We start from the raw sequence: 141800 nt of genomic DNA on the forward strand, positions 1-141800 counted from the left end.
GGGGAGGGAGATGAGTGAGGGGTCTGAGGGGAGGGGGAATAGGGTATGCCTGGGGGAGGGTGATGAGTGAGGGGTCTGAGGGGAGGGGGAGTAGGGTACACCGGGGGAGGGTGATGAGTGAGGGGTCTGAGCGGAGGGGGAGTAGGGTATGCCTGGGGGAGGGAGATGAGTGAGGGGTCTGAGGGGAGGGGGAGTAGGGTACGCCAGGGGGAGGGTGATGAGTGAGGGGTCTGAGTGGAGGGGGAGTAGGGTACACCGGGGGAGGGTGATGAGTGAGGGGTCTGAGGGGAGGGGGAATAGGGTACACCGGGGGAGGGTGATGAGTGAGGGGTCTGAGGGGAGGGGGAGTAGGGTACACCGGGGGAGGGTGATGAGTGAGGGGTCTGAGCGGAGGGGGAGTAGGGTACACCGGGGGGAGGGAGATGTGAGGGGTCTGAGGGGAGGGGGAGTAGGGTATGCCTGGGGGAGGGTGATGAGTGAGGGGTCTGAGCGGAGGGGGAGTAGGGTACACCGGGGGAGGGAGATAAGTGAGGGGTCTGAGGGGAGGGGAATAGGGTACACCGGGGGAGGGAGATGAGTGAGGGGTCTGAGGGGAGGGGGAGTAGGGTATGCCTGGGGGAGGGAGATGAGTGAGGGGTCTGAGGGGAGGGGGAGTAGGGTATGCCTGGGGGAGGGTGATGAGTGAGGGGTCTGAGGGGAGGGGGAGTAGGGTATGCCCGGGGGAGGGTGATGAGTGAGGGGTCTGAGGGGAGGGGGAATAGGGTACACCGGGGGAGGGAGATGAGTGAGGGGTCTGAGGGGAGGGGGAGTAGGGTACACCGGGGGAGGGTGATGAGTGAGGGGTCTGAGGGGAGGGGGGAGTAGGGTATGCCTGGGGGAGGGTGATGAGTGAGGGGTCTGAGGGAGGGGAATAGGGTACACCGGGGGAGGGAGATGAGTGAGGGGTCTGAGGGGAGGGGAATAGGGTACACCGGGGGAGGGTGATGAGTGAGGGGTCTGAGGGGAGGGGAATAGGGTACACCGGGGGAGGGAGATGAGTGAGGGGTCTGAGGGGAGGGGGAGTAGGGTATGCCTGGGGGAGGGTGATGAGGAGGGGTCTGAGTGGGGCTGGGGGGGAGGGAGGGTAAGCCTGGGGGAGGAGATGAGTGAGGGGTCTGAGGGGAGGGGGAGTAGGGTACGCCTGGGGGAGGGTGATGAGTGAGGGGGTCTGAGGGGAGGGGGAGTAGGGTACGCCTGGGGGAGGGTGATGAGTGAGGGGTCTGAGGGGAGGGGGAGTAGGGTACGCCTGGGGGAGGTGATGAGTGAGGGGTCTGAGGGGAGGGGGAGTAGGGTATGTCTGGGGGAGGGTGATGAGTGAGGGGTCCTGAGGGGAGGGGGAGTAGGGTACGTCTGGGGGAGGGAGATGAGTGAGGGGTCTGAGGGGAGGGGGAGTAGGGTATGCCAGGGGGAGGGTGATGAGTGAGGGGTCTGAGGGGAGGGGGAGTAGGGTATGCCTGGGGGAGGGTGATGAGTGAGGGGTCTGAGCGGAGGGGGAGTAGGGTACACTGGGGAGGGAGATGAGTGAGGGGTCTGAGCGGAGGGGGAGTAGGGTACACCGGGGGAGGGTGATGAGTGAGGGGTCTGAGGGGAGGGGGAGTAGGGTACACCGGGGGAGGGAGATGAGTGAGGGGTCTGAGGGGAGGGGGAGTAGGGTATGCCTGGGGGAGGGTGATGAGTGAGGGGTCTGAGGGGAGGGGGAGTAGGGTACACCGGGGGAGGGTGATGAGTGAGGGGTCTGAGGGGAGGGGGAGTAGGGTACACCGGGGGAGGGTGATGAGTGAGGGGTCTGAGGGGAGGGGGAGTAGGGTATGCCTGGGGGAGGGTGATGAGTGAGGGGTCTGAGGGTGGGGGGGAGTAGGGTACACCGGGGGGAGGGTGATGAGTGAGGGGTCTGAGGGGAGGGGGAGTAGGGTATGCCTGGGGGAGGGAGATGAGTGAGGGGTCTGAGGGGAGGGGGAATAGGGTACACCGGGGGAGGGTGATGAGTGAGGGGTCTGAGGGGAGGGGAATAGGGTACACCGGGGGAGGGTGATGAGTGAGGGGTCTGAGGGGAGGGGGAGTAGGGTACGCCAGGGGAGGGAGATGAGTGAGGGGTCTGAGGGAGGGGAATAGGGTACACCGGGGGAGGGTGATGAGGTGAGGGGTCTGAGGGGAGGGGGAGTAGGGTACACCGGGGGAGGGTGATGAGTGAGGGGTCTGAGGGGAGGGGAATAGGGTACACCGGGGGAGGGAGATGAGTGAGGGGTCTGAGGGGAGGGGGAGTAGGGTACACCGGGGGAGGGTGATGAGTGAGGGGTCTGAGGGGAGGGGGGAGTAGGGTACACCGGGGGAGGGAGATGAGTGAGGGGTCTGAGGGGAGGGGGAATAGGGTACACCGGGGGAGGGTGATGAGTGAGGGGTCTGAGGGGAGGGGGAATAGGGTACACTGGGGGAGGGTGATGAGTGAGGGGTCTGAGGGGAGGGGGAGTAGGGTATGCCTGGGGGAGGGTGATGAGTGAGGGGTCTGAGGGGAGGGGGAATAGGGTACACCGGGGAGGGAGATGAGTGAGGGGTCTGAGGGGAGGGGGAGTAGGGTATGCCTGGGGAGGGTGATGAGTGGGTGAGGGGTCTGAGGGGAGGGGAATAGGGTATGCCTGGGGGAGGGTGATGAGTGAGGGGTCTGAGGGGAGGGGGAGTAGGGTATGCTGGGGGAGGGTGATGAGTGAGGGGTCTGAGGGGAGGGGGAGTAGGGTACACCGGGGGAGGGAGATGAGTGAGGGGTCTGAGGGGAGGGGGAGTAGGGTACACCGGGGGAGGGTGATGAGTGAGGGGTCTGAGGGGAGGGGGGAGTAGGGTACACCGGGGGAGGGAGATGAGTGAGGGGTCTGAGGGGAGGGGAATAGGGTACACCGGGGGAGGGAGATGAGTGAGGGGTCTGAGGGGAGGGGGAATAGGGTACACCGGGGGAGGGAGATGAGTGAGGGGTCTGAGGGGAGGGGGAGTAGGGTACACCGGGGGAGGGTGATGAGTGAGGGGTCTGAGGGAGGGGGAATAGGGTATGCCTGGGGGAGGGAGATGAGTGAGGGGTCTGAGCGGAGGGGGAGTAGGGTACACCGGGGGAGGGAGATGAGTGAGGGGTCTGAGCGGAGGGGGAGTAGGGTATGCCTGGGGGAGGGTGATGAGTGAGGGGTCTGAGGGGAGGGGGAGTAGGGTACACCGGGGGAGGGTGATGAGTGAGGGGTCTGAGCGGAGGGGGAGTAGGGTATGCCTGGGGGGAGGGTGATGAGTGAGGGGTCTGAGGGGAGGGGGAGTAGGGTATGTCTGGGGGAGGGTGATGAGTGAGGGGTCTGAGGGGAGGGGGAGTAGGGTATGCCTGGGGGAGGGTGATGAGTGAGGGGTCTGAGGGGAGGGGGAGTAGGGTACACCGGGGGAGGGAGATGAGTGAGGGGTCTGAGGGGAGGGGGAGTAGGGTACACCGGGGGAGGGTGATGAGTGAGGGGTCTGAGGGGAGGGGGAATAGGGTACACCGGGGGAGGGTGATGAGTGAGGGGTCTGAGGGGAGGGGGAGTAGGGTATGCCTGGGGGAGGGAGATGAGTGAGGGGTCTGAGCGGAGGGGGAGTAGGGTACACCGGGGGAGGGAGATGAGTGAGGGGTCTGAGGGGAGGGGGAGTAGGGTACGCCAGGGGGAGGGTGATGAGTGAGGGTCTGAGGGGAGGGGGAGTAGGGTATGCCTGGGGGAGGGAGATGAGTGAGGGGTCTGAGCGGAGGGGGAGTAGGGTATGCCTGGGGGAGGGAGATGAGTGAGGGGTCTGAGCGGAGGGGGAGTAGGGTACGCCAGGGGGAGGGAGATGAGTGAGGGGTCTGAGGGGAGGGGGAGTAGGGTACGCCTGGGGGAGGGTGATGAGTGAGGGGTCTGAGGGGAGGGGGAGTAGGGTACGCCTGGGGGAGGGTGATGAGTGAGGGGTCTGAGCGGAGGGGGAGTAGGGTATGCCTGGGGGAGGGAGATGAGTGAGGGGTCTGAGGGGAGGGGGAGTAGGGTATGCCTGGGGAGGGTGATGAGTGAGGGGTCTGAGGGGAGGGGAGTAGGGTACACCGGGGGAGGGAGATGAGTGAGGGGTCTGAGGGGAGGGGGAGTAGGGTACACCGGGGGAGGGAGATGAGTGAGGGGTCTGAGGGGAGGGGGAGTAGGGTACACCGGGGGAGGGTGATGAGTGAGGGGTCTGAGGGGAGGGGGAGTAGGGTATGCCTGGGGGAGGGTGATGAGTGAGGGGTCTGAGGGGAGGGGGAGTAGGGTACACCGGGGGAGGGTGATGAGTGAGGGGTCTGAGGGGAGGGGGAGTAGGGTACGTCTGGGGGAGGGAGATGAGTGAGGGGTCTGAGGGGAGGGAATAGGGTACACCGGGGGAGGGAGATGAGTGAGGGGTCTGAGGGGAGGGGGAGTAGGGTACACCGGGGGAGGGAGATGAGTGAGGGGTCTGAGGGGAGGGGAATAGGGTACACCGGGGGAGGGTGATGAGTGAGGGGTCTGAGGGGGGGGGGGAGTAGGGTATGCCTGGGGGAGGGTGATGAGTGAGGGGTTTGAGGGCAGATGGGGGTCTGAGGGTGGGGGGGAGTAGGGTACACCGGGGAAGGGTGATGAGTGAGGGGTCTGAGGGGAGGGGGAGTAGGGTACGCCAGGGGGAGGGTGATGAGTGAGGGGTCTGAGGGGAGGGGGAGTAGGGTATGCCTGGGGGAGGGTGATGAGTGAGGGGTCTGAGGGGAGGGGGAGTAGGGTACACCGGGGGAGGGAGATGAGTGAGGGGTCTGAGGGGAGGGGGAGTAGGGTATGCCAGGGGAGGGTGATGAGTGAGGGGTCTGAGGGGAGGGGGAGTAGGGTACACCGGGGGAGGGTGATGAGTGAGGGGTCTGAGGGGAGGGGGAGTAGGGTATGCCTGGGGGAGGGAGATGAGTGAGGGGTCTGAGGGGAGGGGGAGTAGGGTATGCCTGGGGGAGGGTGATGAGTGAGGGGTCTGAGGGGAGGGGGAGTAGGGTACACCGGGGGAGGGAGATGAGTGAGGGGTCTGAGAGGAGGGGGAATAGGGTACACCGGGGGAGGGAGATGAGTGAGGGGTCTGAGGGAGGGGGAGTAGGGTACACCGGGGGAGGGAGATGAGTGAGGGGTCTGAGGGGAGGGGGAGTAGGGTACACCGGGGGAGGGTGATGAGTGAGGGGTCTGAGGGGAGGGGAGTAGGGTACACCGGGGGAGGGTGATGAGTGAGGGGTCTGAGGGGAGGGGAATAGGGTACGCCTGGGGGAGGGTGATGAGTGAGGGGTCTGAGGGGAGGGGGAATAGGGTACACCGGGGGAGGGAGATGAGTGAGGGGTCTGAGCGGAGGGGGAGTAGGGTACACCGGGGGAGGGAGATGAGTGAGGGGTCTGAGGGGAGGGGGAGTAGGGTACACCGGGGGAGGGTGATGAGTGAGGGGTCTGAGCGGAGGGGGAGTAGGGTATGCCTGGGGGAGGGTGATGAGTGAGGGGTCTGAGGGGAGGGGGAATAGGGTATGCCTGGGGGAGGGTGATGAGTGAGGGGTCTGAGGGGAGGGGGAGTAGGGTATGCCAGGGGGAGGGAGATGAGTGAGGGGTCTGAGGGGGAGGGGGAGTAGGGTACACAGGGGGAGGGTGATGAGTGAGGGGTCTGAGGGGAGGGGGAGTAGGGTACACCGGGGGAGGGTGATGAGTGAGGGGTCTGAGGGGAGGGGGAGTAGGGTACACAGGGGGAGGGTGATGAGTGAGGGGTCTGAGGGGAGGGGGAATAGCGTACACCGGGGGAGGGTGATGAGTGAGGGGTCTGAGGGGAGGGGGAGTAGGGTATGCCTGGGGGAGGGTGATGAGTGAGGGGTCTGAGGGGAGGGGGAGTAGCGTACACCGGGGGAGGGTGATGAGTGAGGGGTCTGAGGGGAGGGGGAGTAGGGTATGCCTGGGGGAGGGTGATGAGTGAGGGGTCTGAGCGGAGGGGGAATAGGGTACACCGGGGGAGGGTGATGAGTGAGGGGTCTGAGGGGAGGGGGAGTAGGGTATGCCTGGGGGAGGGTGATGAGTGAGGGGTCTGAGGGGAGGGGGAGTAGGGTACACCGGGGGAGGGTGATGAGTGAGGGGTCTGAGGGGAGGGGGAGTAGGGTATGCCTGGGAGAGGGTGATGAGTGAGGGGTCTGAGGGGAGGGGGAGTAGGGTACACCGGGGGAGGGTGATGAGTGAGGGGTCTGAGGGGAGGGGGGAATAGGGTACACCGGGGGAGGGTGATGAGTGAGGGGTCTGAGGGGAGGGGGAATAGGGTACGCCAGGGGGAGGGAGATGAGTGAGGGGTCTGAGGGGAGGGGGAATAGGGTACGCCAGGGGGAGGGTGATGAGTGAGGGGTCTGAGTGGAGGGGGAGTAGGGTACACCGGGGGAGGGTGATGAGTGAGGGGTCTGAGGGGAGGGGGAATAGGGTACACTGGGGGAGGGTGATGAGTGAGGGGTCTGAGGGGAGGGGGAGTAGGGTATGCCTGGGGGAGGGTGATGAGTGAGGGGTCTGAGGGTGGGGGAGTAGGGTACACCGGGGGAGGGTGATGAGTGAGGGGTCTGAGGGGAGGGGGAGTAGGGTATGCCTGGGGGAGGGTGATGAGTGAGGGGTCTGAGGGTGGGGGAGTAGGGTATGCCTGGGGGAGGGAGATGAGTGAGGGGTCTGAGGGGAGGGGGAGTAGGGTACACCGGGGGAGGGAGATGAGTGAGGGGTCTGAGGGGAGGGGGAGTAGGGTACACCGGGGAGGGAGATGAGTGAGGGTCTGAGGGGAGGGGGAATAGGGTACACCGGGGGAGGGTGATGAGTGAGGGGTCTGAGGGGAGGGGGAATAGGGTACACCGGGGGAGGGTGATGAGTGAGGGGTCTGAGCGGAGGGGGAGTAGGGTATGCCTGGGGGAGGGTGATGAGTGAGGGGTCTGAGCGGAGGGGGAGTAGGGTATGCCTGGGGGAGGGAGATGTGAGGGGTCTGAGGGGGAGGGGGAGTAGGGTACACCGGGGGAGGGTGATGAGTGAAGGGTCTGAGGGGAGGGGGAGTAGGGTACACCGGGGGAGGGTGATGAGTGAGGGGTCTGAGTGGAGGGGGAATAGGGTACACCGGGGGAGGGTGATGAGTGAGGGGTCTGAGGGGAGGGGGAGTAGGGTACACCGGGGGAGGGTGATGAGTGAGGGGTCTGAGGGGAGGGGGAGTAGGGTACACCGGGGGAGGGTGATGAGTGAGGGGTCTGAGCGGAGGGGGAGTAGGGTATGCCTGGGGGAGGGAGATGTGAGGGGTCTGAGGGGAGGGGGAGTAGGGTACACCGGGGGAGGGTGATGAGTGAGGGGTCTGAGGGAGGGGAATAGGGTACACCGGGGGAGGGTGATGAGTGAGGGGTCTGAGGGGAGGGGGAATAGGGCACACCGGGGGAGGGTGATGAGTGAGGGGTCTGAGGGGAGGGGGAGTAGGGTACACCGGGGGAGGGTGATGAGTGAGGGGTCTGAGGGGAGGGGGAGTAGGGTATGCCTGGGGGAGGGTGATGAGTGAGGGGTCTGAGGGGAGGGGGAGTAGGGTACACCGGGGGAGGGTGATGAGTGAGGGGTCTGAGCGGAGGGGGAGTAGGGTATGCCTGGGGGAGGGAGATGTGAGGGGTCTGAGGGGAGGGGGAGTAGGGTACACCGGGGGAGGGTGATGAGTGAGGGGTCTGAGGGGAGGGGGAGTAGGGTATGCCTGGGGGAGGGTGATGAGTGAGGGGTCTGAGGGGAGGGGGAGTAGGGTACACCGGGGGAGGGTGATGAGTGAGGGGTCTGAGGGGAGGGGGAGTAGGGTATGCCTGGGAGAGGGTGATGAGTGAGGGGTCTGAGGGGAGGGGGAGTAGGGTACACCGGGGGAGGGTGATGAGTGAGGGGTCTGAGGGGAGGGGGAATAGGGTACACCGGGGGAGGGTGATGAGTGAGGGGTCTGAGGGGAGGGGGAATAGGGTACGCCAGGGGAGGGAGATGAGTGAGGGGTCTGAGGGGAGGGGGAATAGGGTACGCCAGGGGGAGGGTGATGAGTGAGGGGTCTGAGTGGAGGGGGAGTAGGGTACACCGGGGGAGGGTGATGAGTGAGGGGTCTGAGGGGAGGGGGAATAGGGTACACCGGGGGAGGGTGATGAGTGAGGGGTCTGAGGGGAGGGGGAATAGGGTACACTGGGGGAGGGTGATGAGTGAGGGGTCTGAGGGGAGGGGGAGTAGGGTATGCCTGGGGGAGGGTGATGAGTGAGGGGTCTGAGGGTGGGGGAGTAGGGTACACCGGGGGAGGGTGATGAGTGAGGGGTCTGAGGGGAGGGGGAGTAGGGTATGCCTGGGGGAGGGTGATGAGTGAGGGGTCTGAGGGTGGGGAGTAGGGTACACCGGGGGAGGGTGATGAGTGAGGGGTCTGAGTGGAGGGGGAATAGGGTACACCGGGGGAGGGTGATGAGTGAGGGGTCTGAGGGGAGGGGGAGTAGGGTACACCGGGGGAGGGTGATGAGTGAGGGGTCTGAGGGGAGGGGGAGTAGGGTACACCGGGGGAGGGTGATGAGTGAGGGGTCTGAGCGGAGGGGGAGTAGGGTATGCCTGGGGGAGGGAGATGTGAGGGGTCTGAGGGGAGGGGGAGTAGGGTACACCGGGGGAGGGTGATGAGTGAGGGGTCTGAGGGGAGGGGAATAGGGTACACCGGGGGAGGGTGATGAGTGAGGGGTCTGAGGGGAGGGGGAATAGGGTACACCGGGGGAGGGTGATGAGTGAGGGGTCTGAGGGGAGGGGGAGTAGGGTACACCGGGGGAGGGTGATGAGTGAGGGGTCTGAGGGGAGGGGGAGTAGGGTATGCCTGGGGGAGGGTGATGAGTGAGGGGTCTGAGGGGAGGGGGAGTAGGGTACACCGGGGGAGGGTGATGAGTGAGGGGTCTGAGCGGAGGGGGAGTAGGGTATGCCTGGGGAGGGAGATGTGAGGGGTCTGAGGGGAGGGGGAGTAGGGTACACCGGGGGAGGGTGATGAGTGAGGGGTCTGAGGGGAGGGGGAGTAGGGTATGCCTGGGGGAGGGTGATGAGTGAGGGGTCTGAGGGGAGGGGGAGTAGGGTACACCGGGGGAGGGTGATGAGTGAGGGGTCTGAGGGGAGGGGGAATAGGGTACACCGGGGGAGGGTGATGAGTGAGGGGTCTGAGGGGAGGGGGAGTAGGGTACACCGGGGGAGGGAGATGAGTGAGGGGTCTGAGGGGAGGGGAATAGGGTACACCGGGGGAGGGTGATGAGTGAGGGGTCTGAGGGGAGGGGGAGTAGGGTACACCGGGGGAGGGTGATGAGTGAGGGGTCTGAGGGGAGGGGGAATAGGGTACACCGGGGGAGGGAGATGAGTGAGGGGTCTGAGGGGAGGGGGAATAGGGTACACCGGGGGAGGGAGATGAGTGAGGGGTCTGAGGGGAGGGGGAGTAGGGTACACCGGGGGAGGGAGATGAGTGAGGGGTCTGAGGGGAGGGGGAGTAGGGTATGCCTGGGGGAGGGTGATGAGTGAGGGGTCTGAGCGGAGGGGGAATAGGGTACACAGGGGGAGGGAGATGAGTGAGGGGTCTGAGGGGAGGGGGAGTAGGGTATGCCTGGGGGAGGGTGATGAGTGAGGGGTCTGAGGGGAGGGGGGAGTAGGGTACACCGGGGGAGGGTGATGAGTGAGGGGTCTGAGGGGAGGGGGAATAGGGTACACCGGGGGAGGGTGATGAGTGAGGGGTCTGAGGGGAGGGGGAGTAGGGTACACCGGGGGAGGGTGATGAGTGAGGGGTCTGAGGGGAGGGGGGAATAGGGTATGCCTGGGGGAGGGAGATGAGTGAGGGGTCTGAGGGGGAGGGGAATAGGGTATGCCTGGGGGAGGGAGATGAGTGAGGGGTCTGAGGGGAGGGGGAGTAGGGTATGCCTGGGGAGGGTGATGAGTGAGGGTCTGAGGGGAGGGGGAATAGGGTACACCGGGGGAGGGTGATGAGTGAGGGGTCTGAGGGGAGGGGGAATAGGGTATGCCTGGGGGAGGGAGATGAGTGAGGGGTCTGAGGGGAGGGGAATAGGGTATGCCTGGGGGAGGGAGATGAGTGAGGGGTCTGAGGGAGGGGGAGTAGGGTATGCCTGGGGGAGGGTGATGAGTGAGGGGTCTGAGGGGGAGGGGGAATAGGGTATGCCTGGGGGAGGGTGATGAGTGAGGGGTCTGAGGGGAGGGGGAGTAGGGTACACCGGGGGAGGGAGATGAGTGAGGGGTCTGAGGGGAGGGGGAATAGGGTACACCGGGGGAGGGAGATGAGTGAGGGGTCTGAGGGAGGGGGAGTAGGGTATGCCTGGGGAGGGTGATGAGTGAGGGGTCTGAGCGGAGGGGAATAGGGTACACCGGGGGAGGGTGATGAGTGAGGGGTCTGAGGGGAGGGGGAATAGGGTACACCGGGGGAGGGTGATGAGTGAGGGGTCTGAGGGGAGGGGGAGTAGGGTATGCCTGGGGGAGGGTGATGAGTGAGGGGTCTGAGGGGAGGGGAGTAGGGTACACCGGGGGAGGGTGATGAGTGAGGGGTCTGAGGGGAGGGGGAGTAGGGTATGCCTGGGAGAGGGTGATGAGTGAGGGGTCTGAGGGGAGGGGGAGTAGGGTACACCGGGGAGGGTGATGAGTGAGGGGTCTGAGGGGAGGGGGAATAGGGTACACCGGGGGAGGGTGATGAGTGAGGGGTCCTGAGGGGAGGGGGAATAGGGTACGCCAGGGGAGGGTGATGAGTGAGGGGTCTGAGTGGAGGGGGAATAGGGTACGCCAGGGGGAGGGTGATGAGTGAGGGGTCTGAGTGGAGGGGGAATAGGGTACGCCTGGGGGAGGGAGATGAGTGAGGGGTCTGAGGGGAGGGGGAGTAGGGTATGCCTGGGGGAGGGTGATGAGTGAGGGGTCTGAGCGGAGGGGGAGTAGGGTATGCCTGGGGGAGGGTGATGAGTGAGGGGTCTGAGGGGAGGGGGAGTAGGGTACACCGGGGGAGGGTGATGAGTGAGGGGTCTGAGGGGAGGGGGAGTAGGGTACACCGGGGGAGGGTGATGAGTGAGGGGTCTGAGGGGAGGGGAATAGGGTACACCGGGGGAGGGTGATGAGTGAGGGGTCTGAGGGGAGGGGGAATAGGGTACACTGGGGGAGGGTGATGAGTGAGGGGTCTGAGGGGAGGGGGAGTAGGGTATGCCTGGGGGAGGGTGATGAGTGAGGGGTCTGAGGGTGGGGGAGTAGGGTACACCGGGGGAGGGTGATGAGTGAGGGGTCTGAGGGGAGGGGGAATAGGGTACACCGGGGGAGGGTGATGAGTGAGGGGGTCTGAGGGGAGGGGGAGTAGGGTATGCCTGGGGAAGGGTGATGAGTGAGGGGTCTGAGGGGAGGGGGAGTAGGTTATGCTGGGGGAGGGTGATGAGTGAGGGGTCTGAGGGGAGGGGGAGTAGGGTACACCGGGGGAGGGAGATGAGTGAGGGGTCTGAGGCGAGGGGAGTAGGGTACACCGGGGGAGGGAGATGAGTGAGGGGTCTGAGTGGAGGGGGAGTAGGGTATGCCTGGGGGAGGGAGATGTGAGGGTCTGAGGGGAGGGGGAATAGGGTACACCGGGGGAGGGTGATGAGTGAGGGGTCTGAGGGGAGGGGGAGTAGGGTACACCGGGGGAGGGAGATGTGAGGGTCTGAGGGGAGGGGGAATAGGGTACACCGGGGGAGGGTGATGAGTGAGGGGTCTGAGGGGAGGGGGAGTAGGGTATGCCTGGGGGAGGGAGATGTGAGGGGTCTGAGGGGAGGGGGAGTAGGGTACACCGGGGGAGGGTGATGAGTGAGGGGTCTGAGGGGAGGGGGAGTAGGGTATGCCTGGGGAGGGAGATGAGTGAGGGGGTCTGAGGGGAGGGGGAGTAGGGTATGCCTGGGGGAGGGAGATGAGTGAGGGGTCTGAGGGGAGGGGAATAGGGTACACCGGGGGAGGGTGATGAGTGAGGGGTCTGAGGGGAGGGGGAGTAGGGTACGCCTGGGGGAGGGAGATGAGTGAGGGGTCTGAGGGGAGGGGGAATAGGGTACACCGGGGGAGGGTGATGAGTGAGGGGTCTGAGGGGAGGGGGAGTAGGGTATGCCTGGGGGAGGGTGATGAGTGAGGGGTCTGAGCGGAGGGGGAATAGGGTACGCCGGGGGAGGGTGATGAGTGAGGGGTCTGAGGGGAGGGGGAGTAGGGTACACCGGGGGAGGGTGATGAGTGAGGGTCTGAGGGGAGGGGGAGTAGGGTACACCGGGGGAGGGAGATGTGAGGGGTCTGAGGGGAGGGGGAATAGGGTACACCGGGGGAGGGTGATGAGTGAGGGGTCTGAGGGGAGGGGGAGTAGGGTATGCCTGGGGGAGGGAGATGTGAGGGGTCTGAGGGGAGGGGGAGTAGGGTACACTGGGGGAGGGTGATGAGTGAGGGGTCTGAGGGGAGGGGAGTAGGGTACACCGGGGGAGGGTGATGAGTGAGGGGTCTGAGGGGAGGGGGAGTAGGGTACACCGGGGGAGGGTGATGAGTGAGGGGTCTGAGGGGAGGGGAATAGGGTACACCGGGGGGAGGGAGATGAGTGAGGGGTCTGAGGGAGGGGGAGTAGGGTATGTCTGGGGGAGGGTGATGAGTGAGGGGTCTGAGGGGAGGGGAGTAGGGTATGCCTGGGGGGAGGGTGATGAGTGAGGGGTCTGAGGGGAGGGGGAGTAGGGTACACCGGGGGAGGGTGATGAGTGAGGGGTCTGAGCGGAGGGGGAGTAGGGTATGCCTGGGGGAGGGAGATGAGTGAGGGGTCTGAGGGGAGGGGGAGTAGGGTACACCGGGGGAGGGAGATGAGTGAGGGGTCTGAGGGGAGGGGGAATAGGGTACACCGGGGGAGGGTGATGAGTGAGGGGTCTGAGGGGAGGGGGAATAGGGTACACTGGGGGAGGGTGATGAGTGAGGGGTCTGAGGGGAGGGGGAGTAGGGTACACCGGGGGAGGGTGATGAGTGAGGGGTCTGAGGGGAGGGGGAGTAGGGTACACCGGGGGAGGGTGATGAGTGAGGGGTCTGAGGGGAGGGGGAGTAGGGTACACCGGGGGGAGGGAGATGAGTGAGGGGTCTGAGGGGAGGGGGAATAGGGTACACCGGGGGAGGGAGATGAGTGAGGGGTCTGAGGGGAGGGGGAGTAGGGTACACCGGGGGAGGGTGATGAGTGAGGGGTCTGAGGGGAGGGGGAATAGGGTACACCGGGGGAGGGTGATGAGTGAGGGGTCTGAGGGGAGGGGGAGTAGGGTACACCGGGGGAGGGTGATGAGTGAGGGGTCTGAGGGGAGGGGGAATAGGGTACACCGGGGGAGGGTGATGAGTGAGGGGTCTGAGGGGAGGGGGAGTAGGGTACACCGGGGGAGGGAGATGAGTGAGGGGTCTGAGCGGAGGGGGAGTAGGGTATGCCTGGGGGAGGGAGATGAGTGAGGGGTCTGAGGGGAGGGGGAGTAGGGTATGCCTGGGGGAGGGAGATGAGTGAGGGGTCTGAGGGGAGGGGGAGTAGGGTACACCGGGGGAGGGTGATGAGTGAGGGGTCTGAGGCGGAGGGGGAGTAGGGTACACCGGGGGAGGGAGATGAGTGAGGGGTCTGAGGGGAGGGGAATAGGGTACACCGGGGGAGGGTGATGAGTGAGGGGTCTGAGGGGAGGGGGAATAGGGTACACCGGGGGAGGGAGATGAGTGAGGGGTCTGAGGGGAGGGGGAATAGGGTACACAGGGGGAGGGAGATGAGTGAGGGGTCTGAGGGGAGGGGAGAGTAGGGTATGCCTGGGGGAGGGTGATGAGTGAGGGGTCTGAGGGGAGGGGGAGTAGGGTATGCCTGGGGGAGGGTGATGAGTGAGGGGTCTGAGCGGAGGGGAATAGGGTACACCGGGGGAGGGTGATGAGTGAGGGGTCTGAGGGGAGGGGAGTAGGGTACACCGGGGGAGGGAGATGAGTGAGGGGTCTGAGCGGAGGGGGAGTAGGGTACACCGGGGGAGGGAGATGAGTGAGGGGTCTGAGGGGAGGGGGAGTAGGGTATGCCTGGGGGAGGGAGATGAGTGAGGGGTCTGAGCGGAGGGGGAGTAGGGTACACCGGGGGAGGGTGATGAGTGAGGGGTCTGAGTGGAGGGGGAGTAGGGTACACCGGGGGAGGGAGATGAGTGAGGGGTCTGAGCGGAGGGGGAGTAGGGTATGCCTGGGGGAGGGTGATGAGTGAGGGGTCTGAGGGGAGGGGAGTAGGTACACCGGGGGAGGGTGATGAGTGAGGGGTCTGAGGGGAGGGGGAGTAGGGTACACCGGGGGAGGGAGATGAGTGAGGGGTCTGAGGGGAGGGGGAATAGGGTACACCGGGGGAGGGAGATGAGTGAGGGGTCTGAGGGGAGGGGGAGTAGGGTACGCCAGGGGGAGGGTGATGAGTGAGGGGTCTGAGGGGAGGGGGAGTAGGGTACACCGGGGGAGGGTGATGAGTGAGGGGTCTGAGCGGAGGGGGAGTAGGGTATGCCAGGGGGAGGGTGATGAGTGAGGGGTCTGAGGGGAGGGGAATAGGGTACACCGGGGGAGGGTGATGAGTGAGGGGTCTGAGGGGAGGGGAATAGGGTACACCGGGGAGGGTGATGAGTGAGGGGTCTGAGGGGAGGGGGAGTAGGGTATGCCAGGGGGAGGGTGATGAGTGAGGGGTCTGAGGGGAGGGGGAGTAGGGTACACCGGGGGAGGGTGATGAGTGAGGGGTCTGAGGGGAGGGGGAGTAGGGTATGCCTGGGGGAGGGAGATGAGTGAGGGGTCTGAGGGGAGGGGGAATAGGGTACACCGGGGGAGGGAGATGAGTGAGGGGTCTGAGGGGAGGGGAGTAGGGTATGCCTGGGGGAGGAGATGAGTGAGGGGTCTGAGGGGAGGGGGAGTAGGGTACACCGGGGGGAGGGAGATGAGTGAGGGGTCTGAGGGGAGGGGGAGTAGGGTACACCGGGGGAGGGAGATGAGTGAGGGGTCTGAGCGGAGGGGGAGTAGGGTACACCGGGGGAGGGTGATGAGTGAGGGGTCTGAGCGGAGGGGGAGTAGGGTACACCGGGGGAGGGTGATGAGTGAAGGGTCTGAGGGGAGGGGGAGTAGGGTATGCCTGGGGGAGGGAGATGAGTGAGGGGTCTGAGGGGAGGGGGAGTAGGGTACACCGGGGAGGGAGATGAGTGAGGGGTCTGAGGGGAGGGGAGTAGGGTACACCGGGGGAGGGTGATGAGTGAGAGGTCTGAGGGGAGGGGGAATAGGGTACACCGGGGGAGGGTGATGAGTGAAGGGTCTGAGGGGAGGGGGAGTAGGGTACACCGGGGGAGGGTGATGAGTGAGGGGTCTGAGGGGAGGGGGAGTAGGGTACACCGGGGGAGGGAGATGAGTGAGGGGTCTGAGGGGAGGGGGAGTAGGGTACGCCTGGGGGAGGGTGATGAGTGAGGGGTCTGAGGGGAGGGGGAATAGGGTACACCGGGGGAGGGAGATGAGTGAGGGGTCTGAGGGGAGGGGGAGTAGGGTACACCGGGGGAGGGAGATGAGTGAGGGGTCTGAGGGGAGGGGGAGTAGGGTATGCCTGGGGGAGGGAGATGAGTGAGGGGTCTGAGGGGAGGGGGAATAGGGTACACCGGGGGAGGGTGATGAGTGAGGGGTCTGAGCGGAGGGGGAGTAGGGTATGCCTGGGGGAGGGAGATGTGAGGGGTCTGAGGGGAGGGGAATAGGGTACACCGGGGGAGGGTGATGAGTGAAGGGTCTGAGGGGAGGGGGAGTAGGGTATGCCTGGGGGAGGGAGATGAGTGAGGGGTCTGAGGGGAGGGGGAGTAGGGTACACCGGGGGAGGGAGATGAGTGAGGGGTCTGAGGGGAGGGGGAGTAGGGTATGCCTGGGGGAGGGAGATGAGTGAGGGGTCTGAGCGGAGGGGGAGTAGGGTATGCCTGGGGGAGGGTGATGAGTGAGGGGTCTGAGTGGAGGGGGAATAGGGTATGCCTGGGGGAGGGTGATGAGTGAGGGGTCTGAGGGGAGGGGGAGTAGGGTATGCCTGGGGAGGGTGATGAGTGAGGGGTCTGAGGGGAGGGGGAATAGGGGGAGGGTGATGAGTGAGGGGTCTGAGCGGAGGGGGAGTAGGGTATGCCTGGGGGAGGGTGATGAGTGAGGGGTCTGAGCGGAGGGGGAGTAGGGTACACCGGGGGGAGGGAGATGAGTGAGGGGTCTGAGGGGAGGGGAGTAGGGTACGCCTGGGGGAGGGTGATGAGTGAGGGGTCTGAGGGGAGGGGGAATAGGGTACACCGGGGGAGGGTGATGAGTGAGGGGTCTGAGGGGAGGGGGAGTAGGGTACACCGGGGGAGGGAGATGAGTGAGGGGTCTGAGGGGAGGGGGAGTAGGGTATGCCTGGGGGAGGGTGATGAGTGAGGGGTCTGAGGGGAGGGGGAGTAGGGTACACCGGGGGAGGGAGATAAGTGAGGGGTCTGAGGGGAGGGGGAGTAGGGTACGCCTGGGGGAGGGTGATGAGTGAGGGGTCTGAGGGGAGGGGAATAGGGTATGCCTGGGGGAGGGTGATGAGTGAGGGGTCTGAGCGGAGGGGGAGTAGGGTACACCGGGGGAGGGTGATGAGTGAGGGGTCTGAGGGGAGGGGGAGTAGGGTACACCGGGGGAGGGAGATGAGTGAGGGGTCTGAGGGGGAGGGGGAATAGCGTACACCGGGGGAGGGAGATGAGTGAGGGGTCTGAGGGGAGGGGGAGTAGGGTATGCCTGGGGGAGGGAGATGAGTGAGGGGTCTGAGGGGAGGGGTAGTAGGGTATGCCTGGGGGAGGGTGATGAGTGAGGGGTCTGAGGGAGGGGAATTGGGTACACTGGGGGAGGGTGATGAGTGAGGGGTCTGAGGAGAGGGGGAGTAGGGTACACCGGGGGAGGGTGATGAGTGAGGGGTCTGAGGGGAGGGGGAGTAGGGTACGCCTGGGGGAGGGAGATGAGTGAGGGGTCTGAGGGGAGGGGGAGTAGGGTACACCGGGGGAGGGAGATGAGTGAGGGGTCTGAGGGGAGGGGGAGTAGGGTACACCGGGGGAGGGTGATGAGTGAGGGGTCTGAGGGGAGGGGGAGTAGGGTATGCCTGGGGGAGGGAGATGAGTGAGGGGTCTGAGGGGAGGGGGAGTAGGGTACACCGGGGGAGGGAGATGAGTGAGGGGTCTGAGCGGAGGGGGAGTAGGGTACCCGGGGGAGGGTGATGAGTGAGGGGTCTGAGGGGAGGGGGAGTAGGGTACACCGGGGGAGGGTGATGAGTGAGGGGTCTGAGGGGAGGGGGAGTAGGGTATGCCTGGGGGAGGGAGATGAGTGAGGGGTCTGAGGGGAGGGGGAGTAGGGTATGCCTGGGGGAGGGTGATGAGTGAGGGGTCTGAGGGGAGGGGGAGTAGGGTACACCGGGGGAGGGTGATGAGTGAGGGGTCTGAGGGGAGGGGGAGTAGGGTACACCGGGGGGAGGGAGATGAGTGAGGGGTCTGAGGGGAGGGGGAGTAGGGTACACCGGGGGAGGGAGATGAGTGAGGGGTCTGAGGGGAGGGGGAATAGGGTACACCGGGGGAGGGAGATGAGTGAGGGGTCTGAGGGGAGGGGGAGTAGGGTATGCCTGGGGGAGGGTGATGAGTGAGGGGTCTGAGGGGAGGGGGAATAGGGTACACCGGGGGAGGGAGATGAGTGAGGGGTCTGAGGGGAGTGGGAGTAGGGTACACCGGGGGAGGGAGATGAGTGAGGGGTCTGAGGGGAGGGGGAGTAGGGTACTGCTGGGGGAGGGTGATGAGTGAGGGGTCTGAGGGGAGGGGGAATAGGGTATGCCTGGGGGAGGGAGATGGAGGGGAGGGGGAATAGGGTACACCGGGAGGGAGGAGAGGTCGGGGAGGGTGATGAGGAGGGGTCTGAGGGGAGGGGAATAGGGTACACCGGGGGAGGGTGATGAGTGAGGGGTCTGAGGGGAGGGGGAGTAGGGTACACCGGGGGAGGGTGATGAGTGAGGGGTCTGAGCGGAGGGGGAGTAGGGTATGCCTGGGGGAGGGTGATGAGTGAGGGGTCTGAGGGGAGGGGGAATAGGGTACACCGGGGGAGGGAGATGAGTGAGGGGTCTGAGGGGAGGGGAATAGGGTACACCGGGGGAGGGTGATGAGTGAGGGGTCTGAGGGGAGGGGAATAGGGTACACCGGGGGAGGGTGATGAGTGAGGGGTCTGAGGGGAGGGGAATAGGGTACACCGGGGGAGGGAGATGAGTGAGGGGTCTGAGGGGAGGGGGAGTAGGGTACACCGGGGGAGGGTGATCAGTGAGGGGTCTGAGGGGAGGGGGAATAGGGTATGCCTGGGGGAGGGAGATGAGTGAGGGGTCTGAGGGGAGGGGGAGTAGGGTATGCCTGGGGGAGGGAGATGAGTGAGGGGTCTGAGGGGAGGGGAGTAGGGTACACCGGGGGAGGGTGATGAGTGAGGGGTCTGAGGGGAGGGGGAATAGGGTACACCGGGGGAGGGTGATGAGTGAGGGGTCTGAGGGGAGGGGGAGTAGGGTATGCCTGGGGGAGGGAGATGAGTGAGGGGTCTGAGGGGAGGGGAGTAGGGTACACCGGGGGAGGGTGATGAGTGAGGGGTCTGAGCGGAGGGGGAGTAGGGTACACCGGGGGAGGGAGATGAGTGAGGGGTCTGAGGGGAGGGGGAGTAGGGTACACCGGGGGAGGGAGATGAGTGAGGGGTCTGAGGGGAGGGGGAGTAGGGTACACCGGGGGAGGGTGATGAGTGAGGGGTCTGAGGGGAGGGGGAGTAGGGTATGCCTGGGGGAGGGAGATGAGTGAGGGGTCTGAGGGAGGGGGAGTAGGGTATGCCTGGGGGAGGGTGATGAGTGAGGGGTCTGAGCGGAGGGGGAGTAGGGTACACCGGGGGAGGGTGATGAGTGAGGGGTCTGAGGGGAGGGGGAGTAGGGTACACCGGGGGAGGGTGATGAGTGAGGGGTCTGAGGGGAGGGGGAGTAGGGTATGCCTGGGGGAGGGTGATGAGTGAGGGGTCTGAGGGGAGGGGGAGTAGGGTACACCGGGGAGGGTGATGAGTGAGAGGTCTGAGGGGAGGGGAGTAGGGTATGCCTGGGGGAGGGAGATGAGTGAGGGGTCTGAGGGGAGGGGGAGTAGGGTACACCGGGGGGAGGGAGATGTGAGGGGTCTGAGGGGAGGGGGAATAGCGTACACCGGGGGAGGGAGATGAGTGAGGGGTCTGAGGGGAGGGGGAGTAGGGTACACCGGGGGAGGGTGATGAGTGAGGGGTCTGAGGGGAGGGGGAGTAGGGTACACCGGGGGAGGGAGATGTGAGGGGTCTGAGGGGAGGGGGAGTAGGGTATGCCTGGGGGAGGGAGATGTGAGGGGTCTGAGGGGAGGGGGAGTAGGGTATGCCTGGGGGAGGGTGATGAGTGAGGGGTCTGAGGGGAGGGGGAGTAGGGTACACCGGGGGAGGGTGATGAGTGAGGGGTCTGAGGGGAGGGGGAGTAGGGTACACCGGGGGAGGGTGATGAGTGAGGGGTCTGAGGGGAGGGGGAGTAGGGTACACCGGGGGAGGGAGATGAGTGAGGGGTCTGAGGGGAGGGGGAGTAGGGTACACCGGGGGAGGGTGATGAGTGAGGGGTCTGAGGGGAGGGGGAGTAGGGTACACCGGGGGAGGAGATGAGTGAGGGGTCTGAGGGGAGGGGGAGTAGGGTACACCGGGGGAGGGTGATGAGTGAGGGGTCTGAGGGGAGGGGGAGTAGGGTACACCGGGGGAGGGTGATGAGTGAGGGGTCTGAGGGGAGGGGGAGTAGGGTACACCGGGGGAGGGTGATGAGTGAGGGGTCTGAGGGGAGGGGGAGTAGGGTACACCGGGGGAGGGTGATGAGTGAGGGGTCTGAGCGGAGGGGGAATAGGGTACGCCGGGGGAGGGTGATGAGTGAGGGGTCTGAGGGGAGGGGGAGTAGGGTACACCGGGGGAGGGTGATGAGTGAGGGGTCTGAGGGGAGGGGGAGTAGGGTACACCGGGGGAGGGTGATGAGTGAGGGGTCTGAGGGGAGGGGGAGTAGGGTACACCGGGGGAGGGTGATGAGTGAGGGGTCTGAGGGGAGGGGGAGTAGGGTACACCGGGGGAGGGTGATGAGTGAGGGGTCTGAGGGGAGGGGGAGTAGGGTACACCGGGGGAGGGTGATGAGTGAGGGGTCTGAGGGGAGGGGGAGTAGGGTACACCGGGGGAGGGTGATGAGTGAGGGGTCTGAGGGGAGGGGGAGTAGGGTACACCGGGGGAGGGAGATGAGTGAGGGGTCTGAGGGGAGGGGGAATAGGGTATGCCTGGGGAGGGTGATGAGTGAGGGGTCTGAGGGGAGGGGGAGTAGGGTACACCGGGGGAGGGTGATGAGTGAGGGGTCTGAGGGGAGGGGGAGTAGGGTACACCGGGGGAGGGTGATGAGTGAGGGGTCTGAGGGGAGGGGGAGTAGGGTACACCGGGGGAGGGTGATGAGTGAGGGGTCTGAGGGGAGGGGGAGTAGGGTACACCGGGGGAGGGAGATGAGTGAGGGGTCTGAGCGGAGGGGGAATAGGGTATGCCTGGGGGAGGGTGATGAGTGAGGGGTCTGAGGGGAGGGGGAGTAGGGTATGCCTGGGGGAGGGTGATGAGTGAGGGGTCTGAGCGGAGGGGAGTAGGGTATGCCTGGGGGAGGGTGATGAGTGAGGGGTCTGAGGGGAGGGGGAGTAGGGTACACCGGGGGAGGGTGATGAGTGAGGGGTCTGAGGGGAGGGGGAATAGGGTACACCGGGGGAGGGTGATGAGTGAGGGGTCTGAGGGGAGGGGGAGTAGGGTACACCGGGGGAGGGTGATGAGTGAGGGGTCTGAGCGGAGGGGGAGTAGGGTACACCGGGGGGAGGGAGATGTGAGGGGTCTGAGGGGAGGGGGAGTAGGGTATGCCTGGGGGAGGGTGATGAGTGAGGGGTCTGAGCGGAGGGGGAGTAGGGTACACCGGGGGAGGGAGATAAGTGAGGGGTCTGAGGGGAGGGGAATAGGGTACACCGGGGGAGGGAGATGAGTGAGGGGTCTGAGGGGAGGGGGAGTAGGGTATGCCTGGGGAGGGAGATGAGTGAGGGGTCTGAGGGGAGGGGGAGTAGGGTATGCCTGGGGGAGGGTGATGAGTGAGGGGTCTGAGGGGAGGGGGAGTAGGGTATGCCCGGGGGAGGGTGATGAGTGAGGGGTCTGAGGGGAGGGGGAATAGGGTACACCGGGGGAGGGAGATGAGTGAGGGGTCTGAGGGAGGGGGAGTAGGGTACACCGGGGGAGGGTGATGAGTGAGGGTCTGAGGGGAGGGGGAGTAGGGTATGCCTGGGGGAGGGTGATGAGTGAGGGGTCTGAGGGGAGGGGAATAGGGTACACCGGGGGAGGGAGATGAGTGAGGGGTCTGAGGGGAGGGGAATAGGGTACACCGGGGAGGGTGATGAGTGAGGGGTCTGAGGGGAGGGGAATAGGGTACACCGGGGGAGGAGATGAGTGAGGGGTCTGAGGGGAGGGGGAGTAGGGTATGCCTGGGGGAGGGTGATGAGTGAGGGGTCTGAGGGGAGGGGGAGTAGGGTATGCCTGGGGGAGGGAGATGAGTGAGGGGTCTGAGGGGAGGGGGAGTAGGGTACGCCTGGGGGAGGGTGATGAGTGAGGGGTCTGAGGGGAGGGGGAGTAGGGTACGCCTGGGGGAGGGTGATGAGTGAGGGGTCTGAGGGGAGGGGGAGTAGGGTACGCCTGGGGGAGGGTGATGAGTGAGGGGTCTGAGGGGAGGGGGAGTAGGGTATGTCTGGGGGAGGGTGATGAGTGAGGGGTCTGAGGGGAGGGGGAGTAGGGTACGTCTGGGGGAGGGAGATGAGTGAGGGGTCTGAGGGGAGGGGGAGTAGGGTATGCCAGGGGGAGGGTGATGAGTGAGGGGTCTGAGGGGAGGGGGAGTAGGGTATGCCTGGGGGAGGGTGATGAGTGAGGGGTCTGAGCGGAGGGGGAGTAGGGTACACTGGGGGAGGGAGATGAGTGAGGGGTCTGAGCGGAGGGGGAGTAGGGTACACCGGGGGAGGGTGATGAGTGAGGGGTCTGAGGGGAGGGGGAGTAGGGTACACCGGGGGAGGGAGATGAGTGAGGGGTCTGAGGGGAGGGGGAGTAGGGTATGCCTGGGGGAGGGTGATGAGTGAGGGGTCTGAGGGGAGGGGGAGTAGGGTACACCGGGGAGGGAGATGAGTGAGGGGTCTGAGGGGAGGGGGAATAGGGTACACCGGGGGAGGGTGATGAGTGAGGGGTCTGAGGGGAGGGGGAATAGGGTACACCGGGGGAGGGTGATGAGTGAGGGGTCTGAGGGGAGGGGGAGTAGGGTACACCGGGGGAGGGTGATGAGTGAGGGGTCTGAGGGGAGGGGGAGTAGGGTATGCCTGGGGGAGGGTGATGAGTGAGGGGTCTGAGGGTGGGGGGAGTAGGGTACACCGGGGGAGGGTGATGAGTGAGGGGTCTGAGGGGAGGGGGAGTAGGGTATGCCTGGGGGAGGGAGATGAGTGAGGGGTCTGAGGGGAGGGGGAATAGGGTACACCGGGGGAGGGTGATGAGTGAGGGGTCTGAGGGGAGGGGAATAGGGTACACCGGGGGAGGGTGATGAGTGAGGGGTCTGAGGGGAGGGGGAGTAGGGTACGCCAGGGGGAGGGAGATGAGTGAGGGGTCTGAGGGGAGGGGAATAGGGTACACCGGGGGAGGGTGATGAGTGAGGGGTCTGAGGGGAGGGGGAGTAGGGTACACCGGGGGAGGGTGATGAGTGAGGGGTCTGAGGGGAGGGGAATAGGGTACACCGGGGGAGGGAGATGAGTGAGGGGTCTGAGGGGAGGGGGAGTAGGGTACACCGGGGGAGGGTGATGAGTGAGGGGTCTGAGGGGAGGGGAATAGGGTACACCGGGGGAGGGAGATGAGTGAGGGGTCTGAGGGGAGGGGGAGTAGGGTATGCCTGGGGGAGGGTGATGAGTGAGGGGTCTGAGGGGAGGGGGAATAGGGTATGCCTGGGGGAGGGTGATGAGTGAGGGGTCTGAGGGGAGGGGAGTAGGGTATGCCTGGGGGAGGGTGATGAGTGAGGGGTCTGAGGGGAGGGGGAGTAGGGTACACCGGGGGAGGGAGATGAGTGAGGGGTCTGAGGGGAGGGGGAGTAGGGTACACCGGGGGAGGGAGATGAGTGAGGGGTCTGAGGGGAGGGGGAGTAGGGTACACCGGGGGAGGGAGATGAGTGAGGGGTCTGAGGGGAGGGGGAGTAGGGTACACCGGGGGAGGGAGATGAGTGAGGGGTCTGAGGGGAGGGGGAATAGGGTACACCGGGGGAGGGAGATGAGTGAGGGGTCTGAGGGGAGGGGGAGTAGGGTACACCGGGGGAGGGTGATGAGTGAGGGGTCTGAGGGGAGGGGGAATAGGGTATGCCTGGGGGAGGGAGATGAGTGAGGGGTCTGAGCGGAGGGGGAGTAGGGTACACCGGGGGAGGGAGATGAGTGAGGGGTCTGAGCGGAGGGGGAGTAGGGTATGCCTGGGGGAGGGTGATGAGTGAGGGGTCTGAGGGGAGGGGGAGTAGGGTACACCGGGGGAGGGTGATGAGTGAGGGGTCTGAGCGGAGGGGGAGTAGGGTATGCCTGGGGGAGGGTGATGAGTGAGGGGTCTGAGGGGAGGGGGAGTAGGGTATGTCTGGGGGAGGGTGATGAGTGAGGGGTCTGAGGGGAGGGGGAGTAGGGTATGCCTGGGGGAGGGTGATGAGTGAGGGGTCTGAGGGGAGGGGGAGTAGGGTACACCGGGGGAGGGAGATGAGTGAGGGGTCTGAGGGGAGGGGGAGTAGGGTACACCGGGGGAGGGTGATGAGTGAGGGGTCTGAGGGGAGGGGGAATAGGGTACACCGGGGGAGGGTGATGAGTGAGGGGTCTGAGGGGAGGGGGAGTAGGGTATGCCTGGGGGAGGGAGATGAGTGAGGGGTCTGAGCGGAGGGGGAGTAGGGTACACCGGGGGAGGGAGATGAGTGAGGGGTCTGAGGGGAGGGGGAGTAGGGTACGCCAGGGGGAGGGTGATGAGTGAGGGGTCTGAGGGGAGGGGGAGTAGGGTATGCCTGGGGGAGGGAGATGAGTGAGGGGTCTGAGCGGAGGGGGAGTAGGGTATGCCTGGGGGAGGGAGATGAGTGAGGGGTCTGAGCGGAGGGGGAGTAGGGTACGCCAGGGGGAGGGAGATGAGTGAGGGGTCTGAGGGGAGGGGGAGTAGGGTACGCCTGGGGGAGGGTGATGAGTGAGGGGTCTGAGGGGAGGGGGAGTAGGGTACGCCTGGGGGAGGGTGATGAGTGAGGGGTCTGAGCGGAGGGGGAGTAGGGTATGCCTGGGGGAGGGAGATGAGTGAGGGGTCTGAGGGGAGGGGGAGTAGGGTATGCCTGGGGGAGGGTGATGAGTGAGGGGTCTGAGGGGAGGGGAGTAGGGTACACCGGGGGAGGGAGATGAGTGAGGGGTCTGAGGGGAGGGGGAGTAGGGTACACCGGGGGAGGGAGATGAGTGAGGGGTCTGAGGGGAGGGGGAGTAGGGTACACCGGGGGAGGGTGATGAGTGAGGGGTCTGAGGGGAGGGGGAGTAGGGTATGCCTGGGGGAGGGTGATGAGTGAGGGGTCTGAGGGGAGGGGGAGTAGGGTACACCGGGGGAGGGTGATGAGTGAGGGGTCTGAGGGGAGGGGGAGTAGGGTACGTCTGGGGGAGGGAGATGAGTGAGGGGTCTGAGGGGAGGGGAATAGGGTACACCGGGGGAGGGAGATGAGTGAGGGGTCTGAGGGGAGGGGGAGTAGGGTACACCGGGGGAGGGAGATGAGTGAGGGGTCTGAGGGGAGGGGAATAGGGTACACCGGGGGAGGGTGATGAGTGAGGGGTCTGAGGGGGGGGGGGAGTAGGGTATGCCTGGGGGAGGGTGATGAGTGAGGGGTTTGAGGGCAGATGGGGGTCTGAGGGTGGGGGGGAGTAGGGTACACCGGGGAAGGGTGATGAGTGAGGGGTCTGAGGGGAGGGGGAGTAGGGTACGCCAGGGGGAGGGTGATGAGTGAGGGGTCTGAGGGGAGGGGGAGTAGGGTATGCCTGGGGGAGGGTGATGAGTGAGGGGTCTGAGGGGAGGGGGAGTAGGGTACACCGGGGGAGGGAGATGAGTGAGGGGTCTGAGGGGAGGGGGAGTAGGGTATGCCAGGGGAGGGTGATGAGTGAGGGGTCTGAGGGGAGGGGGAGTAGGGTACACCGGGGGAGGGTGATGAGTGAGGGGTCTGAGGGGAGGGGGAGTAGGGTATGCCTGGGGGAGGGAGATGAGTGAGGGGTCTGAGGGGAGGGGGAGTAGGGTATGCCTGGGGGAGGGTGATGAGTGAGGGGTCTGAGGGGAGGGGGAGTAGGGTACACCGGGGGAGGGAGATGAGTGAGGGGTCTGAGAGGAGGGGGAATAGGGTACACCGGGGGAGGGAGATGAGTGAGGGGTCTGAGGGGAGGGGGAGTAGGGTACACCGGGGGAGGGAGATGAGTGAGGGGTCTGAGGGGAGGGGGAGTAGGGTACACCGGGGGAGGGTGATGAGTGAGGGGTCTGAGGGGAGGGGAGTAGGGTACACCGGGGGAGGGTGATGAGTGAGGGGTCTGAGGGGAGGGGAATAGGGTACGCCTGGGGGAGGGTGATGAGTGAGGGGTCTGAGGGGAGGGGGAATAGGGTACACCGGGGGAGGGAGATGAGTGAGGGGTCTGAGCGGAGGGGGAGTAGGGTACACCGGGGGAGGGAGATGAGTGAGGGGTCTGAGGGGAGGGGGAGTAGGGTACACCGGGGGAGGGTGATGAGTGAGGGGTCTGAGCGGAGGGGGAGTAGGGTATGCCTGGGGGAGGGTGATGAGTGAGGGGTCTGAGGGGAGGGGGAATAGGGTATGCCTGGGGGAGGGTGATGAGTGAGGGGTCTGAGGGGAGGGGGAGTAGGGTATGCCAGGGGGAGGGAGATGAGTGAGGGGTCTGAGGGGAGGGGGAGTAGGGTACACAGGGGGAGGGTGATGAGTGAGGGGTCTGAGCGGAGGGGGAGTAGGGTATGCCTGGGGGAGGGAGATGTGAGGGGTCTGAGGGGAGGGGGAGTAGGGTACACCGGGGGAGGGTGATGAGTGAGGGGTCTGAGGGGAGGGGGAGTAGGGTACACAGGGGGAGGGTGATGAGTGAGGGGTCTGAGGGGAGGGGGAATAGCGTACACCGGGGGAGGGTGATGAGTGAGGGGTCTGAGGGGAGGGGGAGTAGGGTATGCCTGGGGGAGGGTGATGAGTGAGGGGTCTGAGGGGAGGGGGAGTAGCGTACACCGGGGGAGGGTGATGAGTGAGGGGTCTGAGGGGAGGGGGAGTAGGGTATGCCTGGGGGAGGGTGATGAGTGAGGGGTCTGAGCGGAGGGGGAATAGGGTACACCGGGGGAGGGTGATGAGTGAGGGGTCTGAGGGGAGGGGGAGTAGGGTATGCCTGGGGGAGGGTGATGAGTGAGGGGTCTGAGGGGAGGGGGAGTAGGGTACACCGGGGGAGGGTGATGAGTGAGGGGTCTGAGGGGAGGGGGAGTAGGGTATGCCTGGGAGAGGGTGATGAGTGAGGGGTCTGAGGGGAGGGGGAGTAGGGTACACCGGGGGAGGGTGATGAGTGAGGGGTCTGAGGGGAGGGGGAATAGGGTACACCGGGGGAGGGTGATGAGTGAGGGGTCTGAGGGGAGGGGGAATAGGGTACGCCAGGGGGAGGGAGATGAGTGAGGGGTCTGAGGGGAGGGGGAATAGGGTACGCCAGGGGGAGGGTGATGAGTGAGGGGTCTGAGTGGAGGGGGAGTAGGGTACACCGGGGGAGGGTGATGAGTGAGGGGTCTGAGGGGAGGGGGAATAGGGTACACTGGGGGAGGGTGATGAGTGAGGGGTCTGAGGGGAGGGGGAGTAGGGTATGCCTGGGGGAGGGTGATGAGTGAGGGGTCTGAGGGTGGGGGAGTAGGGTACACCGGGGGAGGGTGATGAGTGAGGGGTCTGAGGGGAGGGGGAGTAGGGTATGCCTGGGGGAGGGTGATGAGTGAGGGGTCTGAGGGTGGGGGAGTAGGGTACACCGGGGGAGGGTGATGAGTGAGGGGTCTGAGGGGAGGGGGAGTAGGGTATGCCTGGGGGAGGGAGATGAGTGAGGGGTCTGAGGGGAGGGGGAGTAGGGTACACCGGGGGAGGGAGATGAGTGAGGGGTCTGAGGGGAGGGGAGTAGGGTACGCCTGGGGGAGGGTGATGAGTGAGGGGTCTGAGGGGAGGGGGAATAGGGTATGCCTGGGGGAGGGTGATGAGTGAGGGGTCTGAGGGGAGGGGGAGTAGGGTACACCGGGGGAGGGAGATGAGTGAGGGGTCTGAGGGTGGGGGAGTAGGGTACACCGGGGGAGGGTGATGAGTGAGGGGTCTGAGGGGAGGGGGAGTAGGGTACACCGGGGGAGGGTGATGAGTGAGGGGTCTGAGGGGAGGGGGAGTAGGGTACACCGGGGGAGGGTGATGAGTGAGGGGTCTGAGGGGAGGGGGAATAGGGTACACCGGGGGAGGGTGATGAGTGAGGGGTCTGAGGGGAGGGGGAGTAGGGTACACCGGGGGAGGGTGATGAGTGAGGGGTCTGAGGGGAGGGGGAGTAGGGTATGCCTGGGGGAGGGTGATGAGTGAGGGGTCTGAGGGGAGGGGGAGTAGGGTACACCGGGGGAGGGTGATGAGTGAGGGGTCTGAGCGGAGGGGGAGTAGGGTATGCCTGGGGGAGGGAGATGTGAGGGGTCTGAGGGGAGGGGGAGTAGGGTACACCGGGGGAGGGTGATGAGTGAGGGGTCTGAGGGGAGGGGGAGTAGGGTATGCCTGGGGGAGGGTGATGAGTGAGGGGTCTGAGGGGAGGGGGAGTAGGGTACACCGGGGGAGGGTGATGAGTGAGGGGTCTGAGGGGAGGGGGAGTAGGGTATGCCTGGGAGAGGGTGATGAGTGAGGGGTCTGAGGGGAGGGGGAGTAGGGTACACCGGGGGAGGGTGATGAGTGAGGGGTCTGAGGGGAGGGGGAATAGGGTACACCGGGGGAGGGTGATGAGTGAGGGGTCTGAGGGGAGGGGGAATAGGGTACGCCAGGGGGAGGGAGATGAGTGAGGGGTCTGAGGGGAGGGGGAATAGGGTACGCCAGGGGGAGGGTGATGAGTGAGGGGTCTGAGTGGAGGGGGAGTAGGGTACACCGGGGGAGGGTGATGAGTGAGGGGTCTGAGGGGAGGGGGAATAGGGTACACCGGGGGAGGGTGATGAGTGAGGGGTCTGAGGGGAGGGGGAGTAGGGTACACCGGGGGAGGGTGATGAGTGAGGGGTCTGAGGGGAGGGGGAGTAGGGTACACCGGGGGAGGGTGATGAGTGAGGGGTCTGAGGGGAGGGGGAATAGGGTATGTCTGGGGGAGGGTGATGAGTGAGGGGTCTGAGGGGAGGGGGAATAGGGTACACTGGGGGAGGGTGATGAGTGAGGGGTCTGAGGGGAGGGGGAGTAGGGTATGCCTGGGGGAGGGTGATGAGTGAGGGGTCTGAGGGTGGGGGAGTAGGGTACACCGGGGGAGGGTGATGAGTGAGGGGTCTGAGGGGAGGGGGAGTAGGGTATGCCTGGGGGAGGGTGATGAGTGAGGGGTCTGAGGGTGGGGGAGTAGGGTACACCGGGGGAGGGTGATGAGTGAGGGGTCTGAGTGGAGGGGGAATAGGGTACACCGGGGGAGGGTGATGAGTGAGGGGTCTGAGGGGAGGGGGAGTAGGGTACACAGGGGGAGGGTGATGAGTGAGGGGTCTGAGGGGAGGGGGAGTAGGGTACACCGGGGGAGGGAGATGAGTGAGGGGTCTGAGGGGAGGGGGAGTAGGGTACACCGGGGGAGGGTGATGAGTGAGGGGTCTGAGGGGAGGGGGAGTAGGGTACACCGGGGGAGGGTGATGAGTGAGGGGTCTGAGGGGAGGGGGAGTAGGGTACACCGGGGGAGGGTGATGAGTGAGGGGTCTGAGGGGAGGGGGAGTAGGGTACACCGGGGGAGGGTGATGAGTGAGGGGTCTGAGCGGAGGGGGAGTAGGGTATGCCTGGGGGAGGGAGATGTGAGGGGTCTGAGGGGAGGGGGAGTAGGGTACACCGGGGGAGGGTGATGAGTGAGGGGTCTGAGGGGAGGGGAATAGGGTACACCGGGGGAGGGTGATGAGTGAGGGGTCTGAGGGGAGGGGGAATAGGGTACACCGGGGGAGGGTGATGAGTGAGGGGTCTGAGGGGAGGGGGAGTAGGGTACACCGGGGGAGGGTGATGAGTGAGGGGTCTGAGGGGAGGGGGAGTAGGGTATGCCTGGGGGAGGGTGATGAGTGAGGGGTCTGAGGGGAGGGGGAGTAGGGTACACCGGGGGAGGGTGATGAGTGAGGGGTCTGAGCGGAGGGGGAGTAGGGTATGCCTGGGGGAGGGAGATGTGAGGGGTCTGAGGGGAGGGGGAGTAGGGTACACCGGGGGAGGGTGATGAGTGAGGGGTCTGAGGGGAGGGGGAGTAGGGTATGCCTGGGGGAGGGTGATGAGTGAGGGGTCTGAGGGGAGGGGGAGTAGGGTACACCGGGGGAGGGTGATGAGTGAGGGGTCTGAGCGGAGGGGGAGTAGGGTATGCCAGGGGGAGGGTGATGAGTGAGGGGTCTGAGGGGAGGGGAATAGGGTACACCGGGGGAGGGTGATGAGTGAGGGGTCTGAGGGGAGGGGGAATAGGGTACACCGGGGGAGGGAGATGAGTGAGGGGTCTGAGGGGAGGGGGAGTAGGGTATGCCTGGGGGAGGGTGATGAGTGAGGGGTCTGAGGGGAGGGGGAGTAGGGTATGCCCGGGGGAGGGTGATGAGTGAGGGGTCTGAGGGGAGGGGGAATAGGGTACACCGGGGGAGGGTGATGAGTGCGGGGTCTGAGGGGAGGGGGAATAGGGTACACCGGGGGAGGGAGATGTGAGGGGTCTGAGGGGAGGGGGAGTAGGGTATGCCTGGGGGAGGGTGATGAGTGAGGGGTCTGAGGGGGAGGGGGAATAGGGTATGCCTGGGGGAGGGTGATGAGTGAGGGGTCTGAGGGGAGGGGGAGTAGGGTACACCGGGGGAGGGAGATGAGTGAGGGGTCTGAGGGGAGGGGGAATAGGGTACACCGGGGGAGGGAGATGAGTGAGGGGTCTGAGGGGAGGGGGAGTAGGGTATGCCTGGGGGAGGGAGATGAGTGAGGGGTCTGAGTGGAGGGGGAGTAGGGTACGCCAGGGGGAGGGAGATGAGTGAGGGGTCTGAGCGGAGGGGGAGTAGGGTATGCCAGGGGGAGGGAGATGAGTGAGGGGTCTGAGGGGAGGGGGAGTAGGGTACACCGGGGGAGGGAGATGAGTGAGGGGTCTGAGCGGAGGGGGAATAGGGTACACCGGGGGAGGGTGATGAGTGAGGGGTCTGAGGGGAGGGGGAATAGGGTACACCGGGGGAGGGTGATGAGTGAGGGGTCTGAGGGGAGGGGGAGTAGGGTATGCCTGGGGGAGGGTGATGAGTGAGGGGTCTGAGGGGAGGGGGAGTAGGGTACACCGGGGGAGGGTGATGAGTGAGGGGTCTGAGGGGAGGGGGAGTAGGGTATGCCTGGGAGAGGGTGATGAGTGAGGGGTCTGAGGGGAGGGGGAGTAGGGTACACCGGGGGAGGGTGATGAGTGAGGGGTCTGAGGGGAGGGGGAATAGGGTACACCGGGGGAGGGTGATGAGTGAGGGGTCTGAGGGGAGGGGGAATAGGGTACGCCAGGGGGAGGGTGATGAGTGAGGGGTCTGAGTGGAGGGGGAATAGGGTACGCCAGGGGGAGGGTGATGAGTGAGGGGTCTGAGTGGAGGGGGAATAGGGTACGCCTGGGGGAGGGAGATGAGTGAGGGGTCTGAGGGGAGGGGGAGTAGGGTATGCCTGGGGGAGGGTGATGAGTGAGGGGTCTGAGGGGAGGGGGAGTAGGGTACACCGGGGGAGGGTGATGAGTGAGGGGTCTGAGGGGAGGGGGAGTAGGGTACACCGGGGGAGGGTGATGAGTGAGGGGTCTGAGGGGAGGGGAATAGGGTACACCGGGGGAGGGAGATGAGTGAGGGGTCTGAGGGGAGGGGGAATAGGGTACACCGGGGGAGGGTGATGAGTGAGGGGTCTGAGGGGAGGGGGAGTAGGGTATGCCTGGGGGAGGGAGATGAGTGAGGGGTCTGAGGGGAGGGGGAGTAGGGTACACCGGGGGAGGGTGATGAGTGAGGGGTCTGAGGGGAGGGGGAGTAGGGTATGCCTGGGGGAGGGTGATGAGTGAGGGGTCTGAGGGTGGGGGAGTAGGGTACACCGGGGGAGGGTGATGAGTGAGGGGTCTGAGGGGAGGGGGAATAGGGTACACCGGGGGAGGGTGATGAGTGAGGGGTCTGAGGGGAGGGGGAGTAGGGTATGCCTGGGGAAGGGTGATGAGTGAGGGGTCTGAGGGGAGGGGGAGTAGGTTATGCCTGGGGGAGGGTGATGAGTGAGGGGTCTGAGGGGAGGGGGAGTAGGGTACACCGGGGGAGGGAGATGAGTGAGGGGTCTGAGGCGAGGGGGAGTAGGGTACACCGGGGGAGGGAGATGAGTGAGGGGTCTGAGTGGAGGGGGAGTAGGGTATGCCTGGGGGAGGGAGATGTGAGGGGTCTGAGGGGAGGGGGAATAGGGTACACCGGGGGAGGGTGATGAGTGAGGGGTCTGAGGGGAGGGGGAGTAGGGTACACCGGGGGAGGGAGATGAGTGAGGGGTCTGAGGCGAGGGGGAGTAGGGTACACCGGGGGAGGGTGATGAGTGAGGGGTCTGAGGGGAGGGGGAGTAGGGTATGCCTGGGGGAGGGAGATGTGAGGGGTCTGAGGGGAGGGGGAGTAGGGTACACCGGGGGAGGGTGATGAGTGAGGGGTCTGAGGGGAGGGGGAGTAGGGTATGCCTGGGGGAGGGAGATGAGTGAGGGGTCTGAGGGGAGGGGGAGTAGGGTATGCCTGGGGGAGGGAGATGAGTGAGGGGTCTGAGGGGAGGGGAATAGGGTACACCGGGGGAGGGTGATGAGTGAGGGGTCTGAGGGGAGGGGGAGTAGGGTACGCCTGGGGGAGGGAGATGAGTGAGGGGTCTGAGCGGAGGGGGAATAGGGTACGCCGGGGGAGGGTGATGAGTGAGGGGTCTGAGGGGAGGGGGAGTAGGGTACACCGGGGGAGGGTGATGAGTGAGGGGTCTGAGGGGAGGGGGAGTAGGGTACACCGGGGGAGGGAGATGTGAGGGGTCTGAGGGGAGGGGGAATAGGGTACACCGGGGGAGGGTGATGAGTGAGGGGTCTGAGGGGAGGGGGAGTAGGGTACACCGGGGGAGGGAGATGAGTGAGGGGTCTGAGGGGAGGGGGAGTAGGGTATGCCTGGGGGAGGGTGATGAGCGAGGGGTCTGAGGGGAGGGGGAGTAGGGTATGCCTGGGGGAGGGTGATGAGTGAGGGGTCTGAGGGGAGGGGGAGTAGGGTATGCCTGGGGGAGGGTGATGAGTGAGGGGTCTGAGGGGAGGGGGAGTAGGGTATGCCTGGGGGAGGGAGATGAGTGAGGGGTCTGAGGGGAGGGGGAGTAGGGTACACCGGGGGAGGGTGATGAGTGAGGGGTCTGAGGGGAGGGGGAGTAGGGTACACCGGGGGAGGGAGATGAGTGAGGGGTCTGAGGGGAGGGGGAGTAGGGTACGCCTGGGGGAGGGTGATGAGTGAGGGGTCTGAGGGGAGGGGGAGTAGGGTACACCGGGGGAGGGAGATGAGTGAGGGGTCTGAGGGGAGGGGGAGTAGGGTACACCGGGGGAGGGTGATGAGTGAGGGGTCTGAGGGGAGGGGGAATAGGGTACACCGGGGGAGGGTGATGAGTGAGGGGTCTGAGGGGAGGGGGAGTAGGGTATGCCTGGGGGAGGGAGATGTGAGGGGTCTGAGGGGAGGGGGAGTAGGGTACACCGGGGGAGGGTGATGAGTGAGGGGTCTGAGGGGAGGGGAATAGGGTATGCCTGGGGAAGGGTGATGAGTGAGGGGTCTGAGGGGAGGGGAGTAGGGTATGTCTGGGGGAGGGTGATGAGTGAGGGGTCTGAGGGGAGGGGGAATAGGGTACACCGGGGGAGGGTGATGAGTGAGGGGTCTGAGGGGAGGGGGAGTAGGGTATGCCTGGGGGAGGGAGATGTGAGGGGTCTGAGGGGAGGGGGAGTAGGGTACACCGGGGGAGGGTGATGAGTGAGGGGTCTGAGGGGAGGGGAATAGGGTATGCCTGGGGGAGGGTGATGAGTGAGGGGTCTGAGCGGAGGGGGAATAGGGTACACCGGGGGAGGGTGATGAGTGAGGGGTCTGAGGGGAGGGGAGTAGGGTACACCGGGGGAGGGTGATGAGTGAGGGGTCTGAGGGGAGGGGGAGTAGGGTATGCCTGGGGGAGGGTGATGAGTGAGGGGTCTGAGGGGAGGGGGAGTAGGGTATGCCAGGGGGAGGGTGATGAGTGAGGGGTCTGAGTGGAGGGGGAATAGGGTACGCCTGGGGGAGGGAGATGAGTGAGGGGTCTGAGCGGAGGGGGAATAGGGTACGCCGGGGGAGGGTGATGAGTGAGGGGTCTGAGGGGAGGGGGAGTAGGGTACACCGGGGGAGGGTGATGAGTGAGGGGTCTGAGGGGAGGGGGAGTAGGGTACACCGGGGGAGGGAGATGTGAGGGGTCTGAGGGGAGGGGGAATAGGGTACACCGGGGGAGGGTGATGAGTGAGGGGTCTGAGGGGAGGGGGAGTAGGGTACACCGGGGGAGGGTGATGAGTGAGGGGTCTGAGGGGAGGGGAGTAGGGTATGCCTGGGGGAGGGAGATGAGTGAGGGGTCTGAGGGGAGGGGGAATAGGGTACACCGGGGGAGGGTGATGAGTGAGGGGTCTGAGGGGAGGGGGAGTAGGGTATGCCTGGGGGAGGGAGATGAGTGAGGGGTCTGAGGGGAGGGGGAGTAGGGTACACCGGGGGAGGGAGATGAGTGAGGGGTCTGAGGGGAGGGGGAATAGGGTACACCGGGGGAGGGTGATGAGTGAGGGGTCTGAGGGGAGGGGGAATAGGGTACACTGGGGGAGGGTGATGAGTGAGGGGTCTGAGGGGAGGGGGAGTAGGGTACACCGGGGGAGGGTGATGAGTGAGGGGTCTGAGGGGAGGGGGAGTAGGGTACACCGGGGGAGGGTGATGAGTGAGGGGTCTGAGGGGAGGGGGAGTAGGGTACACCGGGGGAGGGAGATGAGTGAGGGGTCTGAGGGGAGGGGGAATAGGGTACACCGGGGGAGGGAGATGAGTGAGGGGTCTGAGGGGAGGGGGAGTAGGGTACACCGGGGGAGGGTGATGAGTGAGGGGTCTGAGGGGAGGGGGAATAGGGTACACCGGGGGAGGGTGATGAGTGAGGGGTCTGAGGGGAGGGGGAGTAGGGTACACCGGGGGAGGGTGATGAGTGAGGGGTCTGAGGGGAGGGGGAATAGGGTACACCGGGGGAGGGTGATGAGTGAGGGGTCTGAGGGGAGGGGGAGTAGGGTACACCGGGGGAGGGTGATGAGTGAGGGGTCTGAGGGGAGGGGGAGTAGGGTACACCGGGGGAGGGTGATGAGTGAGGGGTCTGAGGGGAGGGGGAGTAGGGTACACCGGGGGAGGGAGATGAGTGAGGGGTCTGAGGGGAGGGGAATAGGGTACACCGGGGGAGGGTGATGAGTGAGGGGTCTGAGGGGAGGGGGAATAGGGTACACCGGGGGAGGGAGATGAGTGAGGGGTCTGAGGGGAGGGGGAATAGGGTACACAGGGGGAGGGAGATGAGTGAGGGGTCTGAGGGGAGGGGGAGTAGGGTATGCCTGGGGGAGGGTGATGAGTGAGGGGTCTGAGCGGAGGGGGAATAGGGTATGCCTGGGGGAGGGTGATGAGTGAGGGGTCTGAGGGGAGGGGGAGTAGGGTATGCCAGGGGGAGGGTGATGAGTGAGGGGTCTGAGGGGAGGGGGAGTAGGGTACACCGGGGGAGGGAGATGAGTGAGGGGTCTGAGGGGAGGGGGAGTAGGGTACGTCTGGGGGAGGGTGATGAGTGAGGGGTCTGAGGGGAGGGGGGAGTAGGGTATGCCTGGGGGAGGGTGATGAGTGAGGGGTCTGAGGGGAGGGGGAGTAGGGTATGCCTGGGGGAGGGTGATGAGTGAGGGGTCTGAGCGGAGGGGAATAGGGTACACCGGGGGAGGGTGATGAGTGAGGGGTCTGAGGGGAGGGGGAGTAGGGTACACCGGGGGAGGGAGATGAGTGAGGGGTCTGAGCGGAGGGGGAGTAGGGTACACCGGGGGAGGGAGATGAGTGAGGGGTCTGAGGGGAGGGGGAGTAGGGTATGCCTGGGGGAGGGAGATGAGTGAGGGGTCTGAGCGGAGGGGGAGTAGGGTACACCGGGGGAGGGTGATGAGTGAGGGGTCTGAGTGGAGGGGGAGTAGGGTACACCGGGGGAGGGAGATGAGTGAGGGGTCTGAGCGGAGGGGGAGTAGGGTATGCCTGGGGGAGGGTGATGAGTGAGGGGTCTGAGGGGAGGGGGAGTAGGGTACACCGGGGGAGGGTGATGAGTGAGGGGTCTGAGGGGAGGGGGAGTAGGGTACACCGGGGGAGGGAGATGAGTGAGGGGTCTGAGCGGAGGGGGAGTAGGGTATGCCAGGGGGAGGGTGATGAGTGAGGGGTCTGAGGGGAGGGGAATAGGGTACACCGGGGGAGGGTGATGAGTGAGGGGTCTGAGCGGAGGGGGAATAGGGTACACCGGGGGAGGGTGATGAGTGAGGGGTCTGAGGGGAGGGGGAATAGGGTATGTCTGGGGGAGGGTGATGAGTGAGGGGTCTGAGGGGAGGGGGAGTAGGGTACACCGGGGGAGGGAGATGAGTGAGGGGTCTGAGCGGAGGGGGAGTAGGGTACACCGGGGGAGGGTGATGAGTGAGGGGTCTGAGGGGAGGGGGAGTAGGGTATGCCTGGGGGAGGGTGATGAGTGAGGGGTCTGAGGGGAGGGGGAGTAGGGTATGTCTGGGGGAGGGTGATGAGTGAGGGGTCTGAGGGGAGGGGGAATAGGGTACACCGGGGGAGGGTGATGAGTGAGGGGTCTGAGGGGAGGGGGAGTAGGGTACACCGGGGGAGGGTGATGAGTGAGGGGTCTGAGGGGAGGGGGAGTAGGGTACACCGGGGGAGGGTGATGAGTGAGGGGTCTGAGGGGAGGGGGAATAGGGTACACCGGGGGAGGGTGATGAGTGAGGGGTCTGAGCGGAGGGGGAGTAGGGTATGCCTGGGGGAGGGAGATGTGAGGGGTCTGAGGGGAGGGGGAGTAGGGTACACCGGGGGAGGGTGATGAGTGAGGGGTCTGAGGGGAGGGGGAGTAGGGTATGCCTGGGGGAGGGTGATGAGTGAGGGGTCTGAGGGGAGGGGGAGTAGGGTACACCGGGGGAGGGAGATGAGTGAGGGGTCTGAGGGGAGGGGGAATAGGGTACACCGGGGGAGGGTGATGAGTGAGGGGTCTGAGGGGAGGGGGAGTAGGGTACACCGGGGGAGGGTGATGAGTGAGGGGTCTGAGGGGAGGGGGAGTAGGGTACACCGGGGGAGGGTGATGAGTGAGGGGTCTGAGGGGAGGGGAATAGGGTACACCGGGGAAGGGTGATGAGTGAGGGGTCTGAGGGGAGGGGGAATAGGGTATGCCTGGGGGAGGGTGATGAGTGAGGGGTCTGAGGGGAGGGGGAGTAGGGTACACCGGGGGAGGGTGATGAGTGAGGGGTCTGAGGGGAGGGGAGTAGGGTATGCCTGGGGGAGGGAGATGAGTGAGGGGTCTGAGGGGAGGGGGAATAGGGTACACCGGGGGAGGGAGATGTGAGGGGTCTGAGGGGAGGGGGAATAGGGTACACCGGGGGAGGGTGATGAGTGAGGGGTCTGAGGGGAGGGGGAATAGGGTACACCGGGGGAGGGAGATGAGTGAGGGGTCTGAGGGGAGGGGGAGTAGGGTACACCGGGGGAGGGTGATGAGTGAGGGGTCTGAGGGGAGGGGGAGTAGGGTACACCGGGGGAGGGTGATGAGTGAGGGGTCTGAGGGGAGGGGGAGTAGGGTACACCGGGGGAGGGTGATGAGTGAGGGGTCTGAGCGGAGGGGGAATAGGGTATGCCTGGGGGAGGGAGATGAGTGAGGGGTCTGAGGGGAGGGGGAGTAGGGTACACCGGGGGAGGGTGATGAGTGAGGGGTCTGAGGGGAGGGGGAGTAGGGTACACCGGGGGAGGGTGATGAGTGAGGGGTCTGAGGGGAGGGGGAGTAGGGTACACCGGGGGAGGGAGATGAGTGAGGGGTCTGAGCGGAGGGGAATAGGGTACACCGGGGGAGGGAGATGAGTGAGGGGTCTGAGGGGAGGGGGAGTAGGGTATGCCTGGGGGAGGGAGATGAGTGAGGGGTCTGAGGGGAGGGGGAGTAGGGTACACCGGGGGAGGGAGATGAGTGAGGGGTCTGAGGGGAGGGGGAGTAGGGTACACCGGGGGAGGGTGATGAGTGAGGGGTCTGAGGGGAGGGGGAATAGGGTATGCCTGGGGGAGGGTGATGAGTGAGGGGTCTGAGGGGAGGGGGAATAGGGTACACCGGGGGAGGGTGATGAGTGAGGGGTCTGAGGGGAGGGGAATAGGGTACACCGGGGGAGGGAGATGAGTGAGGGGTCTGAGGGGAGGGGGAGTAGGGTATGTCTGGGGGAGGGAGATGTGAGGGGTCTGAGGGGAGGGGGAGTAGGGTACACCGGGGGAGGGTGATGAGTGAGGGGTCTGAGGGGAGGGGGAGTAGGGTACACCGGGGGAGGGTGATGAGTGAGGGGTCTGAGGGGAGGGGGAGTAGGGTATGCCTGGGGGAGGGTGATGAGTGAGGGGTCTGAGGGGAGGGGGAGTAGGGTATGTCTGGGGGAGGGTGATGAGTGAGGGGTCTGAGGGGAGGGGAATAGGGTACACCGGGGGAGGGAGATGAGTGAGGGGTCTGAGGGGAGGGGGAGTAGGGTATGTCTGGGGGAGGGTGATGAGTGAGGGGTCTGAGGGGAGGGGGAGTAGGGTATGCCTGGGGGAGGGTGATGAGTGAGGGGTCTGAGGGGAGGGGGAGTAGGGTACACCGGGGGAGGGTGATGAGTGAGGGGTCTGAGGGGAGGGGGAATAGGGTACACCGGGGGAGGGTGATGAGTGAGGGGTCTGAGGGGAGGGGGAATAGGGTACACCGGGGGAGGGAGATGAGTGAGGGGTCTGAGGGGAGGGGGAGTAGGGTATGCCTGGGGGAGGGTGATGAGTGAGGGGTCTGAGGGGAGGGGGAGTAGGGTACACCGGGGGAGGGAGATGAGTGAGGGGTCTGAGGGGAGGGGGAATAGGGTACACCGGGGGAGGGAGATGAGTGAGGGGTCTGAGTGGAGGGGGAATAGGGTACGCCAGGGGGAGGGAGATGAGTGAGGGGTCTGAGTGGAGGGGGAATAGGGTATGCCTGGGGGAGGGTGATGAGTGAGGGGTCTGAGGGGAGGGGGAGTAGGGTATGCCTGGGGGAGGGAGATGTGAGGGGTCTGAGCGGAGGGGGAGTAGGGTACGCCAGGGGGAGGGAGATGTGAGGGGTCTGAGGGGAGGGGGAATAGGGTACACCGGGGGAGGGAGATGAGTGAGGGGTCTGAGCAGAGGGGGAATAGGGTACGCCAGGGGGAGGGAGATGAGTGAGGGGTCTGAGGGGAGGGGGAGTAGGGTATGCCTGGGGGAGGGAGATGTGAGGGGTCTGAGCGGAGGGGGAGTAGGGTACGCCAGGGGGAGGGAGATGTGAGGGGTCTGAGGGGAGGGGGAGTAGGGTACACCGGGGGAGGGAGATGAGTGAGGGGTCTGAGCAGAGGGGGAATAGGGTACGCCAGGGGGAGGGAGATGAGTGAGGGGTCTGAGGGGAGGGGGAGTAGGGTATGCCTGGGGGAGGGTGATGAGTGAGGGGTCTGAGGGGAGGGGGAATAGGGTACGCCAGGGGGAGGGAGATGAGTGAGGGGTCTGAGGGGAGGCGGAGTAGGGTATGCCTGGGGGAGGGAGATGTGAGGGGTCTGAGCGGAGGGGGAGTAGGGTACGCCAGGGGGAGGGAGATGTGAGGGGTCTGAGGGGAGGGGGAATAGGGTACACCGGGGGAGGGAGATGAGTGAGGGGTCTGAGCAGAGGGGGAATAGGGTACGCCAGGGGGAGGGAGATGAGTGAGGGGGTCTGAGGGCAGATGGGGAAATCGACACCTACTGCGGCCTTGCCGACTCCGTAGGGGACACTGAAGGCGTATCTCAGGCCCCCCATGGAGGAGATGACCACGATCAACCCTCTTCCCGCTTCCACCATCATCCGGGCCCCGTACACGGAGCACATGTAGTGACCCCTGGGGGCAGAGAGAAAGATGGGGGGCAGAGAGGGGGGAGTGGGGCGGGCAGAGGGAGGGGTGGAAGAAGAAGGATGGGGTGGAGGGCAGAAGGAGGAGTGTGGGGGTAAGAGGGAGGGGGTGTGGGGGCAGAGGGAGGGGTGTTAATAGTGTGAGCATATTCCCTCCCTCTCCCCAATCCCTCCAGCTTCCCTTCCCCCATCCCGAACCTCCCCATCACTCCGCCCCCCTCAGTCTTTTCCATCCACCTCGGCCTCACCTTCCCCCTCCCACCCTCCACACTGCACCACCGCTGGGAGCTCCGTCACTTAGGGAGTGCCTTCTCCCTTCCTCTGGCACGTCCACACGCAGTGAGGTGGGGAGGGGTGGTACCGACCCCAGGGGGTGTGGGGGTTGTCAAGGGGGAGCAAGGGAGAAAGAGAGTGTGAAAGAAAGAGGGGTCGGGGTGGGGCGCGGACGGCACCTGCATCTGTCCCAGGTCTCCGTAGCCCAGCCGGGCCCGACTTACCGCAGTCCCACGTTGTTGATGTCATCCCAGACCGAGGGCGGCATCTCCCAGAATTTCGTTCTGCGGTTCTCGAAGATGGCCTGTGCACAACACATCAGAGATCCCAGTCTGTCCAGCCCTGACGGGGCAGACGGCGAGGCCAGGACAGGACACGGGGGCAGGGCAGGCATTCAGCCACGGGGCACTGGGCGAGAGGATGGGTGACGGGAAGTGGAGGAAGAAGTAGTGGGGATGGGGCAAATGTGGCGGGGGGGAGAGGGGGTGTGTGGAGTGTGTGGAAAGTGGAAGGGGGAGTGCAGGAGTGAGGGGGTGGGGGCAGTGTGAATGGGGAAGAGGGGAGGTGTGACCTGGAGAAAGGGGGAGAAGTCAATGGGGGATGGGGCAAGTGCTGAAGGAGGAGGGGGAGGGAGGAGTGGGGACAGGGAGGAGGGGTGACGAGGGAGGAGGGGTGACGGGGGAGGAGGGGACGGGGAGACGGGGTGACGGGGGGGGACGGGGAGGGGGGACGGGGGAGGGAGAGGGGGGACGGGGAGGGGAGACGGGGAGGAGGGGACGGGGAGGAGGGGACGGGGGGACGGGGAGGGGGGACGGGGAGGGAGAGGGGGGACGGGGAGGGAGAGGGGGGACGGGGAGGGGAGACGGGGAGGAGGGGACGGGGAGGAGGGGACGGGGAGGAGGGGACTGGGAGGAGGGGATGGGGAGGAGGGGACAGGGAGAGGGGACAGGGAGGGGGGACAGGGAGGGGGGACGGGGGAGGGAGGGGGACGGGGGAGGGAGGACGGGGACGGGGAGGAGGGGAATGGGGAGGAGGGGAACGGGGAGACGGGGAGGAGGGGTGACGGGGAGGAGGGGTGACGGGGAGGGGGGGGTGACGAGGGGGGATGGGGAGGAGGGGATGGGGGACGGGGATGGGGAGGGGGAGGGGGAGGGAGGGGGACGGGGAGGAGGGGACGGGGAGGAGGGGACGGGGAGGAGGGGACTGGGAGGAGGGGATGGGGAGGAGGGGACAGGGAGGGGGGACGGGGGGGAGGGAGGGGGACGGGGGAGGGAGGGGGACGGGGGAGGGAGGACGGGGACGGGGAGGAGGGGAATGGGGAGACGGGGAGGAGGGGTGACGGGGGGGAGGAGGGGTGATGGGGAGGGAGGATGGGGGACGGGGATGGGGAGGGGGAGGGGGAGGGGGGAGGGGGAGGGGGGAGGGGGAGGGGGGAGGGGGGAGGGGGAGGGGGAGGGGGAGGGGGGACGGGGAGGAGGGGATGGAGGATGAGGATTGGAAAGGAGTGGATGATCTCCTGCTGTGGGCCCATGTTGGCATTCTGTGGGGGAAGGCGACTGGAGGAAGGGATGAGGGAGATGGGGCCACTGGGAGGAGAGAGAGAGTCATTGTGGACTGACTGTGCGATTTGTGAGAGGTGCCATTACGAAGGGGATGGCTGCCAGGTATGGCTCCCTGATTTCAGCCCCCAGGGTGTACTGGGTGACGGGGAGTACTGGGCAAGGGGTTTTGCAGTGGGCGGTGGGTACTGGTTTCGGTTCAGTGCTGGCAGAGGCCTTGCCCTCGCTCCTACCTGAACCCCCGAGTAGGCATTGTTGACCAGGATGTCCAGGCGGCCATCTTGCTCCTGCTTCACCCGGCCGAAGAGGGAACTGACTTCCTCCTCCTTGCCCGAGTCGCACACCACCGGCACACACTTCCCGCCGCGCGCCTCCACCTGACAAGGGTAGGAGAAACAAAGCGTGAGGGAGGGGAGGAGGGGACTGATGGTGCATCAAAATGGCCGCCCCTGCCCTCGCTACAGCACAGAATCGTGCCCACAGCAGGCCTGGGCCCACTACAGCTCACAGTGGCTGTTGGCTGGGCGGCAATGTACTCATACCCACAATACCGCCAATCTTTGTATCGTCCGTGAACTTACACTTTCACCAAGCTGTTCATAAATATACATTACAAACAGCAGAGGTCCCACTAGTGCAGAATGCCACCAGTCACAGGCCTCCAGCTAGAATAAATCCCATTGACTGCCGTGGACAAATCTGAATCCAAACAGCCAATTCACCGTGGATCCCACACATCTTACCCTTCCAGATGAGCCTCCCGTAAGGGATCTTGTCAAACTCCTTAATAAAATCCAGGTCGACAACATCCACAGTTTAAAATTCAAGGTGGTGTGTGTTGCCATTGTTCAGTATACAGGTGAAAAAGGGAACAAAATGATTGTTACTCCAGGTCTGACGCAGCGTAGAAAACGCAGTCAGCATGAAGAACTATAAGTACAAAAGCAACTTGTCAGACACAGTACACGGTCTGATCCTGTGCTCGGTGCTGGGGGTGGGATGGGTTACTGGGTGGAGCATCTGTGAGTATGGATATGCATTCTCCAGCTCTCTTCAGCCTTGGTGAGCTTTCCTGTGCTGTGGGACCATGAGAGGTCGTGCCAGGAGTTTGAAACAGCTCGTAGTTTCCGCTGCTGTGCCCTTTGTTAATTCAACAGTTTAAATCACAAAGTCCTGCATGACCCAGATCAACACGTTGACGTAGAGTGGAAGCTTGCGTGCTTCAAGGACTCTATCAGGCGATGCCAACTCAGGTTGGAACGGCTGTGGACGAGAAGCCAGACAAAGGCTGATCGAACCCTGGCTCCCGAACAGACAGACTCACGTCTGTCCCTCCCGGGCCACAATTCACCATCAATCAAGCCAGCTTTTCAATATATACCAGCTCCATCTTCGCCCAGATTAACAAGGTCTGCATTCACGGTGCCCGAGTCCGCCGTGTCTGGGAAGTGTACTAGACTCTACAAGCTCAACACCCAATAGTAACTTTTCTAACAACGAACCAGCACGAAGATCACTGGAAACTCAGATCAAGATATCTTCACTCAAAGTCCAAGGCACGTCAACGGTGAAATGCGAATACCTCTCTTGGCATTGACGTTCATGTAGATGCCCTCCAAGGACCTGTTACCAAGACCTCTGCTCCATCTAGAGATGGGATTCCCACATACCATAGAGTGACAGCTGTATTCCACAAGAAACACGGGACAGTATTTATGCCAAAATCTCATTTACTTCCATTTCTGTTACTAGTTCTGACATCACACCAGATAACAGTATCCACAACACTATTATTCTAAAAAGTCAAAATCTAACTCTAGTAAATACCTATAAACCTCAAAATGAGGGATGGCCAAATCCACTGTTACCAAAAACCAAACACCCAGCAATATGCAATGTCATCATACAGGTTGGGGATACTCAGAAAACAACACACAGGAGAAGCGATCAGTCACTGGGCATCTAATAACGACCTTCAACTACCATACGATCCGAAAGATAAAGGGACATTTATCTCAGCTAAATGGCAGAATTACACACCAGACCTCTGCTTTGTAACACCAGTCAACCTGAGCCCCTACCAGCTACACAAGTCACAGAACATAGAAATTTACAGCACATTACAGGCCCTTCGGCCCACAATGTTGTGCCAACCGTGTGTCCTACTCTGCAGACTGCCTAGAATTTCCCCACTGCATAGCCTTCTATTTTTCTTAAAAGACCCTATTGTATCCACTTCCACCACCATCGATGGCACTGTATTCCACGCACCCAGCACTCTCTGTGTGAAAAACTTACCTCTAACATCCCCTCGGTACCTATTTCCAAGCATCTTAAAACTATGCCCCCTCGTGTTAGCCATTTCAGCCCTGGGTAAAAGCCTCTGACTATCCACACAATCAATGCCTCTCATTATCTTATACACCTCTATCAGGTCACCTCTCATCCTCCGTCGCTCCAAGGAGAAAAGGCCAAGTTCACTCAACATATTTTCATCAAGTACGCCCTCCAATCCAGGCAACATCCTTAAATCTCCTTTGCACTCTCCCTATAGTATCCACATCCTTCCTGTAGTGAGGTGACCAGAACTGAACACAGTACTCCATGGGGTCTGACCAGGATCCTATATAGCCGTAACATTACCTCTCGGCTCCTAAACTCAATCCCATGGTTGATGAAGGTAAACACACCATACGCCTTTTTTGAGTGTCCTATGGACACGGACCCCAAGATCTTTCTGATCCTCCACACTGCCAAGAGTCTTACCATTAATACTATATTCTGCCATCATATTTGACCTATCAAAATGAACCACTTCACACGTATCTGGGTTGAACTCCATCTGCCACTTCTCAGCCTAGTTCCAAATCCTATCGATGTCCCGCTGTAACCTCTGACAGCCCTCCACACTATCCACAACACCCTCAACCGTTGTGTTATCAGCAAACTTACTAACCCACCCTTCTGCTTCTTCATCCAGGTCATTTATAAAAATCACAAAGAGGAGGGTTCCAGAACCGCTCACTGGCCTCCATGCAGAATACGAACCAACCACAACCACCCTTTGCCTTCTGCGGGCAAGCCAATCCTGGATCCCTGGTGGTTTTCTCAGCACAGACCAGTGCTAATAGCAGTTGGAACCCAAATACTCACTCATCGCTCTGTCCCAAAACCCAGATGGAACTCCGGAGAAGAAAACTGGGAAAAAATCACCTCGCAAGTCGATGATATGTGTGGAGGAATACAACCCACCGCCAAACATTTCCAGTGACTTCAGACTTGTGCCAAAATGTGAGAAAGAGGCACCGAGAGGTCGTCAACAAAAATACATTCCTTGTTGGTCTAAAGAAAGCGAGGAACTATTTCAAGAGTTTAAAACAACAGGTAAGATAACTACGTCTAATGATTTCAAATTGTTCCACAACGACAGACGAAATCGATGGATGGAAACTGTTGAAAACACTGTTTTCACTCACTCCAGCAAACCTGCATGGACCGTCCTCAAAGAACCAGACCCCAACACAGCACCAAAGCAAAACCAATTATCCAGTCAGTGCAGACGCATTAGTAAAACACATCGGACAGAGAGGAATGCACACTCCTAATCGTAAATTTGAAACACAAGTTAAACACGGATACTGGAAACTTACAGGAGCACACCAGATGATGACAACACATTTACACTTCCAATAACACCAGCATGAGTAAAATCCACCGGACAAATCACTAAATCAGCAAGCACATCGACGGTATCCAGAAATGCTGAAACATCTCAGGAGGAGGGTATCAAATGGCTAACTCGCACTTTCACTGATGTCATAACGAAAGGAAAATACCCCGACACTTGGAAGCATGCCAAAGTTAATGTGATACTCAAACCAGGAGGGCCTGCAGATGATCCCACAGGCACCCGCACACTTTCTCTCCTCCGCTGTAGCGACAAACTTCTTGAGCATATTATTTTACCCAGATCATTATCTCTGATAGATCCTTACATATCGGTCGAGCAAGCTGGCGGCAGACAACACCACAATACCAGTGAACAAGCTCTCGCACTCCCATCGTATATTGAATCAGGCTTTAAACTCAAAAAGAAAATGAGCAATTTTTAAATCAATTCACCCACTGTATATGACACTGTTTGGAAACAAGGCTTAATGTTAAAACTAGCCTGAATCATCCCATGTAAAAAGACCTCCACAGAGTGACAGACACCCTTTCCCTCATCCCCTGCCTAGGAAGTGACACCAGTTGCATTATGAAATTCCACAATGGGGCCCCCCCCCACCCCCAAGGGTCAGTTCTGGCTCCGATCTTGTTCAATCTGCACCTCAGTGACCTTGCTGAAACCAAACTGCTAAATCTGGATCTGCTGTTGAGTTAGCCATAGCCTTCCAATGGAAAGGTGTATGTCAAATCAATTGAAAAAAACCTTACCCAAGGTATCAACTCCTGAGCCAACTACTTCTCAAAGTGGTACCTAAAAGTGCACATCAATAAAACAGTAACTTCCATATTCCATCAGGACAACCGACTAACCAAACTTAAACTTAGTATCAAACTAAGTGACAAATAGCTACCCAATGAGCCACACACAAAGTACTTAGCAGTCACACTGGATGGAACTCTCTCATACAAGATCCACCTTCAAAATGTTGCAAAGAAACTAAAATCCAGGATGGGCACGATCAAGAAGATAGCAGGAACCAGATGGGGAGATAACCAGTCAGTCCTACGAACATCGAGCCAGCACTATGTTTCTCACTCGCTGAATGCTGTGCCCCCACTTGGGAGAGAAATGCTCAACAAACATCATCAATACACAGCTCCATACTTCTCTGAGAATAACTTCAGGAACCCTAAAATCCACACCTGTCCAATGCCTGCCAACAGTGAGTGGAATAGCACTCCCGGAGATCTGTACAAGAGCAGCTTCAGCAAATTTCTACAAGTGTATCCAAAACATGCTCAACAACATTCCAGTTCATAAACTCATCGAAAATGCTCCTCCACCTTCCTGACTAAAATCTCAAAAACCTTTCTACAACTTGAAAAGCTGATGACAAACACACTGAATAGAGCCAGTACTGGCTCGCCAATCCGTCCCCTGGTAGAGATCTGATTGACGACCCCACCTTGCCCTCCCTGGGCTTTACTATAGCTACCAGAGGAAAAAACTGGACAGCCGCAAATAGACTCAGAGGTTGACCTGCCAAAAACGGTGCAAACACTACACTGATGGCGCCCACAACAAACCCCAGCTTTCCCCTGTGGTGCCCCAACCCAGGACGTCCTCCCCCTGGTCTGGATGTGCCCTCTCACCAGGACCAGAGACGGCTTTGCCGTGGTCCATCGATGTGGCGACCAACTGGAGGAGTGGCCAATTAGTATGAGGAGAAAAACAACTACCAGACGAAACAACAGTCAGTAGATGTGAGGTGTAGCACTTTGGGGAGGCAAACGACGACAGGACTTTCACAGTGAACATTTGGGTCTTGGATTTATGGCAGAACAGAGGGGCCAGCAGCTGCCTGAAAGTGGCATCACTGATAGACCGAGTACTGAACAGGCTTTTGGCATACAGGCCTTCATCACTCTGGGCACTGAGTATAGACTTGGGACATTATGTTACAGTTGGACAAGACATTAGTGAGGTCACGTTTGACGCAGTGTGTTTGATTATGGTCAACCAGCTAGGAACGATGACATTAAGTGTGAAAGAGTTTAGAGGAGGCGTTGCCAGGACTCGAGGGACTGGGTCATCAGGAGAGACAATAGACAATAGGTGCAGGAGTAGGCCATTTGGCCCTTCGAGCCAGCACCGCCAATCACTGTGATCATGGCTGATCATCCACAATCAGTACCCTGTTCCTGCCTTCTCCCCACGTCCCTTGACTCCGCTAACTTTAAGAGCTCCATCTAACTCTTTCTTGAAAGATTAGAAAAGAGAGGTTAGAAAGGCCAGGCCTTCATTCCCTGGAGTGTAGAAGAATGAGAGGTGATCTTATAGAGGGGAGCACAGGCACAAGAGGCATAGAATCAGAACCAGGTTTCTGGCACAAGGCATGAAATGTGTGGCAAGAAAAAAATAACTACAACATAGAACAGTAGAGTGAATTCCAGGCCCTACAGCCCACATAAACCTACTTAATCTCACCCCTCCCTCCTACACGGCCCATCACTCTCCAGTTTCCTTTCATCCGTGTCGCTTAAATACCCGTTAAGTATCGGCCTCTACCACCACTCCACGGCAGCAGTGCGTTCCCGTCTCTGTGTAAGAACCTACATTGGACGTCTCCCCACGGCTGCGGAATCTAGAAAGAGACAGCATAGGTTTAAGGCGAAGGGGAAGAGATTCCAAAGAAACCCAAGGGAGAACATCTTCACGTGAGGGCGCTGGGTATGTGGACCAGGGAGATGGTAAACGCAGGTACAGTAACAACGTTGAAAAGGGGTTTGGGCGGGGTTCCCGGATAGAGCAGTCCCCTGGCTAGAGGGTCATGGCCAGATGTTGGCAAATGGGAATCTTGGTTGGCACAGATCTTTTGGGGTGAAGGGCCTGTTTCTGTGCTGTGTGACAAGATGGCCACTAGACATTCAAAATGGCTGACAGCAGTACCAAAGTACTGATAAGTGGCTGCCTGCACCCTGACGGAAGGGAGACGAGGGTGGGGGCGGAAAGGAGCTCTTGACATCCAGATCTCCGGATTCAGGCAGGGGTCGCCACACAAGGGCCTTGGAAACTACTACAGCCCATCGCGAAAACCCCTGCGCTCAGTGTGTGCAAAGAGGCCAAGGGCACGCAGAGGCTCTATCGGGTGGGGATCTGTGGCTCTTCCCGTGCTCTGGCTCCCCGGTTAAGCAGCAGGAAGAAGCCAGGAACTTCAGCTGGATACAGAGCACGGAACTGGGGAGTTTCTAGTGGGGCAACCAGTGACATTGCAGGAGGGCTACGTCCTCTCACTATGAAACGGAGACAGCTCTTTTTCCCTTATTAGAGAGGGAGAGAGAGAGCCTGTGGTATGTCCAATACTGGGTGAATGGTTAGTCTTTGGGGAACCGCAAGTCTGTGTTTTTATTGATGCTTTGCTGCACGCTTGAGTGCTCGGTGGAGGGTGCTGATGCTTTTTTGTTGGTGGGGGTGAGGGGGTTTGTTGCCTCACTGATGCTTGTGCATGAGAGGGGGGAGCTGTGGGGGGGGCTTTAGGCTTCTAATGTTTTAACTGTCATTCATTCTTTGGGGGCACTGCTGTTTTCATGGATGTCTGCGAAGAAAAAGAATTTCAGGATGTATATTGTATACATTTCTGACATTAAATGCACCTGTTGAAAGTACAAGAAGTAGATTGTGAAGCTAGGAGTCCATCTTTTTTTGTAATTTACTTTTTATTGAAGTTCATCATCAAACAAACATTTCCATAAGATGTATTTCAGATACTGTACATATATATTATAGTCATATTTGTCACAAATTTCCACAATATATATCTGAGGTATACACATAGAAAGGAGAGGAAAGAAAGAACAATCAAAAGAAGAAAACTATGTACAAAGTAGGGAGTGATTTTTTTTTAAACAACATATTCATTGACTTGTGAGAATAAAATCAGGCCTATGAGGTGTTATGTAATTAAACCACTTTTCCCAGTATGAATAAAATTGTTCCAACTTATCATTAACAGATGCTGTTATCTTCTCCATTTTGTAAATGTCCATTGTAATTTCCATCCATACATTTAAAGTTGGGCTCTCCTATGATAACCATTTCCTGGTAGGGGTCTTTTTACCAGCCACCAGCAGTATATTCATTAAATATTTACCTCTTTTCAACCATTCTTGAGGTATATACCCAAAATATATAGTCTTACTTGCTAAGGGTATTTCACATTTAAAGATGTCTTGTAGGGCATTATGTATCCCACTCCAATAGTCTTTGATAACAAGGGCATTCCCAGAAAATATGATAATGGTTTGCATTTTGATTTCCACAATTTCTTCAGCAAACAGGGAGGTTACTATCATAATGGGATTTCAGAGAGGGTGTAATAAAATATCTTATCAAGTTTTTCCACCCGAACTCCCTCCATTTCTGTGAACGGGTACACTTCCATTGATACCTCCATATTATTGTCCATTCTTCCTCAGATATTATTATCCCTCCTTCCTTCTCCCATTTTGTTTTAATGTAGGAAGTCGAATGTGTTTTAAGATATGACAAACCCTTATACACGCTTGAAATGATTCTACTACCGTTGTCTGAATTATACATTTTTCTAAACAGTTCTATCAAACATGTACTTGCCTTGATTACATTTTTAACCGCCCTAACATACTGCCGCATCTGTAAATACCGATAAAAGACTTGTTTTTCTAATAAGTGTTTCTCTTTGAACATTTCAAAACTGAACAGTGTTCCTTCTTTCATTATAATGCAAATCGCTGTTATTCCTTTAGCTGTCCAGTCCTTAAATCTAGCATCCAGTTTACTTGGCGTAAAATCTGAGTCATATGCACACCATTTAAGAATTGTAATGTCTCTCTCTAGTTTATATTCTTTTATAATAGTGTTCCATATTTTAAGAGTCCATTTCACCCATGGGTCATCAATAATATTTATGTAACTTTGTCGGTTGTTATCAGCCGAAATTGCCTGTATGGGGATGGAAAGTATCCTCTCCTCAATGTTTTTCCATTGAGCGCCATATGATGGGTTGCACCAGCATATCACAGCTCTCAACTGTGCTGAAAAATAGTAATCTCTAAGAGAAGGTAGGCCCCATCCCCCCTTTTCCTCGGCTAATTGCAGAGTTTTGAGACAAACCCTGGGCCTTTTATCTTGCCATATATCTTGATAGCATCTTGTTCCATTCATTGAATTGATTTTGGTTAATCTCTATTGGTAGGGTCTGAAACAGATATAGTAGTCTGGGCAGTATATTCATTTTAATAGATTCAATCCTTGATCTGAGACCAAGAAAAATTAGGTTCCATCTTGTTATATCTTCCTTAATTTTTTTATATATAGGCTGATAATTGCATTCTGATAATTTTACCAAATCTTTTGGCATAATGATGCCCAAATATTTGACAGACTCTGTTTGCCATGCTTAAGGATACCTACTTTCAATTTCTCTTGGTGGGCTATAGTTATATGAAAGTAATTGGGTTTTATCTATGTTGATCTTGTATCCTGATAATTGGCCATATTGTTCAAAGGATTGCATCAATTTAGGTAAAGAGTATATTGATTGCCCTAGACAGATCAAAATGTCATCTGCGTAACAGGCCATTTTATGCTCTGTCCCTTTAATAGTAATTCCCCTGATATCTTCATTTTGTCTGATGTGTTGAGCTAATGGTTCCCCCAGATATAATGTGAAGAGTAGCGGTGACCATGCACAACCCTGTCTCATGCCCCTTTCTGGGGTAAAACTATTAAACATCCATTAATTTTAATCCTGGCAGTAGGATTGTCATATAGTACCTGCATAGTTTTAATAATTGTGTCATGTAGACCAAATCTCTGTAAAACTCTGTAAAGAAAATTCCAATTAACCGAATCAAATGCTTTTTCAGCGTCCACGCTCATCACTATTGCTTCAATTTCATTTTTTTTTATATGATCCATAATGTGAATTGTCCTTTGTATATTGTCTTGTGTTTGGCATTGTTGTATAAAACCTGTCTGATCATTATGTATCAGTGTGGATAGAAACTCTTCTAATCGTTTGTTACCCTTGCCTTCTTTCGCCTCCTGAGATTATCGCCTCCTTCCAGCTGGGTGGCATTTGCGTCTTTCTTAAGAACCCAGTTCAGTGTGGGGAGTAAAACAGAATTAACTAATTTCTAAACTCATTATACCACTCAGCCATATATCCATCTGATCCTGGAGATTTGCTTAATCTAAGCCTACTAATTGCAGTTTTTAGTTCAGCTTCAGTTATGTCAGCAGTCATCGTTCTATTTTGTCCTTTACTTAAAGTGGGTAACTCTAAAGAATTCAGGAAGGTGTCAGTCTGGGCTACGCTTCCCCCTGGAGCTTTGGAATACAGTGTTTTGTAAAACATTTCGAAAGCTTCTTGAATTTCACTTAGCTTATTTTTTTTTTATCACTTTTGTTCTTGGATCCCTAATTCTATGAATTGTATTTTCTGCTATCTTTTTTTTCCAGTTTCCACGCCAGTATTTTCATAGATTTAGATCCACTTTCATAGTGTCTCTATTTCAAAATATTAAATTTGTTCTAATTTCTTATGTAGCTAAACTATTAATTTCATTCCTAATTTTTAAAATTTCCTCTAGTGTATCCTGTGCCAAACTCAATTTGTGTTTTTTTTTTCTAGTTCTTTCAGCTTATTTTGTAATTCCTCTAATGTTTTATTCCTTATTTTTTCTTATATGAAGATATCGCTATAACTTTCCCTCTTAAGACAGCCTTCAGAGTGTCCCATAGAATGGGAGGTGAAACCTCTCCATTATCATTGAATTCTAAGTAAAGACCAATTTCTTTTTTAATTTGTTCCTTAAAATAGGAATCACTGAGTAGACTTGAGTTTAGTTTCCAATTAGTATTCTTTGGTTGTAGGTCAAAATCAACAGATAAATATATAGGTGCATGGTCACTTACATCTATTGTCCCAATTCCACAGGTGATTATTTCGACTTCATCTTTCTCAAATGCTATGAAATAGTCTATTCTTGTATATACGGAATGGGGTGCAGAATAATGAGTGTAATCCCTTCTGTCGGGAAAAAGGTCTCTCCATATATTAATTAGACCAACACCCTCAAAAAGTGTGTTAACTTTATGTAAGGATGTTGGTTCATAAGTTTTTCTATCGGAAGAGTCTAACTTTGGTTGTAATTGTAAATTTAAGTCTCCCCCACATATCAAGAGACCTTCTGTATCCATTATCATATATTAGTAATTTTCTGGAAGAAACTAATACCACTTCCTGGGGGTGCGTATATATTCAATAAAGTAACTGGATTTACGTCTATATTCCCCCTTACCAGTATATATCTGCCCTCCTTATCTCCCATTTCGAATACTTTTTCAAAATTTAGCTTGCTTGAGATGAGAATAGCAACTCCTCTTCTATGTCCTGATTTATATGAGGAGAAAAACAAATTAGTGAAGCCCGTTCTCTTTAATTTTCCATGCTCATAATCACTTAAGTCAGTGGTCCCCAACCACCGGGCCGTGAGGAAACAATATGATTTAGTGATAGGAGTCAGCTGCACCTTTCCTCATTCCCTGTCACGCCCACTGTTGAGCTGTTACGCACGCGAGGTCATTACCCGCGCGTCATCCATGTCAGCGCGGGAAGATCAACTCCTGGAGCTTGCAAATGACGGCGGGCTGAAAAGTATGTTTGACATAACATCTCTGTCGGCATTCTGGATCAAAGTCAGAAGCACTGAAAATGTTGCTTCCATTTCCAACATATCTCTGCAATGAATGCAACGAAAACTAAATTGCGGAATAGGCTGGACATAAGGAACCCCTTCGAGTATCGCTGTCTCCAGTCAGCCCGCGATAGGACCGTCTTGTTGCAGGGAAACAAGCCCAGGGCTCCCACTGATTCAGCGATATTGGTGCGTCGCAATGATTTTATATGTTCATACGGGGAAAATATATGTTGTGTGTTTAATATCCAAACGTTACTTAAAATGTTATGATGCTATTGACTTATATAACCATATAACAATTAAAGCACGGAAACAGGCCATCTCTGCCCTTCTAGTTCATGTCGAATGCAGCTCTCACCCAGTCCCACCGACCTGCACTCAGCCCACAACCCTCCATTCCTTTCCTGTCCATATACCTATCCAACTTAATTTTAAATGATAATATCAAACCTGTCTCTACCACTTCCACTGGAAGTTCGTTCAACACTTACCTCAAGTTCCCCTGTCCTCCCCTGATAATTGACTTATCACTATGTTCATGCGAGGAAAATATGCGGTGTATTTAATATTAAATTCGTTAGATAAACCCTTTTCGAAACGAAATTGAGTGTATTAGCCACTTATCACCTATATGCCGGTCATGATTAACACCACACCCCCCTCCCCGAACAGAATCGCCAAAAACGATTTGTAGAAAAATAATCGGCACGTGCACGTATGCGCACTGGTGCCCGCACAAGGCTTCATGGTCATTGTAGTCTTCCTCTGGGTAAACACAATGCATTTGACTGCTACTCCTGTCCGTTGGCAACCCTACCCCTGCCCACCCCCCCCCCACCCCAGTCGGCAAGAATATTGTCAATATGAAACCAGTCCGCAGAGTAAAAAAGGTTGGGGACCCCTGACTTAAGTGAGTTTCCTGTAAATATACTACATGGGCTTGTTCTTTTTTCATTTTTGATAGAATTTTACTTCACTTGATTGGATTTAACAGCCCATTTGTCCTTAGCCATGTGCATTTATCTATTAGTATATCATTGAGATTTGCAGAATATAACTTAATCGATCTACTCCCTGAACAAATAAGAACCAAGAAACGCAAATAATTTTAAAAAAAGGTACTGAAGGTGTGATCCCAAGGCTGGGGTCTCTAGATGACCCTGGGGGATAGCCCCTCCTACCTGTGAGTTGAGGGCCCCCGCTGCAGTACCTATAAAAGTAAATTAAAAAATCTATGTCCATTATACAGAAATGATTTCCCTGTATCTCTGCCATGTATATATTCTCATTTAGTTGGGGAAAAAGGAGTGAATGAATGAATGAAAAAATTGAGTGATATAAAATCCACATTATAATACACATTTCTTGAGATAGGTATATCATCGTCTATTTTTGCTTCCGTTTAGTTTATCAGCACTTTTAAAGTTAGCCAAACCTTATGGCTACTGCTGGAGGAGGTGAGGGCTGTCTTCGGAGAACTCACAGTCCCGTCCTGTTCCCGTCTCCTGCTTTCTCGGTCCTCTTACTATTTCTCAAGCAGATTGGGACAACTGCTCAGCCAGGCTTTCCCTTGGTTTGACCACGCTAACGGGCAGTCCTCTGTTGTTCATGTCAGTAGTCGCCTCTTCCGCCGTCTGATATAGCTGTATCCCTCCTTCGTAAAATACTCTCAGTTTAGCAGGGTACAGCGTTTGGAATTTAATCTTTTCTTGCTTTAATATTCATTTTGCATCGGAATATTCCTTCCGTTTCTGTAGGATCTCCGGAGGGTAATCATGATCGAAGTATATTAACTTCCCGTTCCAAACCACCCTCTTCTTACCCCAGGCCCTTTGTAGAATCTCCGCCTCACTCTTGAATCGAAGGAATCTAAGTACTATCGAGCGTGGCTTACTTTGTCTGTCTCCGAGAGGGCTCGGGACAAGGGCATGATGCGCCCTCTCAATTTCAATCTCCATAGTCGGGGGAATCTCCAGCGCTTCCCACAGCAACTTTTCTACAAAGTCTATCAGCGACAATCCCTCTGCTCCTTCAGGAACATTATAAATCCCGATATTTTCTGTCGTGATCTTCTCTCCTGGTCAAGCAATTTACTCTCCTGTTGATTTAATATTTTTATCGTCTTACTTAGTATCCATTCCACGTTTTGCACGCGATCTTTCACCTTCTCAATTCGAGTCTCTGCCACCGCTATTTTCTGATTGACGTTGGCGAGCTCTGACTTTATACCATTGAGCTGCTGTTTTATATCCTTTTGGACTTCCCTTATCTCTTCCAGAATCCTAATCATATTTGCCAGTTGGCCTGCACGAGGCCCCGCGTCAGCCTCACCGCCACGCGCACGTGTAGGACAGCTGTGCTCTTCTTCCATAGCCTCGACATTGATGCTTTTTTTTATATCTCCATTCCTTCTCCCCATTCTTGCGCCCCTAAACAATTCAGATACTTTCAGAAGATTTAAAAACGCAAACACGAGGAAATCTGAAGATGATGGAATTTCAAGCAACACACATAAAAGCTGCTGATGAACGTAGCAGGCCAGGCAGCATCTCTGGGAAGATCTTATATCTGATGGATTAACAGGGCAACATATGCCTTTCTCCAGAGGAGCTATTGATTTAAGCTGCCATTCCGGACAATGACGTCACCGGAACCCCCGCTAGGAGTCCATCTTTTTGTTTGAGAACCCGCTAACAGCAGGGTAAAAGCTGTGCTTGAGCCTGGCAGTACATGCCTTCTGCCCGATGGGAGAGGGGCAAAGAGAGAATGTCTGGAGTGGGTAGGGTTCTTAATGATGCCGGCTGCTTTACTGAGGCAGCGAGAAGTGTAGACAGAGCCCGTGGAGGGGAGGCTGTGTCCACGACTCCCTGCGGTTCCTTGTGGTCACGGTTAGAGCTGTTGCTGTTCCAAGCCACGATGCATCCAGAAATGCATTCTAACTTCCGTTAATGCCTCTCCTCCCCTTCTTACCTCATCTCTTATTTATCATTTCCCCCCTTTCCTTTTTTTCTCTCTCTGTCCTTCTCACAATCACTCCTTGCCTGCTCTCCATCTTCCTCTGGGCTCCCCCCGCCTTTCTTCTCCCTAGGCCTCCTGTCCCGTGATCCTCCCCCTTCTCCAGCCTTGTATCTCCTTTGCCAATCACCTGTCCAGCTCTTGGCTCCATCCCTCCCCCTCCTGCCTTCTCCTATCATTTCGGATCTCCCCCTCCCCCTCTCAAATCTCTTACTATCTCTTCTTTCAGTTAGTCCTAATGAAGGGTCTCAGCCCGAAACGTCGACTGTATCTCTTCCTGTAGATGCTGCCTGGCCTGCTGCGTTCCACCAGCATTTTGTGTGTGTTGCTTGCATCCAGAAAGAATGTTTTCTATGGTGCATTGGTAAAAATTGGTAAGAATGTACAGGGATGTGCCAGATTTCTCAGGCCTTCCTGAGGAAGAGGAGGCATTGGTGAGCATTCTTGGCCGACGTGATTGGGCTGCTGGTGAGGCTCAAACTGAGGAACGGGAGGCTCGCAGACTCAACACTGCTGATATAGACAGCAGCATCCCTCAAGGTAACTGGCAGGTTGGGTCCGTAGTAAGGAAGGTTCGTTCAACTTGAGAGCACGGGGATACAAAAGCAAAGATGTACTACTGAGTCTTTACAAGGGATTGGTCAGACCGTTTTTGCAACATTATGAGCAGCTGTGGGGCCCTGTATGCAAAGGAAGGAATGGAGAGAGTCCAGGGGAGGGTCACACAAAGGATCCCAGCATTTGAAGGGTTAATGTATTTGGTTCCGAGTCGCTGGAGTTCGAAAGGATGAGGGAAGACTCTCACTGGAACTGACTGGATACTGAAAGGTCTGGAAAGCACGGGGGTTTCTAAGGTAGGGACACGTCAGCACAGCTTTGTGGGCCAGAGGGCCTGTATTGGGCTGTAGGTTTTCCATGTTTCTGTAGAGAAACAGTGGGAGTGTCTGGGATCCTAGGGCACAGCCTCAGAGAAAGGGACGCGCCCCCCCCACCCCGTAGAACAGAGATGATGTTGAAATTCCTTCAGCTGGAGAATGGTGAGTCTGTGGAATTCACTGCCACAGACAGCTGCAGAGGCCCAGCCACTGGGTCTGTTTAGAGCGGAAGTTGACAGGTTCTCGATTAATCAGGGCGTGAGAGCTTACAGGGAAAGTGGGGTTGGGAGGAAAAGAAAATGAACGAGCCACAACCAAATGACGGGTAATCTCGACGGGCCGAATGGCTCCTTCGGGGAGCTGTGCACCAGAAAGGCTGAGTCCATCATTAAACAGGACATGGTTCTCACTGTTACTGTCGGGGGGAGGAGGCACATGCTCAGTGATTCAGCAACAGCTCCTTCCCCCTGCCATCCGATTCCTGAATGGACATTGAACCCGTGAACACTACCCCACTACTTTTTTACTTCTATTTTTTGTACTACTTAACTTTACTACATATACAGACACACAAATACACACACATACCTAAACTGTGTATTTCAGTCTTTTCTCTCTCCCTTATCACGTAGGGCTTTAACAAATTCCACAACACATGCAGGTGACATTAAACATGATTACGCAGGTGATATTAAACTGTGTGTCAAGGATATCCCCACCCACCAGCCTGAGAGTTACACAGCGGCCCCTGGGGGAGGGGGAGTGGTTATGGCACGGGTGGCTGCAGGCAGTGTAGTCGGAGAAGGAACAATTTCCCCTGAGCACAGGATGAGAAACGGTGGGCAGCAGATCAGACAGTAAGGAACGGTTAAACAGCGTGCAGGTCCTCTCTGGTCACTAGTGTCTGCGCTGACGGACGGTCCCGTCACTGCAGAAAGCTGACAATTCCGACAAACGGCGGTTCAGAGCCGGGGGCTCAACGGAGAAGGCAGACGGGAGTGAGAAAGATCGACTGGTTACGTGATGTTGCAACGAGGGCATCCACAACACCAACGAACCGACTGTGGGCTTCGGGAAGGGGAAGGGGAAGAGGCATAGACCAGCCTCAGCGAGGGGACAGCAGTGCAAAGGTTCCTAAGCATCAACATCCCTAAGGATCTCATCTGGGTCCCACATATTGATGCAATTACAAAGACAGTGGTTACATTTTCATTCACAGTTTGAGCAGATTTGGTGCGTCACCAGAGACTCGAGCAAGGTTATGTAATGTACTGTGGAGAACGTTCCGAGCGGTCGCAACACAACCGATAAGGAGGCTCCAATGACCGGGATTGTAAACTCAGCCGGCTCCACCACAGGCACAAAAGGAAGGCAGAGCCCATCATTAGGGTGTCGCTATCTGGGATGGACCCTCTACAGGGCAGCTCACAGTAATGTCGTGGTTACTGCAGATCGAGGCCTGGACATTCTGCCTGTCGCCACGGCTGCTGTCTATGGGTGCCCCCGTCTCCTCCCACATCCCAAAGGTCAGGCTGACGAAGTTGCGGGCAGGCTGCGTCAGGGCTCGAAGCATGGCCATGTTGTGGCACAGCGCAATCCTCGCCGTTTGATTTGACGCCAATGACACATCACCCCGTACAGGTGACAAAGAAAGTGAATCTTTTTGTAGGGGAACTTTTTGTACAGGAACCCAAAGACCCACAGTCAGTGATTTAGACACAGCTTCTTCTCCCCCATCACTTTCACAACAGTTCATGAACACCATCACGTTATCCCACTTTCCCTCTGCCACCTCTGGAGTCCACGAACACCCCGTTATCTCTCTTTCCCTTTCTCAACGGCCCACAGACACTATGATCCATGAACATAGACAATGAGCTCGTGCGGGTGGGGAAGGTGATGGGAAGGAGATAAGGGTGGAAATGAGGCAACATACTGGGCAGTGACAATGGAGGGTGGAGGTGATGGGGTTGGAGGGGAGGGCGGTGGACCAACCAGCCAGTACCCTTCACTTGGACGATCCCAACACCCCTCACCTCCTTGGCAGCCTGCTGCAAAGTGTCCATACTGCGGCCAGTGATGTAGACGGTGGCTCCAGCCTCCCCAAGCTGGAGGGCGATGCCCTTCCCAATCCCACGGGAGGCCCCCGTCACGATGCAGATATGTCCCAACAGTTTCTTGGCCATGGTTGCTCCTGCTGGAGGGAAGAAGTGGGAGAAGAGAACATCAGCAGCTGCCACACTCAGTCAAACTGCTGTGCCAAGATTCAGTTTACACTGCCCCATCCCTGACATCAGCGTGATACTGACCGTTACACCCTCCCCCTCCGTCACTGTGGTACTGACTATCACCCCCCCCCAATGCCCGTCAGTGTGATACTGACCATCGCCCCCCTCCCCACGTCAGTGTGGTACTGACCATCGCGCCCCCCCCCGCCCCCATGTCCGTCAGTGTGATACTGACCATCACCCCCAACGTCTGTCAGGGTCGAGTGCACCCTTAAGGCTGATTTGTACTCCTGCGTAGTAGTTTACGCCACAGCCTACGCAAGTGGGCTACGCCGTTGTGAGCATTTATACTTGTACGTTGGTGTGTCTGCGTCTCTCTGAAATTCACCGCCAAAACGCTAGTTGGCGGTGGGGTTTCTATGCCACTGTGTTGAGTTTCTTCCTGTTGAAACTCAACACAAAGAAACTCAAACTTCAAACAATGGCGACAGAAGCTGAAGGAGGGTGAACTTTCTGTTCTTGTCCGGCCTCTGAGAGACTTGGACGAGGAAATGCATTTCAAATATTTTCAGATGTCGGCAGGTAGATTTGACGATTTGGTTCATTGTCTCCAACCGTTCATTTCGCATCAGTGTATGCACAGTATACTCAGAGACGGGCAATCACCATTCGAGTTTCAGCTTCAGGTAGAAGTCAACAGACTGTAGCAGCTAGCTACAAACTGGCATCAAGCACAGGGTCCTCCATAATTCCAGAGGTCTGTAAAGCTTGATGCAAAGCATTGCAGCCAGAGTTCCTTCCCTGCCCCTCAGTCGCCCAGTGGGAAGCTATTGCACTGTAGGAGGAAATGCGATGCTACCAAGCGGACCAATCACAGTTGTTGCGGTCTGCGTCGCCGCGACACGTAGTTACATTTTTGGGGAGGTGCGCGTCAGGCTACGGCGTAGGGTACGTGGCTACGCTGTACCTACGGCGTGGATTTGACGCACAAGTATAAATTGGCCTTTAGGTGCACCAAGGTACAGCAGAACACTGGGGCGTAGGTTCACATCTCACTGAAGCTGGCTACTAATTGGGAAGGTCAGAATGGCCGTGCACAGCATTGTGTCTCTGCAGTGCACGTGGTCTGAGTGTAAAACTCAGGCAGTCATGTTGCAGCTGTACGAAACCTCGGTTCTGGCTATGCCGACATCCCGTGACAGGAAAGACGCGGAGGCTTTGAGGGCACGGCAGAGGGGCTTCACCCGGAACCAGGCTGCACTCAAGTAGCTGAGCTATGAGGGGCTGGAGAGAGCTGGGCTGCTTTCTCTGCACTGTCGCAGGCTGCGGAGAGACCTGACCGACAGTTACGAGAGGATGACAGGCATAGATAGGGTAGGTATAATCAGGGTCGAAACGTCAGAGACGAGGACACAGTGAGTGAGGGAAGAAGAGGTAGGAGGCAAGTTATTTTCTTAAACAGGGTCTGGTAGGTGCCTGCAATGGGCTGCCAGGCAGATGCAGGGATGTTTAAGCCTATGAACTGCCAGCCAACAGAGTTGGCTCAATTGGCATCATGGCCAGCACAGAAGGGCCAAATGGCCTGTTCCTACATTGTACTGTCCAGGAGGTGGAACACAGGTCAGTCCAGCACCAAAGTCAGCAGCAGCTGATTCGCAAGTGACTGGAAGCTTCCTGTGCCCCGCTCGCTTTTCTGGTCCCTGCTCTATTGGAGGGTGGTGGAAGTGATCATTCAGGGTCCAAGAGACCCGCGAGCGCGGCTGAGGGAATATGGTCACCTCGCGGTCAGCAAGACACCGTTACAGCTCGGGGAGATTGTTCAGGGCCCGGGAGAGAGACCCGCGAGCACGGCTGAGGGAATACGGTCACCTCGCGGTCAGCAAGACACCGTTACAGCTCGGGGAGATTCTTCAGAGCCCGGGAGAGATCCGCGAGCATGGCTGAGGGAATACAGTCACCTCGCGATCAGCAAGACACCATTACAGCTCGGGGAGATTGTTCAGAGTCCGGGAGAGACCCGAGCACGGCTGAGGGAATACAGTCACCTCGCGATCAGCAAGACACCGTTACAGCACGGGGAGATTGTTCAGGGTCTGGGAGAGAGACCCGCGAGCACGGCTGAGGGAATATGGTCACCTCGCGGTCAGCAATACACCGTTACAGCTTGGGGAGATTGTTCAGGGCCCGGGAGAGAGACCCGAGCACGGCTGAGGGAATACGGTCACCTCGCGGTCAGCAAGACACTGTTACAGCTCGGGGAGATTGTTCAGGGTCTGGGAGAGAGATCCGCGAGCACGGCTGAAGGAATACAGTCACCTCGCGGTCAGCAAAACGCCGTTACAGCTTGGGGAGATTGTTCAGGGTCCGGGAGAGAGATCCGCGAGCATGGCTGAGGGAATACGGTCACCTTGCGGTCAGCAAAACGCCGTTACAGCTCGGGGAGATTGTTCAGGGCCCGGGAGAGACCCGCGAGCACGACTGAGGGAATACGGTCACCTCACGGTCAGCAAGATACCGTTACAGCTCGGTGAGATTGTTCAGGGTCCGGGAGAGAGGTCCGCGAGCACGGCTGAGGGAATACAGTCACTTCGCGGTCAGCAAGACACCGTTACTGCTCGGGGAGATTGTTCAGGGTCCGGGAGAGACCCGAGCACGGCTGAGGGAATATGGTCACCTCGCGTTCAGCAAGACATCGTTACAGCTCGGGGAGATTGTTCAGGGTCCGGGAGAGAGACCCGAGCACGGCTGAGGGAATACAGTCACCTCGCGGTCAGCAAAACACCGTTACAGCTCGGGGAGATTGTTCAGGGTCCGGGAGAGAGACCCGAGCACGGCTGAGGGAATACGGTCACCTCGCGGTCAGCAAAACACCGTTACAGCTCAGGGAGATTGTTCAGGGCCCGGGAGAGATCCGTGAGCACGGCTGAGGGAATACGGTCACCTCGCGGTCAGCAAGACACCGTTATAGCTCGGGGAGATTGTTCAGGGTCTGAGAGATCCGCGAGCACGGCTGAGGGAATACAGTCACCTCGCGGTCAGCAAGACACCGTTACAGCTCGGGGAGATTGTTCAGGGTCCGGGAGAGACCCGAGCACGGCTGAGGGAATACGGTCACCTCGCGGTCAGCAAGACACCGTTACAGCTCAGGGAGATCAATCCCAGTATCTGTACATCCTCTTGATGGAATGTGTGGGATTTCTCTGGGTTCCTCCCACAGTCCAAAGATATAGTTATAGAAGAGGAATTAGGCCCTTTGCCCCATCGATTCTGCTCAGCCATTTCATCATGGCTAATTCAATTTTCCCTCTCAGCCCCAAACTCCCACCTCCTCCCTGTATCCCTTCATACCCTGACCAATGAAGAATTTATCAGCCTCTGCCTTAAATACACATAAAGATGGCCTCCATGACCGCCTGTGGCAAAAGAATTCCACAGATTCAGCACCCTCTGGCTAAAGAAATTCCTCCTCATCTCTTCTAAAAGGACATCCATCTGTTCTGAGACTCTCCCACCACAGGAAACCATTTGATAAGTTTCAATTATGTCACCGCTCACTCTTCTGAATTCTAGTGAATTCAGGCCCAGAGCCATCAAACACTCTCCATATGACAAGCCGTTCAATTGTGGAATCATTTAAATCCTCTCCAGTTTCAGCACATCCTTTCAAAGGTAAGGGAACCAAAAACGCTCACAATACTCCATGAGGCCTTACCAGTGCTTTATAAAGTCTCAATATTACATCCTTGCTTTTATATTCTAGTCCTCCTGAAATGAATTCTAACATTACATTTGCCTTCCTCACCACCGACTCAACCTGCAAAGTAACCTTCAGGGAATCCTGCACAAGGACTCCCAAGTCCCTTTGCACCTCAGATTTTTGTATTGTCTCTCCATTTAGAAAATAGTCAACCCTTTCATTTCTTCTACCAAAGTGCATGACCAAACACCTCCCAACACTGTATTCCACCTGCCATTTCTTTGCCCATTCTCCTAATCTGTCTCCAATCTTCTGTAGCCTCTTTACTTCCTCAGAACTACCTGCCCCTCCACCCATCTTCATATTGTCTGCAAATTTTGCAACAAAGCCATCGATTTCATCAACCAAATCATTGACATATAACATAAAAAGAATCGGCCCCAACACAGATCACTGTGAAACACTAGTTACCAGCAGCCAAGCAGAAAAGGCTCCCTTTATTCCCACTCTTCTCTCCTGCCAACCAGCTACTGCTTCATCTCTGCTGTTACCCTTCCTGTTATACCATGGGCTCGTAGCTTGTTAAAGAGCCTCGTGTGTGGCACCTTGTCCAAGGCCTTCTGAAAATCCAAGTACACATCAACCAATTCTCCTTTTTCTATCCTGCTTGTTTCTTCAAAGCATTCCAACATCTTTGTCAGGCAAGATTTTCCTTTGAGGAAACCATGCTGACTACGGCCTACTTTATCAAGTGCCTCCAAGTACCCCGAGACCTCATCCTTAATAATCAACTCCAAACACTGAGGTCAGATGAACTGGCCTAGTTTCCTTCCTTCTCCCTCCCTCCTTTTCTGAAGAGTGAAGTGACATTTGCAATTTTCCAGTCTTCCAGAACCATTGCAGAATCGAGTGATTCTTGAAAGATCATTACTAATACTTCAGCCACCTCTTTCAAAACGCTGGGGTGTACACCATCTGGTCCAGGTGACCTATCTGCATTCAGACCTTTCAGCTTCCTGAGAACCTTCTCTCTAGTAATGGTAACTTCATGACCGCTGACACTTGGAACTTCTACCATACTGCTAGTGTCTTCCACAGTGAAGACTGACGCAAAATACTTATTCAGTTTGTCCACCATTTCCTTGTCCCCCATTACTACCTCTCCAATATCATTTTCCAGCAGTCTGATATCTATTCTCACCTCTCTTTTACACTTCATGTGTCTGAAGAAACGTTTGGTATCCTCTTTAATATTATTGGCTAGCTTACTTTTGTATTCCATCTTTACCGTCTTATTTACTTTTTTAGTTGTCTTTGTTGGTTTTTAAAAGCTTCCCAGTCCTCTAACTTCCCACTAATTTTTGCTCTATTATATGCCCTCTCTTTGGCTTTTATTTTGGCTTTGACTTCCCTCGTTAACCATGGTTGTGTCATCTTGCCTTTAGAATACTTTTTCCTCTTTGGGATGTGTATGTCCTGCGCCTTCCGAATTGCTTCCAGAAACTCCAGCCATTGCTGCTCTGTCGTCGTTCCTACCAGTGTTCTTTTCCAATCGATTCTGGCCAGCTCCTCTCTCACACCTCTGTAATTCCCTTTACTCCACTGTAATACTGATACATCTGACTTTAGCTTCTCCTTCTTAAATGTCATGGTGAATTTGATCATATTATGATCACTTTCCCCTAAGGGTTCTTTTACCTTGAGCTCTCTAATCAATTCCAGTTCACTGCACAACACCCAATCCAGAATGGCTGATCCTCTACTGGGCTCGACCACAAGCTGCTCTAAAAAGCCATCTCGTCAGTACTCTAGAAGTTCACCCTCCTGGAATCCCAATCTACCTGCATTTTGAAGTCCCCATGTCTACTGTAACATTACCCTTGTGGCATGCATTTTTTAATCTCCTGCTGTAATTTATAGGCCACATCCTTTCTACTGTCTGGGTGGTCTTTTTACCCTTGCAGTTCCTTAGCTCTATACACAAAGATTCAACCCTATGTCACCTCTTTTTAATTATTTGATTTCATTTTTTAACCAAAAGAGCAACGCCACCCCCTCTGCCTTCCTGCCTATCTTTTCAATACAATGTATAACCTTGGACATTAAGCTCCCAGCTACAATCATCTTTCAGCCATGATTCAGTGATGCCCACAAAATGATACATGCCAATATGTAATTGTGCTACAAGTTCACTGATCTTATTCCATATACTGCACACATTCAAATATAAAACCTACAGTCCTATATTTTCAATTTTGTCCACCTTTTATATTGTAACTCATCCTGTTGGTTGCAATTTTGCCCTATCAACAGCCTCTCCTCATTACATGTTGCCTCTATTTGTAAACCAGCTACCTCATCTTCAGCACTATCATCCATCTACGATACTTCTTGCATTGAGATATTGGCAGCTCAGGACACTGGTCGCACCATGCTCAACCTTTTGATTCCTGATTCTGTCTGTGGCCGTACCAACATCGGCCTCCATAACCTCTCCACTAACTGCTCTGGCACTCTGGTTCCCATTCCCCTGCAGCTCTAGATTAAATCCACAAATCTTCCCGCTAGGATATTAGTCCCCTTCCAGTTCAGGTGCAAACCGTCCCTTCTGTACAGGTCCCACCTTCCCTGGAAGGGAGCCCAGTAATCCAAAAATCTGAAGCCCTTCCTCCTACCCCAACTCAATGGCTACATATAAAACCGTGTAATCTTCCTAGTTCATGCCTCACGAGCACGCGGCACGGGTAGCAATCCTGAGATCACAACCCAGGCAGTCCTGCCCTTGAACTTAGCACCTCACTCCCTGAAGTCTCCGTGCAGAGCCTACACGTACTGGTTAGTGGGACATTTGGTAATTGTAAACTGTCCTGTGATTAGATCATGGTTAAATGGGGGTTGCTGGGGAACAGGGTTGGAAAGCCCAAAATTCTCTAAATAAAAATAAAAATAACCCTTGGGAGGCGATACACCCTCTGGTGCAGAGCTGATACTAAACAACAACACCATTGGCCCCCACTCTCTCCTGCTGCTCCCTCCCCCTCCCCTGATCGACCTCATCTCCACCCTCCTGTACAACCCCTGTCTCCCATTCACATCCAAAACTCACTGACTAACCTCCCTCTGGAGGAGAGAGAATCTCAGAGATTCGGTGGGGGTTTAGGAAAGAATCTCCACCTGGAATCACTTTTAGTCGCGAAGGAGGGGCTCTCCCCGACACCCGTTCCCCTCGTCCCCAGCACTTACCAGAAAAGAGCGTTGTCCTGCACTCTCTGCCTGTTACAGGTCTTTACTCCTCTGCCATTCCTTACAATGTAAATATTGAAAAACAACTAGGTTCTCATCCAACTGATAAGATTGAGTCACTCACAAACAAATGCTCTGTAAACTTTGCTCTTCTTTCTTCAGAAGCTACGACACATGCCAGACTACAGTTACACTTTCAACACTATAGCTCCAAGTAAACCCCTGACCCCCGGGAGTCAGCATTTCCCCTACAACTGGATCCTCGACTTCCTACCAACAGACAGGCTACCAGTAAAGGTCGGCAGCAACACCTCCCTACGATTACTCGTGTAACAGGCTGTGCCTTCAACCTTGTGCTCTGCTCCCTGTGCACGCATAACTGCGTGACCAGATTGTGCACTAACTCCATCTACAAGATTGCAGGTGACACCACCGTAGTGAGGTGTATCTCAAATAATGAAGTGTCAGGCCACTGGAAGAAGACAGAGAGCTCAGTCACATGGTATCACGACGGGGGGAGTATGCAAGCTCCTGTCTACATCAGTGGCACTGAGGTCAAACAGAGTTGAGTCCCTAGATATGAACACCTCCCGTCCTGGTCACATTAACACCACGGCCAAGAGTGGTCACCAGAGCCTCCACTTCCTGAGGAGGCTAAATAAATTTGGCATGCACCGTGGACCCACGCCAATATTTTATTCATGCACCGTAGAAAGCACTCTGTGTGGGTGCACCACAGCTTGATAGGGCAACTGCTCAGCCTGTGACCGCAAGAGAATACAGAGAGCTGTGGACACAGCTGAGCACTTCACAGAAACCTCATGGGCTTTCTCTACACCTCCTGCTGCCTCAATGAGACAGCCAAGATAATCAGAGACCCCACTCACCCTGAGCAGTCTCCCTTTTTCCCTCTCCCATCAGGCAAAAGCCTAAAAGCACGTACCACCAGCCTCAAGGACAGCTTCTACCCAGCTGTTATCAGACTATGAAATAGCTGGGTAGTGAGAGTGTCTGTCCAGGCTCCAGTATCTCTCCGGGGGGGGGATTTGGCGTAGTGGTAATCACCACTGGATCAGTAATCCAGAGACCCAGTTATACGCTGGGGACGTGTGCTTGAATCCCACCATGGCAGATGGTGAATTTAATTCAATAAAAATATCTGATAACTGTGAAACCATGTCGATTGCTGTAAAAACGCATCGGGTTCAGTAATGCCCTTTAGTGTCGTTCCTACCTAGTCTGGCCTCTATGTGACTCCAGGCCCACAGCTCTTCAATGCCCTCTGAAATAGCCCAGCAAACCATTCAGTTCAATCCAATCGCTAAACATAAAATAATAAGGAATAAACCTGGACGGATAACCCGGCATTGGCCTAGGCACTGGAACTGACTACGGCAAAACCAGCCCTGTTAACCCTGCAAAGTCCTCCTTACTGATCCGACGACTTGTGCCAAAGTTGGGACAGCTGTCTCACAGACTGGTCAAGCAAAAGCCTGACATCGTTGTACTGATGGATTCGCCATGATGAGGCTAAACTCAGGTTGGAGGAGCAACAGCTCATATACCGTCTAGGTAGTCTCTCGCCCCTTGGTATGAATATAGAATTTTCCAACTTCCAGTAATTCCCTCTCCCTATGTCACTCTGCCCCCTCCTCCAGCTGCCTATCACCTCCCTCTACTACCCATTGTGTTTTCCCCTGTTCCTCCTTCATCTCTCCCGCCTATCACCTCCCCCACCCCTTTATCTTTATCTTTCCCCTTACTGGTTTTTCACCTGGAACCTACCAGCCTTCTCCTTCCCACCCTCCCCCCAACTTCTTTATAGGGCCTCTGCCCCTTCCCTCTACAGTCCTGACGAAGGGTTCCGGCCCGAAACGTTGACTCACTGTTTCCACGGATGCTGCCCGACCTGCTGAGTTCCTCCAGCGTGTTGTGAGTGTTGCTTTGACCCCAGCATCTGCAGAGTATTTTGTATTGTATTCTGAATCATACTTTGCAGTTAACATTCTGGACCCCACCATCACCATTCCTGGGTATGTACTGGCACAGTGGTATACAGCAGAGAGCAAATTGCCCTGGCAACACTCAACATCGACTCTGGACTACATGAAGTGTCACGGCCCCAGGTTAAACACGGGCCAGGAAACCTCTTGCTGATTACCACGACCCGTCCTCCCTCAGCTGATGAATCAGTGCTTCTCCACGCTGAGTAGCACATTGAGGGTGGCTAGGGCACAGAACGTACTCTGGGTGGGGATCTCAATGTCCATCACCAAGAGTGGCTCACTAGTACCACCACAGACCGAGCTGATCGGGTCCTACTGGACATGGCTACTAGACTGGGACTACAGCAGGCGGTGAGGGGAAAACACACACGACCTCATTCTCACCAATCCGCCTGCCGCAGAAGCAGCTGTACATGACAGCATTGGTAGAAGTGACTACCACACAGTATTTGTGGAGACTAAATCATGTCTCCACATTGAACAAACCCTCCACCGCATTGTGTGTCACTCTCTCTCTCTGGCTATCCATCCCATAGGATGATGACGGTTCCTTTCAGTCAGTTAGTGGGGTTTGATATGTGCGTCCTGGAGTGGCTGTACAGGCCGATCCTTGACGGGCACTGCTTGCCACATACTTGGCAGGTGAGGCCTGGAGGGGCAGCGGGGGCAGAAGCTCTGTTGTGGCGCTTCCTGTGCCTTTCCTCTGTTGCCTCGTTGAGCTTGTTCTCAGCAGTGTCCACACCTTTTCTGATGGCGTCCCTCCACTGTGAGCCACCTTGAGTCAGATCCTCCCATGTTGATGGGGCAATGTCAGCTTTCTTGAGGCTCCTGAGCAGAACATCCTTGTACCGTAGTCGCTGGCCTCCTCGTTTTTGGATACCACTGGATAGTTGGCCGCACAAGATATCCTTGGGCAGTCTTCCGTCAGGCATTCTGACAACATGTCCTGCCCAGCACAGTGGGCTGACATCACCAAGGTTGAAACTGCTGGCATTCTGTCACTACCACCATGCCACCTGGGATAGACTTCGAACAGCTCCAGTAACCCAAGACTGGGCATCTATGAGGCTGAGGCACTGTGAGCCATCAGAAGCAGCAGAATTGTACTCAATTACAGTCCATAAACTCACGGTCCGGCATCTTCCCCACGCTAACATTACCAGCAGGCCAGGGGATCAACCCTGGCTCAATGAAAAGTGCAGGAGGGCATGTCGAGAACAATACCAGGCAAACCTCAAAATGGGCACCACCCTAATGAAGCCACAGTACAGGACTACCTGCATGCCAAACACCATAAGCAGCAAGTAACAGAGAGAGCTGAGTGGTCCCACAACCAACGGATCAGACCTAAGCTCTGTAGCCCTGCCACGTCCAGCCGTGAATGGTGGTGGACAATCAAATAGCTCACTGGGGGAGGAGGCTCCACAAATATCCCCATCCTCGATGATAGAGGGGCCCAGCACACCCGTGCAAAGGATAAGGCTGAGGCATTTGCAAGCATCTTCAGTCAGAAGTGCCGAGTAGATGATCCAGCTCGGCCTCCTCCAGAAGTCCCCAGCTTCCCTGATGTCAGTACGCAGCCAATCCGATTCACTCCACGTGATATCAGGAAACGACTGAAAGCACTGGATACTGCAAAGGCCATGGGTCCAGACAAAATCCCGGAAATAGTCCTGAAGACTTGTGCTCCAGAACTTGGCACGTCACTGGCCAAGCTGTTCCAGGACAGCTACAACACCAGCATCTACCCCGCAATGTGGGAAGTTGCCCAGGTATGTCCGGTACACAAGAAACAGGACAAGTCCAGCCAATTACCGTCTTATCAGCCTACTCTCAATCATCAGCAAAGTCATGGAAGGAGTTATCAACAGTGCTATCATGTACTACCTACTCGGCAATAACCTGCTTACGGATGCCCAGTGTGGGTTCTGTCAAGGCCACTCAGCTCCTGACCTCATCACCTCCTTGGTCCAAACATGGACCAAAGAGCTAAATACCAGAGGTGAGGTGAGAGGGATAGCCCTCGACATCAAGGCAGCATTTGACCAAGTATGGCATCAAGGTGCCCTAGCTAAAATGGAGTCAATGGGAATTAGGGGAAAACCCTCCGCTGGTTGGAATCATACCTGACTCAAAGGAAGATGGTTGTGGTGGCTGGACGTCAATCATCTCACCCTCAGGACATCACTGCAGGAGTTCCTCAAGGAAGTGTCCGAGAGCCAACCATCTTCAGCTGCTTCATCAATGACCTTCCTACTGTCATGAGGTCAGAAGTGGGGATATTCGCAGATGATTGCACAATGATCTGCACCATTTCTGATTCCTCAGATAGTGAAGCAGTTCATACACAAATGCAGCAGGACCTGGTCAATATCCAGGCTTGGCTGACAAGTGACAAGTAACATTCGAGCCACACAAGTACCAGGCAATGACCATCTCCAACAAGAGAGGCTCTAACCATTGTCCCTTGATATTCAGTGGCATCACCATCATTGTATCCCCTACTATCAACATCCTGGGAGTTACCATTGACAGGAAACTGAACTAGCCTAGCCATATAAACACCATGGCTACCACAGCAGGTCAAAGGCTAGGAATTCTGCGGCGCGTAACTCATATCCTGACTCCCCAAAGCCTGTCCACCATCTACAAGGCTCAGGTCAGGAGTGTAATGGAATACTCGCCACTCGCCTGGATGAGTGCAGCTCCATCAACACTCAAGAAGCTTGGCACCATCCAGTACAAGGCAGCCCACTTGATTATTACCCCTTCCACAAGCATCTAATCCCACCACCATCGATGAACAGTTGCAGCAGTGTGTACTATCTACAAGATGCACTGCAACAACACACCAAAGTAAGGCAGCACCTTCCAGACCCACGACCACTACCATCCAGAAGGACAAGAACAGCAGATACCTGGGAACACCACCACTTGGAAATCCCCCTTCAAGTCACTCATCATCCAGACTTGGACGCATATCACCGTTCCTTCATCATTGCTGGGTCAAAATCATGGAATTCCCTCCCTAACAGCACTGTGGGTGTACCTACACCTCAGAGACTGCAGCGGTTCAAGAAGGCAGCTCATCAGCACCTTCTCAAGGGCAACTAGGGATGGGCAATAAATGCTGGCTAAGCTGACAATGCCCACATCCCGTAAATGAACAAATAAAAAAAGTGTGTGTGTGTCTCTCTCTATCTGCCTGTGTGCATAGATACAGATTTTTCTCACTCCCTCCCCACCCCACATGTTCTTTGATGGCCTCCCACCTGCCAGAGATGTTTGAGTCGGTGGATAAATTGGGCACTGCGAATTGCCTCCTCAGTGTGTGGGTGAGGGTTGGAATCTGGAGGGTGCAGATGGGATAGTGGGGGTGGGGGGGAGGAAATAAGTTTGAGATTGTTCCATAATTCAGCATAAACTAGATAGGTTGAATGGCCTCCATCACAAAAAAATGGGGAAAGATCCTAAAAGCTTATAGAGGTGTATACAAGCACAAAGGGCACAGACAGAGCGGATGAATATGGTTTCTCTCCCCAGAGAAAACTAGAACCAAGGGGATTTAAGAGACCAGAATGTGGTGGGTCCTGTTACACCACCATCAAGATCTCTTACCATACCGTCCCATAGTCACACTCTGGAAAGTCTGATCACTGGGTTTCTACCCCGAGTTTAGGCAGAGACTGAAGACTGCAGCATCAGCAGTGAGGACCAGGGAGGTTTGGACAAGGGAAGCACAGGAGCGCCTACAGGACTGCTTTGAATCGGTAGTCTGGACTGTATTCAGGGATCCATCTTCGAGTCTGAATAAGTACGCCACAGCTGTCACAGACTTCATTAAAACCAGTGTGGATGAGTGTGTGCTTTCAAAAACATACCGTATATACCTGAATCAAAAGCCAGGAGGTTCTTAGCCTGCTGAGGGCTAGATGTGTGGCATTCAAGTCTCGTGACCCAGGACTATACAAGGCGGCCAGGTACAACTTCCAGAGGGTTATCTCAAGAGCAAAGGAACAATTTCGAATGAGGTTGGAGGAGGAATTGGAGGTACGTCAGCTCTGGCAGGGTTGGCAGGCCATTGCTCCCTATAAAGTGAAACTGCAGTAAATCCTTGCAGTGCCCAGTGACCCCTGCCTCGGAGGCCGACGTCAGGCTGCCTTTCAGAAGGGTGAACCCACACAAGGACACAGGCCCCAATGGGGTACCTGGTAGGGCTCTGAAAACCTGGGCCAACCAAAGGCGATAGTGTTCAAAGACATTGCGGCAGTCAGTTTCAAATGGGCAACAATCATACCAGTGCCCAAGAAGAGCAGCCTTAACGACAATCGCCCAGTAGCACTCACATCTACAGTGATGAAATGCCTTGAGAGGTTGGTCATGGCTAGAATCAACTCCTACCTCAGCAAGGACCTGGACCCACTGCAGTTTGCCTTTCGCCGCAATAGGTCTACAGCGAACACGATCTCATTGGCCCTTCACGCAGCCTTGGATCACCTGGACAATACTAATACTTGTGTCAGGCTGCTGTTTACTGACTACAGCTCAGCGTTTAATACGATCATTCCTACAGTTCAAATAAAAAGCTCCAACACCTGGGCATCTACCAGTGGACTTCCTCAATGGAAGCACACAGTCTGTTGATCAGAAATAACATCTCAACCTCGCTGGCAGCCAACAGTAGTGCACCTCATCGCTCTTCTCTCTCTAGAACATAAGAAATAGGAGCAGGAGTAGGCCATCCGGCCCATTGAGCCTGCCCCGCCATTCAATAAGATCATCGCTGATCTGTCCGTAAACTCAGCTCCACCTTCCTGCCTTTTCCCCATAACCCTTAGTTCCCCTACTTTGTAAAAATCTATCTAACTGTATCTTAAATATATTTAGTGAAGAAGTCTCAACTGCTTCCCTGGGCAGAGAATTCCACAGATTCACCACTCTCTGGGAAAAACAGTTTCTCCTCATCTCCGTCCTAAATCTTCTCCCCTGAATCTTGAGGCAATGTCCCCTAGTTCTAGTCTCACCTGCCAATGGAAACAACTTTCCTACTTCTATCTTATCTATCCCTTTCAAAATTTTGTATGTTTCCATAAGATATCCTCTCATTCTTCTGAACTCCAGAGAGTATAGTCCCAGGCGATTCAATCTCTCCTTTCATCCCTGGGATCAACCTGGTGAACCTCCTCTGCACTGCCTCCAAAGCCAGTATATCCTTCCTCAAGTATGGAGATCAGAACTGCACACAGTACTCCAGGAGCGGCCTCACCAGTACCCTGTACAGTTGCAGCATGACCTCCCTGCTCTGGAATTCAATCCCTCTAGCAATGAAGGCCAACATTCCATTCACATTCTGAATAACCTGCTGTACCTGCAAGCCAACTTTTTGCGATTCATGCACAAGCACTCCCAAGTCCTTCTGAACAACAGCATGCTGCAATCCTTCACCATTTAAATAATAATCTGCTCTTCTATTATTCCTTCCAAAGTGGATGATCTTGCATTTACCGACATTGTATTCCGTCTGCCAGACCCTGGCCCACTCATTTAACCTATCTATATCCCTCTGCAGACTCTCCACATCCTCTGCACAATTTGCGTTTCCACTCAGTTTAGTGTCATCAGCAAATTTTGCTACGCTACACTCAGTCCCCTCTTCCAAACCATCAGTGTAAATGGTAAACAGCTGCGGGCCCAGCACCGACCCCTGTGGCACCCCACTCACCACTGACCGCCAACTGGAGAAACACCCATTTATACCAACTCCCTGCCTTCTATAGGTTAACCAATCCACTATCCATACCAATACACTTCCTCCATCTCCATGCATCTCATATCTTATTTATTAGTCTATTGTGCGGCACCTTATCAAACGCCTTCTGGAAATCCAAGTATATGATATCCACCTGTTCCCCTCTATTCACTGCACTCATTACGTCCTCAAAGAACTCCAGTAAGTTTGTCAAACAGGACCTGCCCTTTCTGAATCCACGCTGCGTCTGTCTAATGGAACCACTCCTTTCTAAATGTTTCGCTATTTCTTCCTTAATGACAGCATCAAGCATTTTCCTGACTACAGATGTTAAGCTAGCTGGCCTATAGTTGCCCGTCAACATGAGGAAATCTGCAGATGCTGGAACTTCAAGCAACACACATAAAAGTTGCTGGTGAACGCAGCAGGCCAGGCAGCATCCACAGGAAGAGGTCCTCTTCCCATAGATGCTGCCCGGCCTGCTGCGTTCACCAGCAGTTATAGTTGCCTGTCTTTTGCTTACATCCTTTTTTAAAAAGTGGTGTGACATTTGCTGTCTTCCAATCTGCCAGGACCTGCCCAGAGTCTGGAGACTTTTGGTAAGTGATTACCATCACATCTACTATAACCTTCGCCAGTTCCTTCAGCACCCTGGGATGCATCCCATCAGGACCAGGGGACTCATCTACCTTCAGGCCCTCTTGTTTGCTCATCACTATCTCTTTAGTGACAATGATTTTATCAAGGTCCTCACCTCCCATTTCGTCCATAACGTCATTCTTTGGCATATTAGATGTGTCCTCCACCGTGAAGACCAACACAAAATAGTCATTCAATGCCTCAGCCATTTCCTTATCACCCAATATCAATTTCCCCTTCTCGTCTTCCAAGGGACCTACGTCGACTTTAGCCATCCTCTTCCGCTTTATATATTTATAAAAACTTTTGCTGATTTTATATTTTGTGCTAATTTATTTTCATACTCTACCTTCTCTTTCCTTATTTCTTGTTTAGTTGTTCTCCGTAGCTTTTTTTAAAAAAGTTTTCCCAATCCTCCAGTCTCCCACTAATCTTTGCGACTTTATACACAAGCTTTTAATTTGATACTATCTTTTATTTCCTTAGTTATCTAAGGCTGGCTATCTCCACACTTACTGTCCTTACTTTTGACTGGAATATACTTTGAAAGTATAATCTCTTTGGAAGTATTCCACTGTTCCTCAACTGTCCTACCAAATAGCCTGTGCTCCCAATCCACATTAGCCAGCTCCTCCCTCATCCCATTGTCGTCTCCCTTGTTCAAGCAGAATACACTACTTTTAGATCTAACTGTTTCATCCTCCATCTGTATGCGAAATTCAATCATACTATGATCACTCTTTCTAAGAGGATCCCTGACTACAAGATATTTAATCTGACCTGTGTCATTACACAAGACTAGATCTAAGATGGTATTTTCCCTTGTAGGTTCACTAACATGCTACTCAAGAAAGCCATCACGGATGCATTCTATGAAGTCCTCCCCAAGACTTCCTTGACCAACCTGATTCAGGTTGAAGTGGAAGTTAAAATCCCCCATGACAACTGCCGTTCCGTTCTTACCAGCCCCAGTTATTTCTTGGTTAGTCGCCTCTGCCACTTCAATATTTTTATTAGGTGGCCTATAGACAACTCCCACCAGTGATTTTTTTCCTTTACTATTCCTAATCTCTACCCAGATAGACTCAACATTCTGCTCCGTAGATCTTGTATCGTCTCGCACAATCACCCTGATCTCATCTTTAATTAAGAGCGCCAATCCACCTCCTTTGCCTTCCTGCCCATCTTTCCATATTACCTGATACCCTTGGATATTTAATTCCCAGTCATCTCCACCTTGCAACCAGGTTTCTGTAATGGCCACTAAATCATATGCCTTTGTACTGACCTGCGCCACAAGTTCACTAACTTTGTTTTTAATACTACGGGCATTTAGATAAAGTGCCCATATACTCATTGTCTTTTTAGAATCTAGTGACCTATGCAATTTTTGCTTTTTACTTTTATGCACTCTGCTCTTACCTTTTTCTTCACTAACTCTAGCTTTGGTCTCTGCATCGCTTCCCTCTTCTTTTCTGTGTGGGTTCCCATCCCCCTGCCATATTAGTTTAAAACCTCCCCAATAACACTAGAAAACAATCTCCCTGGGACATTGATCCCGGCCCTGCACAGATGTAGACCATCCGGACAGTACTGGTCCCACCTCCCCCAAAAGTGATTCCAATGCCCCAAGAATCTGAAACCCTCCCTCCTGCACGACATATTCATTCTAGCTATCCTGCTATTCCAACTCTGGCTGGCACGTGGTACCAGAAATAATGCTGAGATTATTACCTTTGAGGTCCTACTCTTTAATTTATCTTCTAGCTCCCTAAATTCAGCTTGCAGGACCTCATCCCGCTTTCTTCCTATATGGTCACCTGCCCTAACATGACCTACTTGCCTTACTCAATTTCTAAAATTAGTTTTAGTACTTTTACTCTATGGAATTAAATCAAACCAATCACATTTCAAAATATCACTCTTCATTATTTGTGCTTGTGCCATTGAAATAAAACCTCAATCGTTCATTTGTTAATAGCTGCAAAATTGAAGTGTAATGACTGAAAGAAATAATTTCTACAACGCATCAAGAAAATCCATGGAGTGACTGAGAGGAACCATATGACCAGCTCTGAGTGCAGCAAGACAGCTCCAGTGCTATATTCAAGTTTGCTGATAACATCACTGTTGTAGGCTGAATCAAACATGATGGTGAATCAGCATATAGGAGGGAGGTTGAAAATCTGGTTGAGTGGTGCCACAACAACCACTTAATATCAGCAAGACCATATCTCTACGCCCATGACTGTGGGGCTAGGCACAGCTCAAATGTCATTTGTGAATTTGTTGATGATACAGCCATTGTTGGCAGGATTCCAGCTGGTGACAAAGAGATCCATCAGCTGGCTGAGCGATGGCACAGCAACAATGCTGCACTCACTGCCAGGAAGACCAAAGAACTGCTTGTGGAGCTCAGGAAGGGTAGGTCAAGAGAACACCCACCAGTTCTCACCGAGAGATCAGACTGTGCCCCATTCCAGCTCTGCTTCCCTCCCTGATGAGCTCAATTACTTCTACGCTCGCTTTGACCAAGAGAACAAGGAGGTCACCCTCAAAGCGGATCTCCCACCTGGTGAACTGCCTCTCACTTTCCACCCTCTAAGTTTGCACCATCCTGAGCAGGGTGAATGTACGGAAGGCAGCTGGTCCGGATGGAATACCTGGCTGTGTGCTCAGAGTCTGTGCAGGGCAGTTGGCCAGGGTCTTCATGGACATTTTTAATCTGTCCCTGGCCCAGGCAGTTGTCCCCACAAGCTTCAAGATCGCCACCATCGTGCCAGTGCCGAAGCATTCCACTGCTGCGGGTCTGAATGACTTCTGTCCAGTTGCACTCACCCCCATCATTGCAAAGTGCTTTGAGAGACTGGTTCTATCACATCTGAAATCCTGTCTGCCCACTACCCTGGACCCCCATCAATTTGCCTATCGCACCACCAGGTCAACAGAGGATGCCATCTCCACAGCACTTCACTCTGCCCTGACCCACCTGGATAGCCCCAACTCTTACGTCAGAATGCTGTTCATTGACTTTAGTTCGGCATTCAATACTGTGATCCCCTCCAAGCTGATCGCCAAACTTTGCCAGCTTGGTATCAGCTCATCCCTCTGCAATTGGACCTTGGGCTTTCTGACTAACAGACCCCAGTCAGTTAAGTTAGACAACCTCTCCTCCTCCACTCTCACCCTGAACACCAGGCGTGCCTCAAGGCTGTGTGCTGAGCCCTCTTCTGTACTCCCTTTTCACCTATGACTGCGTTCCTGTACATGGTTCTAACTCCATAATCAAGTTTGCAGACACCATGGTGGTTGGCCTGATCAGAGGGGATGACGAGACGGCCTACAGGGATGAGGTCCAGCACCTGGCTGCGTGGTGTGCCGACAACAACCTGGCCCTTAACACCCAGAAGACCAAGGAGATCACTGTGGACTTCAGGCATGCTAGGAACCACACTCATGTCCCCATCTACATCAACGGAGCTGTAGGATCTCACCTGGTCCCTGAACTCCTCCATCCTGATCAAAAAGGAGCAATAGCGCCATTATTTCCTGTGGAGCACCAAGAAAGCTCACCTCTGTCCCAGGATACTGATGGACTTTTACCGCTGTACCATTGAGAGCACACTCACCAACTGCATCTCAGTGTGGTATGGCAATTGTCCAGTTTCGGACCACAAAGCACTCCAGCGTGTGGTGAAAACTGCCAGCGGATTATCGGCACCCAATTGCCCACCATTGCGAGCATCTACCATAAACGCTGCCTGGGCAGGGCAAAAAGCATTATCAGGGATGCATCTCACTCTAACCATGGACTTTTTAACTCTCCTCCCATCCAGTAGGCGCTACAGGAGCCTCCGCTCCCGCACCAGCAGGCACAGGAAGAGCTTCTTCCCTGAGGTTGTGACCCTGCTGAACCTCACATCACAGTGCTAAGCAGTATTGCACCCATATTGTAGTGTTTCTGTACTTTTATATTTGTGTGCTGTAGACTTTTTATTCACAGTTATTTTGTAAATAACACTATTCTTTGCATTCCTGGTCAGATGCTAACTGCATTTCATTGGCTTTGTATCTGTACTTGGCACAATGACAATAAAGTTGAATCTAATCAGAAGTGAAAAGGGTGTGCAATTTCAAGTTCCTAGGTGTCAACGTCTCTGAAGATTGTACACAGGAACAGAATGGGTACAGGGAGGATCGACAGGGTCATGGCCCAGGGAACCGGAAGGTGGTGTGGGGAGAACGTTTCTTTTTTTGGAAAATCTAGAACCGGGTTTCACTATGTAACAGGGTCACATTCTTGTCTCTCCAGTCCCTTACTCTTCCTCCTCCCTCGCCCTCCACTCCCAACTACACCTCCAACTCCCTCACCCTCCACTACCTCCTCCTGCCGCTCCCCTCCACTCCCAACTACTCCTCCTCTCTCACCCTCCACTACCTCCTCCTGCCGCTCCCCTCCACTCCCAACTACTCCTCCTCTCTCACCCTCCACTACCTCCTCCTGCCGCTCCCCTCCACTCCCAACTACACCTCCAACTCCCTCACCCTCCACTCCCAACTACTCCTCCTCTCTCACCCTCCACTACCTCCTCCTGCCGCTCCCCTCCACTCCCAACTACTCCTCCTCTCTCACCCTCCACTACCTCCTCCTGCCGCTCCCCTCCACTCCCAACTACTCCTCCTCTCTCACCCTCCACTACCTCCTCCTGCCGCTCCCCTCCACTCCCAACTACTCCTCCTCTCTCACCCTCCACTACCTCCTCCTGCCGCTCCCCTCCACTCCCAACTACACCTCCAACTCCCTCACCCTCCACTCCCAACTACTCCTCCTCTCTCACCCTCCACTACCTCCTCCTGCCGCTCCCCTCCACTCCCAACTACTCCTCCTCTCTCACCCTCCACTACCTCCTCCTGCCGCTCCCCTCCACTCCCAACTACTCCTCCTCTCTCACCCTCCACTACCTCCTCCTGCCGCTCCCCTCCACTCCCAACTACTCCTCCTCTCTCACCCTCCACTACCTCCTCCTGCCGCTCCCCTGCACTCCCAACTACTCCTCCTCTCTCACCCTCCACTACCTCCTCCTGCCGCTCCCCTCCACTCCCAACTACTCCTCCTCTCTCACCCTCCACTACCTCCTCCTGCCGCTCCCCTCCACTCCCAACTACTCCTCCTCTCTCACCCTCCACTACCTCCTCCTGCCGCTCCCCTCCACTCCCAACTACTCCTCCTCTCTCACCCTCCACTACCTCCTCCTGCCGCTCCCCTCCACTCCCAACTACACTTCCTCCCTCACTCTCTACCACCTACACCTCCTCCCTCACCCTCCACTACCTGCTCCCCTCCTCCTCCATCCATTTCTCCGCACCCCTCTCCCTCCCTCACTCACCTCCGCCTCCGCCTCCGCCTCCGAGGACTGCGTTCCGGGCGCGGTTCCGGCCCTCCCCCCCGGCGGAGTCTCGGTCACATGGGCACCGGTAGGCGGGGCCAGCCGGAGGACCGCGCGGGGGAGCCGGGGACATTGGGAGGACCATACCGGGGCAGCGCGAAACCCGGGGACGACCGACACTGAGGGCGGACGGTCAAGTGGCGCTTCTCGGGAAATCGGACGAACTCGGATCGCTGGCGAAAGCGAAGGGCCCGAGTTCGAGGGCGCCAGCTACAGATTCGGACATGACATCCTAGGCGTTGCAGAACTGATTTAAAGGACCGATTGCACCCTGGGATACTGGAGGACTAATTGTGGGAGGACCACAACTTCCTTGTTCCGAGTCCTGGTGGTGCCGGCGTCCGACCATGAGCAAGCCTAGCCTGGCGGTGTTCGACCTGGGTGAGTGCGTGGCCGCGGGAAGGAGCAGGCGGCAGGTTTCCCGTTATCTGCCGTTGGTGGTGGGGTGGGGGTCCCGCTTGCCTGTGCCAGCCCGGCGGGCGGGAAGAGGTCGGGGTTGTGGGCCAGTGACTGCCGCGGATCTGGTGAGCGGTCCCAGTGGTGGCGAGGGCGAGGGAGCGGATGAGTTTACCCCGCGTGGGGTTGAGACTGTTTGACCCAGGACGAGCCTGTTAACGCTCCCGAATGGAGCCTTGAGTCCGCCTCCAGCCTGATCTCGCCCGAGGTCGCTGCTACTGTCGCCTCGTGCAACCCAAAACCGTGGAAATCCTGGTCTCAGCAGAGGGGGTTCTTCATTCCTCTCTGCAACCCAAAGCAGACCAGTCCTGGTCTCGCCCTTTCTTCAAATCAGTAACTCAGACCATAGAATAGTATAGCACAGGAACCAGCTAAAAATAAATTTTAAAAACCCCCCAAGCCCATCCCTCCACCTTCCTCCCATTCACGAGTCTATCTAACCTTCTCCTAAAAGCCCCTATTGTATTCGCCTGTACCACTATACCAGGCATCCAGCACTCTGAGTAAAAAGTTTACCCCTCAAATCCCCATCGAACCTTTCCCCTCTCACCATCAATCCATGCCCTCTGGTATCAGACATCTCAACCCTGGGAATCGGATGCTCTCTGTCCACTCTATCTATGCCTCTCATAATCTTGTAAACCTCTGTCAGATCTCCCCTCAGCCTCCGCCACCCCAGAGAAAACAACCCAAGTTTAACCAGCCTCTCGTGATCGCACATGCCCTCGAAACCAGGCAGCATCCTGGTAAATCTCTTCTGCACCCTCTCCAAAGCCTCAACACCCTTCCTGTAGTGGGGTGACCAGAACAGTAACTTGTCTTTCTCCCCCCCCCCCCGCAGTTGTAATAAAGGATTCAGTTTGATATATTTACTCTGTTTCTCCTCTACAGACACTGCTAGACCTCCTGAGCATCTACAGCTTTGTTAGATAAATTTAAAAAAATGCTTCTGTGGAGCAGTTTTTAAGATCATGGGGCTTGAGTGTAGCCACCTGTGATTGTAGAAGAGGGTCTAGCACAGGCAGTGATGCTCCTTTGTGCTCAGACACCCTGGGTCTCTTCCCCCGTCGTCCAGAGAGGCAAGGAGCTCCAGTATGTCCCTACAAAGATGGACAATCCCGCGCAGCCGACTCTGTACTGTCACAGTGGAGGACCCTGTGATGGGGTTTACGGGGAGGTGGCAGTGCGCCGGTTGTGGTTTTTGGGGAGGGTTAACATGTTGCTGTCCATTTCTCTTCTCCTGCACAGATTATACCCTCTGGCCATTTTGGGTGGATACTCATGTAGACCCACCCTTCAAGAAAAGCAGGTCTGTTTTGATTGTCTGTATGCTGACCATTCAGTCGTAGTCCTCGAACCACCCAATGAATGTTAGTCCATCCACCCCTCGCTCAAATCAGTAGATACAGTTCATCCTCGTACGTCTCCCTCCTCCAACACACACCCTCTCCACATTCTTCCCCCTCACTGCACTCTTTCTCCAACTTCTAATACTATCGCACACCCCCCTCGTTGCACGCACTCTCCCTCCATCCCCATCTTCTCCCCGACTCTACTTTCTCCCCCTTCACCAACACACCTTTCCTCCACCCCTCCCTGTCCCTACTCTCTCTCACTGTACACTTCATTACACACCCTTCATCCACTTCCTGCCTTCTCCAACCACACATCGTCCTCCCCCTCTTCCTTCATCCTCGTCCTTGTGTCCCCATCCTCTCTTCCTTCATCCCCGTCCTTCTGTCCCCACCACTCTTCCCCAGCCCTCTCCCTCTTCCACAATCCAAACCCCGATCGGCTCTCTCTCCCATCTTGCTGCCCCTTCCCTCATTCTAACTCTGCTCTCCCGCCGCCTCCCCAGGACGGGTGAGATTTTGGACAGCATTGGCCGTACCATCCACCTATACCCGGAGGTGCGAGACGTGCTGCAGAGTCTACACCAGGATGGGATCCTGATCGCTGCTGCGTCCCGGTGAGTCTTCCGCTCGCGTCCCCACGCGTGTGCGCCCTCGGTGCTGTGTCGAGGCAGTCACGTCCTCTCCCTCCCTCTCTCCACAGCACAGGCGAGGTGGAGGGAGCCGAGCAGCTGCTGCGTCTCTTCAGTCTGGATCACTACTTCTGCCAACGGGAGATCTACCCGGGATCCAAGGTCACCCACTTCCGCAGGTGGGTGGCTCTGACACGACACAGTGGGGGAGGGTGGAGAGTGGGCAGCGGGCAGACAGGTGACGGGGGTAGGGCCACCGGAAGCGCAAATTATGAGGCTATAAGGCTAGAACTTGCGGGTGTGAATTGGGATGATGATTTTGCAGGGAAATGTACTATGGACAAGTGGTCGATGTTTAGAGATCTCTTGCGGGATGTAAGGGATAATTTGTCCCGGTGAGGAAGATAAAGAATGGTAGGGTGAAGGAACCACGGGTGACAAGTGAGGTGGAAAATCTAGTCAGGTGGAAGAAGGCAGCATACATGAGGTTTAGGAAGCAAGGATCAGGTGGGTCTATTGAGGAATATAGGGAAGCAAGAAAGGAGCTTAAGGGGCTGAGAAGAGCAAGAAGGGGGCCTGAGAAGGCCTTGGTGAGTAGGGTAAAGGAAAACCCCAAGGCATTCTTCAATTATGTGAAGAAAAAAATGATGACAGGAGTGAAGGTAGGACCGATTAGAGATAAAGGTGGGAGATGTGCCTGCAGGCTGTGGAAGTGAGCGAGGTCCTCAACGAATACTTCTCTTCGGTATTCACCAATGAGAGGGAACTTGATGATGGTGAGGACAATATGAGTGAGGTTGATGTTCTGGAGCTTGTTGATATTAAGGGAGAGGAGGTGTTGGAGTTGTTAAAATACATTAGGACGGATAAGTCCCCAGGGCCTGATGGAATATTCCCCAGGATACTGCACGAGGCGAGGGAAGAGATTGCTGAGCCTCTGGCTAGGACCTTTATGTCCTCGTTGTCCACGGGAATGGTACCGGAGGATTGGAGGGAGGCGAATGTTGTCCCCTTATTCAAAAAAGGTAGTAGGGATAGTCCAGGTAATTATAGAAAAGTGAGCCTTACGTCTGTGGTGGGAAAGCTGGTAGAAAAGATTCTTAGAGATAGGATCTATGGGCATTTAGAGAATCATGGTCTGATCAGGGACAGTCAGCATGGCTTTGTGAAGGGCAGATCGTGCCTAACAAGCCTAATAGAGTTCTTTGAGGAGGTGACCAGGCATATAGATGAGGGTAGTGCAGTGGATGTGATCTATATGAATTTTAGTAAGGCATTTGACAAGGTTCCACACGGTAGGCTTATTCAGAAAGTTAGAAGGCATGGGATCCAGGGAAGTTTGGCCGGGTGGATTCAGAATTGGCTTGCCTGCAGAAGGCAGAGGGTATGGTGGAGGGAGTACATTCAGATTGGAGGATTGTGACTGGTGGTGTCCCATAAGGATCTGTTCTGGGACCTCTACTTTTCGTGATTTTTATTAACGACCTGGATGTTGGGGTAGAAGGGGGGGTTGGCAAGTTTGCAGATGACGCAAAGGTTGGTGGTGCTGTAGATAGTGTAGAGGATTGTCAAAGATTGCAGAGAGACATTGATAGGATGCAGAAGTGGCAGATGGAGTTCAACCCGGAGAAGTGTGAGGTGGTACACTTTGGAAGGACAAACTCCAAGGCAGAGTACAAAGTAAATGGCAGGATACTTGGTAGTGTGGACGAGCAGAGGGATCTGGGGGTACATGTCCACAGATCCCTGAAAGTTGCCTCACAGGTGGATAGGGTAGTTAAGAAAGCTTATAGAAACATAGAAAATAGGTGCAGGAATAGGCCATTCAGCCCTTCAAGCCCGCACCGCCATTTATTATGATCATGGCTGATCATCCAACTCAGAACCCTGCACCAGCCTTCCCTCAATACCCCAATCCCCATAGCCACAAGGGCCATATCTAACTCCCTCTTAAATATAGCCAATGAACTGGCCTCAACTGTTTCCTGTGGCAGAGAATTCCACAGATTCACCACTCTCTGTGTGAAGTTTTTCCTAATCTCAGTCCTAAAAGGCTTCCCCTTTATCCTCAAACTGTGACCCCTCGTTCTGGACTTCCCCAACATCGGGAACAATCTTCCTGCATCTAGCCTGTCCAATCCCTTTAGGATTTTATACGTTTCAATCAGATCCCCCCTCCATCTTCTAAATTCCAACGAGTACAAGCCCAGTTCATCCAGTCTTTCTTCTTATGGGGTGTTAGCTTTCATAAGTTGAGGGACAGAGTTTAAGAGTCGCGAGGTAATGATGTGGCTCTATAAAACTCTGGTTAGGCCACACTTGGAGTACTGTGTCTAGTTCTGGTTGCCTCAATATGGGAAGGATATGGAAGCATTGGAAAGGGTACAGAGGAGATTTACCAGGATGCTGCCTGGTTTAGAGAGTATGCATTATGATCAGAGATTAAGGGAGCTAGGGCTTTACTCTTTGGAGAGGAGGAGGATGAGAGGAGACATAATAGAGGTGTACAAGATAATAAGAGGAATAGATAGAGTGGATAGCCAGTGCCTCTTCCCCAGGGCACCACTGCTCAATACAAGAGGACATGGCTTTAAGGTAAGGGGTGGGAAGTTCAAGGGGGATATTAGAGGAAGGTTCTTTACTCAGAGAGTGGTTGGTGCGTGGAATGCACTGCCTGAGTCAGTGGTGGAGGCAGATACACTAGTGAAGTTTAAGAGACTACTAGACAGGTATATGGAGGAATTTAAGGTGGGGGGCTTATATAGGAGGCAGGGTTTGAGGATCGGCATAACATTGTGGGCCGAAGGGCCTGTACTGTGCTGTACTATTCTACGTTCTATGCCGAGCATGGTCTCATTCTTTATGCTTTACCCCCTCTCAACCCACATCCTCCCTCTAACCCTTCCCTGCTCTCTCCTCCACCCCTCCAATCCCACATCCTGTCTAACCCCTCGCTGTCCTCTCTCCCCAATCTACTCCCCCACCCCCAATGGTCACTGATCTCCACAACCTCCTTCCCTGCTCTTTTCCCCCTACCATCCCACTCCCCTAACCTCTTACCCCTCCCTCCCCCCCCCCCCACCAGAATCAGAGAGGGGACAGGCCTGTCGTACGACCAGATGATCTTCTTCGACGATGAGCACCGGAACATTGTGGAGGTCGGCAAGTTAGGTAAGGGTGCTGGACGTCCACTTCTGAGCCCCCCCGCCTGCTCTCCCCACCAGTGGGGATTAAATAGGAGGGCAGTGCTGCCAACCTCCCTGCTCAGTCCTTCGTCCGCTCTTGCTTAGAATCACCCCTCGGCAATCAATGCTGCCCCCCGCCCCCCAACGTCCGCCCAGCCTGACGCCCCCACTCCTGTTTGACTCGGCTCCAGAATCACTCGCTCTCTCCCCTGCAGGAGTTCTCTGCGTCCCGGTCAGCAAGGGGATGTCACTGAAGCTGCTGCAGAAAGGGCTGGTGGAATTCGCTCGGCGATCGGGAGCAGGCGGCGGGGCGCTGGAGCAGTGACAGGGGCCCCCGCCTGCAGAGTTGCTCCCCTCCGCCCGGGACCAGCGTGATAGCGAGCCTCTGCCAACCGACAGAGAGGGCGACCAGACTTCCCACCAGTTTGCAACGTGGTGATCGAAACCAGGGGACAGTGAGAAGGCCACTCATCCCCTTCGTGCCAGACTTGCCCACTGCCTGCAGCCGGATCTCCCCCTACCCCAGGTTCTGTGCGCCACCCTCGGGACCCAGTCTGGAGAAATGCAGGAGGGGTGGAGCTGTACTGCAGTTGGCATGGTGCTTTCACAGGGTTAAGTCAATGCTGGAGGTGCAGGTCACCGTGGTAACGAAGCAGATCGCACGATGCCATTACAGCTCAGTTCAGGTGCGTGGGTTTCCTCTCACAGCCCAAAGGCGTACCGGTTAGTAGGTTAATTGGTCATTGTAAATGGTCCTGTGATTAGGCTAGGGTTAAATTGGTGGGCCAGAAGGGCCCACTCCCCACTGTATCTCAAAATAGATAAAGACTAGAAACCTCTCCTTGCAAACCCAGGGGTCATCCCAGTGAACCTTCTCTGCCTCTCCTCTGTCCCCCGTCCCCCCCACCCCAAAAGGACCGTCACAGAAAGCTCCTGGTGCCTGGTGCTGAGACAGGAGCGACTCTGGGGTGGGCAGTGGGGGTCACGGAGAACGTGCGACTCCGCACACCGACAGAGGTCGAGTTCAAGCTGAAGTCCCGGTCCTCGAAAGTCCCAAGCCTGGGTTTCCTCTGGGTGTTCCTGTTCCTTTCCACCTTCCAAAGGCACGCTGATTAATTTCACAAGGGTGTAATTGGTTGTTGGGCTGACGGGCCTATTTCTGTCTTATAAATAAATCAATCAAAATAAACAAACTTGGGTTGTTTTCTCTGGGGTGGGAAAGGCTGAGGGGAGACGTACTCGAGTTTATGAGTAATGGAGATAGAGTGGATAGCTGGTATCTTTTATCTTTCTCCTAGGGGCAAGGGAAATCGGGGGAGGGGGCAGAATGTTTAAAGGAGATGTTCGGGGCAAATTTTCTTGTACACAAGTCTGGTGGGTGCCTGGAATGTAATGTGGAATGGAACGATTGGTATTAGAGGAAAGCACGGCATATTGGGGACAGGGTTCGGGCCAGTGCATCTACATGAAACATTACCATCATCAGAGATCCCCAGCACCCAGGCCCTGCTCTTTTCTTGCTGCTGCCATCAGATAGACAGCACAACAGCTTCAGGCTTTGCAACACCAGGTTCAACAACAGTTATGACCCCTCATATCAGGCTCTTGAATAAAAGGGGATAACTACACTCGTTTGCCCATCATTGAAATGTTCCTACTACCAACGATCTTACTTTAATGACTATCTTGTTATTTCATGTTTGTTACATTGCTATTTACTTCCATTTGCATTGGCACAGTTTGCTGTCTTCTGCGCTCTGTCTGATCTTTCAGTTGTCCTGTCATCGTTACTATTCTATAGATTTGCTGGATATCAATGCGCTCTGAACTTTGCAGTAGACCACAGCACAGAGGAACCTGCCCCTCACTCCTGTTTCCACTGGAGCTCAGAAAGGACTGAGTAAAGCGAAGTATTGTGTCAGCCAGTGATAGATGCTTGAAGAAAAGCCCTTCAAGCCCAACTCATCCATGCCAACCATGGTGCCTGCAGAGGTCCCCACCCCTCCAAACCTTTCCTGGCTGTGTATGGAGCAAACAGGCCTCACACAAGTACAAAGAGCAAGAAAGTTTTTAATTACAATGGGGGGGGGGGGGGGGGAGAAACATTTCTACAAATGAACTGGAGACGCAGACTCCAATGAGGAGGAGATAAAGCGAACAACGTAATTATATTCCCCAAGACAAAATGAATCATGAAAACCAAACAGCACCCATCCCGACAGATCTGTGCAAACAATTCCCAGCGGAGGGAGGGAGCGGGATGGGAGGGGTGGAACAGCAGCAATACAAACATGATAAATATGATTGATGAGCTGTGCCCACAAAGTGACACTCAGCTGTACAAAAAAAACCCAAAACAAATCCCCATTTACAATTCATATAAAATCTCATATCCCTCATCTAATAATTATTTATAATGTTACATATTTTACAAGGTGCAGAGAAAGAGAAAAAGAGCGAGAGCTAAGAGAGAGAGAGAGAGAGAAAGTTTCTGCTCTTCGAGGTCCTTGGTCCCTGGCTCTTTAGTGCAATGCCCAGCTCTGGCCTGGTGACCTGGAATCTGCAAGACAGACAGACCGCTGAAACAGACTGGTACAGCACAGGAAAGTACAATTATAACAGACCAAACAAATCCCATCTGGCCGCACACAGTATGTATCCCTCATTCCCCGCCTGATCAATGCCTCTGGGAGGAGTTTGGAAAGTTAGTTGGGGGCGAAGAGTTTAGAAGGGGTGTGTGTGTTACCTCACTGACACCTACTAACTACTGAAAGGCCTACACAGTTGTCCCAGTGAAAACTGAGGGGGACGGAGATTTCTGGGGAGCCTGCCCACTGAGAGTCTGGAATTGAGGGCATAGCCTGAGTAAGGGTTCCCTTTCGAATAGAAGTGGTGAGGAATTTCTCCAGCTTGAGGGTGGTGGAATATATGGAATTCATTGCCACAGGAGACAAGTCACTGGGTATATTTAAGACAGAGCATAATAAGTTTTGGACAAGGCCAATGTTTAGGTTTATGGGAAGATGGTGGGAGAACGAGGTTGAGAAAGAAATTCAGCAATGATTGAGTGGCAGAACAGACTTAATGGACAAATGGCAAATTCTGCTCCCATGTCTTACACAGTTGACCCTTTGGCCAACTGGTCCAAACTGAGCTGGTCCCATTTGCCTGTGTATGTCCCCCATCCCTCTAAACCCTCCCTATTCACTGTACCTATCCAAATATCTTTTAAATGTAGTAAATGAATCTGACTCAATCACTTTTTCTGGCAGCAAGTTCCATATACAGACCACCCACCAGGTAAAGATGTTGCCCCCCGCCCCCAAGGTTCCTATTAAATCTCTCCCCTCTCAGCATAAGTCTGCATGTGCGTGTTCTTGGTTCCTCAATCCTGGGAAAGCATATCTGTGTACAGACCTTACACCTCTGTCACTTCCAAACCAACACAACCCCTCTATCAATCAGACTCTCATGCCCTGGCAACATCCTCATAAATCTCTCCTGCACCCTTTCCAGGCTTGTGGCATCTTTCTCACAGCAGAGTAACCAGAACTCAACACAATATTCCAAATGGGAAGTGAGGGAGTGGGGGAGGAGGATTGGTGGAGGGGCAGGTAGTGATGAAGAAGTGGGGATTCTATGTAGGTATTTGGACAGATTAGAAGGGGCAAAAGAAAAGCAGTGTGGGGAAGTGTATGGTCATGCACCTTGGTAGAAGGAGTAAAGGCAGAGAAAATGGGGACCAAATCCAGAAACTGGAGATGGAAAGGGACTTGGGAGTCCTAGTGCAGGATTCCCTAAAGGTTAACTTGTAGGTTGACATGGTGATTGGGGAAACACACACCAGTCCTCTTAGAGGGATCAGAAGTGGAAAGAGTGAACAATTTCAAGTTCCTGGGTGTCAATATCTCTGAGGATCTAACCTGGACCCAACATATTGATGCAGCTACAAAGAAGGCACGACAGGAGCGTACTTCATAAGGAGTTTAAAGAGATTGTTATGTCACCAAAGACACTCGCAAATGTCTGCAGATGTACAGTGGACAGCATGCGAACTGGCTGCATCACTGTCTAGTGTGGGGGCTACTGCACAGGATCAATACAAGCTGCAGAAAGTTGTGAACTTAGCTCCATCTTCAAGGCAGCTTCCGTCATTAAGGACCCCCGTCACCCAGCTCATGGCCTCTTCTCATTGCTACCATCCAGAAGCCTGAAGGCACACACTCAGCGATTCAGGAACAGCTTCTTCCCCTCTGCTATCACACTTCTGAACAGACCACCAACCCATGAACACTACCTCACTACTTTTTTTTTGCACTACATATTTAATTTAACTATTTAATATATATTTACAGTAAGCCAGTTTTTTCTATTAGGTATTCCATTGTACTGCTGTTGCAAAGGCAACAGATTTCACGACATTTGCTAGCGATACTAAACCTGATTCTGGTAAGGAAGGTAAATGCAACGTTGGCATTCATTTTGAGGAAACTAAAATATAAAAGCAAGTGTGTAATTCTGATGCTTGAAAAGGCATTGGTCAGACTACGCTTGGTCAGACTACGCTTGGAGAATGAGAGCAGCTTTGGGCACCTTATTTTGGATTGGGTGCTGTGTAACGAACCTGAGGCGATTGGGGAGCTGGAAGTAAAGGAACCCCTTGGAAGTAGTGATCATAATATGATTGAGTTCAGTTTCAAATTTGAAAAGGAGAAGCTGGTATCAGGTGTATCGATATTTCAGTGGAACAAGGGAAATTACAGTGGTATGAGAGAGGAACTGGCCCAAGTCAATTGGAAAAGTAAGCTAAATGGAGGGACGGCAGAGCAGAATTGGATGAAATTCCTACAAGGAATAAGGAAAATGCAGGAAAAATATATTCCATGGAAAAAGAAAATCATGAATGGAAAAATGGCACAAATATGGCTAACGAGAGAGGTTAAGGGAAAAATAAAAGCAAAAGAAACGGCGTACAAGGAAGCAAAAATTAGTGGGAAAAATGAGGACTGGAAGACTTTTAAAAACTTACAGAAGGAAACTAAGAAAGTCATTAGGAAAGAAAAGATGAATTATGAAAGGAAGTTGGCGATTAACATAAAAAAGGATACTAAGAGTTTTGTTAAATATATGAAGAGTAAAAGAGTGACAAGGGTAGATATGGGACCGATTGAAAATGATGCTAGAGAAATTATAATGGATAACAAAGAGATGGCGGAGGAACTGAATGAGTATTTTGCCTCAGTCTTCACAGTGGAAGACATGAGCAATATACCTGATCGCCAGAGGTATCAGGGAATAGAATTAGGTACAGTCAAGATTACTAGGGAGAAAGTGCTTGGGAAGCTAAGTGGACTAAGAATAGGTAGTCTCCCGGTCTGGATGAGGTGCACCCAGGGGTTCTGAAGGAGGTGGCTTTGGAGATTGTGGAAGCATTGGAAATGATCTTCCAGGAATCAATAGACTCTGGCATGGTTCCGGAGGACTGGAAGGTCGCAAATGTAGTTCCGTTATTTAAGAAAGGAAGGAGGCAGCAAAAAGAAAAGTACAGACCTATTAGTCTGACATCGGTAGTTGGAAAGATATTGGAGTCAATCCTCAAGGATGAGGTTATGAAATACCTTGAGGTGCATGACAAGATAGGCTGAAGCCAGCATGGTTTCATGAAGGGAAGATCCTGCCTCACCAACCTATTGGAATTTTTTGAGGTAATCTCGAATAAGATTGACAAGGGAGAGGCTGTGGATGTTGTGTATTTGGATTTTCAAAAGACCTTCGATAAGGTGCCCCATATGAGGCTGCTTAATAAGATGGGAGCCCATGGAATTATAGGAAAGATATTGAAATGGGTGGAGCATTGGCTGATAGGCAGAAAGCAAAGGGTGGGAATAAACGGATCCTATTCCGATTGGTTGCCGGTTACTAGTGGTGTTCCGCAGGGGTCGGTGTTGGGGCCGCTTTTTACGATATATATCGATGATTTGGATTATGGATTAAATGGTTTTGTGGCTAAGTTTGCGGATGATGCCAAGATAGGTGGAGGAGCAGGAAATGTTGAAGAAACGGAAAGGTTGCAGAGAGACTTAGTCAGTTTAGGAGAGTCGGCAAAGAAATGGCAGATGAGATACAACGTTGACAAATGTACGGTTGTACATTTTGGAAGAAGAAATAATCGGGCAGATTATTATTTAGATGGGGAGAAAATTCAAAAATCGGAAGTGCAAAGGGACTTGGGGGTCCTCGTGCAGGATACCCTAAAGGTTAACCACCAAGTTGGATCGGCGGTAAGGAAAGCGAATGCTATGTTGGCATTCATTTCAAGAGGAATAGTGTATAAGAGTAAGGAGGTGTTGATGAGGCTCTATGGGGCATTAGTGAGACCTCATTCGGAATACTGTGTGCAGTTTTGGGCCCCCTATCTTAGAAAGGATGTACTGATGTTGGGGAGAGTTCAGAGAAGATTTACGAGGATGGTTCCTGGAATGCAGGGGCTAACATATGAGGAGCGTTTGTCGGCTCTTGGATTGTATTCATTAGAGTATAGAAGAATGAGAGGGGATCTCATAGAAACATTTCGAATGTTGAAAGGGTTGGACAGAGTAGATGGGGAAAGGTTGTTTCCCTTGGTGGGCGAGTCCAGGACAAGAGGCCATAGTCTTAGAATTAGAGGGTACCCAGTTAAAACAGAGATGAGGAGAAATTTTTTTAGCCAGAGGGTCGTGGATTTGTGAAATTCGTTGCCACATACAGCTGTGGAGGCCCCATCATTGAGGGTGTTTAAGGAGGAGATTGACAGGTATCTAATTAGTCAGGGTATCAAGGGATACGGGGAAAAAGCCGGAAATTGGAACTAGATGGGTGAATAGTTTAGCTCATGGGGGAGCTGCGGAGCAGACTCGATGGGCCAAATGGCCTACTTCTGCTCCTTTGTCTTGTGATCTTATCTATGAAAGGATGGAGAGGGTCCAAAGGTGGTTTACAAGAATGATCCCAGGAGTGAAAGGGTTAGTGTATCAGGAGCAATGGACTATGAAGTATGGGAGCTGGTTGGCTCATCACGTCTGCTCCACCATTTCATCACGGCAGATCCATTTTCCCTCTCAGCCCCAGCCTCCCGCCTTCCGCCCGTACCCCTTCATGCCCTGACTGATCAAGAATTTATCAACCGCAGCATTCAATATACCTAAATGACATGGCCTCCACAGCCACGTGTAGTAACGAATTTCACAGATTCGCCACTCTCTGACGAAAGAAATTCCTCATCTCTGTTTTAAAAGGACACCTCTCCGAGGCTGTCTCCTCTGGTCTTAGACTCTCCCATCGTAGGAAACACCCTCTCCACATCCACTCTATTGGGAGCTTTCAACATTCGATAGGTATGACAAACTCTTCAATCCTGCATTCATTTTCATGAACCTCCTTTGAACCCTCTCCAGTTTCAACAAATCCTTTCTAAGCTAGGGGGCCCAAATCTGCTCACAATACTCCAAGTGAGGCTTCACCAGTGCTTTATAAAGTTTCAACATTATGTCCTTGCTTTTATATTTGAGTCCTGTTGAAATCAATGCTAACATCACATTTCTGTTCATCAGGCTCGACCTGCAAATCAAACTTTAGGGAATCCTGCACGAGGACTCCCGAGTCCCTTTGTACCACAGATTTTTGACTTTTCTCTCCATTTAGAAAACAGTCTACCCTTTTACTTCTTCTACCAAACTGCATGACCATTTACTTCCTGACACTGTATTCCATCTTCTTTGCCCATTCTCCAAATATAAGTCCTTCTGTAGCATCTCTACTTCCTCAAAACTACCTGCCCCTCTACCTACCTTTACATCATGCACAAACTTGGCCACAAAGACATCAATTCCATTACCCAAGTCATAACGAAATGTAAAATGAAGCAATCCCAACAGACTCCTGTGGAATACCATTAGTCAGCAGTGGCTAACCAGAAAAGGCTCCATTTATTCACACTTTGCCTCCTGCCAATCAGCCACTGCTTCATCCTTACTGTGATACCATGGGTTCTTAACTTGTTAAAGAGCCTCATGTGTGGCACCTTGTCAAAGACCTTCTGGAAATCAAAGTACAAAGATATTTGAAAACCCAAGTGTTTGATGGCTCTAGGCTTGTACTTGCTAGAAAAATGGGGGGGGGGGGGGGGGGAATTTCATTGAAACCTACCGAATATTGAAAAGGCCAGAGAGAGTGGACATGGGCAGATAGTAGGAGAGTCTAAGAGGAGGTCATAGCTTCAGAGTAGGAGGACATCCATTTAGAACAGAGATGAGAAGGAATTCCTTTAGCGAGAATCTGGAATTCATTGCCACAGATGCTGGGGAGGCAAAGTCATTGGCTATATTTGGAGGTGGATAGGTTCTTGATTAACAAGGACATTAAAGGTTACAGGCAGAAGGCAGGAGAATGGATTTTTCCTCTTATTTACTTGGGAAAGATACACAGCATCTCTTCAAATGAGGCAAAACAGCATTGAGGTCATTGACTGTTTGTGGATTACAAAGGAGGAGGTGCCTGCTGTCTCGATGAATAAATACAGAGTCCCTAACAAAGTGTTCCCTTGGATCTTGTAGGAGGCTAGTGCAGTGCAGAAGTTGCAAGGACCCAATCAAAGGTATTTAAAACAGGTGAGGTGCTGAAGAATAGTTAATGTTGTTGCTTTGTTTAAGAACAACCTTTGAAATTTTAGAACAGTGAGGCTGACATCAGTAGTGGGAAAGTTATTGAAAGGTATTTTAAAGGACCAGGTATACAATTATTTGAATAGCTGGACTAATGAGAGATAGTCAACATGGCTTTGTGCATGGTTGGCACTGTTCCCTTTAAGCTCTGCAGGTGTACAGCCGCACTGTAACTAAAATGCCCCCGTGTACATAGATTTTGATGCCACACAGCTGGAATTTTCTTTTATTAAAGAGCCACGCAGTTTTCAGACAGCGTAAAAATTTCCCGCTCAGGGCAATGATTGGTTCGTGCGCTGTTTTAAAGAAAAAAGGGAACATTGCCAGTCTCAAAAGATTTTCAAGGAGGTTACCGGAAAAGTTGATGAAAGAAATGCAGTGGATGCTGTCTAATGGATTTTAGCAAGGCCCTTGACAAGGTCCCACACACGAGGTTGGTCATGAAGGTTCAGTCATTTGGGATTGGGATTAGGATTAGATATTGGCTTTGCGGAAGAAGTCAGAGAGTGGTACAACATGGTTGTCTCTATGACTGGTGTTCAGTCCCTTTTGCTGCAGGGATCGGACTGGGTTCGTTGTATTTTGTCATCTACATCAGCAGTCCCCAACCACCGGGCCGCAAAGCATATGCTACCGGGCCGCGAGGACACGATACGAGTCAGCTGCACCTTTCCTCATTCCCTGTCATGCCCTCTGTTCAGCTTGAACACACACGAGGTCATTACCCGCGTGTCATCCATGTCAGCACAGGAAGGAGATCAACTCCTCGAGCTTGCAAATGACGGCGGGCTGAAAAGTATGTTTGATATAACATCTCTGCCGGCATTCTGGATCAAAGTCAAGGCTAAATAACCTGAGATAGCCACGAAAGCACTGAAAACGTTGCTTCCATTTCCAACATATCTCTGCAATGAAAACTAAATTGCAGAATAGGCTGGACATAAGGAACCCCTTCGAGTACCGCTGTCTCCTGTCAGCCCGCGATAGGACCGTGCTGTTGCAGGGAAACAAGCCCAGGGTTCCCACTGATTCAGCGATATTGGTGCGTTGCAATGATTTTATATGTTCATACGGGGAAAATATGTGCCGTGTGTTTAATATCCAAACGTTACTTAAAATATTATGATGCTATTGACTTATAAGTGATTTATCACTATATTCATGCGAGGAAAATATGCGCTGTGTGTTTAATATTAAATTCATTAGATAAACCCTTTTAGAAACGAAATTGAGTGTATATCACTTATCACTGATATTCCGATAGTGATTAACAACCCCCCCCCCCGAACAGAATCACCAAAAACGATTTGTAGAAAAAAAAAATCGGCACGTACACGCATGCTCACACAGGTGCCTGCGCAAGGCTTCATGGTAATTGTAGTCTTTCTCAGGGTAAACACAACGTACTTGACTGCTACTCTTGTCTGTTGGCAACCCTACCACCCCTCCCCTGGTCAGCCGGTCCGCAAGAATATTGTCAATATTAAACCGGTCTGCAGTACAAAAAATGTTGGGGACCCCTGTTCTACATCAATGATCTGGATGATAATGTGGTAAACTGGATGACAAGATTGGGGGCATTGTGGACAGAGGAAGAGCAAAGTTTGCAGCGGGATCTGGACTAGCTGGAAAATGGGCTGAGAAATGGCAGATGGAATTTAATGCAGACAAGCGTGAAGTGTTGCACCTTGGGAGGACAAACAAGGGGGGACTGATATGGTGAGCAGAAGGGCACCGAGGAGTGAGGTAGAACAGAGGGATCTGGGAATACAGATCCATAATTCCTTGAAAATAGTGACACAGGTAGGATCATAAAGAGAGCTTTGGCCACATTAGCCTTCACAAATCGAAGAATGGAGTGCAGGAATTGGGATGTTATGCTGAAGTTGTATAAGACATTGTTGAGGGCTAATTTGGAGTATCGTTTGCAGTTCTGGTCACCTACCTACAAAAAAGATGTAGTTAAGTTTGAAAGAGTACAGAGAAAATTACAAGGATGTTACCCAGACTTGAGGACCTGAGTTATTGGCAAAGGTTGAACAGATTAAAGCTTCATTCGCCAAAGTGTAGAAGAAAGAGGGGAGATTTGATAGAGGTATAAAACACTATAAGGGGTATAAACAGGGTAAACACAAGCAGACTTTTTCCACTGAGGTTGGGTGAGACTAGAACCAGAGGTTTATACGTTAAGGGTGAAATGTTTCAGGGGAACATGCAGAGTGAACTTCACTCAGAGGTTGATGAGAGTATGGAACGAGCTGCCAATGAAAACGGTGGATGTGGATTTTAACATTTAAGAGAAATTTTGGATAAGTACATGGACGGGAGGGATATGGAGGGCTATGCCCCAGGGGTGGGTTGAGGGGACTAGGCATAAATCAGCCATGATTGAAAGAAATTGATGGGCTGAATGGCCTAATTCAACTCCTAGTCTTAATTGTTTTAAGAGGGCTCACCCTCCCCTGACTGATGCACATTTAGGGGTGCAGGACATATACACACATGTATACATGGGGATTGACCAGGTTACCTGGCAGGGGACTCAGTCCATCTTGAGGTTGACGTAGATGTAGCGGATGAACTGAAGCGAGGCGAAGAAGGAAACAGAGCCCAGCATCAGGAAGAAGACGTAGCAAGTGAGGAAGGAGTAGCCAAAGAACTCGAGGGTCTGCAGTGCACCTGACATGTTGGAGCGCTTGTAGTAGTAGAAGATGGAGTAGAGGAACATGAAGAAGCCGGTGGAGCCGGTGGCGAAGACAGAACGCCACCACCAGCGGTAATCCTCGCCAGACAGCTGGAAGTAGGTCAAGGCGATGGAGATGCAGGCGCTCACACTCAGCAGGATGGCGAAGACGATGAAGAGGATGCCGTAGAGGGTGTACTGCTCCCGGCCCCACACTGTGGCAAAGATGTAGTACAGCTCGACTGAGATGGCACTGCGGGGACAGGGAGAGAAGGTAGGTTAGTAATAGACAGACATGGACCCCGTATAGACAAGCCGACCCCGGGTGTTTTATCGCAATGTACACCCAATCCAATCCCCGGGACGGACTGAGCTGGGAGGAGGTGGCTGACACCCACCTGAAGGGCAGGAAGCCCCCGATGGTCATGTGGACCGGTGCGCTTTTATACCAGGGCTGTGGCGGGATCTCACGGGCAATGTTCTTGGTCCGGCACGGGGCGTCGAAGCCAGCGGCGCTGTTCTTCCCAAGGATGCCGCCGATGACGGTCAGCGGGAAGCCCACCAGCAGCCAGACGGCGAGCAGCAGGACGATGGTGGTGGCAGGCAGCGCCTGGGTGGATCCGTTAGCCCAGTGCACTGTGTTGATGACGCTCCAGGTCAGGAAGAAAGGAGCTGTGGGAGGTGGTACTGGGGTTAGAGACTGGTTTGCAGAGCAGTCCTGCCCACACCACCCCATGCCCCACTGTCACTAACAATGCCACTGCTGAGGCACCCGGTTTGATCCCCACCTCTGGATGTACACACTCTCACCATGGGTTTCCCAAAAATGTGAGGGTTGTGGGTTAATCTGCCGCTGTTAACTGTCACCCCAATTGTTTGGTTGAGGGGTGGAATCTAGGGGAAGAGTCTATTAGAATGTGCCGGTGGCGAGAATGAAACGGGACTGGTGTAATTAGCTGGCACAGACTGGGTGCTGTGGAGTCTGCTGGACATCTCGCCCGTGCCCCTCATATTACACCCAACTACTACCTCCTGCATCTCCCAGCAACGGAGGACTGTGCTCCTCTGTACCGATCCTCATGTTTCGATGCTTTACATGAGCTCTCCGAGTTGCCCAGCACTGAAACAGGCCATTCGACCCACCGCATCCACACTGATGCTCTATCCAATCCCATTTGCCTGCATTAGGACGATGATGGTGGCGGGCAAACCCCTGCACTGTGCCTATTGAAGTCCCTGTCTAAATGCTTCTTGGTTGTTTCAGATTCCACCACGTCCCAGTATCAACCCCTCTGTGAGAACAATTACCCAGCAAATCCCTTAAATCTCTTCCCTCTCCCCTTAAACCTACCTGCTCCTGTACCTGATACCCTAACCACTGGCGAGAAAGACCACCGCCCCTGTCCACCGGCGAGAGAGACCACCGCCCCTGTCCACCGGCGAGAGAGACCACCTCCCCTGTCCACCGGCGAGAGAGACCACCGCCCCTGTCTACCGGCGAGAGAGACCACCGCCCCTGTCCACCGGCGAGAGAGACCACCTCCCCTGTCCACCGGCGAGAGAGACCACCGCCCCTGTCCACCGGCGAGAGAGACCACCTCCCCTGTCCACCGGCGAGAGAGACCACCTGCCCTGTCCACCGGCGAGAGAGACCACCTCCCCTGTCCACCGGCGAGAGAGACCACCTCCCCTGTCCACCAGCGAGAGAGACCACCTGCCCTGTCCACCGGCGAGAGAGACTACCGCCCCTGTCCACTGGCGAGAGAGACTACCGCCCCTGTCCACCGGCGAGAGAGACCACCTCCCCTGTCCACGCCTCCTATAGAATTCCCCCTCAGTCACTCCAAAGAAAACAGTTTCACCCTCTTCCTGCAAGTGAAGTCCTGCAATCCAGACAACATCCTAGGGAACCTCCTTTCCAGCACAACCCATCCTCCCTGTAGCATGGCAACCAGAACATGATTTTATACATCTCTGTAAGATCCCTACTTTCCAATGAACAAAATCCAAACCTGTCCATCCTCCGACTTCTGACGACACTCTGATAAATCCTCCCTGTACCAGCTGACTAAGATCTGTCATTCCTGATAACCAGCCTGTTTACTCCACCACTATTTTAGTCACCTGCAAACTTCCTAACCTTGTGTGTACATTCTCATGCAAATCATTGATTTAGATGGCACTCATCAATGGGCTCAGCAACAACCTCCGAGGCACAGGCTGAGAAATAACCCTCCACCACCACCCCCTGCTTCCCCCCAACAGGCCAATTCTGTACCCAATTAGCCATCTCCCCCTAGATCCCATGCAATCCAACTTCTCGTAGCAGTCTACTATGTGGAACCTTATTGAAGTCTGCCACCCTGCCTCATCGACCTCATTGGCTACAGAAAATAAATCAATCGAGTTCCTGAAACACCATCTCCCACTGTGCTGACTATCCCCAATCAATCCTTGGATGGGTGAAGGAACCATGCTTGACAAGAGCTGTGGACATCTACTCAAGAGGAAGAAAGAAGTTTAGGCAGCGAGGATCAAGCAGGGCTCTGGAGAGTTACAAGGAGCTGACAGATGGACATGAGAGCTAGAAAAGGAAATGAGAAGTAGGACCTAGAAAACCCTCAAGGAGTTCTACACATACGTGAACAGGAGAATGACGAGAACCAATCAGGAATAGAAGAGGAAAATGTGCTTGGAGTCAGGGGAGGTATGGGGGGCTGTTATTGAACATTTTGCTCAGTATTCACGGAGCTTGATAAATACCAGGTCAGCAGAGAACAGGGTCATATCCTGGGACACGTTGATGTTAAGAAGGAGCATGTGCTGGAACTTTAGAAGACCACTGAGATAGATGTGTGCTCAGGGCTGGATGGGATATACCCAAGGTTTCTACAGGAAGTGAGGGGCAATTATCTTTGCATCCTCACTGGCCACAGAAGTCATGCCAGAGGATTAGAGTGTGGCAAATGTTATTCCTTTGTTCAAGAAAGGTAACAGTGATAACCTCTGGAATTATAGATCAGTGAGTCATGTCAGTAGTGGGCAAACTATTTGAGAGAATTTTTAGAGACAGGATCTTCAAGCATTTGGAGAAGCATAGTCTGATTAGGGATAGTCAGCATGGCTTTGTGAGGGACAGGTCGTGCCTCATGAACCATAAGACATAGGAGCAGAATTAGGCCATTCATCCCATCAAGTCTGCTCTGCCATTTCATCGTAGCTAATCCCAGACCCCATTCAACCCCATACACTGCCCTTGCACTATATCCCTTAATGCCCCAAACAATCAGGAATCTCAAGTATCTACATCCTCTCCACATCCACCCTATCTAGTCCCTTCAACATTCCATAGGTTTCAATGAGATCCCCACGCATTCTTCTAAATTCCAGTGAGTACAGTATCAAAGCTGCCAAACGCCCCTCATATGTTAACCCCTTCATTCCCAGAGTCATCCTTGTGAACCTCCTCTGGACTCTCTCCAATGACAATACATCCTTTGAGATAAGGGACCCAAAACTGTTGGCAATACTCCAAGTGCAGCCTGCCTAGTGTCTTATAACACCTCAGCATTATCTCCTTGTTTTTATATTTTAATCATCTTCAAATAAATGCCAACATTACATTGGCCTTCTTTACCACAGAACCAACCTATGAATTAACCTTCTGGGAGTCTTACACGAGGACTCCCAAGTTCCTCTGCACCTCTGATGTTTGAACCTTCACCCCATTTAGATAACAGTTTGCATTATTGTTCCTTTTACCAAAATGCATCTCATACATTTCCCAACACTATTCCATCTGCCACATTTTTGCCCATTCTTCCAATTCGTCTAAGTCCTGCTGTAATCGCATTGCTCCCTCAGCACTACCTACCCCTCCACCTATCTTTATATCATCGCAAACTTTGCCGCAAAGCCATCAATACCATTATCTAAATCATTGACAAACGATGTGAAAGGTAGTGGTCCCAATACTGACCCTGAGGAGCACCACTAGTCACTGGCAGCCAACGAGAAAAGGGTCCCGTTTATTCCCACCCACTGCCTCCTGCCTGTCAGCCATTCCTCTATCCATGCCAGTATCCTTCCTGTAACGCCGTATGATTTTATCTTGTTAAGCAGCCTCATGTGAGGCACCTTGTCAAATGCCTTTTGAACAAGTAAACGACATCCACTGCCTCTCCTTTGTCCACCCTGCTTGTTACTTCCTCGAAGAACTCTAACAGATTTGTCAGGCAAGATTTCCCTTCACAGAAACCATGCTGACTTTATCATTAGTCTTCAAGTACCCCGCAGCCTCGTCCTTAACTGCAACACTTTCCCAACCACCGACTGGCCTGTAGGGAGTCTGTACGTTCTCCCCATGCAGTGTGTGGGTTTCCCCTGGGTGCTGCGATTTCCTCCCACAGTCCAAAGACAGACCAGGTCAGTTAGTTAGCCATTGTCAATTGTCCCGTGACGTCAGGGTTAATCAGGGGTTGCTGGGGCAATCCGGCTTGACGGGCAGGGAGGACCTACTCCGTGCTGTGTCACTAAGTAAGGTGGTCTGTGCCCTCCCCTCTGCCCATACCCCCAACCCTGCTCCTTACCCGAGAAGAGGCTGGTGGTGAGGACGATGTTCCACACCCACCGCTCGCCACCGATCTTGCGGTAGAAGTTGCTGGAGACATAGCCGGACACGCAGCAAGTGAGGGCGTACAGCACGATGGCAGCTGAGTTGATGGCCCCATGCCGGTGGACATTGAACATGCCCAGCAGTGCCATGGCGATGATTCCTGTTGGGACCAAGGGCAGAGCAGCCGTCAGACCCACACTGTAGCAGACTCTGGGCCAGAACATGGCGGGGAAACAGCATCAAGGCACACAGACCCCTTGGCACACTTCGTCCGTACTGATCCTGCCCCCCACCCATCTACACTAATCCCAGTGCCTCTAGGACAGTATCCCTCTACACGGTGCCTAATGAAGTCCATCTAAATGCCTCTTGGTTGTATCTTGATTCCGTCACCTCCTCTGACCGCACATCCCAGTTATCAACCTCTCTATGTGAGAACACTTACTCATTAGGTCCCTCTTCTTTCTGATACCCCAACAACTGCGAAGAAAGAGTAACTATCTCCCCTGTCTATGCCTCCTTGGGACTTCTGTCAGGTTAGCCCTCAGCCTCTTCACTCCAGGGAAACAGCCCAGTCTGTGCAGTCTCTTCCCCTGGACCAGGCAGCGTCACAGCCAAGAAAGTGCACCGAGGTCTCTACTTCCTCAGGAGACGAACCGAAGAATGGGAAATGATGGTAACTCCACACGCTCAGAGAGGGAGCTGGTGAGCTCAAAGCAGGAGGCATGAAACCTATGGTGTTACAGGAAAGATACTGGCATGGAGAGAGGAATGGCTGACAGGCAGGAGGCAGTGGGAGGGAATAAGAAGGACCTTTCCTGGTTGGCTGCCAGCGACTAGTGGTGTTCCTCAGGGGTTAGTATTGGGACTGCTAATTTTCACATCGTTCGTCAATAATTTAGATAGTGGTATTGATGGCTTTGTGGCAAAGTTTGTAGATGATACGAAAATAAGTGGAGGGTAGGTAGTGCTGAGGAAGCAAAGCGATTGTAGCAGGACTTGGACGAATTAGAAGAATGGGCAAAAAAGTTGCAGCTGGAATGTACGATAATGAATTTTGGCAGAAGGAGCGATACTGTGGTCTATTATCTAAATGGGGAGAACATTTTTGAACTTGAGGTGCAAAGGGACTTTGGAGTCCACGTGCAAGATTCCCAGAAGGTTAATTCACAGGTTGAGTCTGTGGTAACGAAGGCAAATGAAATATTCGCACTTATTTCAAGGGGAATGGAATATAAAAACGAGGAGATAATGCTAAAGCATTATAACACAACACTGGACAGACCACACTTGGAATATTGTTAACAATTTTGGGCCCCTTATCTCAGAAAGGATGTGTTGTCATTGGAGAGAGTCCAGAGGAGGCTCATGAGGATGATTCTGGGAATGAAGGGGTTAACATACGAGGAGCATTTGGCAGCTTTGGGCCTGTACTCACTGGAATTTTGAAGAATGCAGGGGGGTCTCATTGAAACCTACTGAATGTTGAAAGGACAAGGTGGATGTGGAGAGGATCCAGAACTAGAGGGCACAGCCTCAAAGTTGAGGGGTGACCCTTTAGAACAGAGGTGAGAGGGATTTTTTTAGCCTGAGTGGTGAATCTGTGGAATGCTCTGCCACAGACTGTGGTGGAGGCCAAGTCCAAAGTTGATAGATTCCTGATTGGTCGCAGCACGAAGAGATATAGTGAGGGGGAAGGTGTATGGATCTGGGATCAGCCATGACAGAATGACAGAGTAGACTCGATGGGCTGAATGGCCTAATTCTGCTCCTATGTCTTATGGTCTTAATCTAAATGGAGCAGGTGGTGGTGGGGGGGGGTGTGTGGAGTGGAACTAAATATGAAGGGAGACAAATTGCTGGAAGAGGCAGGGCACATGGAAGAATCGCTCATCGCGAGGCTATGTTGCAGCTGCGTAAAACTGTTAGATCACACTTGGGAGCTCTGTGTTCAGTTCCGATCGCCTTATTCTAGGAGGCCTCTCGAAGCTTTAGAGAGGGAGCAGGTTGAGTGAGTGAGGGGCTTTCCTCTTTGGATCGGAGGATGAGAGGCAATTCAATAGGAGTGTATGAAATGAGAAGAGGCATTGATAGAAAGGACAGCCAGCACCATCTCTCCCCACCCCCTCCCCCAGGGCAATGACCAATCCCACCTCTCAAAGTCCATCGTGAGAGGCGGAAACGGGTAGGGCTGATGAAGCTGTATAGGCCAATCCCCTGTACTGTAATGTGCATGCAATGGATTACAGGAACATTGATAAACTCTACGAAGGAGGTCATCAATGGCCTATACTCCCCTGGGAGCTAAGGGCCCAAGAATAATAGCCATTTCCAGAAGACATCCATTTATGGTGAGTGGAGGGAAGTTTAGAACAGCTTTTATTTTACAGAGTGGTGGACGTGTGGAACGCACTGCCGGGGCAGTAGTGGAGACAGAAACTCTTCGGTTAAAAGCGGACTGTAGATCTACATGGGAGGGAAGGGTAGATTGATCAAGGAGCAGGTGAGATGCCAGCCGGTGGTGTAGTGCCATCCACACCAGACTTCGAAGCCAGTGGTCCCCGTTCCGAATCCGGCCCGCTCCTCGCACGCTTTCCATCCGTGCTGGGTTGAGCGTCAAGCGAGCAACCCTACCTTGTAATAAACAGGAAAAACGCTAAGGGAACAAAGCACGGAAAGGAGCAGGGAGAGCAGGTTAAAAGGTGGACACAACACCACGAGCCGAAGGTGCTGACTGTGCTCTATCGCAGAGAGAGCAGCAGCCTTCGCGGAGGATGGGTTGCATTGTCTAGACTGGAGCTGACACAGGCTGGACCTCGGTGTATTACTGTCATACGTACCAAATCACAATGAAAAGCTCATCTCTCACCAACTGTCAGCCCCGCACCCAGGTGACCCACCTGTGCCCAGGGCGAGGAACTGCGTCCCGACACCCAGCACGGAGCAGAGCAGGCTCTTGTGGGGCGGGAAGCGGAAGACGTCAGTGTGGATGATCTTCCACCCATTGTCGGCCTGCTCGAAGTCGTCGCGGGCAGATAGCCCGCCGCCGCCCTCCTCCTCCAGGTTGTAGCGGGCCAGGTCGTTGCGCAGCACGCGCATCAGGATGACCAGCACGAAGCCGGTGAGCAGGAAGACCAGCACCATGGAGTTGATGATGGAGAGCCAGTGGATCTCCAGGGTGCGTGGGAAGAAACCGGAGTCCTGCAGCCGTTCGCCCCGCCGCTCGTAGGGCAAGCTGGTCTCGTGCCAGCGCACGCTGTAGGTGTGGGTGACGGTGGCCGGCGGCCGCAGCTCGTCCAGGCTCTGGGGCTTGACGTCCCTGACGCTGACATTGGCGTGGATGACCCGGTCACCATTGTACTCCACGTGGAAGTCCAGGTGGGTCCACAGCCCCACCTTGTGGGTGTGTGGCAGGAAGGTGCTCTCCTCCAGGTAGCCAACGAAGCCCCGGATCGGGATGTCGTCCAGCACAAACTCAAAGTAGTACAGCTCCTCCACCGCCTCCTTCAGCTCCTCGATCTGGGGAGGTAGAGGCAAGGAGAGGGTCAGGACAGGCAGAGGGAGAAGATCAGAAAACCCAGAATGGTGTCCCCCAACTCTTCCAACTGGTGGGGAAACCTGTACGCCTCCATCTGGAGTGGGAGAGGGAGGGAGAGGGATGTGTGACAGGGGCGAGGAGGGAAGCGGAAAGGGGGAGGTGGGGTTGCCACTGAAATACGGGTCAAGGCACAGAACCGCAAATGGTGCACCCCAACTTTTCAATTTAGGAGGTGGGGGGGTTAGAGAGGTGGCGGTGGTCAGGACTAGCAGTGGAAGCAGGTAAGTAACCCTGTATATCCACCTCGACTCCATGTTTCCCCAAAGTGGAGGAAGTCTAGGACCAGAAGGACATCTCTTTAGAACAAAGATGGGGAGGACTTTCTTTCGCCAGAGGGTGTGAATCTGTGGAATTCATCGCGACAGCTGGCTGTGGAGGCCAAGTCGCTGGGTATATTTAAAGCAGAAGTTGACAGGTTCTTGGTTAGGAGAGTGCCAAACGTTCCAGGAAGAAGGCAGGAGAATAAGGTTGAGAGGGATGATGGAACGGTCAGCAGTCGATTGGCTGACTGGGCTAACTCTGCTCAGCAATATGTCTTATTGAATCCTCTTTTCGGGGCAGGGAAAGAGAGGGAGACAAATCTCAAATCCTGCATGGGATGAGAGGGCTGATCAGACAGCCATGCACAGTTACACCCCCGCGCCCCCGCCCCCCCCCCCCCCCCCAGCAGACAGCTCAAATACTCGGGAAAGACGCAGACAACACCGATGAACCATATACAAACACGTTTGCACAAACAATGCAAACGGTTCATGAAACGTGTACCACATTTGGAGTATTGAGGTAATCTCATGACGGGAAAGGATTTGGAGACGGTGTAGAAGGGGATCACCAGGATACTGAGTGATTGAGAGAGGTTGACTACGAGGAGAAATTGGACAAATTTGGGTTGCTTTTTCTGGAAAAAGCTCAGGGATTCAACCACCTCCCCCGCTCCCCAGAGCACAAATGCCAATACTAGATTTGAAAAGTTGAGCGAGCTTGGGCTTTTCTCTTTGGGGTGGTGGAGGGTGACAGGCAGCTTGATATGGATATACAAGAGACACAGAGAGCCCCCAGGGCAACGGTGGCCAATACCAGAGGACATCATTTGAAGATGACTTGAGGAACGTTTAGGCGAGATGTCAGATGTAGGTTTTTATTATACAGAGAGTGATGGGTGCCTGAAGCACACTGCGAGGGAAGGTTGTAGGTGTTGATACAGTCGGGACATTTAAGAGACTCACAGATGGGTACATGGATGAAAGGACAATGGAGGGTTATGGGCAGTGTTGAAGGGAAGCGTTAGATTGATCATGGAGTAATTGGAAGGTTGGTACAACATCATGGGCCAAAGGGCCTGTACTGTCAGTCTCCAAGATGAGAGTGGAAATGTTTACAGATTTTTCTTTCCCTTGTACACCAGCATCAGAGGTGCCTGGAACACACTGCCAGAGATGGTGGTGGAAGCAAATACAAGAGGTGACAGGTGAGATGTGAACAAGGAGGGAATGGAGGAGAATGGTCCACTTCAAATCGGCATCACAGGTGGCACAGACAGAGGGCCAAGTCCGTGCTGTTCTGTCTGATGTAGACTGGTGAAACAACTGTGCCTGCAAGGAGCTTGTACATTTGCCCCACGACCCCGTGGGTTTCCCCCTCACAGCTGGGCAGTGCCCCACGACCCCATGGGTTTCCCCCTCACACCTGGGCAGTGCCCCACGACCCCGTGGATTTGCTCTCAGAGCTGGGCAGTGCCCCACAACCCCGTGGGTTTCCCCCTCACACCTGGGCAGTGCTCCACGACCCCGTGGGTTTCCCCCTCACACCTGGGCAGTGCCCCACAACCCCGTGGGTTTCCCCCTCACACCTGGGCAGTGCCCCACAACCCCGTGGGTTTGCTTCCACAGCTGGGCAGTGCCCCACGACCCCGTGGGTTTGCTCCCACAGCTAGACAGCTCGAAAGGCCAATTCCGTGCTGTGTCTCAATAAATAACCTCCCTCCCAACACCCAACTCTGAAAATCTGCATAATTTCCTTTAGATTTTCACATGTAATTATTTTTTTACTCTTAATTCTGCCACCTGCTAACAATGAGCTGAGGGAGGTTACACAGATCCTGCCCGACAGCATTACATGTCCGATCTCCCAAGCAGGAGAACGGGCCTAAAGCAGGCTTTCATTCCGAACCGCGGGCACACAGAAGGACCTCACTCAGCTCTCATCCTGCCCACGATAGCCACGTGGAAACTAGGCTACAAATGGCACTTGTCTGAGTGAAGACACGAGACCGGCGCCCCCTACTGTTTGCCAGCCAAGGCCGAGGACACGCAGACAGATGGTGTTCCTCTGACCCACAATGTGGAATTTGTTTCTCTTCCCATAGATGTTAGCCAACCTGAGTGGTTCAAACATTTGATATCACTAACTGTTGTCCCACAGAGACCCACACACTTCCCTCCAGAGACCCCATCCGCTTAGCAGATATGCAGCCCTCCCCACAAGAGCAGCCCTGGCCCCTCTCTACAGCTACTAGGTCCACTTCACCCCGACACCAGCCACTCCCAGAATCATCGGCTCCGACCAGCACAACATCCCACTTCCTCAGCCTCACAGCCGAATATGCGCGTCCTCCACACCCAGCCATCCCCTACCATCCTCAGAGCCCACCTCACTGCACTCTCTCACCATACCCCTCTCACACACACAACAGCTCCAGTCACTGCCAACACTCCCCCCACACCCCCGAACCTCCAACCCAACCACAATCCCCTGGCCCCCGCCGCAGGCTTATGACAACACTCAGCTCAGACCCCACGTGCCTCCCACCTCCAGCTGAAACCCGCTCCACTCAAACACAAGCCCCGTCTCAACTACTGTCCGCTCCCACTACCATGGCCTTTAATTGGCAGTTGGCAGAGCAGTTGAAAAGGTGCTTTACTTCCCCCTATTGAACTGGAGTCTGAGGAGGATTCAGGAGGGTGATCCTAACACCCACCACCACCAGCCCAAGAAGATATAACACCAATAACAAAACCATAAGATACAGGAGCAGAATTAGGCCATTTGGCCCATCGAGTCTGTTCCGCCATTTCATCACAGCTGATCCAATTTTCCTCTCAGCCCCAATCTCTTGCCTTCTTCCTGTATCCCTTCGTGCCCTGACTAACCAAGAGTCTACCAGCCTCTGCCTTAAATATACCCAATGACTCGGCCTTCCCAGCCTCATTATTTATTGAGATAAGGCATGGAATAGGTGCTTCCAGCCACTCTGCCCAGCAATTCCCCATTTAACCCTAGCCTAGTCACAGAGTAATTTACAATGACCCACTAACTGGTACGTGGGAGAAAACCAGAGCACCCGGAGGAAACCCACAGGGTCAAGAGGAAAATGTACAAACTCCTTACAGACAGCAGCGGGAACTGAACTGTAAAGCGTTGTGCTGACAGCTACCCTTACATGCCAAATATATAAGCATCCAATTATTGACAATTTATTGACTGAAACGGTCTTGATCAAGTTTGAAGAATCTGAATACTCAGTTATACTTCCTGAGCAGATCCCACCAAACTATCCAAAGTAACAATATTGCTCCCAGGGTCCGCTCTCTCTCCCATTCATGTGCCCGACATTGCAGTAACACTGAGACCATCTCTGGACGATGACAGTACCTACATTCCGCCTGAAGTATCCATTCGGTAAGGATACTTTAGGGGTAATGCAGGTACTGTCATCGTCCGGAGACGGTCTCACGCCTTAAACCCACTTGGTAACACTGGGTAAAGACTTTACTGAGTGGATTTAAGATGTCAGACCGTCTCTGTACGATGACACTATTCACATTTTGCCTGAAGTACATCCACTAGGTGAATTTCAGACATGAGACCGTTTATAGACGGTAACGCCACCCACATCCCCCGCAGTACCTTTACCGAGCGGGTGTGAGACGCGATCCTGTCTCTGGATGGTAACGCCACCCACACCCCCCCTGAAGAACATTTCCCGAGTGGATTTGACACGCGATCCTGTCTCTGGACGGTAACACTCCCCACACCCCAGCGGTACCTTTCCCGAGTGGATTTGACACGCGATCCTGTCTCTGGACGGTAACACTCCCCACACCCCCCGTGAAGAACCTTTCCCGAGTGGATTTAACACGCAATCCTGTGTCTGGACGATAACACCACCCACACCCCCGCGGTACCTTTCCCGAGTGGATTTGACATGCGATCCTGTGTCTGGACGGTAACGCCACCCACACCCCCGCGGTACGTTTCCCGAGTGGATTTGACACGCGATCCTGTGTCTGGACGGTAACGCCACCCACACCCCCGCAGTACCTTTCCCGAGTGGATTTGACACGCGATCCTGTGTCTGGACGGTAACGCCACCCACACCCCCGCGGTACCTTTCCCGAGTGGATTTGACACGCGATCCTGTGTCTGGACGGTAACACTCCCCACACCTCCGCGGTACCTTTCCCGAGTGGATTTGACACGCGATCCTGTGTCTGGACAGTAACGCCACCCACACCCCCGTGAAGAACCTTTCCCGAGTGGATTTGACACGCGATCCTGTGTCTGGACGGTAACGCCACCCACACCCCCGCGGTACCTTTCCCGAGTGGATTTGACACGCGATCCTGTGTCTGGACGGTAACGCCACCCACATCCCCCATGAAGAACCTTTCCCGAGTGGATTTGACACGCGATCCTGTGTCTGGACGGTAACGCCACCCACATCCCCGCGGTACCTTTCCCGAGTGGATTTGACACGCGATCCTGTGTCTGGACGGTAACGCCACCCACACCCCCGCGGTACCTTTCCCGAGTGGATTTGACACGCGATCCTGTGTCTGGACGGTAACGCCACCCACACCACCGCGGTACCTTTCCCGAGTGGATTTGACACGCGATCCTGTCTCTGGACGGTAACACTCCCCACACCCCCGTGAAGAACCTTTCCCGAGTGGATTTGACACGCGATCCTGTGTCTGGACGGTAACACTGCCCACACCCCCGCGGTACCTTTCCCGAGTGGATTTGACACGCGATCCTGTGTCTGGACGGTAACACTCCCCACACCCCCGCGGTACCTTTCCCGAGTGGATTTGACACGCGATCCTGTGTCTGGACGGTAACGCCACCCACACCCCCGCGGTACCTTTCCCGAGTGGATTTGACACGCCATCCTGTCTCTGGACGGTAACACTCCCCACACCCCCGTGAAGAACCTTTCCCGAGTGGATTTGACACGCGATCCTGTGTCTGGACAGTAACACTCCCCACACCCCCGCGGTACCTTTCCCGAGTGGATTTGACACGCGATCCTGTGTCTGGACGGTAACACTCCCCACACCCCCGCGGTACCTTTCCCGAGTGGATTTGACACGCGATCCTGTGTCTGGACGGTAACGCCACCCACACCCCCGCGGTACCTTTCCCGAGTGGATTTGACACGCCATCCTGTGACTGGACGGTAACACTCCCCACACCCCTGCGGTACCTTTCCCGAGTGGATTTGACACGCGATCCTGTGTCTGGACGGTAACACTCCCCACACCCCCGTGAAGAACCTTTCCCGAGTGGATTTGACACGCGATCCTGTCTCTGGACCGTAACGCCACCCACACCCCCGCGGTACCTTTCCCGAGTGGATTTGACACGCGATCCTGTGTCTGGACGGTAACACTCCCCACACCCCCGTGGTACCTTTCCCGAGTGGATTTGACACGCGATCCTGTGTCTGGACGGTAACGCCACCCACACCCCCGCGGTACCTTTCCCGAGTGGATTTGACACGCGATCCTGTGTCTGGACGGTAACACTCCCCACACCCCTGCGGTACCTTTCCCGAGTGGATTTGACACGCGATCCTGTGTCTGGACGGTAACACTCCCCACACCCCCGTGAAGAAACTTTCCCGAGTGGATTTGACACGCCATCCTGTCTCTGGACGGTAACGCCACCCACACCCCCGCGGTACCTTTCCTGAGTGGATTTGACACGCGATCCTGTCTCTGGACAGTAACGCCACCCACAGCCCCCGTGAAGAACCTTTCCCGAGTGGATTTGACACGCGATCCTGTCTCTGGACCGTAACGCCACCCACACCCCCGCGGTACCTTTCCCGAGTGGATTTGACACGCGATCCTGTCTCTGGACGGTAACGCCACCCACACCCCCGCGGTACCTTTCCCGAGTTGATTTGACACGCGATCCTGTGTCTGGACGGTAACACTCTCCACACCCCCGCGGTACCTTTCCCGAGTGGATTTGACACGCGATCCTGTGTCTGGACGGTAACGCCACCCACACCCCCGCGGTACCTTTCCCGAGTGGATTTGACACGCGATCCTGTCTCTGGACGGTAACGCCAACCAGACCCCCGCGGTACCTTTCCCGAGTGGATTTGACACGCGATCCTGTCTCTGGACGGTAACACTCCCCACACCCCCGTGAAGAAACTTTCCCGAGTGGATTTGACACGCGATCCTGTCTCTGGACGGTAACGCCACCCACACCCCCGCGGTACCTTTCCTGAGTGGATTTGACACGCGATCCTGTCTCTGGACAGTAACGCCACCCACAGCCCCCGTGAAGAACCTTTCCCGAGTGGATTTGACACGCGATCCTGTCTCTGGACCGTAACGCCACCCACACCCCCGCGGTACCTTTCCCGAGTGGATTTGACACGCGATCCTGTCTCTGGACGGTAACGCCACCCACACCCCCGCGGTACCTTTCCCGAGTAGATTTGACACGCGATCCTGTGTCTGGACGGTAACACTCTCCACACCCCCGCGGTACCTTTCCCGAGTGGATTTGACACGCGATCCTGTGTCTGGACGGTAACGCCACCCACACCCCCGCGGTACCTTTCCCGAGTGGATTTGACACGCGATCCTGTCTCTGGACGGTAACGCCAACCAGACCCCCGCGGTACCTTTCCCGAGTGGATTTGACACGCGATCCTGTCTCTGGACGGTAACACTCCCCACACCCCCGCGGTACCTTTCCCGAGTGGATTTGACACGCGATCCTGTGTCTGGATGGTAACACTCCCCACACCCCCGTGAAAAACCTTTCCCGAGTGGATTTGACACGCGATCCTGTGTCTGGACGGTAACACTCCCCACAACCCCCGCGGTACCTTTCCCGAGTGGATTTGACACGCGATCCTGTGTCTGGACGGTAACGCCACCCACACCCCCGCGGTACCTTTCCCGAGTGGGTTTGACATGCGATCCTGTGTCTGGACGGTAACACTCCCCACACCCCCGCGGTACCTTTCCCGAGTGGATTTGACACGCGATCCTGTCTCTGGACGGTAACGCCACCCACACCCCCGCGGTACCTTTCCCGAGTGGATTTGACACGCGATCCTGTGTCTGTACAGTAACGCCACCCACACCCCCGCGGTACCTTTCCCGAGAGGATTTGACACGCGATCCGGTGTCTGGACAGTAACGCCACCCACACCCCCGCGGTACCTTTCCCGAGTGGATTTGACACGCGATCCTGTGTCTGGACGGTAACGCCACCCACACCCCCGCGGTATCTTTCCCGAGTGGATTTGACACGCGATCTTGTGTCTGGACGGTAACACTCCCCACACCCCCGCGGTATCTTTCCCGAGTGGATTTGACACGCGATCTTGTGTCTGGACGGTAACACTCCCCACACCCCCGCGGTATCTTTCCCGAGTGGATTTGACACGCGATCTTGTGTCTGGACGGTAACGCTCCCCACACCCCCGCGGTATCTTTCCCGAGTGGATTTGACACGCGATCTTGTGTCTGGACGGTAACGCTCCCCACACCCCTGCGGTACCTTTCCCGAGTGGATTTGACACGCGATCCTGTGTCTGGACGGTAACGCCACCCACACCCCCGCGGTACCTTTCCCGAGTGGATTTGACACGCCATCCTGTGTCTGGACGGTAACGCCACCCACACCCCCGCGGTACCTTTCCCGAGTGGATTTGACACGCGATCCTGTGTCTGGACGGTAACACTCCTCACACCCCCGTGAAGAACCTTTCCCGAGTGGATTTGACACGCGATCCTGTGTCTGGACGGTAATGCCACCCACACCCCCGCGGTACCTTTCCCGAGTGGATTTGACACGCGATCCTGTGTCTGGACGGTAACACTCCCCACACCTCCGCGGTACCTTTCCCGAGTGGATTTGACACGCGATCCTGTGTCTGGACAGTAACGCCACCCACAGCCCCATGGTACCTTTCCCGAGTGGATTTGACACACGATCCTGTCTCTGGACGGTAACGCCACCCACACCCCCGCGTTACCTTTCCCGAGTGGATTTGACACGCGATCCTGTGTCTGGACGGTAACGCCACCCACAGCCCCGTGGTACCTTTCCCGAGTGGATTTGACACGCGATCCTGTGTCTGGACGGTAACACTCCCCACACCTCCGCGGTACCTTTCCCGAGTGGATTTGACACGCGATCCTGTGTCTGGACAGTAACGCCACCCACACCCCCGCGGTACCTTTCCCGAGTGGATTTGACACGCCATCCAGTCTCTGGACGGTAACGCCACCCACACCCCCGCGGTACCTTTCCCGAGTGGATTTGACACGCGATCCTGTCTCTGGACGGTAACGCCACCCACACCCCCGCGGTACCTTTCCCGAGTGGATTTGACACGCGATCCTGTGTCTGGATGGTAACACTCCCCACACCCCCGTGAAAAACCTTTCCCGAGTGGATTTGACACGCGATCCTGTGTCTGGACGGTAACACTCCCCACAACCCCCGCGGTACCTTTCCCGAGTGGATTTGACACGCGATCCTGTGTCTGGACGGTAACGCCACCCACACCCCCGCGGTACCTTTCCCGAGTGGATTTGACACGCGATCCTGTGTCTGGACGGTAACACTCCCCACACCCCCGTGAAGAACCTTTCCCGAGTGGATTTGACACGCGATCCTGTGTCTGGACGGTAACACTCTCCACACCCCTGCGGTACCTTTCCCGAGTGGATTTGACACGCGATCCTGTGTCTGGACGGTAACGCCACCCACATCCCCGCGGTACCTTTCCCGAGTGGATTTGACACGCGATCCTGTGTCTGGACGGTAACGCCACCCACAGCCCCGTGGTACCTTTCCCGAGTGGATTTGACACGCGATCCTGTGTCTGGACGGTAACACTCCCCACACCCCCGCGGTACCTTTCCCGAGTGGGTTTGACATGCGATCCTGTGTCTGGACGGTAACACTCCCCACACCCCCGCGGTACCTTTCCCGAGTGGATTTGACACGCGATCCTGTGTCTGGACGGTAACACTCCCCACACCCCCGCGGTACCTTTCCCGAGTGGATTTGACACGCGATCCTGTCTCTGGACGGTAACACTCCCCACACCCCCGCGGTACCTTTCCCGAGTGGATTTGACACGCGATCCTGTGTCTGGACGGTAACGCCACCCACACCCCCGCGGTACCTTTCCCGAGTGGATTTGACACGCGATCCTGTGTCTGGACGGTAACGCTCCCCACACCTCCGCGGTACCTTTCCCGAGTGGATTTGACACGCGATCCTGTGTCTGGACGGTAACGCCACCCACAGCCCCGTGGTACCTTTCCCGAGTGGATTTGACACACGATCCTGTCTCTGGACGGTAACGCCACCCACACCCCCGCGTTACCTTTCCCGAGTGGATTTGACACGCCATCCTGTCTCGCCCCACACCCCCGCGGTAGCAGCCCGGGTGGATTTGACACGCCATCCTGTCTCGCCCCACACCCCCGCGGTAGCAGCCCGGGTGGATTTGACACGCCATCCTGTCTCGCCCCACACCCCCGCGGTACCTTTCCCGAGTGGATTTGACACGCGATCCTGTCTCGCCCCACACCCCCGCGGTACCTTTCCCGAGTGGATTTGACACGCCATCCTGTCTCGCCCCACACCCCCGCGGTAGCAGCCCGGGTGGATTTGACACGCCATCCTGTCTCGCCCCACACCCCCGCGGTACCTTTCCCGAGTGGATTTGACACGCGATCCTGTCTCGCCCCACACCCCCGCGGGACCTTTCCCGAGCGGATTTGACACGCCATCCTGTCTCGCCCCACACCCCCGCGGGACCTTTCCCGAGTGGATTTGACACGCCATCCTGTCTCGCCCCACACCCCCGCGGGACCTTTCCCGAGCGGATTTGACACGCCATCCTGTCTCGCCCCACACCCCCGCGGGACCTTTCCCGAGTGGATTTGACACGCCATCCTGTCTCGCCCCACACCCCCGCGGTAGCAGCCCGGGTGGATTTGACACGCCATCCTGTCTCTGGACGGTAACGCCACCCACACCCCCGCGGTACCTTTCCCGGGTGGATTTGACACGCCATCCTGTCTCGCCCCACACCCCCGCGGTACCTTTCCCGAGTGGATTTGACACGCCATCCTGTCTCGCCCCACACCCCCGCGGGACCTTTCCCGAGCGGATTTGACACGCCATCCTGTCTCGCCCCACACCCCCGCGGGACCTTTCCCGAGTGGATTTGACACGCCATCCTGTCTCGCCCCACACCCCCGCGGTAGCAGCCCGGGTGGATTTGACACGCCATCCTGTCTCTGGACGGTAACGCCACCCACACCCCCGCGGTACCTTTCCCGGGTGGATTTGACACGCCATCCTGTCTCGCCCCACACCCCCGCGGTACCTTTCCCGGGTGGATTTGACACGCCATCCTGTCTCGCCCCACACCCCCGCGGTACCTTTCCCGAGCGGATTTGACACGCCATCCTGTCTCGCCCCACACCCCCGCGGGACCTTTCCCGAGCGGATTTGACACGCCATCCTGTCTCGCCCCACACCCCCGCGGTAGCAGCCCGGGTGGATTTGACACGCCATCCTGTCTCTGGACGGTAACGCCACCCACACCCCCGCGGTACCTTTCCCGGGTGGATTTGACACGCCATCCTGTCTCGCCCCACACCCCCGCGGGACCTTTCCCGAGTGGATTTGACACGCCATCCTGTCTCGCCCCACACCCCCGCGGGACCTTTCCCGAGTGGATTTGACACGCCATCCTGTCTCGCCCCACACCCCCGCGGGACCTTTCCCGAGTGGATTTGACACGCGATCCTGTCTCGCCCCACACCCCCGCGGGACCTTTCCCGAGTGGATTTGACACGCGATCCTGTCTCGCCCCACACCCCCGCGGTACCTTTCCCGAGTGGATTTGACACGCGATCCTGTCTCTGGACGGTAACGCCACCCACACCCCCGCGGTACCTTTCCCGAGTGGATTTGACACGCCATCCTGTCTCGCCCCACACCCCCGCGGGACCTTTCCCGAGTGGATTTGACACGCCATCCTGTCTCGCCCCACACCCCCGCGGGACCTTTCCCGAGCGGATTTGACACGCCATCCTGTCTCGCCCCACACCCCCGCGGGACCTTTCCCGAGTGGATTTGACACGCCATCCTGTCTCGCCCCACACCCCCGCGGTAGCAGCCCGGGTGGATTTGACACGCCATCCTGTCTCTGGACGGTAACGCCACCCACACCCCCGCGGTACCTTTCCCGGGTGGATTTGACACGCCATCCTGTCTCGCCCCACACCCCCGCGGTACCTTTCCCGAGTGGATTTGACACGCCATCCTGTCTCGCCCCACACCCCCGCGGGACCTTTCCCGAGCGGATTTGACACGCCATCCTGTCTCGCCCCACACCCCCGCGGGACCTTTCCCGAGTGGATTTGACACGCCATCCTGTCTCGCCCCACACCCCCGCGGTAGCAGCCCGGGTGGATTTGACACGCCATCCTGTCTCTGGACGGTAACGCCACCCACACCCCCGCGGTACCTTTCCCGGGTGGATTTGACACGCCATCCTGTGTCTGGACGGTAACGCCACCCACACCCCCGCGGTACCTTTCCCGAGTGGATTTGACACGCCATCCTGTCTCGCCCCACACCCCCGCGGTAGCAGCCCGGGTGGATTTGACACGCCATCCTGTCTCGCCCCACACCCCCGCGGTACCTTTCCCGAGCGGATTTGACACGCCATCCTGTCTCGCCCCACACCCCCGCGGGACCTTTCCCGAGCGGATTTGACACGCCATCCTGTCTCGCCCCACACCCCCGCGGTAGCAGCCCGGGTGGATTTGACACGCCATCCTGTCTCGCCCCACACCCCCGCGGTAGCAGCCCGGGTGGATTTGACACGCCATCCTGTCTCGCCCCACACCCCCGCGGGACCTTTCCCGAGTGGATTTGACACGCCATCCTGTCTCGCCCCACACCCCCGCGGGACCTTTCCCGGGTGGATTTGACACGCCATCCTGTCTCGCCCCACACCCCCGCGGGACCTTTCCCGAGTGGATTTGACACGCCATCCTGTCTCGCCCCACACCCCCGCGGGACCTTTCCCGAGTGGATTTGACACGCGATCCTGTCTCGCCCCACACCCCCGCGGGACCTTTCCCGAGTGGATTTGACACGCCATCCTGTCTCGCCCCACACCCCCGCGGTAGCAGCCCGGGTGGATTTGACACGCCATCCTGTCTCTGGACGGTAACGCCACCCACACCCCCGCGGTACCTTTCCCGGGTGGATTTGACACGCCATCCTGTCTCGCCCCACACCCCCGCGGGACCTTTCCCGAGTGGATTTGACACGCCATCCTGTCTCTGGACGGTAACGCCACCCACACCCCCGCGGTACCTTTCCCGGGTGGATTTGACACGCCATCCTGTCTCGCCCCACACCCCCGCGGGACCTTTCCCGAGTGGATTTGACACGCCATCCTGTCTCGCCCCACACCCCCGCGGGACCTTTCCCGAGTGGATTTGACACGCCATCCTGTCTCGCCCCACACCCCCGCGGTAGCAGCCCGGGTGGATTTGACACGCCATCCTGTCTCGCCCCACACCCCCGCGGTAGCAGCCCGGGTGGATTTGACACGCCATCCTGTCTCGCCCCACACCCCCGCGGTAGCAGCCCGGGCCGATCCGCCTCCGCCGCTCCTCACCTGCTCCGCGTCCAGCTGCAGCTCGCAGAGCTGCTGGCGGATCCGGTCGCGGCGGAAGGCGAGCCGGTAGAGGCTCTCGGCCATGCGGTCGCCGTCCAGCACCTCGCCGAGGCTGAGGCTGCGGTGGCGGACGCGCTGGGGCCGGCACACCGGCAGCTGGTAGTAGTGGTAGGTTTCGTGCGGGTTGTGGTACGGCCCCACCTTGTTCACGTAGAGCGGCACGTCCTGCCCCGCCTGGTACCGGCCGCCGCTGCCGCCCCCCGCCGCCCCCGCCCGGCCCGGGCCCGCCGCGCCCAGCGCCAGCGCCAGCAGCGCCGCCGCCACCGTCCCGCCGCCCGCCGGCCTGCCGCCGCCCGCCGCCATCTTAGCAGCCAGGACCCTGCAGGACCCCAGCCAGCGGGGCAGGGCAGCCCGCACCCCGCCTTACATCCGCACCCGGCGGCAGTAGCAATGGACTCCGCCTGCTCAGCTCTGCGCCCCCCTTTTAGGGGCGGCGGCGTCTCGCTTTCGGCTGGAGGAACCGAGGGGGGGGGAACGAGTGAAAGCAGGCGCGGAAAGGACGACTTCGCCACGTCACCTGCAGCAACCGTCGCCGCTCGCCAGAAAAGAGCGCATGCGCCGCGCAGCCCTTACCCCCCCCTTGTACGGTGCATTACCGCCACCTAGTGGTCCTTTCCTCTCACAGCAGCAACTAGTTTACTTCCAAAAACTTCCAGCGCCGTCCCTTCACACCTCAGTAAAACCTCGCATATAAATCCCCCACCTCAGTAAAACCTCGCATTTAAATCTCCCACCTCAGTAAAACCTCGCGTTTAAATCCCCCACCTCAGTAAAACCTCGCATTTAAATCTCCCACCTCAGTAAAACCTCGCATTTAAATCCCCCACCTCAGTAAAACCTCGCATTTAAATCCCCCACCTCAGTAAAACCTCGCATTAAAATCCCCCACCTCAGTAAAACCTCGCATTTAAATCCCCCCACCTCAGTAAAACCTCGCATTTAAATCCCCCACCTCAGTAAAACCTCACATTTAAATCCCCCACCTCAGTAAAACCTTGCATTTAAATCTCCCACCTCAGTAAAACCTCGCATATAAATCCCCCACCTCAGTAAAACCTCGCATTTAAATCCCCCGACCAGTAGCTGAAAAACTTCTAGCATTCCATTGTAAAAAAGAGCAATATAGAAAAGTAAGAGAAAAAAGACATTCACAACTCTTCTTTGAAGTCTGAACATTACTTACCACCACCTTGTAAATAAGACACTACCAAGTCAGGTGTGTACAGCAATTCATCCCCCCCCCCCGCACAATTAAAGCATGGAATAATCTTTATCCTACCGCAGTCACACAACCAAACCCAATTAAATTCAAGCAACACACATCAAAGTTGCTGGTGAAGGCAGCAGGCCAGGCAGCATCTCTAGGAAGAGGTACGTTTCAGGCCGCGACCCTTCGTCAGGCATCTGCAGAATTCCTGTTGTTTGCCCAATTAAATTTAAGCCAGCTTTTCTTCTTCAAAAATCTCCTTCTTAAGCCCACCCTCCACCACCTCCAGTTTAAATTCCATGTGGAATATCTTGGAGGATCAAGAACCAAGACCAAAAGGCATAGAAGCAGAATTAGGCCATTCAGCCCATCGACTCTGCCCTGCCATTCCATCATGGCTCATCCCGGATCCCACTCAACCCCATACACCTGCCTACTCACCATGTCCTTTGATGCCCTGACCGGTCAGGAAACGATCAGCTTTCACCTTAAATATACCCACTGACTTGGCCTCCACATCAATGTGTGACAGAGTATTCCAAAAAATCACTACTCACTGGCTAAAATTTCCCCCTTACCTCTGTTCTAAAACATCTCCCCTCAGCTCTGAGGCTGTGCCCGCTAGAGCACCATTAATAACTTCTATCTTACGATGTTTTTTTCTGCAGCTTCTAATATAACATTATTTTTTCTGCCCCACTTTTAGTTCGTGTCGTTCAATTTACCACATCTGCCATGAAAGTAACAATTTTTATTTTATCTACAGTCAACGAATCCCTTGTTATAAAACTGTACTCTACCTGTGTTTTGGATATTAATAGGTCCCTTTGACTGTACTTTCTGAAGAGCCTCTGCGTATGAAACAATCTGAACACACTGCACTTTAAATTCCAAGTGGATTTATTATCAGAGTGCATATCTGACCCTGAGATTTGTTTTCTAATGGGCATAAATAAACTATAATAGAATCAATCAACGGAGGACAACCAGAGTGTCAAAGACAACACACTCTGCAAATGGAAAAAGAAAAAAATAAAATAATAACAAATAAATAAATAGGCAATAAATTTCGAGAACGTGAGATGAAGTGGGTGCATAGGTTGTGGAAGCAGTTCAGTGTTGGGGTGAGTGAAGTTATCCACGCTGGTTCAGGAGCCTGATGGTTGAGGGGTAATAACTGTTCCTGAACTTGATGGAGTGGGTCCTGAGGCTCCTGCGCCTCCTTCCTGATGGCAGCACGGCCTGGGTGGTGGGGGTCTCTGGTGATGGATGCTGCTTTCCTGCAACAGCCTTTCATGTAGATGTGCTCAGTGGTGGGGAGGGCTTTACCTGTGATGGATTTGGCCGTATCCAGTACTTTTTGAGGGTTTGCTGTTCAGGGTCATTGCTGGTTCCGTACCAGGCTGTGATGTAGCCTGTCAATACACTCTCCACTACATGTCTATAGAAGTTTGTCCAAGTTTTAGATGACGTGCTGAATCCTCGCAAACTCCTCAGGAAGTAGAGATGCTGCCATGCTTTCTTTATAATTCCAGTTACCATGACAGCTCCTTCGAAATAATAAAACCCAGGAATTTAAAGTTGCTGACCCTCTCCGCCTGTGATGCCCTGATGAGGACTGGCTCATCCATGTCGGGTCTTCTCCTCCTGAAGTCAACAATCAGCCTCTCGGTCTCGCTGACACTGAGTGAGAGGCTGTTGTCGTGGCGCCACTCAGCCAGAGTTTCAATCTCGCTCCTACGGGCTGCTTTGTCACCACCTTCCATTCAGCCAATGACATCGGTGTCATAAGCAAACATGACTATGGCATTGGAGCGGTGCCTAGCCACACGTAGGTGCAGAGCGAGTCGAGCGGGGGACTAAGCACACAGCCCTGTGGCTCACCTGTGCTGATGGAGATGGTGGAGGAGATGTTGTTGCCAATCCGAACTGACTGAGCGAGGAAATCCAGGATCTAATCGCAGGAGGAGGTTTTGAGTTCGAGGTCTTGGAGCTTATTGATTAGTTTTGAGGGGACGATGGTATTGACTGCTGAGCTGTAGTCGATAAAGAGCATCCTGGTGTTTGCATCTTTGCTGCCAAGGTTGAGTGAAGAGCCAGTGACATGGCAGCTGCTGGGGACCAAACTGGACCAAACAAGCCACTCCTCAGACAGTGATGACATGTTTCATCGTCAAGCTCTCAAAACACTTCATCACAGTGGATCAAAGTTCTACTGGACGATAAGCATTGAGGCAAGTTACCATGTTTTCTTGAGCACCGGTGTAATTGAAGCCTGCTTACCTCAGACTGCCGAAGCGAGAGGTTAACGATCTCAGCAAACACACCGGCCAGTTGATCAGCACAGGTCTTTAGCGCGTGGCTAGCTATCCCGTCTGGGCCGGATACTTTCCTTGGGTTCATCCTCATGAAGGATGCTTCAACGTCGGCCTCAGAGACTGAAATCACAGGGACTTGTGGGAGTTTGTGAAGGTTCCTCCATGTTTTAACGGTCGAAGCGTGCATAGGAGGCACCGAGTTCACCTGGAAGCGAAGTCCCTCTGTCTCCTGTGTCACTCGATGCCACTTGCTGAGGGGGATCACATTCATGCCCTGCCACATTCTTCATTCATTCAGGATTCGCCCCGAGACGGCTTTCCGGAGATCATACCTGGACCTCTGGTCACCTCCTTGGTCACCAGACTTGAACTCCCCCAAGATGACTCTCAGCAGACTGTCGATCTCAAGGTTCATCCAGGGCTCCTGACTGGAGAAGGCTCTGAATGATTTTGTGGGGACACACTCGTCTACGACTGTTTCGGTAAAGTCTTCCACGGTTTTCTTTCATACAGGACGCCCAGCCTAGGCAGAGCTATGTTCTTGTCCACAGTTGCTGCATTTTAGCCTAAAACCTTCTCCACTACATCTACCACATGAGCGAACTCCTGACGGTGAAAACATTCTAGGAGAGGCAGCACGTAGACTCGAACCATACAATTCATAGAACCCAAATTAAACCGGTTCAGAAACTTTCTTCCGTCACATTTAATCAATACTGAGAAGTTATCTGTACTTACTCCACCAAAAAACCCTTTCAGCGTTACAACTTTCCCCCTAGTTTTCACTTTGTCCAGTGATTCATCTAGAGGCTCTCCTGTAATTGCTCCCCAAAGCCACCATTGTTCAATATAATTCATTGGATTAGTTTCCCTCCTTCCCACAACTTTTATTGCTGAAGCTTATCGTCTTTACACCAAGATTGCACCATCTCTTGGAGATCCGGAGCCCACCAATATCTCCTCGTGGTTTTTCCAAACCCTTAGTTAATGTAACCAGACTGGTATCAGGAACAGGCCCACGCGCAGAACTCAGCAACACCTCAAGCTCTTCCTTCCTTCTTTTATTTAAATCCTCTCTCCCGGACGACAAGCCCCCACAAGCCTCAAACCCCCTCTTATCTTTCTGTTCCCCAGCGGCCTGCCATTCGGCACCCTTCACGCTGCTCCTGTCACCCAGTACCGCCTCCCGTTCGCTACCCGTCTCCTTCACTGCTTCCCGCAATCCTCCGCTGAAACGCCCCCACCCCCGTCGCTTCTGGCCGAGACCCTTCTTTAAGAGGGTCTGAGAGGGAGGGGGCAGAAACCAATATAAAAAGGGATGGTGGGGGGGGGGAGGCGGAGAGGGAAGCTGGCAGGTGAGAGGTGAGCAACACACAAAATCTGGAAGAACTCAGCAAGTCAGGCAGTAACTGTGGAGGCGGAATAATCCTTGCACCGTGTGCCCATACAAACTCACATCTGCCAGCTTGTAATCCCTGTCCCCCTCCCCGACCCCCACCCTCTTATTCTGGCATCTTCCCCCCTACTTCCAGTCCTGCTGAAGGGACTCAGTCCGAAATATCGACAGTTTATTCCCCTCCACAGACGCTGCCTGACCTGCTGAGTACCCCCACCAGCGTTTTGCATGCGTGTCGCTCAAGATTTTCCAGACTTTGACCAATCTCTTGTGCGGGTGACAGGTGGGGGGGCGGGTGACACGAAATGCGAAGCTGGGAGGTGACGGTGGAAGAGGGAAAGGGCCAAAGAGAAGGGAATCCGACGGGGCGGTTGGGGAGGGGGTGCGGTGGTTCTTTGACGGACAGGCACTGGGCTGGTGCCCATTCCTGGCCACACAAGTTGTTTCCTTTATTTTAATATTTATTCAGGAATACAGCACGGCAACAGGCCCTGTCAGCCCGATCAGTACGCGCCACCCTGCTACACCCATGTGACCAATGTGGGAGGAAACCAGAGCACCCGGAGGAAACCCACGCGGTCACGGGGAGAGCGTACAAACTCCTCACAAAAAGCAGCAAGAAATAAACGGATGTGTTATTCTGCCGCCCGTGTCCTATCGCCTCCGCCTAGACCAAGGGACACGGCAGCCGAATTACCCTGTCCTGCTCCACCCGCGGGCTCAGATTTAATTTCACCGGCATACGCTGTGAAACCTGTTATTTTGCAACAGTAGTACACTACACTGCAAAACAATAAACGCGGTGGATTGCGGTAAGAAGTCGAGATGTACTAAAATTAAACAAATAGCGCAAAAAGAGGAAAAGGAGCAGTGAGGTAGCGTTCATGGGTTCAGTGTCCACTCAGAGGGGAAGAAGTTGTTCCTGAATCGTTGAGTGCGTGCTTTCAGGCTGATCATGGCTAATTTATTGTCCCTCTCAACCCCGTTCTCCTGCTTTCGTCCCGTTAACCTCGGACGCCCCGACTAACCGAGAGCCTATCCATCTCCGTTTCAAATACGCCAGGTGGCTTGGCTTCTGCAGCCGTCGGTGGTAAGGAATTGCACAGATTCACCCGCCCCCGGTGAGAGAAACTTCCCCCACCTCAGCTCCGTTTCAAAGGGATGTCCTTCTTCCCTGAGGCTGTGTCCTGCAGTCCCTCTCTGCAGACTCCTCCTAATGCAGAGCGAGGGTGAACGCGGGACGAAACCCAGGCGGCCTTGCGGAGAAACTAAAAGGGTTAGCGGTGTTAAAAGGGGATTTAAAAGCTCCTTCCCAACTGAACACTGGAGAGCGCAAGTCCAAGGCGAGAGGGGAAAGATTTAAAACGGATCTGAGAGGCAAACATTTCGCCAAAAGAGCGGGGTGTCAGTGGGGGGGGGGGATTGTGCACACAGAGGCGTGTGTGAGTGGGGGAGATCGTACACAGAGGGGTGTGTGAGTGGGGAGATCGTACACAGAGGCGTGTGTGAGTGGGGGAGATCGTACACAGAGGGGTGTGTGAGTGGGGAGATCGTACACAGAGGGGTGTGTGAGTGGGGAGATCGTACACAGAGGCGTGTGTGAGTGGGGGAGATCGTACACAGAGGGGTGTGTGAGTGGGGGAGATCGTACACAGAGGAGTGTGTGAGTGGGGAGATCGTACACAGAGGGGTGTGTGAGTGGGGGAGATTGTACACAGAGGGGTGTGTGAGTGGGGAGATCGTACACAGAGGCGTGTGTGAGTGGGGGAGATCGTACACAGAGGGGTGTGTGAGTGGGGGAGATTGTACACAGAGGGGTGTGTGAGTGGGGGGACATTGTACACAGAAGGGTGTGTGAGTGGGGAGATCGTACACAGAGGGGTGTGTGAGTGGGGGAGATCGTACACAGAGAGGTGTGTGAGTGGGGGAGATCGTACACAGAGGGGTGTGTGAGTGGGGGAGATTGTACACAGAGGGGTGTGTGAGTGGGGAGATTATACATAGAGGGGTGTGTGAGTGGGGAGATTGTATACAGAGGGGTGTGTGACCGGGGAGAATGTACACAGAGGGGAGTGTGAGTGTGGGGAGGTTGTACACAGACGGGTCTGTGAATGGGGGAGATCGTATACAGAGGGGTGTGTGACTGGGGAGATTGTACACAGAGGAGTGTGTGAGTGGGGTGGGGGAGATTGTACACAGAGGGGTGTGTGAGTGGAGAGAGATAGTACACAGAGGGGTGTGTGAGTGGGGGGAGATTGTACACAGAAGGGTGTGTGAGTGGGGGAGATTGTACACAGAAGGGTGTGTGAGTGGGGAGATTGTACACAGAGGGGTGTGCGAGTGGGGAGATTGTACACAGAGGGGTGTGTGAGTGGGGGAGATTGTACACAGAAGGGTGTGTGAGTGGGGAGATTGTACACAGAGGGGTGTGCGAGTGGGGAGATTGTACACAGAGGGGTGTGTGAGTGGGGGAGATTGTACACAGAATGGTGTGCGAGTGGGGAGATTGTACACAGAGGGGTGTGCGAGTGGGGAGATTGTACACAGAGGGGTGTGCGAGTGGGGGAGATTGTACATAGAGGGGTGTGTGAGTGGGGAGATTGTACACAGAGGGGTGTGTGAGTGGGGGAGATCGTACACAGAGGGGTGGGTGAGTGGGGGAGATCGTATACAGAGGGGTGTGTGAGTGGGGAGATTGTACACAGAGGAGTGTGTGAGTGGGGAGATTGTACACAGAGGGGTGTGTGAGTAGGGGAGATTTTACACAGAGGGGTGTGTGAGTGGGGAGATCGTACACAGAGGGGTGTGTGAGTGGGGAGATGGTACAGAGAGGGGTGTGTGAGTGGGGGAGATTGTACACAGAGGGGTGTGTGAGTGGGGAGATGGTACACAGAGGGGTGTGTGAGTGGGGGAGATTGTACACAGAGGGGTGTGAGTGGTGCAGATTGTACACAGAGGGGTGTGTGAGTGGGGAGATTGTACACAGAGGGGTGTGTGAGTGGGGGAGATTGTACACAGAGGGGTGTGTGAGTGGGGGAGATTGTATACAGAGGGGTGGGTGAGTGGAGAGATTGTACACAGAGGGGTGTGTGAGTGGGGGAGATTGTACACAGAGGGGTGTGTGAGTGGGGAGATTGTACACAGAGGGGTGTGTGAGTGGGGGAGATTGTACACAGAGGGGTGTGTGACTGGAGAGATTGTACACAGAGGGGTGTGTGAGTGGGGGAGATTGTACACAGAGGGGTGTGTGAGTGGGGGGAGATTGTACACAGAGGGCTCTGTGAGTGGGGCAGATGTACACAGAGGGGTGTGTTAGTGCGGGAGATTGTACACAGAGGAGTGTGTGACCCGGGGGGAGATTGTACACAGAGGAGTGTGTAAGTGGTGAGATCATATACGGAGGGGTGTGAGAGTGCGGGTGATTACACACAGAGGGGTGTGTGAGTGGGGAGATTGTACACAGAGGGGTGTGTGAGTGGGGGAGATTGTACACAGGGGTGTGTGTGTGGGGGAGATTGTACACAGAGGGGTGTGTGAATGGGGAGATTGTACACAGAGCGGTGTGTGAGTGGGGAGATTGTACACAGAGGGGTGTGTGAGTGGGGAGATTGTACACAGAGAGGTGTGTGAGTTGGGAGATTGTACACAGAGAGGTGTGTGAGTGGGGAGATCGTACACAGAGGGGTCTGTGAGTGGGGAGATCGTACACAGAGGAGTCTGTGAGTGGGGAGATCGTACACAGAGGGGTGTGTGAGTGGGGAAGATTGTACACAGAGGGGTGTGTCAGTGGCGGAGATTGTACACAGAGGGGTGTGTGAGTGGGGGAGATTGTACACAGAGGGGTGTGTGAGTTTGGGAGATTATACACAGAGGGGTGTGTGAGTGGGGAGATTATACACAGTGGTGTGTGAGTGGGGAGATTGTACACAGAGGGGTGTGTGAGTGGAGGAGATTGTACACAGAGGGGTGTGTGACTGGGGGAGATTGTATACAGAGGGGTGTGTGAGTGGGGGCGAGATTGTACACAGAGTGTTGTGTCAGTGGTGGAGATTGTACACAGAGGGGTGTGTGAGTGGGGAGATTGTACACAGAGAGGTGTGTGAGTGGGGAGATCGTACACAGAGGGGTCTGTGAGTGGGGAGATCGTACACAGAGGAGTCTGTGAGTGGGGAGATCGTACACAGAGGGGTGTGTGAGTGGGGAAGATTGTATACAGAGGGGTGTGTGAGTGGGGGCGAGATTGTACACAGAGTGTTGTGTCAGTGGTGGAGATTGTACACAGAGGGGTGTGTGAGTGGGGGCGAGATTGTACACAGAGTGTTGTGTCAGTGGTGGAGATTGTACACAGAGGGGTGTGTGAGTGGGGAGATTGTACACAGAGGGGTCTGTGAGTGGGGAGATCGTACACAGAGGGGTGTGTGAGTGGGGAGATTGTACACAGAAGGGTGTGTGAGTGGGGGCGAGATTGTACACAGAGGGGTGTGTGAGTGGGGAGATCGTGCACAGAGGGGTGTGTGAGTGGGGGAGATCGTACACAGAGGGGTGTGTGAGTGGAGGAGATTGTACACAGAGAGGTGTGTGAGTGGGGAGATCGTGCACAGAGGGGTGTGTGAGTGGGGGAGATCGTACACAGAGGGGTGTGTGAGTGGGGAGATTGTACACAGAGGGGTCTGTGAGTGGGAAGATCGTGCACAGAGGGGTGTGTCAGTGGCGGAGATTGTACACAGAGGGGTGTGTGAGTGGGGAGATTGTACACAGAGGGGTCTGTGAGTGGGGAGATTGTGCACAGAGGTGTGTGTGAGTGGTGAGATCATATAGGGAGGGGTGTGTGAGTGCGGAGATTATACACAGAGGGGTGTGTGAGTGGGGAGATTGTACACAGAGGCGTGTGTGAGTCGGAGAGATTATACACAGAGTGTTGTGTCAGTGGTGGAGATTGTACACAGAGGGGTGTGTGAGTGGGGAGATTGTACACAGAAGGGTGTGCGAGTGGGGGGAGATTGTACACAGAGGAGTGTGTTAGTGGGGGAGATTGTACACAGAGGGGTGTGTGAGTGGGGGCGAGATTGTACACAGAGGGGTGTGTGAGTGGGGAGATCGTACACAGAGGGGTGTTTGAGTGGGGGAGATCGTACATTGAGGGGTGTGTGAGTGGTGAGATCATATACGGAGGGGTGTGTGAGTGGGGAGATTGTACACAGAGTGGTGTGTGAGTGTGGGAGATTGTACACAGAGGGGTGTGTGGGTGGGGAGATTGTACACAGAGGCGTGTGTGAGTCGGAGAGATTGTATACAGAGTGCTGTGTCAGTGGTGGAGATTGTACACAGAGGGGTGTGTGAGGGGGGGAGATTGTACACAGAGGGGTGTGTGAGTGGGAGATTGTACACAGAGAGGTGTGTGAGTGGGGGGAGATTGTACACAGAGGGGTGTGTGAGTGGGGGAGATTGTACACAGAGGGGTGTGTGACTGGAGAGATTGTACACAGAGGGGTGTGTGAGTGGGGGAGATTGTACACAGAGGGGTGTGTGAGTGGGGGGAGATTGTACACAGAGGGGTCTGTGAGTGGGGCAGATGTACACAGAGGGGTGTGTTAGTGCGGGAGATTGTACACAGAGGAGTGTGTGACCCGGGGGGAGATTGTACACAGAGGGGTGTGTAAGTGGTGAGATCATATACGGAGGGGTGTGTGAGTGCGGGTGATTACACACAGAGGGGTGTGTGAGTGGGGAGATTGTACACAGAGGGGTGTGTGAGTGGGGGAGATTGTACACAGGGGTGTGTGTGTGGGGGAGATTGTACACAGAGGGGTGTGTGAGTGGGGGAGATTGTACACAGGGGTGTGTGTGTGGGGGAGATTGTACACAGAGGGGTGTGTGAGTGGGGGAGATTGTACACAGAGGGGTGTGTGAGTGGGGAGATTGTACACAGAGGGGTGTGTGAGTGGGGAGATTGTACACAGAGGGGTGTGTGAATGGGGAGATTGTACACAGAGCGGTGTGTGAGTGGGGAGATTGTACACAGAGGGGTGTGTGAGTGGGGAGATTGTACACAGAGAGGTGTGTGAGTTGGGAGATTGTACACAGAGAGGTGTGTGAGTGGGGAGATCGTACACAGAGGGGTCTGTGAGTGGGGAGATCGTACACAGAGGAGTCTGTGAGTGGGGAGATCGTACACAGAGGGGTGTGTGAGTGGGGAAGATTGTACACAGAGGGGTGTGTCAGTGGCGGAGATTGTACACAGAGGGGTGTGTGAGTGGGGGAGATTGTACACAGAGGGGTGTGTGAGTTTGGGAGATTATACACAGAGGGGTGTGTGAGTGGGGAGATTATACACAGAGTGGTGTGTGAGTGGGGAGATTGTACACAGAGGGGTGTGTGAGTGGAGGAGATTGTACACAGAGGGGTGTGTGAGTGGGGGAGATTGTATACAGAGGGGTGTGTGAGTGGGGGCGAGATTGTACACAGAGTGTTGTGTCAGTGGTGGAGATTGTACACAGAGGGGTGTGTGAGTGGGGAGATTGTACACAGAGGGGTCTGTGAGTGGGGAGATTGTACACAGAGGGGTGTGTGAGTGGGGAGATTGTACACAGAAGGGTGTGTGAGTGGGGGCGAGATTGTACACAGAGGGGTGTGTGAGTGGGGAGATCGTGCACAGAGGGGTGTGTGAGTGGGGGAGATCGTACACAGAGGGGTGTGTGAGTGGGGGAGATTGTACACAGAGAGGTGTGTGAGTGGGGAGATCGTGCACAGAGGGGTGTGTGAGTGGGGGAGATCGTACACAGAGGGGTGTGTGAGTGGGGAGATTGTACACAGAGGGGTCTGTGAGTGGGAAGATCGTGCACAGAGGGGTGTGTGAGTGGTGAGATCATATAGGGAGGGGTGTGTGAGTGCGGAGATTATACACAGAGGGGTGTGTGAGTGGGGAGATTGTACACAGAGGCGTGTGTGAGTCGGAGAGATTGTACACAGAGTGTTGTGTCAGTGGTGGAGATTGTACACAGAGGGGTGTGTGAGTGGGGAGATTGTACACAGAAGGGTGTGCGAGTGGGGGGAGATTGTACACAGAGGAGTGTGTTAGTGGGGGAGATTGTACACAGAGGGGTGTGTGAGTGGGGGCGAGATTGTACACAGAGGGGTGTGTGAGTGGGGAGATCGTACACAGAGGGGTGTTTGAGTGGGGGAGATCGTACATTGAGGGGTGTGTGAGTGGTGAGATCATATACGGAGGGGTGTGTGAGTGGGGAGATTGTACACAGAGTGGTGTGTGAGTGTGGGAGATTGTACACAGAGTGGTGTGTGAGTGTGGGAGATTGTACACAGAGGGGTGTGTGGGTGGGGAGATTGTACACAGAGGCGTGTGTGAGTCGGAGAGATTGTATACAGAGTGCTGTGTCAGTGGTGGAGATTGTACACAGAGGGGTGTGTGAGTGGGGGAGATTGTACACAGAGGGGTGTGTGAGTGGGGGCAAGATTGTACACAGAGGAGTGTGTGAGTGGGAGATTGTACACAGAGAGGTGTGTGAGTGGGGGAGACCGTACACAGAGGAGTGTGAGAGTGTGGGAGATTGTACACAGAGGCGTGTGTGAGTCGGAGAGATTGTACACAGAGTGCTGTGTCAGTGGGGGAGATTGTACACAGAGGGGTGTGTGAGTGGGGAGATTGTACACAGAAGGGTGTGTGAGTGGGGGAGATTGTACACAGAGGGGTGTGTGAGTGGGAGATTGTACACAGAGAGGTGTGTGAGTGGGGGAGACCGTACACAGAGGGGTGTGAGAGTGTGGGAGATTGTACACAGAGGCGTGTGTGAGTCGGAGAGATTGTACACAGAGTGCTGTGTCAGTGGGGGAGATTGTACACAGAGGGGTGTGTGAGTGGGGAGATTGTACACAGAAGGGTCTGTGAGTGGGGGAGATTGTACACAGAGGGGTCTGTGAGTGGGGAGATCGTACACAGAGGGGTCTGTGAGTGGTGAGATCATATACGGAGGGGTGTGTGAGTGCGGGTGATTACACACAGAGTGCTGTGTCAGTGGTGGAGATTGTACACAGAGGGGTGTGTGAGTGGGGGAGATTGTACACAGAGGGGTGTGTGAGTGGGGGCGAGATTGTACACAGAGGGGTGTGTGAGTGGGAGATTGTACACAGAGAGGTGTGTGAGTGGGGAGATCGTACATAGAGGGGTGTGTGAGTGGGGGAGATCGTACACAGAGGGGTGTGTGAGTGGGGGGGAGATTGTACACAGAGGCGTGTGTGAGTCGGAGAGATTGTACACAGAGTGTTGTGTCAGTGGTGGAGATTGTACACAGAGGGGTGTGTGAGTGGTGAGATCATATACGGAGGGGTGTGTGAGTGGGGAGATTGTACACAGACTGGTGTGTGAGTGTGGGAGATTGTACAAAGAGGGGTGTGTGGGTGGGGAAATTATACACTGAGGGGTGTGTGAGTGGGGGAGATTGTACACAGAAGGGTGTGTGAGTGGGGAGATTGTACATAGAGGGGTGTGTGAGTGGGGGGAGGTTGTACACAGAGGGGTGTGTGAGTGGGAAGATCGTGCACAGAGGGGTGTGTGAGTGGGGGCGAGATTGTACACAGAGGAGTGTGTGAGTGGGGAGATCGTGCACAGAGGGGTGTGTGAGTGGGGGAGATCGTACACAGAGGGGTCTGTGAGTGGGGAGATTGTACACAGAAGGGTCTGTGAGTGGGGAGATCGTACAGAGAGGGGTGTGTGAGTGGGGGAGATCGTACACAGAGGGGTCTGTGAGTGGGGAGATTGTACACAGAGGGGTGTGTGAGTGGGGGAGATCGTACACAGAGGGGTCTGTGAGTGGGGAGATTGTACACAGAAGGGTGTGTGAGTGGGGAGATTGTACACAGAGGGGTGTGCGAGTGGGGAGATTGTACACAGAGGGGTGTGTGAGTGGGGCGATTATACACAGAGGGGTGTGTGAGTGGGGAGATTGTACACAGAAGGGTGTGTGAGTGGGGAGATTGTACACAGAGGGGTGTGCGAGTGGGGAGATTGTACAAAGAGGGGTGTGTGAGTGGGGGAGATCATACACAGAGGGGTGTGTGAGTCGGAGAGATTGTACACAGAGTTTTGTATCAGTGGTGGAGATTGTACACAGAGCGGTGTGTGAGTGGGGAGATCGTACACAGAGGGGTGTGTGAGTGGGGGAGAATGTATACAGAGCAGTGTGCAAGTTTGGGAGATTATACACAGAGGGGTGTGTGAGTGGGGGGAGTTTGTACACAGAGGGGTGTGTGAGTGGGGGGGAGATTGTACACAGGGGTTTGTGAGTGGGGAGATCGTACACAGAGGGCTGTGTCAGTGGGGGAGATCATACACAGAGGGGTTTGTGAGTGGGGGAGATCGTACACAGAGGGCTGTGTCAGTGGGGGAGATCGTACACAGAGGGGTGTGTGAGTGGGGGAGATCGTACATAGAGGTGTCTGTGAGTGGGGAAATCGTACACAGAGGGGTCTGTGAGTGGGGAGATCGTACACAGAGGGGTGTGCGAGTGGGGAGATTGTACACAGAGGGGTGTGCGAGTGGGGAGATTGTACACAGAGGGGTGTGTGAGTGGGGAGATTGTACACAGAGGGGTGTGCGAGTGGGGAGATTGTACACAGAGGGGTGTGTGAGTGGGGAGATTGTACACAGAGGGGTGTGCGAGTGGGGGAGATTGTACACAGAGCGGTGTGCGAGTTGGGGGAGATTGTACACAGAGGGGTGTGTGAGTGGGGAGATTGTACACAGAGGGGTGTGTGAGTGGGAGAGATTGTATACAGAGGGGTGTGTGAGTGGGGGGGAGATTGTACACAGAGGGGTTTGTGAGTGGGGAGATTGTACACAGAGGGGTGTGTGAGTGGGCAGATCGTGCACAGAGGGGTGTGTGAGTGGTGAGATCATATACGGAGGGGTGTGTGAGTGGGGAAATTATACACAGAGGGGTGTGTGAGTGGGGGAGATTATACACAGAGGGGTGTGTGAATGGGGAGATTATACACAGAGTGGTGTGTGAGTGGGGAGATTGTACACAGAAGGGTGTGTGAGTGGGGCGAGATTGTACACAGAGGGGTGTGTGAGTGTGGGAGATTGTACACAGAGGGGTGTGTGGGTGGGGAAATTATACACAGAGGGGTGTGTGAGTGGGTGAGATTATACACAGAGTGGTGTGTGAGTGGGGAGATTGTACACAGAGGAGTGTGTGAGCGGGGGAGATTGTACACAGAGGGGTGTGTGAGTTTGGGAGATTATACACAGAAGGGTGCATGAGTGGGCAGATTGTACACAGAGTGGTGTGAGTGGGGGGAGATCATAAACAGAGGGGTGTGTGAGTGGCGGGAGATTGTACTCAGAAGGGTGTGTGAGTGGGGTGAGATCGTACACAGAAGGGTGTGTGATTGGGGAGATTGTACACAGAGGGGTGTGTGAGTGGGGGAGATTATACACAGAGTGCTGTGTCAGTGGTGGAGATTGTACACAGAGGGGTGTGTGAGTGGGGGAGATTGTACACAGAGGGGTGTGTGAGTGGGGGCGAGATTGTACACAGAGGGGTGTGTGAGTGGAAGATTGTACACAGAGGGGTGTGTGAGTGGGGAGATTGTACATAGAGGGGTGTGTGAGTGGGGGAGATTGTACACAGAGTGTTGTGTCAGTGGTGGAGATTGTACACAGAGGGGTGTGTGAGTGGTGAGATCATATACGGAGGGGTGCGTGAGTGGGGAGATTGTACACAGACTGGTGTGTGAGTGTGGGAGATTGTACAAAGAGGGGTGTGTGGGTGGGGAAATTATACACTGAGGGGTGTGTGAGTGGGGGAGATTGTACACAGAGGGGTCTGTGAGTGGGGAGATCGTACACGGAGGGGTGTGTGAGTGGGGAGATTGTACACAGAGGGGTGTGTGAGTGGGGAGATTGTACATAGAGGGGTGTGCGAGTGGGGGGAGGTTGTACACAGAGGGGTGTGTGAGTGGGAAGATCGTGCACAGAGGGGTGTGTGAGTGGGGGTGAGATTGTACACAGAGGAGTGTGTGAGTGGGGAGATCATGCACAGAGGGGTGTGTGAGTGGGGGAGATCGTACACAGAGGGGTCTGTGAGTGGGGAGATTGTACACAGAGGGGTGTGTGAGTGGGGAGATTGTACACAGAGGGGTGTGTGAGTGGGGGAGATCGTACACAGAGGGGTGTGTGAGTGGGGGAGATCGTACACGGAGGGGTCTGTGAGTGGGGAGATCGTGCACAGAGGTGTGTGTGAGTGGTGAGATCATATAGGGAGGGGTGTGTGAGTGGGGAGATTGTACACAGAAGGGTGTGTGAGTGGGGAGATTGTACACAGAGGGGTGTGCGAGTGGGGAGATTGTACAAAGAGGGGTGTGTGAGTGGGGGAGATTATACACAGAGCGGTGTGTGAGTCGGAGAGATTGTACACAGAGTTTTGTATCAGTGGTGGAGATTGTACTCAGAGGGGTGTGTGAGTGGGGAGATTGTACACAGAGGGGTGTGCGGGTGGGGAGATTGTACACAGAGGGGTGTGTGAGTGGGAGATTGTACACAGAGGGGTGTGTGAGTGGGGAGCTTGTACATAGAGGGGTGTGTGAGTGGGGGGAGATCGTACACAGAGGGGTGTGTGAGTGGGGAGATTGTACACAGAGGGGTGTGTCAGTGGGGGCGATGGTACACAGAGGGGTTTGTGAGTGGGGGAGATCGTACACAGAGGGCTGTGTCAGTGGGGGAGATCGTACACAGAGGGGTGTGTGAGTGGGGAGCTTGTACATAGAGGGGTGTGTGAGTGGGGGGAGATCGTACACAGAGGGGTGTGTGAGTGGGGAGATTGTACACAGAGGGGTGTGTCAGTGGGGGCGATGGTACACAGAGGGGTTTGTGAGTGGGGGAGATCGTACACAGAGGGCTGTGTCAGTGGGGGAGATCGTACACAGAGGGGTGTGTGAGTGGGGAGATCGTGCACAGAGGGGTGTGTGAGTGGTGAGATCATATACGGAGGGGTGTGTGAGTGGGGAGATTGTACCCAGAGGGGTGTGTCGGTGGGGAAATTATACATAGAGGGGTGTGTGAGTGGGGAGATTATACAGAGAGGGGTGTGTGAGTCAGAGAAATTGTACACAGAGGGGTGTGTGAGTCGGAGAAATTGTACACAGAGGGGTGTGTGAGTGGGGGCGAGATTGTACACAGAGAGGTGTGTGAGTGGGGAGATCGTACACAGAGGGGTCTGTGAGTGGGGAGATTGTACACAGAGGGGTGTGTGAGTGGGGGAGATTATACACAGAGGGGTGTGTGAGTGGGAGAGATTGTACACAGAGGGGTGTGTGAGTGGGGGAGATTATACACAGAGGGGTGTGTGAGTGGGGGAGATTGTACACAGAGGGGTGTGTGAGTGGGGAGATTGTACACAGAGGGGTGTGTGAGTGGGGGAGATTGTATACAGAGGGGTGTGTGAGTGGGGGGGAGATTATACACAGAGGGGTGTGTGAGTGGGGAGATTGTACACAGAGGAGTGTGTGAGTGGGGAGATTGTACACAGAGGGATGTCTGTGGTGGAGTTTTTACACAGAGGGGTGTGTGAGTGGGGAGATTGTACACAGAGCGGTGTGTGAGTGGGGAGATTGTACACAGAGTGGTGTGCGAGTGGGGAGATTGTACACAGAGGGATGTGCGAGTGTGGGAGATTGTACACAGAGGGGTGTGTGAGTGGGAGATTGTACACAGAGAGGTGTGTGAGTGGGGAGATTGTACATAGAGGGGTGTGTGAGTGGGGGAGATTGTACACAGAGCGGTGTGTGAGTGGGGAGATTGTACACAGAAGGGTGTGTGAGTGGGGGAGATTGTACACAGAGGGGTGTGTGAGTGGGGAGATCGTACACAGAGGGGTCTGTGAGTGGGGAGATCGTACACAGAGGGGTGTGTGAGTGCGGGTGATTACACACAGAGTGCTGTGTTAGTGGTGGAGATTGTACACAGAGGGGTGTGTGAGTGGGGGCGAGATTGTACACAGAGGGGTATGTGAGTGGGGGCGAGATTGTACACAGAGGGGTGTGTGAGTGGGAGATTGTACACAGAGAGGTGTGTGAGTGGGGAGATCGTACATAGAGGGGTGTGTGAGTGGGGGAGATCGTACACAGAGGGGTGTGCGAGTGGGGAGATCGTACACAGAGGGGTGTGCGAGTGGGGAGATCGTACACAGAGGGGTGTGCGAGTGGGGAGATTGTACACAGAGGGGTGTGTGAGTGGGGAGATTGTACACAGAGGGGTGTGTGAGTGGGGGAGATTGTACACAGAGGGGTGTGTGAGTGGGGGGGAGATTGTACACAGAGGGGTGTGTGAGTGGGGAGATTGTACACAGAGGGGTGTGTCAGTGGGGGCGATGGTACACAGAGGGGTTTGTGAGTGGGGGAGATCGTACACAGAGGGCTGTGTCAGTGGGGGAGATCGTACACAGAGGGGTGTGTGAGTGGGGAGATCGTGCACAGAGGGGTGTGTGAGTGGTGAGATCATATACGGAGGGGTGTGTGAGTGGGGAGATTGTACCCAGAGGGGTGTGTTGGTGGGGAAATTATACATAGAGGGGTGTGTGAGTGGGGAGATTATACACAGAGGGGTGTGTGAGTCGGAGAAATTGTACACAGAGGGGTGTGTGAGTCGGAGAAATTGTACACAGAGGGGTGTGTGAGTGGGGGCGAGATTGTACACAGAGAGGTGTGTGAGTGGGGAGATCGTACACAGAGGGGTCTGTGAGTGGGGAGATTGTACACAGAGGGGTGTGTGAGTGGGGGAGATTATACACAGAGGGGTGTGTGAGTGGGGGAGATTGTACACAGAGGGGTGTGTGAGTGGGGGAGATTATACACAGAGGGGTGTGTGAGTGGGGGAGATTGTACACAGAGGGGTTTGTGAGTGGGGAGATTGTACACAGAGGGGTGTGTGAGTGGGGAGATTGTATACAGAGGGGTGTGTGAGTGGGGGGGAGATTGTACTCAGAGGGGTGTGTGAGTGGGGAGATTGTACACAGAGGGGTGTGTGAGTGGTGAGATCATATACGGAGGGGTGTGTGAGTGGGGAAATTATACACAGAGGGGTGTGTGAGTGGGGAGATTGTACACAGAGGGGTGTGTGAGTGGGGAGATTGTACACAGAGGAGTGTGTGAGTGGGGAGATTGTACACAGAGGGATGTCTGTGGTGGAGTTTTTACACAGAGGGGTGTGTGAGTGGGGAGATTGTACACAGAGGGGTGTGTGAGTGGGGGAGATTGTACACAGGGGTGTGTGAGTGGGGAGATTGTACACAGAGGGGTGTGTGAGTGGGGCGATTATACACAGAGGGGTGTGTGAGTGGGGAGATTGTACACAGAGCGGTGTGTGAGTGGGGAGATTGTACACAGAGGGGTGTGCGAGTGTGGGAGATTGTACACAGAGCGGTGTGTGAGTGGGGAGATTGTACACAGAGGGGTGTGCGAGTGGGGGAGATTGTACACAGAGCGGTGTGCGAGTCGGGGGAGATTGTACACAGAGGGGTGTGTGAGTGGGGAGATTGTACACAGGGGTGTGCGAGTGGGGGAGATTGTATACAGAGCAGTGTTGAAGTTTGGGAGATTGTACACAGAGGGGTGTGTGAGTGGGGAGTTTGTACACAGAGGGGTGTGTGAGTGGGGGGGAGATTGTACACAGAGGGGTGTGTGAGTGGGGGGGAGATTGTACACAGAGGGGTTTGTGAGTGGGGAGATTGTACACAGAGGGGTGTGTGAGTGGGCAGATCGTGCACAGAGGGGTGTGTGAGTGGGGGAGATTATACACAGAGGGGTGTGTGAGTGGGGAGATTATACACAGAGCGGTGTGTGAGTGGGGAGATTGTACACAGAAGGGTGTGTGAGTGGGGCGAGATTGTACACAGAGGGGTGTGTGAGTGGGGGGAGATTGTACGCAGAGGGGTGTGTGAGTGTGGGAGATTGTACACAGAGGGGTGTGTGGGTGGGGAAATTATACACAGAGGGGTGTGTGAGTGGGTGAGATTATACACAGAGTGGTGTGTGAGTGGGGAGATTGTACACAGAGGGGTGTGTGAGTGGGGGAGATTGTACACAGAGGGGTGTGTGAGTGGGGAGATTGTACACAGAGGGGTGTGTGAGTGGGGGAGATTGTACACAGAGGGGTGTGTGAGTTTGGGAGATTATACACAGAGGGGTGCGTGAGTGGGCAGATTGTACACAGAGTGGTGTGAGTGGGGGGAGATCATAAACAGAGGGGTGTGTGAGTGGCGGGAGATTGTACTCAGAAGGGTGTGTGAGTGGGGTGAGATCGTACACAGAAGGGTGTGTGAGTGGGGAGATTGTACACAGAGCGGTGTGTGAGTGGGTGAGATCGTACACAGGGGTGTGTGAGTGGGGGAGATCGTACACAGTGGGGTGTGTGAGTGGGGGAGATTGTACACAGAGAGGTGTGTGAGTGGGGAGCTTGTACACAGAGGGGTCTGCGAGTGGGGGAGATTGTACAGAGAGGGGTTTGTGAGTGGGGGAGATCATACATTGAGGGGTGTGTGAGTGGGGGAGATCGTGCACAGAGGGGTGTGAGTGGGGGGAGATCGTACACAGAGGTGTGTGTGAGTGGGGTGATCGTATACAGAGCGGTGTGTGAGTGGGGAGATTGTACACAGAGGGGTGCGTGAGTGAGGGAGATTGTACACAGAGGGGTGTGTTAGTGGGGGAGATTGTACACAGAGGGGTGTGTGAGTGGGGGAGATCGTACATTGAGGGGTGTGTGAGTGGGGGAGATTGTACACAGAGGGGTGTGTGAGTGGGGGAGATTGTACACAGAGGGGTGTGTGAGTGGGGAGATTGTACACAGAGGGGTGTGTGAGTGGGGAGATCGTGCACAGAGGGGTGTGCGTGTGGGGGATAGTGCACATAGGGGTGTGTGAGTGGTGAGATCATATAGGGAGAGGTGTGTGAGTACGGGAGATTGTACACAGAGGGGTGTGTGAGTGGGGGAGATTGTACACAGAGGGGTGTGTGAGTGGGGGAGATTGTACACAGAGCGGTGTGTGAGTGGGGAGATTGTACACAGAGGGGTGTGTGAGTACGGGAGATTGTACACAGAGGGGTGTGTGAGTGGGGGAGATTGTACACAGAGGGGTGTGTGAGTTCGGGAGATTATACACAGAGGGGTGTTTAAGTGGTGGAGATGGTACACAGAGGGGTGACCCCGCGTTTCCTTGCGGCTGATCGACCTGCGAGGGCGGCCGGCCTCCTCCTCTCTGGGGAGCGGGGGCCGAGACTCCGGCTTGTCCTCCCGTCCCCCACCCCCGATCCCGCGTGGAACGGGCTGCCGGGGAAGTGTTTGAGGCAGAGACGGTAACAACAGTTAGGAGACACTTGGACAGGAAAGGTTGGAAGCCACAGTCACACAGACAACTATAGCAGGCACTGGTGGAATGAGAACAACTTCCTAGCAGCATCATCGCAGGCGATTTACAACCCCATCCCATTACTGCAGTTTTTGGATTGCCAATGGTAGAACATAAACCTTTCTCGTCTTCAGCCTGTCGGATGATCGCATTTGTTACGTTAATGGCCAGAAGATCCATTTGATTGAACTGGAAGGAGACCAATGCTCCTACCACGTTCGGGGCATCCTCCCAAATGCAACACAGGGCCCCAGGCCTACCAGACACAAGCAACCCCTGCCCAGCATTGTGCTTCTGTGTCTTGGGCCCATCTGCAGCAAGTATATCAAGGCATCACCAAAAAAACCCCAGCAAGGCCACCTCTGCACAAGCCTTCTGATAGGCTGGCAGGATAAACTATGAAAATCACAGTGGTACCGCCCAGTGGCACTGACCTCAACAATCATGGATGGCTGTTAATGGGCTGTGTCAAATCCCACCTTCCAGGCACGTGGGGCCCTCTCCAGTTCGCCTGGTCTACTGATAACGCCACAGCCTCGGCCGTCCACTCCGGCCCGTCCCGCCCAGAAAACAATGCCTTGCCCACCGGGATACTGATCATCAACTTCAGCTCGGGATTTAACATGACCATCCCTCGGGGGTAGTGGGTAAACTGTCCTCGCTGGGGCTCAGCAGCCCTCTGTGTAACTGGATCTTGGATTTCCTGATGGGAAGACCCCAGTCAGTCCGAGTCTGTAGCAACATCTCAAGCTCCACCACGCTGAGCACTGGTGCCCCGCAGGACTGTGCGGTTAATACATGGCTTTACACGCTGCTGGCTCACGACTGTGCTGCCGGACCCGGCTTGAATCGCATCATAAAGTTCGCCGACGATACAACAGCGGCTGGCCTCATCAGCAACAATGATGAGCTGGCAAACAGAGGCGATATCAACTTGTGTCTCAACGTGGACCAGACAAAAAGAGATGATTGTGGACTTGAGGAAGGGACAGGTTGACCACTCTTCATTACACATCAATGGCTCTGCCATGGACAGTGAAGAGTGCCAAGTTCCTTGGTGTGCACATAACAGACCATCTAACCTGGGCCCACAACACCTCCTCACTTGCCAACAAGGTACAGCAACGTCTACAGTTTCTGAGGATATTGAGGCATGTCCCCATTCCAACCACTTTCTACGGGAGGCCACCTACAGCATCATCGTGTGCTGCGGAAGCTACAAGTCATCAGACCGCAACACCCTACACAGTAAAAACCATCCAGAGGTCGCAGGGGTCTCCCTCCCCTCCCCCCCCCCCATTTATGACATTAACCGGGACATTAATTGGGCCAAAATGTTCCATTGTGTCCCAATTATCTGGATTCCACTGTATTGTGTTTCATGTGATGTGTGTGTTGTGGGTGCACCACGATCTCAGGGAACATTGTTTCATTTGGTTGTATGTACAGTGTGATAACAATAAACTTGAATCATCTTATGATTCTTACCGATAGGCAATAGAAAACATACAGTGCACTGTAACTGCCCTGCCCGGGACCCCAAGAAACTGCAGAGAGTTGAGGACAGAGCCCACACGGCCATGTAAACCAGAATCAAAATCAGCTTTAATATCACCAGGTTAACTCGTGAAATTTGTTGTTTTGTGGCCGCAGCACCATGCAACACATAAGGATAAAAAACACAAATTACAATAAAAAATGTGATTAAACCGATAGTGCAGAAAGAGAGGAACAGTAGTGAGGTAGTGTTCATGGATTGAGTGAGTGTACCTCCTCCCTGATGGTAGCAATGAGGAGAGGGCATGCCCTGGGCGGTGGGGGCCCTTATTGATGGATGCTGCCTCTCAGAGGCATCATCTGCTGAAGGTGTTCTCGATGCTGGGGAGGCTTGTGCCCCCGAGCGAGCTGAGCTTGCAATGCCCTGGAGGGTCTCCCTGCCCAGTGCTGACATCAGGGACCCTTCCAAACCACCAGCACTCCGGGGTCACCTGCAAACCCCTGGCAGTTCAGAGACTGCCGGGCCGGGTGGGGCAGGGCAGGGGTTAACCCTGCATGAGGGGGCATCTCTCCTACCTGCCCTCTGTCTCCCATTCTTTCTCCCTCATCCCTCCCCTTCTCTACCCCTCTCCTCACCCTCTCTCTTCCATCACATGTCCGCATACTGATCGTCCCATTTCCTACCAGGCCCTTTCCTCACTCCCTCTTCTCCCGCGCCCCCCCCCCCCATTTCCACCTGCCCTCCTGCTGTCCGGGGTGTGTGGGGTATTCAGGGAGGGGTAGCACCCCCGGTGCAGGGGCTCGTCGTGTCCACTCTGGGGCAGCTCACCCACCTTCGGACCCCACCAGACGCTCAGCTCTCACCTGCAGCTCCAAGTAGCTGCTTGCCTGTGACTGCGGCCACACTACCTTGGCGGGTGGGCTAAACCAGGGGAGGGGTAGCTGGCGGGCCTGATACCCCAGTGGGATAGGGACGAGCATGCAGAGTCGACGGACGAGATCCAGTGGAAGAGATTTCTGCAATTCCTCGTGGAGAGCGAAAGGCACAGAAGTCACGGTCGTCCTCTTCAGCCAATGAAGACCC

The 141800-nt window shown here is 55.2% G+C and overlaps 3 protein-coding genes across 3 annotated transcripts; 1 reads left to right on the forward strand and 2 right to left on the reverse strand.

The window, feature by feature from the left end:
• Positions 1–39334: 39334 nt before the first annotated feature.
• Positions 39335–79836, reverse strand: LOC140193772 (dehydrogenase/reductase SDR family member 1-like; the record flags this gene model as incomplete). Its single annotated transcript, XM_072250941.1, has 5 exons — positions 79562–79836; positions 58649–58809; positions 41544–41687; positions 39976–40055; positions 39335–39467 (listed from the first exon to the last, which is right to left on the reverse strand). Coding segments are annotated over exons 1-5 (663 nt in total), but the record flags the coding sequence as incomplete, so codon positions are not given.
• mdp1 (magnesium dependent phosphatase 1) lies at positions 79653–86439 on the forward strand. The gene is made up of 6 exons (XM_072250940.1): positions 79653–80002; positions 81326–81386; positions 81936–82046; positions 82133–82240; positions 85147–85232; positions 85462–86439. Exons 1-6 carry the CDS (start codon positions 79969–79971, stop codon positions 85569–85571), a joined length of 510 nt encoding a protein of 169 aa, XP_072107041.1. The 5' UTR covers positions 79653–79968; the 3' UTR covers positions 85572–86439.
• An 868-nt stretch (positions 86440–87307) lies between these two features.
• Positions 87308–118095, reverse strand: tm9sf1 (transmembrane 9 superfamily member 1). The gene is made up of 6 exons (XM_072250943.1): positions 117824–118095; positions 104144–104762; positions 101218–101403; positions 97027–97300; positions 96476–96881; positions 87308–87806 (listed from the first exon to the last, which is right to left on the reverse strand). The coding sequence occupies exons 1-5, from the start codon at positions 117905–117907 to the stop codon at positions 96488–96490; spliced, it is 1557 nt and encodes a 518-aa protein (XP_072107044.1). The 5' UTR covers positions 117908–118095; the 3' UTR covers positions 87308–87806; positions 96476–96487.
• Positions 118096–141800: the final 23705 nt, after the last annotated feature.

Source organism: Mobula birostris, unplaced genomic scaffold (assembly GCF_030028105.1).
Source record: "Mobula birostris isolate sMobBir1 unplaced genomic scaffold, sMobBir1.hap1 scaffold_838, whole genome shotgun sequence".
In the NCBI taxonomy this organism is placed as follows: Eukaryota; Metazoa; Chordata; class Chondrichthyes; order Myliobatiformes; family Myliobatidae; genus Mobula; species Mobula birostris.

What these genes read in the sequence shown, in the direction of transcription:
- tm9sf1 (XM_072250943.1), bottom strand. Translation starts at nt 117,907, where the DNA reads ATGGCCGAGAGCCTCTACCGGCTCGCCTTCCGCCGCGACCGGATCCGC. An exon ending in CACCACCAGCCTCTTCTCGG is followed by an intron (nt 97,301 to 101,217) that starts GTAAGGAGCAGG and finishes CACCTCCCACAG; the next exon opens with CTCCTTTCTTCCTGACCTGG. An exon ending in GGGGGCTTCCTGCCCTTCAG is followed by an intron (nt 96,882 to 97,026) that starts GTGGGTGTCAGC and finishes CTGTCCCCGCAG; the next exon opens with TGCCATCTCAGTCGAGCTGT.
- mdp1 (XM_072250940.1), top strand. Translation starts at nt 79,969, where the DNA reads ATGAGCAAGCCTAGCCTGGCGGTGTTCGACCTGG. An exon ending in CCTGGCGGTGTTCGACCTGG is followed by an intron (nt 80,003 to 81,325) that starts GTGAGTGCGTGG and finishes TCTCCTGCACAG; the next exon opens with ATTATACCCTCTGGCCATTT. An exon ending in AAGGTCACCCACTTCCGCAG is followed by an intron (nt 82,241 to 85,146) that starts GTGGGTGGCTCT and finishes CCCCCCCACCAG; the next exon opens with AATCAGAGAGGGGACAGGCC.